Genomic DNA, 134211 nt, shown 5'->3' on the forward strand with positions numbered 1-134211 from the left:
GAGTTTTTCCCTAACTTGCCTCGCCAGGGATCCCCACCCCTCCTGGGGACATTGAGTCTGCTAGATTCTCCTTCACCCATTGTGATTATGGAGGGTCAGTCAGGGCGGGGCAACGGGGAAGGAAGTTGAGAGTTGGGCGTTCAGGCCTCCCTACCTCCAACCCTGCCACTGGCCACACTCCAGGCATTGTCTCCAGGGGACTGAGCTGCCCACAAGGCAGCATTTGTAGTCATTGGTGTAAAGTGGTGGGAAAGGGGAGGGTAGGAGGCATAAATTTTTTTTTTTTAAGCAACAAAACAAAACAACAAACAAACAAAAGACCCAAAAAACCAACAGAGATTCCTCCCAGTGGGCCAAGTGTAGCACCTGAAATTAGATGAACTCCACCTGGGAGCTTGGCCCCAGAAAGCCGGAAGGCCTGTGAGCACTCGCTTGAAGCCTGCTCTGCACACTGCGACAGTGCAGGAGCGGCCCAGGGAGCCGGCTCTTTATCAAAGGGAGCACCCAGCCAGACTGACTTAGGCAGGTGTTAGAATCTCTGGTCTGAGGTTCCAAGCATCTGTTAATGTAAGTCCATTTATATAGCAGGAAATAAGGGGTTAGGCCCTGCATCTGAGATTTTGAGGGCCTAAAGAATCCCAGATCCTCTGGCCTTGGCTTCGGGACCCTGCTGGGAGTGTGGGGATCAGATACCTTCTTCAAACTTCTCCATTAAATGTATCCCCTCCTGGGAAAGGCAGGCAGAGCCCAGTGCCTGTGCCACAATTCCATGCCCCATTTTCTCAGCTGGGAAGGCTGCATGGTTATCACCCCCTTAATCCCGGTGGCTCCTTCAAATTCCCCAACCACCCAACTGGGGATACTGGTGATGCCAGGGAAAAGGTGGACGGGGGCTATAGTGCGGCCTGTGTCTTTCCTCTCAGCCACAAGGGGAGGCCTGGATGATGGGACCTGGCAGCTACCCATTAAGGAAAAGAGCCCCCTTCCTAGACTTCTCTGTCACTGGTGGATTCGGAGGGAAGGGCTGGGAGGGCCAGAGTCGGCTGTCTCCCACTGGGAGCTAAGAGCAGGGAGAGGAAAACTTGGGAGGGTGTGAGAGTGAGACTGAGAGTTGCTGCCTGCCCTTGAGAGACCAAAAGACCTAAAGGGAGCAGAATCGTGTAAGGTAGAGCAGAGCAATGGAGTTAATAAAGGATATTTTACTCTTCAATCCTGTTTAATATCTTTGCATGCCAGAGGATTAATGCTGGTTCCCTTCTAAGTTGAGCTTCTGTTTGCAAAGGATCATGAACATGACTAGGACCAGCTTCAGTAGAGATGGGGAAAAAGAATTGAGAAACGGAGACTGGAGAGACCATTTGCCCATGGGGAGTCACCCTTGCAACCCTGGCATTTTTGCCCACATCCCTTCTGAAATTTCCCCATCCCCACATTCTCTGTAACCACTGGATGAGCTGCCAGGCCCTATTTTCCTAGCTCACCCTACTAGATGGTCACCTTCTCCTTTCAAAGTCTGCCACAATATGGCTCCACTCTACTCCCCAGCCCATCACTTCCACATTAGTGCCAACTTCTCGCTCCCGTTTTCTGCGTATCTGTCTGTGACACTACCCCCCACTCTTACCTATTGAAGTGATACCCTTTAAGGCCTAGTTCAAACTCCCCTCCCTGAAGCATTTCGGCTCTCCCACAACAGAGAGCATCGGTCCCTTCTGTCTACTTCTTTGTGTAACACTTCTTTATGGTACTTTTTATAAGTTCTTTGTGACCTCCCAGTCTCTGGCTGCTCACGCCGCTGTCCTGCTCAGCCCCTTTACTTGTTTGCTAGATTCCGTCCTCGTGGCCCTATTCAGTTTGCCTCCTCTGTGGGCTATGCCCATTAGGGCACCAACATGTGCTGTTAGTTCACACCTGGTATCTCCAATGACCTTCACGTTCTCCTTGGCCAACCCCTCCTCATCTCCTGACCTCATGATGGAGTCCCTGAACTTCTCTATCTACAATCAATGCTAAGGTCCTAACGCTCTGTCCGTGTTCCTAAACATTCAACGTTGAATCTCCTGTCCAGGTCTCTTCATCTGAATTCCAGACACTGATCCAACCGCCTACGGTGCTACTCCAGGACCTGACCCATTCCTAACAGTCTATTCAAAAATGGAAATCCCAAACCTGCTCCTGCCACAATCTTCACTATTTTGATTACTGGCAAGAAATCTGGGGGGTCATCCTTCACTCCTCTCAAGAGGTCTTGGTGGCTCCACTTTCTCCTAACTGCTCTTCACAGGCTATTGTCAACTCAGCAGCCAGAGTGTCCTGATGAGAGGCTGAGTCAGATCATGCTCTCTATACATATTGCTAAAGTCCCTTCTGTGGTCCTCATGCAGCCAACGCTAGTACTTCGACACATAGGCACACGTCCACCTCATGGCATGTGAAGACCCTTCCCGACGCACGAAGGCCATTCTTTCCTCCCGGCAGCTGTGTGGGCTGCACATTTCACACATTTACAAAAAGAGGAGCTTCAGCAAGGATAGAAAGCTTCGACCCACCGCAACATTCTGCCTAGCACTCTGAAGCTCCTATCCCGTTAACTCTTCTCCACAGCACTCCTCATTGCGCGTACACACGCACGCACACGCATGCACGTGTTCTGTCTCCTGCCAAAGATTCCACGAGGGAAAAGGTTGTGTTTTGTATTGTTCACCGCTGTATCCCCAACATGCAGATCGGAACCTAGCACAGAGTGGAAGCACCTAACTATTTGCTGATAGGCCCCTAAGGATCATCTGCTTTATATGTCCTACAAGAATTTTTAAATGGTTGAAAGTAAGCACAAGAACTTGCACATGGTTAAGCTTTACAAAAAGACAAAAAGACAAACACATTGAAAACAACAGCTCAAAATAAGAGTCACATCACTTCTTAAAACGGGAAGGTTTATTAAGGTTTTTCCTCAAGAGGAACAGCCAAGCCCATGCTTCTTAAGAGAAGCAATTAGCAGGAAATGTATGTCACACCTTGAGCCCAGAACCACAGGAGGCTTCTTCTTAAAAAGCCAGAGCTATATCCCCCAATTCCCTTTTAAAGCTCTTCTTAATGTCTGCAAAACAGAATCCATGTCACCTCCCCAGAAAACAGAACTAGGCATCTAGTTCAAAATCTCCAACTGTTCTCAACAAGAATATTTAAGTTAAGACACGGCATTAAATAAATGGACTGTGCATTCAGCGAACCCAAGATGAAACTGCAGTAAAAAAAAAAAAAAATTCATATTCAATGTAATGTCTGTACTACATTTTCAAGAATACCTTGCATTTTTTACATTTTGGGGGAATAGAAGTACTAAAAGCTTGGTGGTTGTACTACCTCAAAGCTCACATTCATTTCCTTCCCTGCACAAGATGGGCTTTTTCCAGATCCTGGACAAGTACCCAAACCACTCTGACCTTTTATGTTTGGAGCCAAGCCAAGAGGGGCTATTTTAATACATATTTAAGTAGCACCTTAAATTAAGTACAAGACCCAAATAAAACAAAAGGTTATTTTACAAGCTATATTCTTCCTCCACATACCAATCTCTTCACACGCTGGTTTCATTACACACATACAACTTATAAGAGCATATTTTAGGTCTTCTAGCTTTCTACTGTGATTGCTTAACAAGGAAAATACTGAGGTAATCTTTCTTTCGTTTCTCAGTCCTAAAAACAAAAATCAGATACATGAACTGACAAATACGTGTACCTAACGAGAAAAAAGAGGCAAAAATATTTAAACCTGGGCAGGTCCAGGTAATTGAAAACGTTCCTATATAGAAAAAATAGCTCCAGACCAAGTAACCTGTCTTAATAATGCTAGTAATAAGGTAAAGATCAGTGCCTTCCCAAAGATTAATTTTTCTTAAGTACGTTCTAACTGCAAAGAAGCAGACTGTTTCACTGAGGGGTAAAAGGGGTCAGTTATGATGGCAGATCAAGATGCCAGAGAGATTACTTCAAAGCCGTGGGGGAAAGAGAGTAACATACCAACACCCATATTTCCCCAAACATTCCTAAGAGAATTCTGTGACCACAGTTTAATAAATTACAGCATTTTCATATCTTTGATGAATTTCTTACCTATCTTTCCTGCCCGGTAGATTGCAAATTCTTGAGGAAAGGCCTTTATACCTTTTTGCGAAGCAAGCAGCGTTTTATATATAAGAACAAATGGACTGAATTCATACTATTCATTCAAGGCTTGTAGGATTTAGCTGATACTGAAGCTCCCCCTGGTGGCGGGTAGAATGATAGATTATGTATTTACTGTTTAAAACTAGATTGTTTGGGGACATACTAGTTAAGCCATTAGTCATTTGTTTTAATCGGAGAAAAATTATCAACTATGATATCAAGCCTCCTTTAAATCATATATGTTACTCATCTGCCAAAGGCAACGTACTCTAAGGAGTCACAAATACAAACGTCGTGTTGGTTCTTGGATACTTATGAGATTTATATATAATAGCCTTGAGGGCTTTTTGACTTTTCAGCTATAAAAAATACATCAACTACATCTTATTTTGGGGCTCTTTGCCCTCTGGAGAGAAGACTACAGCGTCCACAGGGACAAGATGAAAGCACATGCATCTCCCTTTCTGGCAGGCTACCTACCCTTATGCCTCACTCAGCAGCGGCAGGTTCCCTGGCAACAGTAACGCATGTCTCTGACTTCAGCAGGTCCTGCGGAGTGCTGCCGGGACATCTCCTCACAGTCCTATCGCATCCCGAGTGGACTGTGTAAGATGTGACCAAGGAATCCAGCACTCTTTCTCTCCCACGTTCTAAAACTGAGGACAAACTGATGCTTTAATCTAGCAGATTCTAACTTGGGAGTCACTCTTACTTAATGATTTTGTACCTATCTGGCAAATAACATCACAACCTATGGAACAGGTAATATTTGGTGATTTTTACTGATGTGTGAGATGTTTGTCTATGATTTTAAGTCCAAAGAAATGTCTGAGAGGTGAGTCTTTAAGGAGAATGGCTCCAAAGGACCTTAAAATATGCTACCTTGACCTGGACAAACTGGCCCTAATGATTCACTTATTTATTTTTAATTTATTGCATTTATTAGATTTTTGGCCCCTTAATCCCAGGCATATGTGTAACTGGATCAGTAGATGGAAAGTATGAGTTAACTACATTTATTAGAAACTCAAAAGAATACAATTCCCCACCCCCAAATTTTTTTATTTTTATTATTTTTTTTTTACAATATTTTAACATTTTCTCAGGTTGGTCAGAGTTTACATTTGAAATCTTATTCCTAAATCTGAATTTAGTAACCGATGGCCTGACCACATTCCTTGAAAGTCTCAGCAAGGTCTGAACACTACTTCACACCTGGTTGCAGCGAGACAATATCTAGATCCCTGAGCAGTGATGTAGACTTTCTAGGACTAGTCTTCTCCTCAGTAATCAGGGACAAGGCACAGGGTTTTCTCAGCTTGTTTCTTTCCTTCGCCAGCACTTACCTGGCTGACAAGCTGTTCTGCTCTATCTCTGTGGAGAACACGTACATCATACTGATGCCCTAGATCCATGTCCTCATCGAGCGCCATCTTTGTAAAAACAGAAACAACTGGGAAGGAAAAGAAAAGCACCACTATATAGCCAGCTAAAATTTTAACTTAGCGATTTTTTTCCATACAACGACTACTATGCTACCTCATATATAGTCAAAGCAAAAGCAACTGACACATTCTTTGTATGCCTTTTCACTTTTTCCCACTTTTCTCAAACTCTTCAATCTATTATAAAGCAAATCTGAAAATTTTTACATAACATTTCATTGGTGGGCTTATGCCCAACAAATTAACAGTGACAAAAGGATTCCCTTGATGAAATTACAAGCTGTGGAAGATTTTAAATAGTAAAGTTAACCCCTGATACAGTATTAAACTTATTTTTACATATAAAAATAATACACAGTGGGATATCTTATTCAATAAGATACAATCTTTAAGATCAAGAGAGAATATACAAAACTATTCTATGTAGTCTGATGGTAGTTTGCTGTATAGGAGGAATAAATACATCTAGAACAGAAAGTGTGAGGTCTGTTCTTAGAGAAATTACTAATGACTTAGGGGTTTAAAGCCAAGTGTTCTGTAGGTACAGGCAGAAAGGAACTACTGCATTTAAAACAATGTGGCCATTATAAAATAAAAGCCTTAAATCTATAAACAATAACAAAAACACACAAACCAAATGAAAATGTACTAAAATTTAATCATCCATAAAAGCTGTAATTTAATCTGACAGTAAAACACAAGAAGCAATATTAGAGTTGGTTTAGTATATTATATATTTTAGCTTTGAAAGCCATAGAAATCAGTTATCCCAGGTTTTTTTCCTATAAAAGACCCATTTTTCCAAAGCATTATGCACAAACAATTTTAATTAGAATATAATGACAGAATGATATTTCATAATTTTTAAATATAAAATGAAGTCAATGACTCAAAAAGTTATCTGCTGCAATGAGTTTGAGGGGAAATTTCATAATCTATATCATTACAGATATAAAGTATAATGGTTCAACTTTTAGTGCTTGACAGGGAAGAATCATGATAAAAAGGTCAATATGAAATCATCTGATTATAGTAGCAATATCTAACATTTGAAATGCATCCATGCTCTTTTGTATAATCATATTAGAGTCAAGTATATTTATTTTCACATCTGTTATAACTGCTATTGCAAAGGAGAAATACTATTGTCTTATTTTCCAAGAGATATACACAGAGCAATTTTTTTTTCTCCAGGGAATTTGTGCAAACCAATATAAGATTTAAATTCTTCACATAATATATAAAACAGGAGAAGCCTCTTCAGATTTAATTTTTGAAGTCTGGAATGCTGGCACTTCCCAATTAGGCAACAGTTCTTCATTCCTGTAATCTAGAACATTGAACAGATATGTATTTATATATATACATACATATGGCTAACCTCTTAATGTCAGAAGATGGTAGTGAACAAGCAGATAATCATATAGAAAGAAACAGATATGGGCTGATTGTTACTAGACAACTAAATTATACTAAACAGCTACAGTAACGGGGCCATTTTAGTTTTATTAATTTCACCATATGACAGTCCTGTATGTAAAAAGGAAAACAGTCATTATTTTATTTCTATCCTATTATCATCTTTTTTTTTTTTTCCCAAAAAGGAAATAACACCTAAGTATAAAATTTCTTTATCCAATCATTTCAGGACTATAGAGTATTAGGATTACCACTTTTTTTTTTTTTTAAAGATTTTATTTATTTTAGAGAGTGAGGGAGCGAGTGTGCACACAGATGGGAGGAGGGGTGGGGAGGGAGAGAGAGAATCCTTTAAGCACACTCCATGCTGAGCATGGAGTGCCTGATGCTAGGGCTCGTCGGAGGGGCTCAATTTCATGACCCTGAGATCATGACCTGAGCTGAAACCAAGAGTCAGATGCTTAACCGACTGAGCCATGCAGGTGTCCCTAGGATTACCACTTCTAATACAGATTAGGACCAGAAGCGATGACACAGAAAGAGCTGACCCCCATATGCAAGGGCAGAAGGCTCCACATTAGTTGTACTGCTCAGCAGAAAAGAACTAGGTTAAAGGAAGAATTGCCTCTTCGTGTCTTTAGAAGTGGGACATACTAAAAAGAGATTAACATGTTTCAATACAATCTTGCTTAAAGGGCAAGGTCAGATACACTGCCCTTATGGTTCATGTACTCTTACTAAAAACATACACAGCTACTTAAATTTACCCCTTATCTTGGTACTTTTCGGTTCAAGTGGAATCAACATGGCACTTCCAGTCTATAATCACTCTGTGATTTCTTTGCTCTGCCAAGTATTCTGACTGCTAACTGACCCATCATCTGGTATTTTCAAACACTCATGGAAATCTCAGGTGACTTATTAAATATATTGTTAGGCCGAGTTACATATCAGAGCCTAAGAATTTATACAACCAGGATGAAAATCTTATTTCTAGATACGACAAGATTTCTCTTCTCTCAGGTAAAACACAATACACTGCAGGGTGTATATAATGAATTTTCGAAACAGGCCAGGAGATGGCACCTCTTCCTTTAAACATAAGCTAGAACATTTTTTAGAGAACTGGAAATTAAACTAGGGTCAGCTAAGGTAATGGCATCAGCAAGTCAATCAACTATAGTTGACTTAAGAGAGTTAGGTGAGGTGATATAGCTCAGAATAGGAACTGGAGTCCTATTATCCTTACCTTTGCACCCTTACCTAAACAAACAGCAGCAAAGTTTAAAATAATCACCTTCAGGGAGCTAATGATTTATAGTTATTGAGTCAAGATTTCACTTAAAGCGTAAAGCAAACACCTGACCAGAATCTGTCTTTCTTAAATCCAACCAGAAGCAATCCCATGCTGTTCCCTCCTTTCTCCCCATTTTCCTTGACCTTCATTTAGGAGGGGAGGGTACCAAGAAAATTAAACTAAATTAAAGTGGGGGTACAATTACACAGTGTTTCCCTGAAGAGAGAGATTCACCTAGGTCTCTAAGGAAGCACATATTCATTAATTTGATGCTCTGGAATAGGTAATCTGCTTGATGGACCCAAGAGACTAACAAGACTAAGTGTAACCAACTCTTAAGTGGGAACAGTAGGCGTTCCTCTAAATGGACCTAGATTAGTAATGTGTACATAACCAGCATCAACTGACCTCACAAAATCACTTCATGAAAAACATTCCATTACGGTATAGTTTGTAGAGTTCGTGAAGATAAGTAGACACTGTTCAGGAGATTTCATATACATAATTAGAGAAAAACACATGGTTCCTGCAGGGCGTGGTTTTTCACTTGACAGGCAGCTTCAATGCTGGCACTAATTTCTCTCCATTGGGTTCACTTTAATGAAAACTTAAATGGTACTAAAGTCAACTATACTTAGAAGTCTACAGACAAAACATTTCCAAGAAGTCAACCTAGACCCGAGAGGAAATGACTACCAAAACACAGCATCAGACAGCCAGCAGAATGTCTTGAGTTAAAAAGACTGACAATACCAACTCTGGGGAGGACGTGGAACTCAACCGCTGCTAGCAAGTGTATAAATTGGTCTAATTGCCTTGAAAAACCTTTGAGCAGTATCTACTAAAGCTGGCCCTATATAGAAGTGTATAGTCTGGCCATTTTGTCCCTAGGTACACACCAAATAGAAATGATGCACGTGAGCATAAAGACTCAAGCAAGACTGCACAGAATTATCCATATAGTTCTCAAAAATGTAATTGTCCATCAATAGCAAAATACATAAAAAGACTGCTAGTACAGTCACACAATAAAAATGAGCTACTGCCATACGGTACTGCAGTTGCATCTTTATTAAGATAATTTTCAAAAACATATTTTTGAGTAGAAGCAGCCAGACATAGTACCTGTTTTTGTTAATGTTAAGTTCAAAGAGAGGCAAAACCAATGATGGTGTTGGGAATCAGGGAAGGGGTTACAGGGGGAGGAATGACTATTACTGATACACAAAGGTGTGTTCACTTTGAAATAACACATCAAATGTGCACTTAAGCATTTTGTTTCAGATAAACCACATTCGACTTTAATTTGCCAGGAACTCAGGAGGGACCCTGGAAGGAATTCTATTTTTGGAATACTCGTTCTGTAGCCAGCACTGGGGACACAGCAGTGAACAAAACATCTGTGGTCCTCGCCCTCAGTCAGCTTACAATCTCATAGGGAGAGAAACAAATTAGCAATAGATGAACACATCTACAAGCTATATATCACATTTACAAGATGCAGAAACCTGGAAATACCCTAACAAGTGAAATAGGAAGTGGTTAGGGTTGGGGAAAGCCCAAAGTAAGAGCATGAGCAAGGCATTTGTTCTGTTTTCAGTATCTTACCTGGCTCAGAGCTGCTGCTTACTGTGGGTCTAAAGCAGCAGACATGATTTCTTTTTAGGCTTCTTCTTTTCCACTGGTGTTTTTCTATTTATCTGTCTGACCAGGTCATAAAATATCTAAAAAAACAAAAACACACACACACACACACACACACACACACACACACACACACAAAGAAAAAAAAGTCTTATTCAACAAACACTTGAGCTCTTGCTCTACAAAACCACCTTGGTTCTGTTAAATGTTATTCTGCTCTTGGATCTGTATTTTGCTGCTCTAACAGCAGGTTTCTTAAAATGTGGCTCTCGGTCAGGGTAAAGCAAGACTTATCAACTTACCATGAGGGAAAAAACTTGCTCTTAGATATTCAGTATCGACTTAAGAAAAAAAATTAGTAGTGAAAAACAAGGTAGTGAAAAACAAGGTTAAAAACTTGCTCTTAAATACTCAATATTAACAAGAAAAAAATTAGTAGTGAGAAACAAGGTAGTGACGTTTTATTCCTCATGGAATCTTATATGCTTCAAAACATAATGATTAAGGGAAGAGTTGATACTCAACTTGAATATGAGCACATTTATTTTTTAAAAACTTCAAACTTGGGGTGCCTTGGTGGCTCAGCTGGTTAAGTGTCTGACTCTTGATTTCAGCTCAGGACAGGATCTCAATATCCTGGGATCAAGCCCCATGACTGGCTTCCTGCTCAGCATGAAGTCTGCTGGTCTCCCTCTCCCTCTGCTCCTCCCCTCGCTCTCATGTGTGCTTGCTTTCTCTCTCTTAAGTAAATCTTTAAATGAAAATAAAAAACTTCAAACTTACAGAGAAGTTGCAAGAATACTAAGGACTGGTTTATATTCTTTACCCAAATTCACCAATTAGTAACATTAAGCCATATGTACTTTATCATTTTTCTCTAAATACATTCTTATTTTCTAAATCATCAGAGAGTAGTCTGCATACAACAGGGCCCTTAGTGGTTGAGTGTATATCTTCTAAGAGCAAGGATATTCTTCCATAACCATGTTACAGTTAGACATTGAATACATTTAAGCACTGATATGTTACTTTGTGTCATCTACAGTGCAGATCCCAATTTTATCAGTTACCCCAATGATGTCCTCTATAGAATTCCTGCTCCCCACCCTCAAAGGATCCATCTAGGATCACATACTGCATTTAATTTTAATCTCTTAAAATCTGGAATAGTTCTTCAGTCTTTGTCTTTCATGACATTGTCATTTCTGAAAACAGATGGTTAGTAACTTTATATAATTTCCCTCAGTTTGGGTTTGTCTGATCTTTCCTCATGCTAAGATTTATGTATATTTTTGGCTAGAACAGGACAGAAGAGATACCATGTTCCTCTCAAGATACCACATGTAAAAGCATACGATTTCTGTTTGCTGTTTCTGGTGCTATTAATTTTGGCTAAAGTGAAAAAGAGAAAAAGTGTGTGACCCCATCTGAAGTGACAATCTCAATACATCTTTTTGATTCATTTTGGATGAAAAATCCAAGGCATCAAAGACACAAATACAATAGTATTTATTTCACAGAAGCAGATTATTTTAATTCTGACATGTTTATGTTTCATAGTGCTAAGTATGCCCAAATATTGGAACAATTAAACAACAGATAAGATGAATTTGGTTCTTTGCTATGAAATGCAAATACTTATTTACTAATGACCTGAGAAGCAAATATCACAGAAACTCTTTACTATTACTAATCTGTAATAAATAGCGCTTTATAAAAGTATATCAAAAGTGGGGCACCTGGGTGGCTCAGTAGGTTAAGCCGATGCCTTTAGCTCAGGTCATGATCTCAGTGTCCTGGGATCAAGCCCCACATCAGGCTCCTTGCTCAGTGGGGAGCCTGCTTCTCTCTCTGCCTCTGCCTGCCTCTCTGCTTGCTTCTGATCTCTGTCAAATAAATAAATAAGTAAAATCTTAAAAAAAAAAAAAAAGTATATCAAAAGTTATAGGGACAAACAACAAAATCTGAATATGCACTGAACAGGGACTGTGCAAATAACAATTTTCTTGATTTTAGTAACTGCGTTGTGGTTGCGTAAGAAAATGTCTTTATATAATGGTACATACACTAACATATTTGGGAGTAAAGGAATGTGATACATAAACACTGACAGAATGTTAACTGGTGAATCTGAATGAAGAGTAAACAAATTCTTATTGTTCTTAAATACTTTCAGTAAATTTTAAAAGTAAAATAATTTTTAAAATCATTTTTTAAGATAATCCTCAGATAAAACCATTTCATGTATTTTTTAAAATGGTCCTAAGATTAAAAGGCTAATTATTAAAAAGGAAAAAAAAAAAAGCCACTATTGAGGGATTTGTCTCAAAGCTTTAACTGATTCATTTATATTCCTTTCTTTCTGCTCTATCCTTCCACTGCCATCTTCTTCAAACCATTTAAGTTCTCTATTATGGTATTTATAAGAAAACTGAAAACACTGGATTTGAAAACAAAACAGCAGTCTGTTTCACAATTCTGAAACCCTCTAAGAACTTAATATGCACAGCCACGAACAAGTTCTCATTTGTTCCCTAGCCTTAATGCATAAACTGTAAGATAAAAAATTAAAAGGATAAACTAAAATAGTCAAAGAATCAAAGCCACATGTTTCTTCATGCCAGCCAGTTTGGGGTTTCTGTACTACACTGACTGATTTCGCAGTGATATCCTCAATGACTTCTTTGGCAAACGAGGCCTACCTCACTGCAACAGCTGGTTCAGTGATGAAGGCAAGTTCAAGCAATAGTAAGTATTTGGTTAGACATACTCAGAGGCCTCCACCTAGGTTCTTCCTCATCTCTCTGATCCACAGGAAAATCTAAAGGGAACAAAGAATACTTTCCCAATCCTTCTGCCATTACTCAACTGGGATGTCTTGATTCCAATTCTGATTCTAGCCTCAGCAAAGAATTGTGATTCTACTTTCAGAACACAGCAAAAATGGCGTGCATAAGAGTTTAACATGTATATTCTGCTACAGGTAGCAGGAACTAGAGGGCTATTTAGCCAAGCAGTATGTCCCTGTGTGATGTGAAATTTGAATCCAACAGAAATCACATGTATATTCACAAAGCATTAGCTGTCTGAGGAACTATTAACTATCAAAGGAACTCTGTAGCTGGATTATCAGGCTAAAGAGAAACATTAAAAGAAACTCAAATATTATACGCTACTTTAAAGTTTGTATTTCCCTCACAAGAGTAAAGAGCCTTAAACAGCTAACTTATTCCATATTGTTTTACTGTTCTCCACATTTAATAAATCTTCACATCAAGGTTTAACAACACTGCTGTGAAAACAGAGCCCTGGGGCACTGGAAACTATAATCCAGGAGGCTTAGCAAGTAGCAGAGGAGTTCCCACAAACATTTAATGCTTTAAAAGTAAGGAACACCACCAACCCATGGTGCTCAGTGGATCCTGACCCCACCCAGCCCCAGCAGAGCCATCTCCTGTGAACCTGGTGGGCAGGTACCAGTGAGGGTGAGAACAGGAACAGCAAGGAACCAGATCCCTAAGGTCAATCATCCTACAGTGGTGACCCTGCACTACTGTTTCCCTAGCCAACCTCATGCACCATCCTAATGCTTTTTCCCCCCAAGATTTATTTATTTGTGAGACAGCGAGCATGCAAGGATGCATAAGCCTCCTCCCAATGCTTTTTATCTCCATTTTCCTTTTCTTTTTCTTCCTTCCTTCCTTTTTTGAAAAAAGACTATATGAAAACTTAAAATTTTAGAGGCTCAGTTGGTTGAGCATCTGCCTTCAGCTCAGGTCATGATCCTGGGGTCCTGGGATGGAGCCCTGTATCAGGCTCCCCGCTCAGAAGGGAGTCTGCTTCTCCCTCTCCCGCTGTCCCCCCACCTTGTATGAGCGCTCTCTCAAATAAATAAAATTAAAAAAAAATACTTAAAATTTTATCATTAGTCACATTTTTCAAAATAACATCTATAAAACTGTAATTTCACAACAGAGAAAGCTAAAGCTAAAAACATATCATACTTCCTTTCATTTACTTGGCAATGAAAAAGAAATGACTGCTGAAGATCTCAGTAGTACTTGTTCCCCACTAGGATGTAAACTTCTCTAGGGCAGAAACAGTGTCTGTCTGGATCACTGTTACCCCAGTGCCCGACACACTGCCAGACACACAGGCACACAATTAGTATCTGCTGAATAATGAAATTTATGAATGTTTTATGTACTTACAAAAATTGGTTTTACCTAACAAAGCAAGCTTTAACATTCTTGGTTATTTAAAAAGAGAGGATGTGAAACAAGCTCAATTTTTTGCCTGTCAGATGTTTAAGATAACTTAATCATTTTGAAAGTCAAACAACAGCCTACCACCATAATATTAAGTCAAGGAAAAGTGACCTACAAACCCAAAGGCCAGAGAGGAACAGCAAACAGAAACACAGGATGCTGATAACCTAAGGCCCTTGTAACTCTCACATATGTTATGAGTGAGCTGAGCTGACGGATTACCTGTGATGCCACAAATGACAAGCAAACAGGCCAGTGAAGACTTATGCATTACAGGGAAAGGAAAGAAGCCTCCTCTGATTGGTTGGTTCATTGTTTTAAAAAGGTTATGTTAAATATGTTAAAATTAACAAAAGCAAAGAGAACCTCTTGAGGTTTTGGTCGGTTGCTGGTGCTAGTTGGAACTGCACAGATCTTCAGGGATCCAGGAGGGTACTGGACTGACACTCAGGCAGTGGGCATGCTGATTACGCATGTCCTGTCAGAGGACATTCTCAAGATGGTTGGAAGGCTTAAGTCAGAGATGAAAAAAGCCTTGAGCACCTGCCTCATCAGGCCTCAAAGAGTGGGTGAATTCTAGTTCCACGTCTATGCTCAGATTCCTCCCATGAGATTCCTCCCAGAAACCAAAGGAAGGCCCGACTCAAAACACCAAATTCTGGGATACCCATGAGGTATTACCTCATATTATCTTTCTATATAACCTAAGTTCATAAGCTCAATAACTACTTTGATTTTTGTATTTTCCTACTTGACTTTACAACCTATTTACACACATGTGCACAGGTAACTGTGCAAGGGTGATAGAACAATCTGCACACACTACCTTCCGGCATATCATTCAGAAGCTTAGCAGGACTTCAAACACATTCTTTAACTTAAACTTGCTCTTGCAGTAAGGTAAATATGAGCGTCTTCATCACAACCATCAAAGTGATTTTACGTAGTGAGGAAATATGGTTTCTAGGAGTTACTTAGTGTTCTCTGTACACTGATAGATTCAAAACCAATTAGAAGAACAATTTTTTTTTCTTCAAAAAATTTGGTTTTGGCTATTACCTTAAAAGAAAGATAACTAAAAAGGCACTTATTTGTGCTGTCTAGCAGCTGTAGGTTACCTCATTAACGTTGATCTTTGACTTTGCAGAAGATTCTAAAAAGGCACAGTTACACCACTGTCTTGCTAAGTTCTGACCCTGTTCTTTGCCAACTACTCGTTCATCTTCCAGGTCACATTTATTGCCAACCAAAATCATTGGAACCTGTGGGAAGGAAAAAACACAATATGAGCACTAGCATACTTGGTCCTTAGTAACTTTTAAGTAAGTAACTACCTGTCATCAACTGAAATCTATTAGTTAGGACAATAAGCTTCACCAAGTGCTTAAAAAATTCTATGTATGCATATTGGGAGAAAGAAAGTAGATAGAACAGGAAGCGACAGAAAAAGTATGGAAGAGATGCTACTATGCTCAGTAGCTAAATTATTTTAAGGATATAATGGTATATATTATTAGTAGTCATGTGGACTACTAATAATATAGTTGAATTCCAAGTACAAAAATCTGAAGGAAAAGGAACCTCCTGCAATGCAGAGAAGAATGTATTCATTGGGCCTAACTGTGGTTTAAGTACTTCATCTCCCAGGTCCAACAGGTTCCAAAAGTAGTTGGCAAGACCAACAAGGCAACAAACTCTACTTCTATATTTGACATAAGATCTGAAGACCAGTTTAGGTGAGATATTAAGAAGCAATAACAATTAAAATAGAGCCACAAAACAGCTATGCCCTCCCTTTCCCCCCGTATCAGAAATGCAGCCCCTACTTGCAATAAAACAAGTTGCTAACAAACTGTATAACATCCTTAGATAAAAGGTGTCCACAGAAGAGTCATTTGTGAGGTGATGGGCACTATACACAAAGAAAGGATTTAAGGGACATGGTGGATCTTGTACTTAAACCAGGCAATTATGTTAGATGGCATACTAGACATCTACAAGTCCATCTTTTTAAATTATGACACGAGATGAAGAGATTAACATTATCAGAGTTCAGTGATTTGCATGTAATTGCCTATGAAAACAGAAGTCTCTTTGATAAATTACTCATGGGAAGGAAAAGAAGTATTCACTAGGTTATGGATGATCTTGAGTCATTTGATAGAAATCTCTCCTGCCTACAGGATTATCCAAAGTTAAGGTCCTGAGCAGGTACATATGTTCCCATTAATAATGAGAAAGAACATGCAAAAACAGAAAGAAAGGTACAAATGAAATTTTATATCCCAATTTATACAACTGAAAAGGAACTCTGTAGTTCAAAAGTGAGGTAAACATGTAAAATATAATTTCATCCTTGCAAAAAAGCACAACAGCAATGATGTTATTCATTAAATAAGACAAGAATTCTGCAACAAAAATAAAATTAAAAAATACAAAACCCAGTGAATTAAAATCTTCAAAATAATTCAAAGGAAAAAAACTGTAAGTACAAACTATACCAAGAGAATTATAGAAGTGGAAAATACCATTATGGCTCTTACTAATGTTCTTTGAACACTGTTTCTGAAACATAACTACCACCTTTCAAAGCTCAACTCAAGTCCCACTTTTACCAAGTACTCTGACTCCTCTTCCTTCCCTACTGCACTTATTAACAAACAGCACAATGAACACTTTATCATACATGCCCTCTATCTTAGCATATAATTTGTAGGTAAATTTAGAAAGTTGTAAAATTTTTTTGATCACGACTTTAGATATGTGGTAGCTACCCTCCAAATCCTCTTAATAGAAAACGAGACACTTTTCATTTGGACACAGAGAGATATGTCTTACAGTGAGAAGAATAGGGGCACTTGGGTGGCTTGGTCGGTTGAGCATCTGCCTTTGGCTCAAGTTATAATCTTGGGGTCCTGGGATCGAACCCCATGGGCTCTCTGCTCAGCAGGGAGTCTGCTTTTTCCCTTTCCCCCTCTGCTCGTGCTCTTTCTTTCTCTCTCAAATAAATAAATACAATCTTTAAAACAAATAGAAAAATACTTACATCTTCTGTGTCCTTAACCCGTAAAATCTGTTCCCTCAGGTCCTGTAAGTCATTAAACGTGGACTGAGCTGTAATAGAATATACTAGTGCAAACCCTTGGCCATTCTTCATATACAAATCCCTCATTGCTGTAAATTGTTCCTGTAATAAAAAATGTACAATTATAAGTATGATTTCTTGAATGTACAATGGAACAATTTAAATCTGAATAATCATATATAAGCTACTGAATTTTTTCTTACATGTTCTCATGACAAGAATATAAGACCTATTACACAGTTTTTAGAAACTTTGAGGTAGATGTTCCTGTTCCTTACTTAACACAACTAGAAGCAATGACAATGAACTAAGGAATTAGAAGGGAGATCTTAACCACCTTATCATGTTATACCATGGTTTCTGTGTGGTTTAGAAAACTGTATATAATTCCTTTTTACATATAGATCCTAATTAAATTATTCTGATGCTAATAAAGATGACCTCCAAGAAAGTACTGTTAGAAAAGAGAAGTCCAAGTACTGAATCCTGAGGCCCTCCAACATTAAGGGGTTGGAAAGATGAAGACAAATCAGGAAAGGAGATTTAGGAATAACCAATGATGGAGAAAACCAAGCAAATGTTGGTTACTGGAAGCCAAAGGGAATACAATTTTTATAGAGGATAGTGATCAACTGAGTTGGAGGTTGCTGAAAAGTCCCAGGGAGTTGAGGATACATTCAGAGGACTGATCATAATGATCAGGCCATGGATTTGAAGCTATGTAAAGAGGGGGTTAGGATATGAGGACAATCAGAGATGGTGGGATACATGGACTGAAGGTTCCAGCGAAGCTTAAAGTATAAAAGGAAGTGAGATAAAACAACAAGAGGTGGAGAATAGCATACCTAAAAGTAAGATGAAGGTAGTATTCATACAGTCTGTTATTGGTAATCATATAGTCTACGTAAGACCATGGGCAGGAATGGCTGAAGCAGTATGGAGGTCAATAAACTGGTAGGCTGAGCAAATGGATCATCTATAATATCCATACAGATTTTATTTGAATACTAAAATCGCCAAGAATTCTGACTGAAGCAGTGATGAAGAGAATGAGCAAAAATCTTCAAGGAATAAGGAGTGATCTGGGACACAATTAATGAGGATCAACTACTTTCCAAGCTTTATGGAAGGCCCTGGGGACACAGACAACTGAACAGGCAACTATGACCCAGTACATTGAGCACTGGGATGGGAGAATGACAAGATATTTAAGGGCCCAAAGGAAAGATCTCTATGGTAGGGAAGAAATTCCTTAATTTGGACAAGAAGAACAAAGACCTCCTTCACACTTGTGGAGATGATGAATGGAAAAAGGAGAAAAGTGCCCTTTAACTCTTGGCATATCTGGAAACGGAGGGGAATGACTGCTGATTCAGAAGCTAAGGAAATAGGGGGGTTGGAATGGCAAAAGGGGGAGATATTTTGAGTCAACAGATATAAGAAAGATGTAGTTCTAATGATCCCAAGCTTCCTACTGGAATCAAGATCTATTTTCCCACAAAAGAATGGAAAAACACAGTATCATTAGCACTACAACTGCTCCAGTCTACTTAAAGGCTTTTCCTAATGACATGAAACTTTCTCATTATTTTTTATAAAATTACATGGAAAATTTGTGCTAGATTTTAAACAACTTACAACATTAAAGAATACCATCTATTCTAAAGCTGAGAACTGCCCAATAGGTGAAGTCTACATATATGGAAAAAAAAAGAAAAATCACTTAACATGTGCATTTATGGCAGTATAACAGGAAATCATCAGTAATTAATAACAAAATTATCAAGGAAATGACAAATGAAGGCAATGAAAACACCTGGAGCTCATATATCTAACTATATATCACTTGTGCCAAGGGATTTATAATCACTATCTCATTTGATCATCAGAAGAACCCTATGAAATACTAATGTCATCATACAGCAGTCATTTAAAGTTGAGAAAAATGAGGCTCAAAATAATCCTAAAGATTTTTGTCAGAAAACATGTATCTGTCAACAGCCCCTTGAGATGTTAAAATACTAATAAAAGGCAAAACCAATTTTGATAAAAATTAATGACTACAGTGCCAAGAGACAAAATCTTATAGGAATTCAGAGAAATACCTATTTTAACTAAAATTCTGGATTTAAAATACCCCTCCCCTTTTTTAAAAAAGCAGTGATAGGGTAATCCTTTACCTCAATATAGAGAGAAGATAAGCAATGTACACATTCTGTAGGCGAACTCGACACAAGGTTAAGAGTAGTATGTGGGTATGAAGTACAGCACAGATGGCTGGAAGCACATAAAAAAATTTAAGAAACCCTACTTTTAGATAATTAGTTCTTAATCAGAACAATTACTTTTACTCAGAGGAATTATTCAGATGATAAAACCTGCTCACCAACTAAAATCTATCAGAAAAAGAGAAAACATCCTTACTGTTCCTGCTGTGTCCAGGATTTCGAGCATACACTGTTGGCAATCTACTTCAACTTGCTGTTGGGGAAGGAAGGAAAAATAAAGAGTAATATCAAAATCAAAACGTCAGTCTAATTTCCTGCCACCTCTTCACTCCAAGTACCTATTAACAACTACAAAGCCTTTTCTCTAGGAGTTTGCTATACTGGCTGAGATTTAACTTGGTACTATAATAAAGAACAGGAGGTCTCAAGCATGTTCTATTAATACTACAGAAGCCAGGACTGTTAATGCTGAGTTTAGATGCTTTCTGACCACTATAAACTGAGTAATGATTTTTGCTATTATAAGGCAATAGTCATATCCTCTCATTTAAGAAAAACTGCAACAGTTCTAACAGAAATTTTAAAATGTAGAAAATTATGTATATATTATCTTCAAAGAAAACAAAGCACAAATGTATTAACTAGCTCAAAATGCAGACAAGATTTTAAAGAAAATTCTGCCAATTTATCACGTTCTAACTACTAAAAGTTTTACCAAAATATGCCCCAGATTAAATACACAGAAAAATTTTAAGAGATAAGGGGAATGCAGAGGTGCTAAAATGAGTTAACACTGAACTCACACAGTCCTCAATGAGACTTTAAAAAAAAGGTATGCCTTTGGAAGAGCTATGTGCATTAGGTGAAATTTTATATTCTAAATTTATATTATAATGAAATTGTATCTCCTCAGTGTTTTATAAAGTAAGAGAAGGTTGGCCTAAAGAAAGTATCAACTATGAACCTTGTTGAACATTTTAAATAAAGAAGTAACCAAGAAAAGTGTCCAATCTCCAACATTCTAGGTACAGATCCATTTGTAGTTACAGCTTAGCCAGCAGCGTCTTGGGGGGCAATTTTAGTACTGAAACATTGCCTTCTAAAAATAAACATATTGACATAAGGCCTATTTTCAATGCTTCTGTGTCAGCTCAGGGATTGCTGAGAAGCACCATGGGCAGTGCTACAAAGCCACTGTGGCACCACTTACAGGACTCCTGTGGGGACCTGCGCAATCAATCAGGAAGTGCGCATGCTCAAATGAATAATGAGTTAGGTCTGTAGTTTTTCCATGTACCTAGAACACAATTTTATTTCCAATTTGTAGATAGCAAAACTGCTCTGCCAGTATGGCTAGATGAGCTTATATAATTTAACAAAACTTATGACACCACTAAAGGTAAATTCTACAACATCTAACAAAGTAATCCTTTCCTATTTGTTGAAAGGTTTAATTCTCTGCTTCCCTCCTTAACATACCTGGGAAATAAAATTATGAAAATTCCCCATAATGCTAGACTAAAATGAAATAAAATAGTATTTTTTGGTCAAGACTAATTTTTTTCCTTTGAATAATCTTTATGTTTTAGAACTCTGGCATTAGAGTCACAATAAAACTGAACAGAAAATACAGTGTTTCCATATACCCTTCTCCTACTCGCCACTAGCCTCTCCTACCATCAGCCTCCTACACCAGACTGGTACATGTATTACACTTAGCGAACCTACGTAGAAACATCATTATTATGCAAAGCCCATAGTCTACTTTATGGGTTTACTCTTGGTGTTGTATATTCTATGGGTTGGGAAAATGTGTAATGACATGTATCTACCATTATAGTATCATACAGAACCCAATATCAAATTTCTTATTGTCTTAAGATATATAGTCTAAAATCTCTTGAAGTTATTATGAAACTAAACCAAAATAAAAACTTTTGGTCACTGGTTAACTTCGAGCATAAAAACGATCTTAATTTTCACAAAAAGAGTTGTCAAAAATATACCTAGTCTACATTAAAAATACCCTCTACCAGGACAATGTGTACACTAAAGAACAGATTACTAATCAGTAACAGAACACAGAGCTCTCTGTAGCTAAGTAGTATTTTATGAGAAATATTCTGTCCTGGTAAAACTTTTTAAAACAGTTACAGAAGACTTATATCACTTTGCAAAAAAAGATTTTTAAAAAGCAATTCTGTGGATCAAGTTTTAAAGTCCTAAGGAACTATTTGTAAGCACGTGTACACAAGTTTCACATTTTACCTTTCTGTAAGAATCTTCTATCGTTGGGTCATATTTTTCAACAAAAATTCCCTGAACAAACTGAACTGTCTAGAAAAAAAAAAAAGAGCAAAGAAAAGTTAAGTACTTAAAAGAAAAATCAACTCTTCCATAATGCTACTTATACCATTATAAAATGATAAAGACTAAATGAAATTACGTGAAAATTCTGGGTAAATATGCAGATGTATGGTCTCATTATTTTTCAATACAAGGATACACCCATACCTAAGTGGGCACATTGAGAAAGGAGATGGTCATGTTAAAGGCTGTCAGCAATGCTGCAGCCAACTCCCACTGTGAAATAATTACTATATTGTTTCAAAACACAACAAAGATACAAATAAGGTCACAGATCCTAATTAATGAAAAAAATGAAAATTTACTAGTATTTAAACTCCTAATACCTCTTTATGTATCCATAGTAACTTTTATTTCATGCTTTTAAAGGAATGAGACAAAAGGTTCTAAATCTTCCAAAATCTTAAAACAGTCTCATTGTGGGGGAAAAGAGAAAAGGAAATTTAAAAGTACCGAATTTACTAAATTTATAGTCATATCCAAGTTCTAGGTTTTCCATAGAAGTAGTTATTTTTCCCATCTGCCAGCTGAGATTCCAAATATACAACCTTTTTGCTTCCGAAGCCTTACTTTTTTCATTGGAAATACTGCTTACTCATCTTTTCCAGATTACCTACTTCTCCCTCTAAGATTTCTAAAAACACAGACTTCACACTAGGTATCTTATCATTTGGTAAATAAAAAGAAGTACTGAAGATGGTTGTGAAATACTGCCTGGACAACTTTAAAATAGGGTCTGGTACACTGCCACATAAAAGGAAGGAAGGGTAAGAATGTGGCCTGAGGTCACCAACACTTAAATTATGCACTATTTTAGCTTGAGCTAAACACATTAACTGGAATATAGTAAACTTCAAACTTCTTCCTCTTACTAAGCTCCTGTTCTTCAAAGGGGACTCAGGATATAATTAACTTTATTCATTATTTTTATCAAGCATTTTATCACCTCATCATCTTAGTACTATGTAGAATTCGATCGTAGAAAATTTCCTAATATGCTTATACCAGAACAGAGGTTCTCAAAATGTGGTCCAGAGCAGATATTTAGGAAAAAACCTACTGTCTTCATTATACCTTGACATAGTTGCTTTCCTCATAAATTTACTGTGTTTTTCCAAAGGGTATATAACATATGCTATAGCTAGACACTAGATGCAGAAGCTGGTATGAGAATCTCAGTGCTTTCTATAAGCCCATTGTTAGAGACTAGCACAAATAAAAAACAATCTCCCACCTTTCACTTCCTTCTTCATAAAGCAAGCTTTCATTATTTCTCTGAATCTCATCTCAGTTCTCAGGGACATCTCATTCAATGATACCGACTTTTATTTTATAAAAGTCCTCCTTTACCTTCTTTACCTACTGGTCCTTTCCGTGTTAAAATCAAAATCAGAGACAAGTCTGAAAATTCCCTGAGCAGATAAAACCAGTTTAGTCATGTAAACAAAGCTTAATTTAGCTTATTTAGCAAAGCTAAATTGACCTGGAGGTCATTTCTTGCTTATGCCTCTGGAAATCAAAAGCAAAACATACAGTTTGCCAAGGTTGATAAGAGGTAACCACTAACCAATTCTCTATCATTTAAAGAAAATTCTATCATGATAACCAGTCACTGAAGAGTCACTGCTTTCTCACTCTATAAGCTGCTTTATTATAACAATATAGCCCTGAGACTCATTACATGTTCTGGTTTGAAGTTTCCTGGTTTGCAAACTGTCTTTTTGGTGTGTGCACAATGAATTTACTGATTGTTACTTCAATGACTCTTTAATTTTACTTCTGTTATTTCTTGAACTTTTGACAACTGTAACAATTACTCCCTTCCTCTCCAATATCACCATTGCCCTTTCCAGGGAATTACTGCCTCCAGCACACAAACATTTGCTCTACCATCTCCCACCCAGAAATAAAAATTTCCCTTAACTCCACTACTCCTCCAGCTTCACCCCCCTCTCTCTGCTCCCTCTGATAATCAGACTTCACCTGTCTCCAATCATGGTTCTGTTTCTTCAGCACTCACTCACTACACAACCTACCCCAGCACAGTTACGGCACTATCGCCTTACTGAAGCTTGCTTTGATCAAATCCAGCTACCTCTGTGTTTCTGTATCATCTCTTTCCTCTCTCCTTTACCTGACTCCTGGGGAGTCAAGTAAAGATGCTTTCCTTACATTCAAGTATAAGATGTACTCTTCTATGCTGGATCCTTCAATCCTATCTACTCTTTAAAGGTTGAGAGGTATTCAGAGCTCAGTCCTGAGTTGTTCTTTCTCTAATCTCTCCCTTGACAACTTCACTTATTCCTATGGCTTTTTTTTTTTTTTTGAAAAGTTAATACCATAGGCACAGGATAAAATACAAAAGACACAAAAGAGTATGCAGTGGTAACCAACCCTATCTATCACCTTTGTTCCCAATTATCCAATTCTACCCCCAAGTAACCAGTATAGTTTATTTAACCTTGCAGAGATGGTCTCTATCTACATTTTATACTATCTTACTTCTCACCCTCCCTTTTTCTTTCTTTGTTATCAAATGATCATCTGCACTGTGTGGTACCTTCTTGCCTCCTAAATAATACATCTTAGATATCACTATATATCAGTATATACAGAGCTGCTGCATTCTTTTTAATAGTTATATATTATTCTACTCAAAATATGCATTAAAAACTTACTTTTAACCAACCCTTACTGGTAGACATTTAGGTTGTTTCCAAACTCTTACCACTGTAAGGAATGTTGCAATCGATAATCTTGACCATGTTATTCTGTATATATGAACTTTTATGTGAAATTTCAAGAGACTTGCTGAATTAAAGTTATATACATTTAGTTTTTTAAGTTTTTGTTTTTGTTTTTTAAATTTAAGTAATCTGTACACCCAGTGTGGGGCTCAAACTCACAACCCCACGATCAAGAGTCACATGCTCTTCCAACTGAGCCAGCCAGGTGCCCTGAATATATGCATCTAAAATGACAGATATTCTCATTCACCACAGAGGTACTAATTTACAGGTACTAAATTTAACAGTAACATAATTCTCATGAAATTAAATACTGCTGATATATACATGGTGCCCCAAATCATTTAAGTCTCTTTTAAGGCTATTATCTTGAGGAACTAATGACTTATTTGATGTATTTACTTTAACATCTCACATAACCAAATTTGACAAGACTTTTGATTTTTACTTTCAGATCTGCTCATTCTCCAGTATTTCGCTTTTACTTAAATGATCCATCCATAAAATTAGTAGTTCAACAACTAGAACTTTGGGAATCATCCTCAACAACTCCTTCTCTCCTGGTCCTCACACCAATCCAGCACCAAGTTATTTAATTCTCAAAACATCTACTCTTCTCTCCTTCACTGCCACAGGCCCAATATAAGGTTCCACAAACAATAATCTGGGGTTCAGCATTAACTCCCAACTGGTCTCTCGTGTCCACTCAGTTTCTCTTCTAAATCACTCCACATTGAACAAAGTATTCTCTTTAAAACATGTGTCTAATCCTGTCAACACCCCTCCCACCTCTCAGCCCCTGAAAAAAAACAAAAACAAAAACAAAAACACTTTCAATGGGTTCACACAACATTAGGAGTAAGTGTCAAGTTTTTATATGGCCTTCAAGTCATGATGTGGTCCCTGCTTCTCACTTCATTTCCCTCTACTTGCCTTCCAGTTCACTCATGCCACAGCACCTGGGACCCATTCTTAGTTGTTCAAATGCGAACTGAGGTTCATTTGTCATAGCAGTCTCTCTTCACAGTCTGTACTTTTCTTTCAAAGTATCTCTTTCACAATTATAATGAGGTAGTTCTTCATTTAACTTTGTAATTATTATATCTCTTCCACTACATGGTAAGCTCTGAGGGACTGTGACTGTTTTTGTTCATTATTGTCACCCTAAAGTCTGACAGTATAGAAGCTCAATGAATATCTGCTAAATAAATACAGCATGTCTACAAAAAATAACTTCATTTCACTTAAGTCTAGGGTGGAGGTAGGGTAGGACTTACTTCACTAGTATCTGAAATAATCAGTATTCCCCCACTGGAATATAAGTTCCTTAAAAAATGAGAACAATCTTATTCCTCTTTGAATTACAGTCATGAATTACAGCACATGGTAGGCAGTCAGTAAATATTTGCTTAAGGGAAAGACTGAATGAGGCACCATTGTAAGCTAAACATCTGTGGTTACTGAATGAATCTTTGTCCCCTGTGGGCCAAATACTAGGCATATAAAAAATACTGCCACCTTTTCTCACTAATGACTAAAAGTCCAAGACAAGCAAATATCAATGTTCTTCTTGTATTATACTAATTAAGTTAGAGTTAGGTGGCTAACTTACCAGAGCAGACTTCCCCACGCCTCCTGAACCAAGGACCACTAGCTTGTACTCACGCATGATGTGGTCTGTTTAAATACTGACAATCTGGGGAAAAAAAACAAAAATCTAAAGATTAATAAACTTGCCAAGAATAGCCTAAGAATGTGCAACTGTTACATGAAATATATGATGTATTTTGTTTTTTTGTTTGTTTTTTCCCTTAAGGCTATTAAGGGAAACAGAGGAATACAGTAAAACCATGCAGATTCTAAGCTAAGTTTACAGAACCACTGCCAGGCATTTTAATTCATTAAAGATCACCTTTGACTAGGCATCAGTCATCCTTAGGGCCTTTTCATGTTACTTGTCAGAGTGTTTGACCAGAAAATAAGGTGATTAAAACTAGTAGTTGTCTTGGGGTGCCTGGGTGGCTCAGTGAGTTAAAACTAGTAGTTGTCTTATAACAACAATCACGAACCTAATTCTTTACAAAGCTGTTGTTTAAATGACTTAACACACTTTTTTGAAAAGTTCACTCATTAGCATTAATGTATATGCTATTTTATTTACTTAAAATAACACATAGTAATTATATATTACTTTGTTCATTATTCTATTATAGCTGAACCATGTAAAATGTTACTTGAAAATTATTAGGATATGAAAGGGATATTAATGAAACTGCTAAAACTCTATAAGTAGGGATTAGCAATATGCTCCATAAGGCCCAAATTGCTAGAAAGGCAAAAAAAAAAAAAAAAGAAATATAAACTTTATTTTTTATCTCCATAGTTATCTTAAAAGCTAATACGGCAGGTAAGAATTTCCAAAGGCCATGATGGAATAAGTAAGAATGGACTTTCTATTCCACAGTAAACAGCTAAAACACCAGAAAAAAATACATGAAACAACTGTTTTCAGACATCTGACAATAAGCAGTATAGAAGGACTATGATCTCTGAGTGTTGTAACAAGATGAAGTGAGGCCTACATCTGCCGTGCCTTTATGTTTAGAGGAACTTTTCAGACTGTGGTATAGGGAGGAAGAACTCAAGCAGAGACCAAAATGTGCATCAGAGAAGAGGCAGTTAAGCACAGAAAATTCCAGAAATCTGCACAGACGTTCACTTGAGTCTCTGGCCAAACATTAAGCAGAACATGCAGGATGAGACTCCATGACATAAAGGCAAAGACTAAGTAGGGATCTATAAGCTGAACAATTCTAGGGTGCCGAGAAATATTGGAAATTTGTTCAAGAAAGTTCCCCTTGTTGAAAAACAGGCAATTTTCTAGAAATCCCAGAAGATTCAGACTTCTTGAGAAGCTATGCAAGACAGAAGGAAATGGAGTATCTTTAATGCTTAAAGAAGGGGTGCCTGCGTGGCTCAGTTGGCTAAGCATCAGACTCCCGATTTCTGTTAAGGTCATGATCTCAGGGTCTTAAGATTGAGCCCTGTGTTGGGCTGTGTGCTCACTGTGGAGTCTTCCTCCCTCTCCTTCTGCTCCACCCGCCCCCCACCTCTTATGCATGCTCGTGCATGCTCTCTCTCATAAATAAAATTTTTCCCCAAAACAATGCTTAAAGAAAAAAATGGTCAATCTAGAATGCTAAATACAATGAATCTATCCTTCCAAAATGAAAGTGAAATAAAGCTTTCTTTCAGATAGAAAAGACAGGGAGGGAGGGAGGAAAAGGAAATGAAACAGAAGAAGGAATGAAGGGAGGAAGACGGAAAAGCTAGAAAAAAATTTCATCAGTACCATTTAAAAAAAACAAAGTAAGTTCTTCAGGTGGAAGAAAATGATAACAGATGGAAACTTGGATCTACATAAAGGAATGACGATTACAAAAGGAATAAAAAGTACCAGAAATGGTAAATGAGAGTAAATCTTCAAGAGCTTTTGACTACTTAAAGCAAAACTAATAATAATGTTCTACAAGGTTTTACACCACAAACAGAAGTAACAGCACAATAATAGCACAGAAAAGGAAGGGGACTGGAAGCCTGTTGCTCAAGGTTCTTACAGTGTATTTGGAGTAGTATGATATTATTTGAAGATAAACTGTCAGATGCTGAAGATGCATGGTATAAAACCCAGAGCAGCCAGTGAAAAAAGACTGATTCATCAAAAAAACAAAAACAAAACAAACAAGCAAAAACACCCCCAAAAAACCAAAAACAAACCAGCAGAAAAAATAGAAAAGCAAAGCAAAAAAGAAGAAAGAGCAGGGAAGCAGAATTAAAAGGCAACCACACCATCACATTAAATGTAAACCATCTATTACAATATTCCAACATTTCAATTCAATGCAATCCTAATCAGAAGGATTCCTTTTTGTAAAAATTGACAAGATGACTAACATTTTTTGAAAATGCAAATAACTTAGTATAGAGTTCTGAAAAAGAAAAAGTATTACACTACCTGATTTTAAGACATAAAACTACAGTAATAAAGATATATTTTTTTAAGAATTTATTTTTTTATTTGACAGAGAGAGATCACAAGTAGGCAGAGAGGCAGGCAGAGAGAGAGAGAGAGGAGGAAGCAGGCTCCCTGCCGAGCAGAGAGCCTGATGCAGGGCTAGATCCCAGGACCCTGAGATCATGACCTGAGCCAAAGGCAGAGGTTTAAACCCACTGAGCCACCCAAGTGCCCTACAGTAATAAAGATACTGTTATACTGTCAAAAAGGCATACAGATCAGTGACACCAAATTAAATCCAGAAATAAAACCACATATATATCTTTGGTTCAATTTTGATAAAGCGACTGTCATACCCATCCTTCAAGATAAGCCCCCAAGGATTCTGATCTCCTGGTATTCATAACTTATACTGTTCACTCCCAGTTTTCATATATCTTGTGTAGTTTCTTCCTAAGATTGGGTGTGTGACCACATATCCCAATAGAATATGGCAAAGTGACCATATGTGACCTCCTTTAAAAGGCACTGCAGCTTGTACCATGGTTTCTGGTATCACTCGGCCACTCCCCATGTCACGAGAACATCTAAACAGCAGCCCTTCAGAGAGGCCCAACTGGGGAGGAACTGAGGACTCCTACCAACAGCTGGCACACTTTACCAAACATGTGAATAAGCCCCCTTCAGAAGTATATTAGTTAAGCTTTTTTTTTTTTTTTAAGATTTTATTTACTTATTTGAGAGAGAGAGTGAGAGAGAGCATGAAAGGAGAGAAGGTCAGAGGGAGAAGCACACTCCCCATGGAGCTGGGAGCCCAATGTGGGACCCAATCCTGGGACTCCAGGATCATGACCTGAGCTGAAGGCAGTCGCTTAACCAACTGAGGCTACCCAGGCGCCCATTAGTCAAGCTTTTAATTCAGAGGACTACAGTCTCCTGGGACCATGAGCCAGAACCTTCCAGGCAAGCCACTCCCAAAAGGCTGGTCCACAGAAGCTGACAATAAATGATGAATGTTGCTTTAAATCCAGAAAGAGTTGTGTTAATCTGTTACACAGGAATGGACTGTTTAAGAGAGGGCAAAAGTAATTCAGTATGTAAAAGACAGGTTTTTTTAACAACTCAATCGAGAAGAAAAATGAACTTCAACTCTTATTTTTGTTCATAACAGCCAAAATTTAAAAACAACCCAAGTATCCACCAAGAAATGAATGGATAAATTGTGGTATACGCAATCAAGGGACTAATACTCATTAATTTAAAGAAAAAGAATAAACTACTGACAGATTCAACAAGATAATACATCCCCAAAAATCACTCAGCAAAATACACAAAAGAGGGAGCACTATATGATTCCACTTATATAATGTAACTCTAGAAAAGACAAAACTAAGTTACAGTGCCAGAAAGTTACTTGGGGCCAATGGTGGGGCAGGGATGACTACAGAGGAGCAGAAAGGAATTTTTCTGGGTGATAGAAGTGATCTGTACTTTGACTATGGTGTTGGTTACATGGGTATTTCCATTTATCAAATTTTACTGAATTGTATATTTTTTTGGGAGATTTTTCATTTTTTTACTTGAGAGAGAGAGAGAGCATACAAGCAGGGGGTGGGCAGGGGACAGACAGAGGGAGAAGCAGACTCCCCACTGATCAATGAGCCAGACGCGGTACTCCATCACAGGACCCTGAGAACATGACTTGAGCTGAAGGCAGATGCTTCACTGACCAAGTCTCCTAGGAGCCTCCTTTATGAATTGCACATTTAAAATAAGTACATTTTAGGAATCCTCATGTACTTTCAGTGGGAATGAAAACTGGTGCAGTCACTCTGGAAAACAACATGGAGGTTCTTCAAAAAAATTAAAAACAAAATTACCATAATTCCATTACTGGGTATTTACCCAAAGAATATGAAAACACCAACGCAAAAAGATACGTGCACCCTCATGTTTATGGCAGCATTATTTACAACAACCAAATTATGGAAGCAATCGAAGTGTCCATCAACAGATAAATGGATACAGAAGATGTGGTATATGTAGAGAATGGAATATTAGTCTTAAAAAAGAATGAAATCTTGCCATTTCCAACAACATGAATGGATCTAGAAAGTATAATGCTAAGTGAAATAAGTCAGTCAGAGAAAGAGAAATACCATATGATTTCACTCATATGTAGAATTTAAGAAAACAAAATAAATGAACAAAGGAAAAAAAACAAAGTAGACTCTTAAATACAGATAACTGGTGTTTCCAAGGGGAGGTGGGTGGGAGGATGGGGGAAATAGGGAAAGGAGATTAAGAGTACACTTATCAAAATAGCACAGAATGTACAGAATTGTTGAATCATTGCATTATACACCTGGAAACTAATACAGCTCTGTATGTTATACTGGAATTAAAATTTAAAAATAAATAAAATTTTAAAGCTTAAGAAGGAAAAAGGGACATTTTATTACATGTAAACTGTAGTTCAATAGAATTAATTTAAGAAAATCCAATGGGGGAAAAAGGGAAATTTCTTAAAATACCAGTTACATATATAATCTTATAAACTGATTGTGTTCCCTCAGTGTGATGATATTAATAGGTGGGGCCTGTGGGAGATAATTAGGATTACTTGAAGATTAGATGACTGGATTAGTGCCCTTGTAAGAGTTCAAGAGCTTACTTCTCTCACTCTCCACCAAGTAAAGATATAGACACCTACTTATAAGTCAAGGTCCTTCTCAGACCCCTGATTTTCCAGTGCTTGATCTTGGACTTTCCAGCCTCTAGAACTATGAGAAGTAAGTCTGTTGTTTAAGCCACCCAGTCTATGGTAATTTGTTCCAGCAGCATTTATTGGCTAAGAAACATAGTAAGGATGAATTATAGCAGACTATCCAACAGACATGGTTGCAGGTATGACTGGTATTCTGAATCAAAAAACAATTACAGGGGCGCCTGGGTGGCTCAGTGGGTTAAAGCCTCTGCCTTTGGCTCAGGTCATGATCCTAGGGTCCTGGGATCGAGCCCCGCATCGGGCTCTCTGCTCGGCAGGGAGCCTGCTTCCTCCTCTCTCTCTGCCTGCCTCTCTGCCTACTTGTGTCTGTCGAATAAATAAATAAAATCTTGTTAAAAATAAATAAATAAAACCAAACCAAACCAAACCAAAAACAATTACAAAGTATCTCCCAGGTACCAGCTCTGTATTAGGTGCAAGGGACACAAAAATGGAAAGTATGTTTCCCATCTTCCCGGAGCTCCAGTTGGAGGTAAAACTAAGTAATTACAATATTATGTGAACAAAGCTTTTACAGAGCAGAGATTAACGGGTTGGGGAAGGAAGAAGAAACAGAGGAGAGAGCAAGCAGATTTAGTTTTTCATGGAGGTTACCTAAGAACTAAATGAAAAACTGAACAGGAATTTTCCAGGTAAGGAGGAAAAGGCATGAAACAGAGAAAACAGCTTGAAGAAATACTCTAGATCATTAAATTAACAAGATCAAGGGACTACCACAAAGCCGGGTGTGGCCAGAAAACAGGGTTTAAAAAGCAAGGTATGGAAAAACAGAGCAGGGTTTGGAGACTGGGTTATGCCTGCAAAGGCACTTACCATGTAAAAGAGTCTATAATTTATCTAGTAAGCAATGGGGGAGAAAACAGTGCCTTTTTAAAAAGATTTTATGTATTTATTTGACAGAGAGAGATAGCACAAGCAGGGGGAGTAGCAGGCAAGGGAGAGGGAGAAGCAGGTTCCCCACTAAGCAGAGAGCCGGATAAAGGTCTTTCCTGGGATCGTGACCTGAGCCAAAGACAGACACTTAATCAACTAAACCACCCAGGAGTTCTGAAAACAGTGTTCTTTTTGTTTGTTTTTTTGTTTTTTAAGTACTACAGTCAGGTGTATATTCTGGAAAGACAACTGTTCATAGTATATAAAATGGACTGGAGGAGAGACCAGAGGCAGGGAGAATAGTCAGGAAGCTACTGAAAGAGCTCGGGTGGAAAATGACACAGGCCTGTGCAGCAGCACTAGGACTGATTAGGGGACTGTGGTTTTCTGAAGGTAAAACTGACAGGCCTCTGTAGCTAGTTACAGATTATTATTTAGGGGAATGAAGAGGAATAAAGGATAACTCCTAAGTATCTACTCAGGGCAAATTAGGTGGCTAAAAGGAGGCTTAAAAAGAAAGTTAATCAGGGAAATACAAATCAAAACCACAATGAGATACCACCTCACACCAGTCAGAATGGCTAAAATAAATAAGTCAGGAAATGACAGATGCTGGGGAGGATGTGGAGAAAGGGGAACTCTCTTACACTGTTGGTGGGAATGCAAGCTGGTGCAACCACTCTGGAGGTTCCTCAAAAAGTTGAAAATAGAGCTACCCTATGACCCAGCAGTCTCACTACTGGGTATTTACCCTAAAGATACAAATGTAGTGATCCGAAGGGGCAGGTGCACCCGAATGTTTATAGCAGCAATGTCTACAATAGCCAAACTATAGAAAGAACCTAGACGTCCATCAAAGATGAATGGATAAAGAAGATGTGGTGTGTGTGTGTGTGTGTGTGTGTGTGTGTATAATGGAATACTATGCAGCCATCAAAAGAAATGAAACCTTGCCATTTGCGACGACATGGATGGAACTAGAGGATATTATGCTTAGCGAAATAAGTCAATCAGAGAAAGACAACTATCATATGATCTCCCTGATATGTGGAAGTGGAGATGCAACGTGGGGGGTTTGGGGGTAGGAAAAGAATAAATGAAACAAGATGGGATCGGGAGGAAGACAAACCGTAAGAGACTCTTAATCTCACAAAACAAACTGAGGGTTGCCAGGGGGAGGGGGGTAGGGAGAGGGTGGTGGGGTTATGGACACTGGGGAAGTTATGTGCTATGGTGAGTGCTGTGAAGTGTGTAAACCTGGCAATTCACAGACCTTGACCCATGGGGCTAATAATACATTATGTTAATAAAAAATTTAAAAAAAAATAAAGTTAATTTTCTTGCCCAAAATTAAGTCTGAAATTCCTATGGGAAAAGTATTTAAAACTCTATGCCGTATTTAAAACTCTTTAAGTCTGGAAGCTCAGCAGAAACCAAAGGGCTAGAGGGTACAGACTTAGGAGTTGGAACCACAGTAGATGAGATCAACCAAGAATTTATTCAGTGAAAACAGAAGAAAGCTAAGAATCGAGCCCTGAGAAAAGACCACATTTTTGCAATGTAGATGGACAGGAAAACAGAGGAAAATGTGACTTGGGAGAGATTTGTGCTGGACACTATACCTCTATCTGTATCAGGTGGTTCTCTTATTTCCACGGAAACAAAATAAAAACAAACACACACCTTGATTATTAAACACAAGAGCATACATACACACACACACACACACATAGACAGATCTATGTCATCTATAATCTTGTTCTCAGGTCCCTGGTGATTCTCAGCTGGGGACCACTGTCATTTTAACAAGATGTAAATGTATCATCTAATCCAAAAATGTGTATCTGTCATGAGGGAATCCTAATACAGCAAGGCTCATTTATATTCCCCAAATTGCCTCTTTGGTCAAAGGAATTTGGGAAAAGCACTCAGATACGGCCAAATTATTTTGGGTATTCTGCAACAACAAACTATTTGGCCCCTGTTCCTCAACTCAAGTAGTAAGATATTCAAATCTCAAAGCTTTTTCATACATACTATATGTACAGAAAATTATTTTCTTCATAACTGACAAATACCATTGGGTCATGAATGTATACACATACAGATACATGCAAATATAAAAATAATATAGCTCAGATAAGAAAACACACACACACATACAAATACCCAAAAAGGAATAATGTGGATTAATATTTTCTTTTGAAAGGAGTTAGTTCTAACTCATTACTGCCAAGTTAGAAAACCACTATGGTCTTCCAAGCAAATCCCATGCCTTTTTATGGAAATCTCTTATGCCCTGCACTCCCAACACAGCACCAGAAAATTTCTCACTCTGGTTAAGATTCCCTGACAAATAAGGAGGACAAGAATAAACATTACACTATGTTTAAATATTAAGTCAATCTTCAGTTCCTAACATTATAGTCCGAGCTATAATACAATTTTTTCATTCTTCCTTCAAGGAAAACTACTTCTAAATTTCACAAAATAACACAATTGCCTTTATGACACAAATCAATCCCAATTTTGTTGTTTCAGTTTTTAAATATGTAAACTAATTAATTACAAGATGAATTAGTTTCTCCTACACAAGTGAACCTACAAAACAAAATTTCATTTAAGGAAATTTGGTGGTGATGAGAAATTTCGGAGAAAAAATTTTTTACATTAAGGAACACTGAAGGTAGTTTCTTAACAAGCAGTTATACTGTTGTTTATACTTACAGAAGCCATAAATATTTTATTTTGTCTTAAAGAGTTATTTACACATTTTAGAGAAGGAGGGAGGGAGAGAGGAGGCAGACTCCCCTCTGAACTTGAAGCCCAACAGAGCTCTATTTCATGACCCCAAGATCAGGACCTAAGCTGAAACCAAAAGTCAGACACTCAAACAACTAAGCCACCCAGCACCCCAGAAGCCATGAATATTTTAAAACTGATAACTGACCATACATGCTGATGTGGTGGTTCAGTAAATACAGAAATAATGGTAAGATTTAATCTTTTAAAATAAAGAACAAATGGGGCACCTGGGTGGCTCAGAGGGTTAAAGCCTTTGCCTTAGGCTCAGGTCATGATCCCAGGGTCTGGGATGGCGCCCCAGAGCCCCACATCGGGCTCTCTGCTTAGCAGGGAGTCTGCTTCCTCCTCTCTCTGCCTGCCTCTCTGCCTACTTGTGATCTCTGTGATCTCTGTCTGTCCAATAAATAAATAAAATCTTTTAAAATAAAATAAAGAACAGTGTTCTCATAATACATCATAATAGAAATTCAACTTTTTAAAGATTATTTATTTGACAGAGAGAGAGAGATATCACAAGTAGGCAGAGAGCCAGGGAGAAAAGTGGGGGGAAAGCAGGCTCTCTGCTGAGCAAAGAGCCAGATATGGGGCTAGATCCCAGGACCCTGATTCAATTTTTTTTGTCACATGAAATCATATTATTATCTTATTGCAAGAATCTCTTCCTTGACACTTTCTTCTTTTGTTTTTCTCAAGATTAGCACTTGTTCTTCTCAAGATATACTTTAGGATGTATATAAAGCGATCAGACATCACATCCTTGCAAATGAAGTTTATAAATTAGTCTTCACAGTCTAAAACAAGGCACATTCTGCCCAACAGCATTCCTACGCCTTCCCATAATGAAAGGAGATAAGTTCTTAAATATGTAAGAGGTCAACAGGGATTCTCAAGAAGAACTACCACAGATTTGAGGAAAACAATTTGACAGAAGCAATGAATTCAACAAACAGAAGAACAAAACCCAAAGAAAACAGTTAAGAGGACCTATAAAGCACTGTAAAATAAATTAATATCCCTTAAGAAATGTATGAAGTTATCAAGTCTATGCAAAAGATACACTAGAAATTTAGAAAATAAAATATATGATCACCAGAAAAGAAATCAGTGTATGCGGTGAAGTAAAAAATGGAGATAGCTAAAAAGCAAGTCAGTGAAGCAATATACTGAACCTATCCGAAGAGTACAGAACAAAAGGACAGAGAGATGGAAATGTATGAAAGAAAGAAGAAGGACAAATCTCAGCTATCTGACAGGATATCTAGAAACAGAAAAATTGAAGAAATAATAGAAAAGAAATAATAGAAAAAATAAAAATAATAGAAAAATAACCAAATAACAGAAAGACATTTCCCAAGGTAAACTAAAAAAATTAGTAATCTTCAGATTTAAAGTGCTCAATGAATGCCACACATAATGACAACAACAAAAGATATTCACGACTGGACATAGAGGAGCTGAAATTTCAAACAACTGAAAGTAAAGGCAAAAATCCTAAAAAGCTTCTAGAGAGAAAAATATATTCCCCTCCCTTTGAATATGGGTAAGATTATTATTTTTAAATTTTAAATTCAATTAACTAACGGTGTATTATTAGTTTCAGACGCAGAGTTCAGTGATTCATTGGTTGCGTATTAACACCCAGTGTTCAGGACATCAGGGGCAGATTTATTAAACATATTATAGCAGAAGTGATGTTGTCTGACTTCTGATGCTAGGAAGGGTGGCCAGAACCTCCTCCTGGATCTCTCTTTTGGGAGCCATGCCATGGGGCCCAGAGCTGTCAGAAAGCCCTGAAGCCACCACTCTGGAGAGACCAATGGGAGAGAAAGAATTATGTGAGAAGCCCTCACAGTTTCAGTACCCACAGATCTGTGAATAAGAAAGATTTAAGATGATCACAAACAGCCACCATCTGACTGCAATACCTTGAGAAGAAACCTTAGGCCAGATCCACCCAGCGGAGCCACTCCTTACTTCCACACTCTAGAAAATTGATGGGTGATAATACATGGTTACTGCTTTAAGCCACTATAGTTTGAAATGGTTTAATAACAAAATATAGCAGGAAGAAAATATAATATAAAGGAACAAAGAACAGATGGAAAAACTGAAAATAAATGGAAAGATGTCAGACAATGCAAATGTATCAGTAATTACATTAATAAATAGTCAATAGGGAAGAAAATTAAAACACAAAGCAAAATAGATAATGTAAAAGTGACACAACTAAAGGGAAAACTAGAGAAATGCACAGCCATGATTAGATTTTAACACAACTTCCAGCAACTGACAGAAAAGGAAGAAAAAATCAGTAATAATACATATAAGATTTGACCAAATAATGAATCAACTTAACCCGAGTCATATATATACAGAACACTATACCTAACAACTGCAAATGACACATTTTTTTCTTTCTTTCTTTTTTTTCTTTAAAGATTTTGTTTATTTATTTGACAGGAGAGATCACAAGCAGGCAGTGATGCAGGCAGAGAGAGGCAGAAGCAGGCTCCTGTTGAACACAGAGACCCATGTGGGGCTCGATCCCAGGACCCTGAGACCACAACCTGAGCCAAAGGCAGAGGCTTAATCCACTGAGCCACCCAGGTGCCCCAACACATGTTTCAAGTGTACGTGGATCATTTATTTTTATTTTTTAATTTTTCAAAAAGGTCTATTTATTTTAGAGACAGAGAGTGCATGCATCCGTGAGCAGCAGGAGGGGCAGAAGGAGAGGGAGAGAATCCTCAAAAAGGCTCCCTGCTGAGCCCGGAAGCAGGGCTCAATCCAGGACCCTGAGATCATGACCTGAGCCGAAACCAAGAGTGAAATGCTTAACCAAATGAGCCACCCAGGCACCCCATATTTTTTATTTTTAATTTTCCTAAGATTTTATTTTTAAGTAGTCTCCACACCCAATGTGGGCCTCCAACTTATAACCCCAAGATCAAGAGTCACACACTCTACCGTCTGAGCCAGCCTGGTGTCCCTGGACCATTTACTAGTAAGGCCATGCTGGGCTCAACTAATTTCAAAGAACTGAAATCACACAGAGTATTCTAACCATAATGCAATCAAACTAGAAATCAATACAAATATATAACTACATAAACACAGAATATTTGTAAGTTAAATACAATTCTAAATAATACACTGGTCAAAGAAGAAATCAAAATGATTAGAACTAAATGACAAAAAAAATAAAAACTTATTTAGGTATGCCAACAAAAAAAAGGGAAAATGATTCAAGAAAAGTTATAAGAATAAGAAATCATGCCAAGCAGATAAATCATTAAAAATTGTGGCTAGAAACCTAATTATTGCTGTAAAACAAGTACAAAAACTTGGAAATAAAAGTCTGTAATTATCTCCACATTGGTTTGAGAGGAGTTAGGAAGGAAAGTAAAGGCATGTTGAAGTTTTTCCCTTACTTAGGGGGAAAAATAAAAGATACCAAATCTATACATCGAAAAAATGTAAATCTAGACAGGTGAAAAATGCAATGTAAACAATGAGATTACATACAATTTAAAAATCACTAGAGGAAAAACAGGCAAAGAACACTTGACCAATTCAACCAAGAGTTAGAAAATGAAAAATAAACAATAGGAAAGGTAAACAAAAGATAACAGGAATAAAACAAAACAGATTAGCAGTCCTAAAACAATAAAAAGAAGTCCTAAATCCTAAATCTGCAAATCACAAATGATAAAAGCTTATTTTATGAAGTCTAGGATGACAAATATAAAAGACTTGTTAAAAAGATACACTTAACTTCCATGTAGCAAATCTTATGTCATGTTGTACAAATAGCTGGTTTTGTCTTGTCTTGTTTTAAATAGTGAAGTCAGTATTCAACAACAGATACCTGAATTATAGTAGGTGTTTCTTTTCTAGAAATTCAGTGTAAAAATATCTCTAGATATGGTCATCTAAGCTCTTTGAACTTCACCTTCACAAAATAGTCCATTCCATTTCTGGGTAACCGAATCGTTACAATGTTCTTTACACCGCTCTATTTCTTTGTAGTGGACACTTACTGGGTCTGTCCTCTGATGCTAAACAGAATAAAAAGAATTCCTCTTTGTAAGTCTATATCCCTCAAATATTTGAAGACAGTTATTCCACCCCCCATCCTCTTTTTCAATAAGCAGTCCTATTTCCTTTTTCAAATGGTAAAGTTCCAAATTCTATAATCATTTTGGTCTCTTCTGCAAAAGCTTTAATTCTTACTCTTTCTTAAAAGTAGTATGTGCTAATTAGTACTATTAGCAGGCATTACTAAAGAGCTTAAAATTAAAAAAAAAAAGCAGTCACTGTATCTTTTTAACTTACAACAGCTATTTCAAACTTCTAGCTTGAGTGTTCTCTTCCGTATTTCTTTTCTTTTTTAAAAATGATTTATTTGAGAGAGAAAAAGCACATGATTGAGTCGGGAGGTGGTTGTGGTGGTGCTGTGCAGCAGAGGAAGAAAATCTCAAGCAGACTCCCTACTGAGTGAGGAAGCCACCATGGGGCTCAACCTCAGGACCTATGAGATCATGACCTAAGCCAAAATCACAAGTTGGAGGCATAACCAACTGAGCCACCCAGGCGCCCCAGTAACACTTAAAAAGAAAAAAAAACACACACACACAATTTTAAGAACACAAGGCTTCTATAGTTTCTTACGTTCTTGCATTTCCTTACTGAGTGACACGTCCCCATTTTTTTAATATATTAGAAAGGGAGACAAATTCTACTGTTTTAAAAAAAGTTCATCTGTCAATTATCCCCAAACAAATCTTTACCAAAATCTTAATACTGTACGACTTAAGTTTGACTAAGGCAATCATCCCATTCACTGCACCCTTGAAATTTTCCAAAAATTCAAGTGAAGGATTAAAATATTTAATCCAGGGGTGCCTGGGTGGCTCAGTGGGTTAAGCCGCTGCCTTCGGCTCAGGTCATGATCTCAGGGGTCCTGGGATCGAGTCCCATATCGGGCTCTCTGCTCAGCAGGGAGCCTGCTTCTCTCTCTCTCTCTGCTTGCCTCTCTACCTACCTGTGATCTCTCTCTGTCAAATAAATAAATAAAATCTTTAAAATAAAATAAAATAAAATATTTAATCCAAACCTCTTATTCAGGAAAGCAAATTTGACAAGTGGTCGTTTTTTTTTTTTTTTAAGATTTTATTTATTTATTTGACAGAGAGAGATCACAGTAGACAGAGAGGCAGGCAGAGAGAGAGAGAGGGGAAGCAGGCTCCCCGCTGAGCAGAGAGCCCGCATGGGACTCCACCCCAGGACCCTGAGATCATGACCCGAGCCGAAGGCAGCGGCTTAACCCACTGAGCCACCCAGGCGCCCCTTGACAAGTGGTCTTAAAAAGCTTAATATACTCTTATGGCAATGCATGCAATAATCTATCATTTGAAATTATTCCTTAAACAAAAAGTTAATTAGGTATACTTTTTTATAATAATCCTATAGCATCTGTGGTTGTGGCTCCTTTTTCATTCTTATTGTTTATATCTGGGTTTTGGGTTTTGTTTTATTTTGTTTTTTGATTGATCTTACCAGGTTTGTCTTTTTCAGGGAATCAACTTTGGCTTTGTTGATCCTTTACTATAAACTTGTTTTTTTATTTCTTTAATATCGGCTTTTATGTCTACGTCTTCATCCCCTTCTTTATTCTGTTCTTTTTCCAATTTAGCTTGGATGCTTGGCTCTTTAATTTTCAGCCTTTCTTCTTTTCTAATTAATATCTCAAACCCTCCATCAGGGATCATTTTCCTTCTACCTAAAGTATGCCTTTTTGAAGTTGTCTTAGATGTTCTATTGGTAGTAAAGTCTCTCAGTTATTATTAACTGAAAACTTTAAACTACCTATACTCTTAAAGGTATTAACTACAGATCTTTTAAAAGCAATCTATTTTCTCTCTCTGGCTATTTTTGAGATCACTCATTGTGTGCAAATTATATTTTTATTTATCTTTTATTTGACTTCTTGAATTTGTCTTTTTGCAGTTTTAGAAATTCTCAATCATAATCTCCTCAAACATTCTTTCTATTTCATTTTTCTTCCTATCTAGATTCTGCTTAGATTTGTTAGATTTTTCTCATGCTCCTCTTATATTAGTTAGGACACAGACTAGGCTACTATAATAAGAGACCCTACTGTAATAAGAGGGCTTAAACAAAATTCAAGTTTCTTCCCTCTCTCGTATGACAGTCAGAAAGGATATAGTCCAGGGGGCAGCTTAGCAGTCAGAGAGCTAAGTTCTTACATTTCATTGCTCTGTTGTCTTTGGAATACTGCCCTCTTCCACAAGCTAAAAATAGTTCACTACCATGTACGCATTCCAGTCCACAGGAAGGAAAAGGTATATCTCTTTCCTTTTATAGGCATAATCTATAAGGTTAAAACCTAGGCATGCATACCTTCCATTTCCATCTAAACTGCCCAAACCCTGTCATGTAGTCAAACTTCAATATCAGAAATGCAGTGAGGTGGAAGCTGTAGTGGCACAGCAAAGCATCCAACCAATCCATCCATTACTTAGAGATAGTAATTAAAGAAAACTAGAAATTACTATTTCTCTTTTCTTCTCTTACCTACCTCCCACCCGTCTCTTTATTATGGTTAATTTACTTTTCAGATGGTCTCTGACTTCTAATTCTTTAAGCTAATCTGTTGTTAAAGCTATCCATTAAGCCTATCATTTTTTAAAATTTATATTATTTCTAGAAATCTCCCCTCCATTTATCTACTAGTAATTTTTTGTAATCTCATTCTCATAAGCAATACAGGGAAATGTTTAAAGCCTGAACTCAGGTTCCATATTGCCTGGCTAGAATTCTGCTCTACCTACTATTGACCTGACTACATTTTTTTTCTCCTAAACACTGGATATTGGAAATGCCTCTCATTAAGAAAGGAAGGGAGAATATCAAAGTACTCAAAAATATGCCATTCTCTGTGTCTTTGGGTGCTGATATACACTGTGGAATCCAGGATTTATCAAAAAAAAAAAAAAAAGTGAATGCCCTTTAACAACAGCATAAATCATCAAAAAAAAATGCATCAAAAGGAACCTCTTTTTACATGTATGACCATCTACTTAGTAAAATGAATATTCTTCAGCAACTGTTATCACCACAGGCAAATAACACAATTGCAAACCATGAAAAAAAAAATGTTACGGGCCGTGACTAATATTTTCTAGGTTGACAAAAAATTTTTTCCTTAAAGATAAGGTTCACCAAATTAGGCTTACTAATTTATGCTAAGTATAGCTAATTATACCAACTCTGAAATATTGATACAATTGCACAAATAGACAAATTTACTCTAACATTTTCCCCTTAATGGCACTGACATATGAATTATATTATCATAATTTAAGATGTAAGACTAATATGAAAACAAACCACACCTAATAAAAAAGTATGAATTTAGAATAATTTGTAAAGCAAAACAGCATAACTGTCACTAAATTTCTGATATCTCTATCCTTTAAAGATTATTTCACTTCTTAGCATCAGCTGAAATGTTGTGACCTTTCCTAGAAAACAAGATGATGTGACCAATAGCAACTAAACTTTATACACCATTTTATTATTTACAAAGCTCTTTCTTTTTATTGTTGAGTTCACCAAATCAAAACTGTGTATCATTATCCTAATTATGAAGATGAGGAAATCATGCAAGGTTTAACTCCGGTTAAATGACTCAGGCACAAAATAACTAAGAGGTTATATTCAAACTGATGTCTCCTGATTTTAAATGCCATTCTCTTTCAATATATTGTGCTCTGTTATAAAACAACAACACAACAATAATATAATAGCATACATTTACTGACAGCTTAGCACATGCCATGCAATGTTATAAGAAATCCTCACAAAGAGCTTATGAGGTAGTACTTTGCCCAAACCATAAACCTAGGAAGAGCTGCCTGGTTCCAGAGTTCACATTCTCTAATCAACTTGCAAACTTCCTTCTAACTCATGCATGTACACGGAAACTTGTAAATGCACAGACTACCTTTAGAAGAAAATTGAGGAATGAGGGGACATGGAAAGAAGGGAGATTTTTCACTGCATGCCCTGCATGTTATTTCTTGAAGGTGAGGCAGAGGAAGAGGGTAGAGACATAAGCATATTATAAACATGGAATACCATATAAAAAGGCAGACTCAATAAAATGAAGAGTCTAGTAGAAAAAATGATTTAGAAAAATGGCTGGGTGGCTTGAATATTTTCAGTGAAAGGCAATGGGAAAGGAATGAGTACAGACATTAAACAGTAAGCTAGCAAGCTACCGAAGGCCCTGTTTGATATTCTAAGAACTTGAACCTTTCCTAACAGTGGGGGAAAGCCACCTAAGGCTTTTGAGAACAGAATCTGAGAAAAGAAAAAAAAAAAAAAAAAAAAAAGCTCTATGAGAACTGTGTAGGTTGGAACAAAGGAATGAGAAATTGGAGCAGAGAGATCAGTTAGGAAAGCAGGGAATAGGGTTGGGATTTGAAACAGAAAGAGGGTTAATCTTAAAGTAAAGGACATAGCTCAGCAATGGTGCTGTGGACACCAAATAAGATAATATATATTCAGCCCTTAGTATAATGCCTGGCAAATATTATCCACTAAAAAATAACTACCATCACTGCTTTATTACTGTATCTAGAGTGTTACCGGTATTTTGACAAGAATTGTGGAAAGGTAATAGAGGCCAAGAGTGGATAGCACTGTCAGATTAGGAATCCCAAATCAGGAGACAGATTAATAAAATTTATTGATTCTGAACCTTTGAATTCAGGGTCCCACAGCTCTTTCAAAACCATAAACACATAAGGGTAGTAGAGCCGAAGGAACCCAAATTAACACACCTGATTGAAATGAAAGATCTTTCTTCTGGCATATCTGGATCCAAAACCAACTCTATAAAAATTGCATGAGACTGGACAAATTAACTGCCCTCATTAATATGCAATTTTCTTATTAACAAAACAAAGCTGGATTCAGATGGCTTGTTTCTGCTAATTAAACAATACAACATATTTCAGGCACATATAAAATAAAATGCCTTGCATGGGAGAAGTTAAATGCTTTTCCCTCTTAAAAGTGGAACAAATATAGGACCAACATTTTGGTTGATGAAAATACTGCCACATTAGAAAACTACTGTTAGGATCCTGGGTTTGCTAGTTTGCTTGCTTAAAGATCTTTAAATCTATCTTAGCACGGCTAGAGTTGTCCTGAGTTTCTGATTTTCATAAACTCTGAAGTTCTACTCAGGTTCCTGTTGCCAGAGGTGACTGGATTCATGACAAGAAATACCACAGACAATCATCCTAGTCTCTTAAAAATCCCGTTGAGAACAATCTTAGTCCCAATCAGCTTCTTGATTTTTGAGATGAGAGGTGGTCAGAAAAAATATAATAAAATTACTTAAAGCCTTGTTTTCATGACAGAGAAATCAATTTGATTGGGTCTAGAAATCGGCCATTAAAATAGGAATAAATAACTTAATTAGAGATCTTTGATTTTGTGCCTACCACAAAGAAATATATAAAAAGATATAAAACTATTGATTTCCTAGGATCTACTTTAAAGAGTTACATTGGGTGAACAATTTTATTTTCTCATAATGGAATCCAATGGAGATCATGTAAACGGGAGCTGTTAAATCCGCCAATCAGGAGTTATAAACTGCTGACCAAATATGTTTGTAAGTAGATTCTTTCATAAGAATCAAACAATTCCAAACATTCTTTTCCATATGGCCACCAGCCCCGGTCAGATGAGCTACCATCCGCTTATACCTGGATTACTGTGACAGCCTCTCATCTGGTTTCCCCACATCCAGTTTTCTCCCTCCAATCTTTTCTCCACAATGAAGCCGGAATGATCATTACAAAAAGACAAATTTAATCATGTTATTGATCCTCCTCCCAAATCCCTCCAGTTAAGGTATTTCAGTGCTTTCCCCACTATTTTTAAATAAAGATCAACAATGTTAAGATGGCCTACAAGGGTCTGCACAATTTGGTCCCTAACTCCTACTCCAGTTTCACCTCACAATCTGTCTCTCTCATTCTCAGTGCTATAGCCAACTGGTTTTCCTTAATTTTCTCTAATGTGCCATGTTCTCTCCTGTCAAACACACAGGTCAGCTGATAAAAGTGTTCTGGAAAAAAATTAGGCAGGAAAGGAAGACAGGGAGTTCAGCTGAAAAACTGGTATTTGAATGAGCACCTATCAGCAATGGGAAGTTAGACAAGAGTTACGCAACCTCTGAGATGTATGCTGACTTCCATAGGGCACCCTAACTGGAGTACGGTGTGATAGTCGAAGATAAGGTAAGAGACAGCTAAATGCAGGCTTTCAAGCCATGGTAAGTTTCAGCTTTTACTTGGTCTGAGATGGTAAGTGACTGGACCATTGTGAGCAAAGGATGACAGGTTCCCACTGAAATTTTAAACAGATATCCCACTGTTCTGTGGGAAGGAGGAAGTGAAGGGCAGAGGTAAGGAGAACTATGTGAAAGCAAATGAAACAATTCAAAAGATGGTAACATGGACCAAAGTAGTAGTGGTGGAGTGGTTAAGAATTAGTTATCTTCCAGATATACTTTGAATTCAGGGCCAAAGGGAATGAGGAGTTGGGAGGAAAAAAATGATTGGTAATTAATAAATAATAATCAAAAGACAATAATAATAAACAGAAGGTACCAAATCACAGACCATGATGTTCAGAGAACATCAAGCAGAATAATACCAAAAAATCTACACCTAGGCATATATTCAAGCTGCAGAAAATCAAAAACATAGAGAAAATGTTGAAAGAAGCCAGAGGGAAACAACACCCTACTTACAGAGGAGTAAGGAGGAGAATTACATCCAATTTCTCTTCAGAAGTTACACAAGCGTAACGAGAGGGAAGTGAAATATTTAAGGTGTTGAAAGAAAAAGTCCACTAAGATACAGTTCTGTATTCAGTAGAATTATCCTTCAGAAGAAAGATAAATACAGACTTTCTCACACAAAAATTCGGAGAATTTGTTGCCAGTAGACCTGCCCTGCAAGAAGTGTTAGAAGTTCTTTAGAAAGAAGGAAAATGATTTAAGGCTGGTCCTTGGACTTAAATATGAATGTATAGAAGGTAAAATAAAAACTTTTATTTTTCTTATCATTAACAGATCTAACAGATAGTAGTTTGTTTGGAATAATAATAATAACAGTCTATGGCCATTCTACCCAGAATGTGCCTGATCTCGTTCTGGAATAATATTAACAATGTATTAGGCGACTATAGCTTATGGATAAGTGAAATGAATGACAGCAAAGTTGTAAGAGACTGGTGAGAGGAACTGGGAATACTGTTATGATGTACATGTACAACCTTGTAAGGTGGTATGGTGTTGTACGAAAGTGGACTTGGGTTAGCTGTAAAGGTATATTTTAAATTCAAAGGCGACTACTAAAAAAAGTATAATTGATGTGGTAAGAGAGGAGAAAAATGAAAGTATATAAAAGTTCAGTTAAAACCAGAAGGCAGCAGAAAAAGGAGCAGATGACAAAAAAGAAATAATAAGGGCAATGAATAGAAAACAGTAACAATTATAGTAGCTATTAATTCAACATATCAAAAATCACTTTAAATATCGTCTAAATACACCAATTAAAAGAAAGACTGCCTAGTGGACCAAGACCCAAAATCCAACTATATGTTGTCTATATGATACCCATTTTGAATATAAAAACAGATAGATTAAAAGTAAAGGAGCAAGTAAATGGAGTAAAATATACCATGCTAACGCTTAAAAAAAAAAAAAGTTGAAGTAGCTCTACAATTTCAGATAAAGCAGATTTCAGAGCAAGGAAAATTATCAGGGGTAAAGAGTGACATTCTATAACGATAAAGGAGTCGATTCTCCAAGACTTAACAATCCTTAATGTGTATGTGCTTGACAACAGAGCATCAAAATACACGAGACAAAAAATAGAACAGCAAGGAGAAATAGATTAATGTGCTATTATAGCTGGAGACTTCAACACCCCTTTATCAGTAACTGACAGATCCAGTCATTGACAGATCTGACATATCTGAGCTGAACAATACAGTCAATCAATTGGATCAAACTGGTACTTATAAAATACTTCAACAACAAAATACACATTCTTTTCAAGGGCATATGGAACATTTACCAAAATAGACTATAATCTATAATCTAGACTATACGTCTCAATAAATCTAAAGGAATTTAAACCATTTACAGTATGTTTTCTGACCACAATGGAATTAGCCTAGAAATCAGAAAAGGACATCAAGAAAATCCCCAAATATTTGGAAACAAAATAACATGTCTCTAAAAATCCATGATTCAAAGAAACAAAAATGGAAATTAGTATTTTGAAGAGAACGAAAATGAAAATACAATGTAACAAAATTCGTAGGATAGAGAGCCCAGAAATACACCCTTAAATAAATGGTCAAATGACATGAGAAGGGTGCTAGCTAGTGCCATTCAATGAGGAAAGGGCAGTCTTTTCAACAAACTGGAACTGGGTATTCACATGCAAAAGAATTAAGGTGAATCCTTACCTTACAGTTTATATAAAATTAATTCAAAATGAGTCAAAGACCTAAATGTAAGAACAAAAGTATAAAACTCTTAAAAGAAAACATAAGGGAAAGCTTCATGTCATTAGACTTGGCAATGATCTCCTGGATAGGACATTAAAAGCACAAGCTCCAAAAGAAAAAATAGATAAATTAGACTACATCAAAACTGAAAACTTCTGTGAATCAAAGGACACAACCAATAATGTAAAATGGCAACTGATGGAATGGGAGAAAATATTTACAAGTCATACATCTGACAAGGGGTTAATATCCAGAATATATAAAGAACTCCTACAACAACAAAAAAACCAAACAACACAATTTAAAAATGGGCAAAGGACTTGAATAGACATTTTTTCAAAGAAAATATGAAAATCACAAATGGCCAATAATGGTTTCAATGGTAAATTTATGTGTATTTTACCACATGGAAAAGATACTGAACATCATTAATCATCAGTGAAATGCAAATCAAAGCCCTAATTAGATACCACTTCACATCACTGCTAAAACAAAACAAACGAAACAAACAAATGAGGAAACCAGCAAATAACAAGTACTGGTAAGAATGTGGAGGAATTAGAACGCTTGTGCACGGCTAATGAGAACGTGGAAAACAGTATGGCAGTTCCTCAAAAGATTACTTACAGAATTACATGATCCAGCAGTTCTACTTCTGGGTATATACCCAAGAGAACTGAAAGCGAGACCCAAACATGTATTTGTAGTTTATCTGTGTTTATAGCAGCATTATTCACAGTAGTCAAAAGTGGAAGCAACTCAAGTGTCCATCAATAGAGAAACAGACAAAATATGGTATATACATAAATGGAATATTCAGCCTTAAAAGGCAGGAAATTCTTACACAGGCCACAACATGGATGAGTTCTGAAAATACTGTATTAACTGAAATAAGCCAGTCATAAAAAGGCAAATACTGTATGATTCCAAGGTACATAAAATACCTAGAGTAGTCAATAGTCAAATTCATAAGACAGGAAGTAGAATGGTGGCTGTAAGGGCCTTGGAAGAGAGGGGGAATGGGAAGTTAAATGTTTAATGTATAGAGAGTTTCAGTTGGGGAAGATGAAACAAATTCTAGACATGTATGGTGGAAAGAGTTTCACAAAAATGTAAAAGTACTTAATTCCACTGAATTATATATTTAAAAATGGTTCAATGGTAAATTTATGTGTATTTTACAACAATTTTTAAAAGTATATATTTCATCATATTAATTTAAAAAAAATCATAGGTAGAGCAGTCGGCAAAGGAGGATAAGAAGCAGGCGAGGAAGGGAGAAAACCATGTGTGTGGCTTCTTGGAAGACAGAGAAGAAAACATCTGAAATAAGTGATCAACTGCTAAATGCTCCAGATGACCAATAACAGGCGGACTGGAAATTGACCACTGGGGGTCACTGGAGACTTGAGGAGCTCATTTCAGTGGACTAACCTAGAGACAAAAGCCTGACTGAATTCAGGAAAGAGTGAGAAAGTGGAAACAGAATGGTAGAAAATTTTTTGAGGAGATTACTTAAAGAACAGAGGAAAGAGTGTTTACTACTACAATGGAAAGAGGTTTGGGGTTCAAGAGGTATTTCGTGCTATTTACTCTTTTTATAATGGGTAGATATTCAGTACATTAAACATTTAAGAGCTACGCAATAAATGTTTGTCCAGGGGCACCTGGGTGGCTCAGTGGGTTAAAGCCTCTCTGCCTTCAGCTCAGGTAGTGATCTCAAGGTCCTGGGATAGAGCCCCGCATCGGGCCCTCTGCTCAGCAGGGAGCCTGCTTCCCTCTCTCTCTCTGCCTGCCTCTCTGCCTACCTGTGATCTCTGTCTGTCAAATAAATAAAATCTTAAAAAAAAAAAAAATTTTGTCCCAAATGAACTACTGCTTCTCAAGACTTCGGTTAACCACTTGACACAGATGTTAGTGCTGTAATTTTGAATCTTGCTTCCATCCCCCAAACATTATCTCATCTTTTCTCACGGGCATTAAAATTTTTAATGAAAACTGTTCAACAAATAATACTGCAATAAATGTACAATAATTTAACTATTCTTTTGGCCAGATATGTCCAGATGTTCTCTATTATAGATAATGCTGTAATAAATCTTTGTATATAAATTACTATCCAAAGTTATCATTTTTTTCTGGGTTACATTCTCAGATGGATCATTACTAGGTCTAAGAGTAGGATCATTCTTAAGGTTTTTCATGGAGACTACTAGGTTTATTAATTTATATTCTTATCAGGAATATATGGTCCTGTTTCACTATATCCCTAACAGCACAGAGTTTCAACTTAAATTTATTTATTTATTTATTTATTAGGATTTTATTTATTTATTTGACAGAGAGAGATCACAAGTAGGCAGAGAGGCAGGCAGAGACAGAGGAGGAAGCAGGCTCCCTGCTGAGCAGGGAGCCCGATGCGGGACTCGATTCCAGGACCCTGGGATCATGACCTGAGTCGAAGGCAGAGGCTTTAACCCACTGAGCCACCCAGGCGCCCCTCAACTTAAATTTTTTAAATCATAACTTAAATATCCTTGGTTTAATTGTATCATCAAAACTGTATTATTCTAAACTTAAATTTCTCTGACTAACTTGTGAAGTTAAACTGTTTCTCAGGTATTTATCAGTCATATCTTTTCTCTTTTGCAAACTGCCTACTCTTTTCTCACTCGTCTTTAAAAAAAGTTGTTTTTCTTATCAATCAGTCTTTTCTGCTTATTTATTAAGGACAGCCATCCTTTTGATTATCCCAGGTATCTTTCCTTGGTATTATTTGTTTTTAATTGTACATTTTATCATATTCAAGTTAACTGTTAACTGTGATCAAATCTATTATTTTGCTTTATCAATTTCCCTCCAAGGTTCATAATTTGGTTTATAACAGCTAAGGACTGGATATCAGTGGATTAAAGCAAAAAACTGGGTTTAGGAATGAAAGTTCTATTGTAAAGAGGATAGAATATCTCCTGTGTTATTAATATTCCATTTATTGTCTGGTTTCCATGAAACGGAAATTTTAGAAAGTTTATAAATGTATGGCTAATAAATAAGTATATAATAAAATCTGGTAAAAGCAACTAAAAAAAAACAAAACAGACTTGGATTAAGAATACCTGTAATTAAGTGCTAGCTCTACTGCTTATTAGCTGGAAGACTTTGGACCTTTTAGTCTCACTCAATTCTTATGATCTATAAATAATAGCAGAACACTGAGGGCTAACTCTATGCATCAAGCAAGCATGATTCTAAGAGTTTTACTTCTATAAGTTATTTAAATACAACTTACGATATTATAATCACCATTTTGCATAAAACTTATAACCTACAGAGGTTAGAGTAACTCAAAACTCATACATAATTAGTAAATGGCAAAACCAGTATTCCCACCTAGGCATTGTGACTCCAGTGGCCCCATCCTACCTCAAATCACTTTATCATATGGCCTCTTGCACCTTTAAAATGGGAACAATACCATCTATCTCACAGGTGTAGTGAGAGGATTAAATGAGGCAATATACAAGAAAACTTTACAAAGTGTACAGTGGCAAGTATAATGAACCATATTATTAAGGATTTTTGTTCTGAATAACAACAAAAAAAATCAGAAAATACTTGTATGACTTAAAATTGGTTAAATACAAAACAAAACAAAAAAGGAGAAGCCTCTTTACACTGTTGGTAGGAACGCAAACTGGTGTGGCCACTCTGGAAAACAGTATGGTGTTTCCTTAAAAAGTTAAAAATAGAACTACCCTGCAACCCAGCAATTGCATGACTAGGCATTCACCCCAAGGATACAAATAAAACTAATTCAAAGAGATACATGCACCTGATGTTGATATTTATAGCAGCATTATCAACAATAGCCAAAACTATGAAGAGCCCAAATGTTTATCCACTGAAGGATGGGTAAAGATGTAGTGTGTATAAACACACACAGGAATATTACTCAGCCATCAAAAAGAATGAAATCTTGCCATTTGCAATGACGTGGACAGAGCTAGAGTATTATGTAAAGGGCAACAGAGAAAAACAAATACCATATGATTTCACTCCTATGTGGAATTTAAGAAACAAAAAGGATGAACATAAAGGAAAAAAGAAAAAAAGAGGGCAAATCAGAAAACAGAGTCTTAACAAGAGAGAACAAACTGAATGTTTCGGGAGGGGAGGTTAAGGGGGGGGGTAGGCTAAACAGGTGATGGGTATTAAGGAGGGCATTTGTGATGAGTATTGGGTGTTATATTTAAGTGATGAATCACTGATTTCTACATCTGAAACTAATATTACATTATATGTTAGCTAATTGGAATTCAAGTAAAAACTTGAAAAAGAAGAAAAAAGATGGTAGCAAATTCCTCAAAGCATATACTGAGAACTAAATTCCTTACAATAACCTGTTAAAAGTACATGGCTCTTGCTTTCTGGCTGGAATAAAAAATTCCTGCTTTGGCCTAGAATACACAATTTATTCCATAAAAATGGTAGTGCAAAGCATGATTCCCTAGCAGGACAAATCTGTTAAATATGCCAGTTTAGGTATCTCATGGAAATAAATTCAGCTTGTCTTTCTTCCTTAGTCCTGCCACTTCTTCCTCTCCTGTGAAGTGCCAAAATTTTAGTTTATACGCACTCCTAAGATCTGTAATGCTATACCTACCTACTTCCTCTTTTTCTATCCAAATTCTCCAGGCCCTCTGAGGTACATTTCAAGCCCCAAATAAGTCTGTATCAATCAATGCATGCCTTCTTTACCTGACCTCTCATTACTTCTTTTATAAAACTACTTAGTCTCTGGTTACATTTTCTTTGTTAAGACATAATTCACATTCCATAAAGTTCATCATTTTAAAGTGTATAATCCAGTGGTTTATATTATACTCACAAAGCTAGCTGTACAATCACCACCACTAATTCCAGAATATTTTCATTGCCCTAAAAAGAAACCCTACATCCAATACTAGTCACTCCCAATTTCCCCTCCCCAGCCTCTGGCAACCACTAATCTACTTTCTGTCTCTATAGACTTGCCTATTCTAGATAGACATTTTTATAAATGGAATAACAGAATTTGTGGTCCTTAGTGTCTGGCTTCTTTCACACATAATGCAAGGCCCACCTATGTTGTAGCATGTATTAGTGCTTCATTTCTTTTTATGGATGAGTAATATTCCATTGCATGGCTGTACCACATATTGGTTATTCATTTATCAGCTGATGGACTCATTGACTATTGTGACTAATAATATTATGAACAAGTTTTTAATGGAACACATGTTTCTATCTAATTCTCTTGGGTTTATACCTACAATGGAATTGCTGGGTCATATGGTAACCATGTTTAACTTTTTTGAGGAACTGCCAGACTATTTTCTACAGTGGCTTTATCATTTTACATTCCCACCAGCAGTGCATGAGAATTCCAATCTCTCCACATCCTTGTCAACACTTGTTACTGTCCATTTTTTAATTACAGCTATCCCAATGGGTATGAAATGGTATCTCATTGTGTTTTTGGCTTGCATTCCTTAATGTTTCTAGCTATACTTTATCTTATGTGATACACATGCCTCTAATTCACAGTCAACAAACCTTTTCTGTAAAGAGCCAGTTAATATCTTTTTGCTTTGCAGACCATATATGGTCTATGTTACATATTCTCCCGTTTGTTTTCTTCAAACAACAAAAGCAAATACCATCTTCGCTTAATTGCCATATAAAATCAGGCCTTATATTATAGTATTGCGGCCTCTACTTTGTGTCATAATTAGCTTTGCCTTCTCTATCAATGCTTCAACTTTGTTAAAGCAAGGTAAGGACTATTTCACACTCCTTCATAGTGATGTGCATAGAGCCCATGAATACAAGAGCAGAGGATCTAAAAATACTTTAGCTGAACTTCTCAAAGAATGTCCCCAGTCAAAAGAAATATGCATCTCCCCATTGGTATTTACACAATATAAAGTGTACTACTAGTTCTTAAAATGATCGCTGAAAGTAAAAAGTCATTTTTCTTTTGAAACTGGGCAACTTGACTAAGAATATTGTTAAGAATCTGAGGAAAAAAACCTTTCACAATCCCCTCAGAATCAAAATTATATTGAGAGTTAATTAACTTATTAAAATAACTTTCCAGCACCAAATGCAGTTTAAAGATATACTTCCACATCAAGTATCTCTAAATCCTACAGCTTAAATAAGATTAAAATTATAGTAATTTATATATATATAGTAAATTATATATAATAAATATATATATAGTAAATTATGGCAGAACTTGATATTTATTATTCTAACTTGATATATAGCCGATAAAACAAAAAAACAAAACAAAAGGTACATACTTCTGGCAAATGTGAAAATCCAGTAATTTCAACAATTCGAGTTTTACATTCTATAAATTATAGGTTGCTCATATAGAAGGAATTGGTTCTGCATAGAAACTCTTTGATACAGCAGAATGAAAACTAATGTAAGAGACAGCAGACATCACTATCTCTGGGCAAGTCACTGAACTTCTCTGAAGTCCAGATTTCTCATCTTTAAAAGTAGGAATGATTTCATTTGTCCTACCTTTTCCACAAAATTGTGAAGATCAAATGAGACAAAGTTTATGAAAGTCTATAAAAATCACTCTACTAATAACATTATTAATAGACTGTTAGAAGAAATAACCAAAACCAAGCTTTCATTATTAAGGTAAGTATGAATATGAGTTCTCTGGATCTTCATAGTTATAACAGGTATTTTTCCTAATGGTCCTAATGACATCATTGAACATTTTGGTGATTCGTGTTTTAAGACTAACAGAGGAATGGAAATTGGCACAAACTGGTCTCACATTCTGAATGGCATAAAGGTTAACCAAGTGCATAAAAGTATTCAGACCGGTTCTCCAGGTCTTAGGAATCTAAGACAACATTCAATCTTTTGCATCTTTAGCTTATTCCATTTAAAAGGAGAAATGTACTAAACAGTCCTTTAAACACTAAACTGCCTGGTAAAAATTCAATGGGAATCAAAGAGTAACCTCAAAAATCAAGTCAGAGTCCATAGTAAAGTTTTGATCAACAAAAAGGCATAATAAAACAATGATAATATCTAATATTCAATGCTAAGTGCTTCATATGGACCATACCATTTGATTTTCATGACTATAAAGCAGGGCTATTGTTACAATTGTCCCATTACAGCTAAAGAAGATGAGGCTAAGAAAAATATCTTAATCAAAGATTGCGCACAGTAATTTGCACTGCTGGAATCAGAATTCAGGTAATATGATGCCAGTGCCCACATTCTTAACCAAAACTCTATGCTCTCTTCCTAAATTGTTTATCAGATTTTATTTTCTACAGTAAAAGCAAAACAACATAAAAAAGAAAGAAAATTTCTAGCTATGTGTTTCATCCCATTTTCTTTCCTCGTCCAACTACTACAAAACTGATTAAAAGTAGTTAATGGCCCAGAAGCCTATAAGACAAAATAGGGTGATGAATGAAGGGCTGAGATAACAATTCTATATATACTTATTTTAATATTGGCTACTATTTAGTTTTTTTTTTTAATTCAAAATTAAGCCTTGTTGAATGGATTACATTGCTCACAGTGGCTACATTCTTTTAAGAAAACCCATTCCAATGACTGTAAGTCTAAGTTACTGTGGCTGAAATGTGCTAGACTACCTGCCTCAGAAAACAGTATTTCAAATACTATTTGTCAACCGAAAGGATCACCAGGAAATACTTGTCATCATCCAGGTCCACCTACATTCCATCAGCATAACCAACAAATCCCAACTCCTCTTTCCCTACTCCCATTTTAACTTACGTATACATCAATGTAAGGTCTGGTACCTAATGAGTCTGCATGTTTTAAGAAACCACTATTTACAACTGAACATGCAATTCTGACCAATGTTTTAAAATACTTTCCACTCTGAAAATTACAACATTTTTGCCAGGAAAATTCTAACTAGAAAGAATATTAATCCTGCAAAATACCTGCTCAATAACAGTATCTAATTCTATTTTTTAAAGTTATGTCTGAATGAATTGTTGTTTTTTTAAAAGATTTTATTTATTTATTTGACAGACAGAGCTCACAAGTAGGCAGAGAGGCAGGCAGAGGGGGGTGGGGAGCAGGCTCCCTGCTGAGCAGAGGGCCCGATGCAGGGCTCGATCCCAGGACCCTGAGATCACGATCCCAGCCAAAGGCAGAGACTCAACCCACTGAGCCACCCAGGCATCCCTGTCTGAATGAACTGTATCTTTCTTTTATCTAAAAAACATCGTACAAGGGGTAAATAATCCCAAAACTTGTATTTGAAATCAGAATGTTAAAAGACAGTGACCAAGGGTCACAAACCTGGAAACATTTAAGGAGATTAAAAGAACTGCCCAACTCCCCCCAACATTTAATAAAATAATTAAAAATACAAAAATAAAATGTAGGGCTATGAGAGCAATCTTTAAATTGTCACAAAAGAAATATTTCCATGATAGATGATAAAATTTCCAAGTAACCACATACACAAAATACCACAAAAAAATTACACAGCACAGGTGAGCAGTAATTCTGTTATAAAACACCTGAAAATATTATTACAGAGGAATTTCTATGTAGAATTCTTGACAACCAGTATACCAGCTATTTTTTTTTTTTTGAATTTATTTATTTATTTGCCAGAGACAGAGGGAGAGAGAGCGAGCGAGCACAGGCAGACAGAGGCAGGCAGAGGCAGAGGGAGAAGCAGGCTCCCTGCCGAGCAAGGAGCCCGATGTGGGACTCGATCCCAGGACGCTGGGATCATGACCTGAGCCGAAGGCAGCTGCTTAACCAACTGAGCCACCCAGGCGTCCCGTATACCAGCTATTTTCACTCAAGAATAAATTCTCAATATAGTACAAACTAAAAGATTGATAGGTTATCTACAACATTCATACACATTTCATACACATTCACATTGATTAGAAATTTTTCAGTTTCTAGACGTATCTCAATCCTTTGGTATGTATGAAAGTATCAAATAACAGCATATGTAAACTGTGAAATCTGAACAATGCTACATACAAATTAATTATGAACTAACCTACTCTTAACACTGTGCCTTCAGTCTAATACTTTTGGACTCACATAATCCTCAAATTCTACAAAAATGAATTACTACAAAGTTTTGTTGATCACAATTTACCAATTTAAATAACTTCACATAAGTTAAAAGATACCAATTAATAATAACTATCAAAATTCTCTGTAAGTATAAAGATTGATTGATTGATTTAACTTGACAGAGAGAGAGAGAGAGAGAGCGCGTGCGCACAAGTAGGCAGAGTGGCAGGCAGAGAGAGAAAGGGAGAAGCAGGCTCTCCACTGAGCAGGGAACTGGATGTGGGGCTGGATCCCAGGACCCTAGGTTCATGACCTGAGCTGAATGAAGGCAGACACTTAACGAACTGAGCCACCCAGGCACCCCAAATTCCCCCCCAATTCTCTGTAAGTATAAAGAGTTTACTTTGAGGCCTAGATTTGAACTAAGCTTGTTAAATGGGAAAAAGTATTTACAGTCAAATTGTAAGCCACCTGACTACAGGAAATACTTGATTACTAAAGCCTTGAGGGTCAGGGTTCAAAGGCCAATACTACAATTAACCATATATGATTAAATTTTCTAGAGGCTAAAATCTCAACATCTAGATCTAGTCCTGTTTTTAACAATGACTTTCATTGGCTAGAAGCAAATAATTGAAATTATTAGCCCAAATCAATCTGTAAAGCATACCAAGCACCAAACATCAAATTTAACTCGGTATCTAGATTAACACAGGGGAAAAAAACAACAGCATTACAGAGGTCCCTAATGCCACAAATACCCATTATGTTGATCTACTAAGAATATAAGGCAGTGAGAGATAAAGGAAAATAAAACCAGTTGCTCATATTTTGTAAGATAAAAATATTATGTCTTTCCTCAAAGTGTTAATTTGATTAATTTATCACTTACTTATATCGCTTTTAGGTAACAACACCATTGGAAAAAGCCAAACATTTTTTGAAAAAGGAAACTAGTTCTATGTTGAAAATGTACTCCCCTCTGAGGAATGCATTCATTTTTTATTCCTTTAGTCTGCATTTGCAGAACTGTATTTACAAACTGGGTACCAAGTTAAAAGAGGGGAAAAAAAGGAAAGATAAGGAAATCTGATGGAGAACTTAAAGATAGAGAGACACATGCTGTCTCTCCAAATTAGAACAAAACATCTCTAGCTTTAACTGGCAGGGCTCCCCTACCTAAGCAGCAGTACAGTGGATATAAATACACTAAACTGAAAAAGCCTGCCAAATTAATGTTATGAGAGCAAAGAGAAAGAGTTGAAAAAAATCTGGTCATTTACTAAGGTTCTGTCAAAACTGGGGTGATGAAGCATACAAAAGGCAACAGAGAGGTTTACTTTTACAAGAATATCTTACTATCAGCACGTAAAAACGAAGCAAAGAACTGTGCGGTCCAAATATAATTCATGAAAAAGGCTCCTGATCATTAAGAATTACTAGTAAATGTCTAAATTAATTTCCTTTTTTGCAATACCTGGCCTAGTATAAATGGTGTGTGTTTGTATCCGTAATCTGAGGAAAACCCTAAGCACAAGTTTTCTGCTGCACTAAAATTTCAGACACTGATCCCTTTACCATCTTCCTGCCTATCATCTCTCTTCTCCCAAACCTGGATTCTAAGAGTGAGCATCAGTGTACCTTACTAGCTAAGCATAGACTTTGGAAACTAAATTTTGAGTCTGAAATCCAGCTCCATTACTAACTTGCTCTGTAATCCCAGGCAATGTCTTAACCTCTCTGTGTTTCAGTTTCATCTCTCCCACTAAGCACAGAGCCTGATGCAGGGATCAATCTCAGACCCTGATTATGACCTGAGACGAAATCAAGAGTCAGATGCTTCATCGACTGAGCCACCCATGTGCCCCAACCACGAATGGATCTTAAAAGGCTCTCTTTATTGCTGGAGAAAAGACCACTATGTAACTCAAGTCACTACCACAAACTCCTGGTCTGAAATCTCACTTGGACCTTCGGTACTGCACATCATGTTTTTACCAATCATTGCTTTACTTCCTCCCTCATTCCCTCCACCTCAATGGTAAACTTATCAAGTCCAGTCATTACATCTTTTTCTTTTAAATAAACATATAATGTATTTTTATCCCCAGGGGTACAGGTCTGTGAATTGCCAGGTTTACACACTTCACAGCACTCACCATAGCACATACCCTCCCCAATGTCCATAACACCACCCCCTCTCCCAAACCCCTTCCCCCCAACAACCCTCAGTTTGTTTTGTGAGATTAAGAGTCACTTATGGTTTGTCTCCCTCCCAAACCCATCTTGTCTCATTCATTCTTCTCCTACCCCCTTAACCCCCCATGTTGCATCTCCACTTCCTCATATCAGGGAGATCATATGATAGTTGTCTTTCTCCGCGACTTATTTCGCTAAGCATGATACCCTCTAGTTCCATCCACGTCGCTACAAATGGCAAGATTTCATTTCTTTTGATGGCTGCATAGTATTCCATTGTGTATATATACCACATCTTCTTGATCCATTCATCTGTTGATGGATATCTAGGTTCTTTCCATAGTTTGGCTATTGTAGATACTGCTGCTATAAACATTTGGGTGCACATGCCCCTTCGGATCACTACGTTTGTATCTTTAGGGTAAATACTCAGTAGTGCAATTGCTGGGTCATAGGGTAGTTCTATTTTGAACATTTTGAGGAACCTCCATGTTGTTTTCCAGAGTGATAGCACAAGCTTGCATTCCCACCAACAGTGCAGGAGGGTTCCTTTTTCTCCACATCCTCACCAGCATCTGTCATTTCCTGACTTGTTCATTTTAGCCATTCTGACTGGTGTGAGGTGATATCTCATTGTGGTTTTGATTTGTATTTCCCTGATGCCGAGTGATGTGGAGCACTTTTTCATGTGTCTGTTGGCCATCTGGATGTCTTCTTTGCAGAAATGTCTGTTCGTGTCTTCTGCCCATTTCTTGATTGGATTATTTGTTCCTTGGGTGTTGAGTTTGCTAAGTTCTTTATAGATTTTGGACACTAGCCCTTTATCTGATATGTTGTTTGCAAATATCTTCTCCCATTCTGTCAGTTGTCTTTTGGTTTTGTTAACTGTTTCCTTTGCTGTGCAAAAGCTTTTGATCTTGATAAAATCCCAATAGTTCATTTTTGCCCTTGCTTCCCTTGCCTTTGGCGATGTTCCTAGGAAGATGTTGGTGCAGCTGAGGTCGAAAAGGTTGCTGCCTGTGTTCTCCTCAAGGATTTTGATGGATTCCTTTCTCACAGTGAGGTCCTTCATCCATTTTGAGTCTATTTTTGTGTGTGGTGTAAGGAAATGGTCCAATTTCATTTTTCTGCATGTGGCTGTCCAATTTTCCCAACACCATTTGTTGAAGAGGCTGTCTTTTTTCCATTGGACATTCTTTCCTGCTTTGTCGAAGATTAGTTGACCATAGAGTTGAGGGTCTATTTCTGGGTTCTCTATTCTGTTCCATTGACCTATGTGTCTGTTTTTGGGCCAGTACCATGCTGTCTTGATGATGACAGCTTTGTAATAGAGCTTGAAGTCCGGAATTGTGATGCCACCAACTTTGGCTTTCTTTTTCAATATTCCTTTGGCCATTCGAGGTCTTTTTTGGTTCCACAGTCATCTTTTTTCCTCAAGTCCCATTCAGGGGATAAAGCCCCTCCTCACATTTAAGGTCAATCCCTCTATCTGCTTTCTACTAATTCTCTCAGCAATTTTCTGTCATGCAAGCTAGAAACATACATGGCCACAGACAATCTGTTCCCCAAATATGATCAATAGCTAAGTCCTGCAAATTTTATCTCCTAAATATTTCTTAAAATTGTTTCCCTTTCATCCCCATTATGTCTTTATTAATTGAAGCCCTCAACATCCCTTAACCAAATCTTTCCATGAGCAATCAGAGATTAAGGAGAATAGAAAAAATTGCAACTACTGGTAGCTGAGGGAAGAAAGGTAATTTTCTGATTGCTTTTCAGCCTCCACCCAGCCTTATACCCCTCGAATCCACCCTCCAATTCAAGCCTGTATGATTTATTTAAAATGCAACTCTACTGTGCTTCCCATGCCTAAAATCCTTATGCAGTATATACCACCCTCTCCCTATTAGTTCTTAACCATTCAGGTTAAGAGACTGGCCCTTCTTCCCACCAACCACAGTAGGAGAATCTTTTGAAATGCTATGCAAAACAAAAAACAAAAACAACCCCCCCCCAACCTTTTCTTAGAGAGAGAGAACAAGTGCAAGGGGCGGGGAGGGGTGAGACAGAGGGAGAGAGAAAATCTTGAGCAGGTTCCACACCGAGCACATAGCCCAATGTGGGGCTCCATCTTACAACCCTGAGTTCATCATCAGAGCTGAAATCAAGAGTCAGATGCTTAACCAACTGAGCCACCCAGGTGCTCAAAAAACAAACCTTTCTTAGGTCCTAAGTATAATTTTCTGAAGAAAGGAAGATGGTCCAAAATTTGGCCCCAAAATTTCAAATTCTCTCTAGAGTAGAGACTCCAGAAAAGTTCCTTCTTCTACAGGATTAAGGCCCAAGTGGATTCCTAAGGCCTATAAAGTTTTCCATGATCTGGCCCCAGTCCGTGCCAGCCTTACCAGCTGTCCTTCTATGTGGGCAGATATAAAGAATTGGTGAAGTAGACATCTGGTATTTTTGCATTAGTCTAGTATCCCTTCCTCCTCCTTTTGTTAACAGCATCCTGACTCTCTGTTGGGAAATAACCTCATCCCTTCACTGTAGTTTTGGTGGAAATGTCAATCAAGATGTCCCACCGTCTACTGGGCAAAGAAGATCTCTTACCCAAACTCAAGACAGGCCAATCAGGCAGAATCTCTTAAGAAGCTGAATCTTGAGCAGAACGACATGAGGATGGGAAATGGTTAGTGCAGATTCATTCTGACTGTGCTAAACTAAAGACACTGTCTATTCCTGCTACCTAGGTCTCAACCCCTTTAAACTCTCCCAGTGCTTCCTGGGGCTTCCTTCGGCCTGAATACTTATTTCCTTTTTTTTTTTTTTTTTTTAAAGATTTTGTTTATTTATTTGACAGAGATCACAAGTAGGCAGAGAGGCAGGCACAGAGAGAGGGGGAAGCAGCCTCCCTGCTGAGCAGAGAGAGGGATGCAGGGCTTGATCCCAGGACCCTGGGATCATGACCTGAGCGGAAGGCAGAGGCTTTAACCCACTGAGCCACCCAGGTGCCCCTGAATGCTTACTTCTTAAATTCTGTTATTCAACATCCTTCAAATACTGTCTTCTTCTGCTTCAATTAACCATCTTAGCCATTTGTTCAACCTTTTAATGGAAAAATATTTATTGAACTATGTGATGGTTAGTTGTATGTCACTTGGCTAGGATATAGTAGTACCCAGTTATTCAAACACAAAAATCTAGGTGTTGCTATGAAGGTATTATGTAAATGTGGTTAACACTTATCATCAGTCCACTTTAAGTGAAGGAGATTATCAATAATGTGGGGGAGGCTCCATCCAATCAGCTGAAGGCCCTTAAGGGCCAAACTGAGGTTTCATGAAGAAGAAACTCTACACAAGGCTGCCAGAGAGTTTCCAGCAGCCCTGCCCTATCAATTTTGGACTTGGTAGGCCCCAAAACAATTTAAGCCAATTTCTTGAAATAAATCTCTCACTATACACACATACATACAAATTGTGTATGTACACTAGTTGTGTGTGTATGTATCCTACTGATCTGTTTCTTTGGAGAACCCTAATATAAACACCTACTATGGTGCTGAGAACAATACAAAATCTGTTTCTGTTGTCTGCAACCCAAGAACCCTAAGTACTATTATATGTGTCACTGAGGAGAGGAAAGCTCACAAAGAGGTCCCCCCTTCACACATGTACTTATCGTTTAAGATCAGAGCTCAAAATAGAATTTTTCAATTCTAAACCTGATGGCAATAAAAATAATTTTCTAGACTCCTAGTACAAGGAAATTAAAGAATGAAGGCATGCTTAAGAAAGAAAGGGTGTCTAAAATAGTCAGAATGTGTGGATTCCTTTACTCTAGTTCAGGAATCAGCAAACTATGACCTATATGCCAAAAAGGGCCCACTGCCTATTTCTGTGTGACCTGTATACTAAAAACGGTTTTTACGATCTTAAATGTCTTTTCTTTAAATCAAAAGAAAATCAGTACTTCATGACATGTGAAAATTAGATGAAATGCAAACTTTAGTGTCCCTAAATAAAGTAGACACAGCCCTGCTCGTTTGTTTACACATGGTCAATGGGCTGCTTTTGCCCTGCAGTACTGCAACAGAGACCATATGGCCCTACAAACCAAAAACATTTCTTATCTGGCCCTTTACAGAAAAAAATTTGCTGACCCCTGCTCTAGTTTACTAAAGAAAGCATTAATTTATCTCCAGGAGTGGGCAAGAAACGGGTAACCTTGTTAGAAAAGAAGACACAAGAAAAGGAATACATTAATTGTACTATTAATTGAGTAGTTACCATATAAAATACTGTTTTAAGTACTTTATATATTAATATTTCTAATATTCACAATATCCCTATGAGGTATAAACTATTCCCATTTTATCGATGAGTCAGAGAGGCTAAAACAAACTCGCCTAAGCTCAGCAGATACAAATTACAGAACCGGGATTAAAACTCTATCATCTGTGCACTTACCCACAACACTACACTGCTTCACCACTAACCTTGTCTACCTCATCTTCGCTGCATTAATGAGTTGATTTTCCTTAGAATTCAAGTATTACAAACTGTAGATGAACCAGTACTGGAATAAGTGAAGAAGTTTGGGCAGTGCATTCCTCTGAGAACTTAGGGATTATAAAGATCAATGCCTATCACCCTTCTTAAAGACAGGAAACTGAGGAGGACACTCCTTGGACTCAATCATTGCTTTCCCCGCTCCCAAACTGGAACTCAAAAACTCCAGCAAGCTTCCATATGCAGACTAAGATAAAACACATTCTCCTCCCACACGTCTTGCCTCATCATGACCAATTAAATAAGAATCTTTGCATAGTGGAGTCAGGATGTGGTTATTTCTCAAAGCTCCTCTTTTAATTTTAATGCACAGCCCAGCCAGAATGGAGACAAACCACATCAGTATACCACCCTCCTTTCAAGAAGAAGAGTGATGATGAAAAAAGAATCTAGGTGAGGGGAAGAGCAAGGGCAGAGATGGGGAACTTGACAAAACCTGTCTCTGAAGAATGGAATTTTTATTTAGTATCACAGCATCATGGTAAAGAACATTTCTAGTCTTCATGTTTCACCTCTCTATCTGAAAATTAAAAAAAAAAAAGCAGATAGGAAAACAAAACAATATTCATACATGAACATGTTTACACAGGAATTTTAGCGAACTGGTAACTATTATTTTTGCCTCATCTATATTTTTTACTTGAGCTGTACTTTTTTATGTGACCTGTTATTTCTTTTTATAATGTATTACTTGTTTAGTTAAAAACAAGGAGTTCTTTTTTTTTTTTTTTTTAAAGATTTTATTTGTTTATTTGACAGAGATCACAAGTAGGCAGAGAGGGGGGGGGGGGGAGAAAGCAGGTTCCCTCCTTAGCAGAGAGCCTGACGGGGGGCTTGATTCCAGTACGCTGGGATCATGACCCAAGCTGAAGGCAGAGGCTTCAACCCACTGAGCCACCCAGGCACCCCCAAACAATGAGTTTTTTAAAAACAGCATGATTAGAAAGATATTCAAGGATTACTTTAATTATATTTTGAATAGAAAAATAATTATATAAAAAAACTAGTAAAAATTACTTAATCCTTTCCTGAAAAGCAGTTTACTTTCTGTCAGGGCACAAAACTAGAATCTCCCTACTTCTCTCTTCAGTGGAGATCTATATCCTGACAAATCTATTGACAAATCTTTTCCACCAGATGGTTATTACTAATTAAAGTCTTACTGGTACTAATTTATCACAATACTTAGTGTGAGGAGAAAATAGTTTAAATAAGAATAAAATGAAAATATTTTGAAGTTGTACAAACACAAAAGTCTATCACACTCTAATTTTTACAATCATTTATAGTAATCTCATATAACATTTAATTAAAACAAAATATCCTCCTTAGAAGGACTATACATTTAAATTAATTCTAAGTTTTTCATATGGCTTCAGGGTTCAGAAAACAAAGCAGTAGGCAGGGTGGGTGGTAAGGCAGTACCCAAGCCATTATACAGCTTGACCAAAGGTCTAAAGTCATAATGAGTTAATGCTCAAACACATGTTGTCATGTGTTTGCTGCTGTGATTCTGAGTAAAGAACACAGTTTCGTGTATATTCAGAAAGTGTTTAAATTCTGTACCACAGAATAAAATTTCCAACCTGGTTAAATGGTAAGCCTCAACAGATAAAATCACATTTGAGATGCTAATTTTTCAAAACATACCATCCAAAGAAAAAAAAAGAATATTACCATGAGGGAAAGCAAATGGTTTTTCAAATCACTAAAGAAAAAACCACGACCCAAAGCACAGGGAACCTCTGCAATGAGCCTAAGTTAACTGTGGGGACTACTCAACTCCAAGAGAGGCTACTCCTAGAAAACAGACCTGTTTGAACTGCCTAGGTAGAGTACCATTTATTATATTTATTATGATTAGCCTTCACCCTAGTGGTGAGTGTAGTACTCTCAGGAGGGATTTTTCATTACAAAGGTAAATAAACTCTTCCAGAACACTTAGAGCATTTGAAAGTCTCACTCAAGAGTGTGTCTTAAAAAAGAAAACTAGCTCATATAATTATAGTAGGGTCAGAATCAACATTTAAAGATTTTTAGTAATGGTGTGAGCACTTAAATTTAAAGGTGAAACTACCTAAGAAAAGCTAGCCCTATTTTTTTTTTTTAAGAGTTTATTTATTTGTGAGAGAAAGAGGGCACAAACAGAGGGAACAGCAGGCAGAGGGAGAAACAGGCTCCCCGCCAAGAAAGGAGCCCAATGAGGGATTGGTTCCCAGGATCCTGGGATCATGACCTGAGCCGAAGGCAGACACTTAACTAACTGAACCTTCCAGGCATCCCAAAATTAGCTCTATTTTTAAAAAACAAAAATATTTCTACTTTGAAAACCAAAGCACAATTCTTTTGCAATGTTTAATGGTTTTCCATAAGGAAACCTGCTTCAATCTAGCAAAAACACTAGATTAAGATTCTGTAAAAATCAGGTGCTAATTCACAGATATTGCCTAATATAATAACTATTCTGATATATTTTGAACTTTATGAGATTCTAAGACTCAGAAAAATGTATAAATAACTCTAAAGACAATATATAAAGGAATTCTATAAAAACAAGCAGAAACAACATAGTAGAGCATACCTAAAATAAGTACTTACCAGAAACGTAAAAAGAGAAGGAGAATATGTTTTAAAAGGACAAAAAGTTAGATTGCAAACAGAGTGTAGGTCCAAGATACTGCAATCAATAAACCAAAGATTAAAAGGCATACTTGACAGAAATGTTGTGGTTCCAAATATTCCAGAAAGCTCACAGCCCAATAGCTTTTTTCTTTACTTTGCAACTGTGAAGTGCTTTTAGAGTTCTGAATCACTCCTAGGCACTAAAAGTTCTCAAGCCTAAAATTGTAACTCCTCAAAAATCTGTATTATTCTAGTCTAGTTAAAATACCTATGCTTGTCTTCTAAAAAACAAAGAAAAAAAAAAAAAAACCAGCCAAACTTAACTGTAACTTGTAATCGGAAAAATATACAGACACACTTACTTACTTAATGGAACATTTTATATTTCCAGATATAAAAGCACAACAGTACAAAGTTACAGTAACCAAAATATAGTAGCAACATCAGAATAGGCAAATAGGGAAAGCCTTAAAAAAAAAAAAAAAGCATGTAAAGTATTCCAATTCTTTTTTTAATTTTATTTTCTTTTAAAGATATTATTTATTTATTTGAGAGTGAGTGAGTGAGAGCATGAGGGGAGAAGGTCAGAGGAAAATCCAGACTCCCCATGTACGAGGGAGCCCGATGCGGGACTCGATCCCAGGACTCCAGGATCATGACCTGAGCTGAAGGCAGTTGCCCAACCAAATGAGCCACCAGGTGCCCTACTATTCCAATTCTTAAATGACCCCAACAATTCTCACACAAACGGAAATTTACGATACAGAAAAATACAAGCAAACAAAGATGTATGCCAAAAGCAAAAAACCAAAAACCAGGAAACAAAAGGTCTTTCAATAGAAGAATGGATAAATTACTAAACATCATTAATGGTGGTTGTCCTTGGAAAAGGGGCTTTCATACTCTAAGCTATACATACCAAAAAATATTTAAATGTACAGAATAATATAATTCTACTACTTGCAATTTATCCTAAGGAAATAACTGAGAATGCATGGAACAATTCAACTGCAATGATAGATCAGAGCTTTGGTAATTTAAAAAAAAAAAATCCTTAAAAGTACAAGTAATCACTTAAAGAAATGATGGCAAATTCATGTAATGGGAGACGTACTGATAATTATCTTTAAATATTATTAAAGTATGCTCATTTTCACAAAAAATTCACAATATATTTTTTCAAAGGGAGATGAAATATTATGCATCTGATCTCATTTTTTAAAAGAAAAAATAAGTATGCATTGAAAACCCCTGTGAAGGTTGTATACCAAAATATTAATAGGCTAAGGGGTAAAAAGAATTTTTTTAAGCTTATTGCATATATTCTCATCAGGGCAATGTTACCCCCATGCGGGTGAAAATTGGCTGAGGGGCAAAAAAAAAAGAAGAAGAAGAAAGAAAGAAAAAAAGAAAATGAAAACTCTTAGCATATAAAGCACAAATTAACAAACAATGCCTAAACATAGAGTATATCTGTGCTATTAAAATTTCACAGGGGTACAATTAAGAAAAAATTGCTAAAGACTGGGGCAGGGTAAGCAGGCAATAATGCTAAAAGTTTGACAAACACTTCTTCATTAGTACTCTCAATTTTTCTACAATGAACTTGATATTACTTGAGTTTTTTTTTTTAAGATTCTATTTATTTGTCAGAGAGAGAGCAAAAGAGAGAGAAAGAGAGCAAGAGCGCGAGCAAGCACAGCAGCAGGGGACATGGGAGCACAATAATGGAGGAGTGGCAGGCAGAGGTAGAAGTAGGCTCCCTGCTGAGCAAGGAGCCATATATGGGACTCCGGATCAAGCCCTGAGCTGAAGGCAGGTGCTTAACCAACTGAGTCACCCAGGTGTCCCAGTATTATGTGAGTTTGGATAGTTATATATATACAATGAACTAATTATAAAGGAATATACAATGAAAGTTAAGACACAGCATTAATTTTCATTTTTAAATATCAAATTTATTCTATAGTCCTTTAAATCTTTAAAAACACAATGCAGACTATTTGTTAAATATAATACTAAAATGAAAATATAAAGAAAATGAGAACGTACTGCATCAGAATCATCTGGGATCACTTGGAGAAGTAAACTACAGATTCTGCAGTAAACTAAATCAACTGACAAGTAAACTACCTTTACTAAAAAGTAATCTACATTACTACAGACCTAATAAAATCAAAATTTCTATGAATGGAGCTAGTGGCTTTTATCCAATGAGGCATACTTGTATCATCATACTGCTCCCATGGAAATATGTAATACCGATACGTTTTAACTTGGCCTAAGGGATTTTTAAAATTATGTACTGAAGTGATAAAATTAAAATAAACTAAGAGCCTGGAAATCTAGGAAACCCTACTAAACTCTTTTCCTATAAGGAACTTGGAAGATTCACATTTCTTCACAAACTATCAAACACCCTATTACTCACTGTCTCTACTGGGTACAAAGCACTGTGAAGAATATAAAAGAAAAAAGTAGTATTTGTAAATTTTGCCACTAAAATAAACTCACTTTAGTTAAATCTGCAAAAACCAGCATTAACCACTGGCTTTCTCAAGGCACCATCAGTCACAAAGAAACGGTTTCTAATCTTATGATGCAAATTAAACCAATAAGGAACAAAAGTCACTGTTGGATAATAATAACTAGGATGCAGTCAGCTACACTCAATTCTCTAGTTAATATACTTTGTTGGCACATCAGCCTTGAAATACCCAGAATTCAAAATTTTGTCGGGACCAAATTAAACATCTCCCATGTTAAATACTATGGCTTAAAACATTAAGCCACCAATACCAAGATTTATTGCATACATAAATAATGAAACTACCTAAGTGCATAGCTAATAGTTCTATTTAAGGAAAGGAGAATACACAGAGAATATAGTCAAAGCAGGGGATACAAAGTGTCAGATACTGCTCCAGGCCATAGCAATCTTCTCCAAATTCTTCTGGACATCAATGCCACCTTTTGGTGGTGGTAATAATCCTGATAGTGGAAGCAATAATATTTAAGCACTTTTTGTATGCCACATACACTTATTTAGTCCTCAAATATGTCTAAGAAATAGGTACTGTTCTTTTTCCATTTTACAGATGAAAAGACTGAGAAATAAGAGTAGGAACTAGTAGGTACTATGGCTATCTTTCACTGAGTGTTTTGCCAAATATTCTGTGAGATTTGGCACATCATCTGTATGAACAAATTAAAACCTTATAATTAAATAACTATCCATAAAAGAGCATAAAAATGAATGTAACTGAAGCAAACCTGAGTTAGAAGAATGGAACAAAAATTTTCTAAGTCATCATATCAAATAGTACAATGCTTTTCCAGTTTTTTTTTCTTACTCCTTACACCCAAAAAAATGACAACTTAATTTTGCTTGTTTTAAAGTACAGATTTTATCATTATACACAATTCCATCTCAGAATGCATCCTGTTTATTAATTTATTTGTAAAGCCTTTAAACTAATTTTATCCCTTAAGACTCTTCATCTTTAAAAATTTCATTAAATTTCGGGGCGCCAGGGTGGCTCAGTGGATTAGGCCGCTGCCTTCGGCTCAGGTCATGATCTCAGGGTCCTGGGATCGAGTCCCGCATCGGGCTCTCTGCTCAGCGGGGAGCTTGCTTCCCTCTCTCTCTCTCTCTGGCTGCCTCTCTGTCTACTTGTGATTTCTCTCTGTCAAATAAATAAATCTTTAAAAAAAAAAATTATAAAAAAAATAAAAATTTCATTTCACATTTATAATGAATTCATTTAAATTATAAAATATATGAATGATATATAAAAATTCAGAAAATAAAGATCACCTATAATCCCAAATTCAAGGTAACAACTTTAGTCTTTCGGTATTTCCTTTTAGCCTATATATGAATAAGCATTCTGTAAAACTAAGAAGTGATATTATATAAACATTAGTAATGTTTATTTCTCTCTTAACAATACAGCACTTCTTAAAAATAGTACAGACAAATACAGTTATGATTGATTTTCTACAAAACATTTGGGCTTACTGGACTTAAAAAGTAGTTTGTTATACTGAGAAAATTAACTGTGGTGGAGAGGAAATGACTAGTCCTTGATAGAAAGCTCTCTCTCTTCCAAGTATTTGATTATTTTTAAAAAATCATTTTTAAACTTCACTGATTAAAATAAGCATTTTCTTTTCGTTACTGAAAAACTTCACACATCCATCTTCAGCACATCAAAACATCAAAAACATGGTTATGGAAGTGTTATGGCTACAAAAGAACAAAACCCAGTACATGGAACCTAAGCAGAGCCAGCTAAAAACACAACGACAAAGCGACGATTCTTTATATCCAGTGTTGAAGGCCTATTGCTTACATACCCATGCAAGCAGATGGTACTGAGTAGTGACACAATCTCAAGCTTGTTCTGCTGACGACAGTAGTCCAAGTCTAAAGCATAATGGGAATAGCAGAATGAATACATCATCTAAAACCCCTCTACTCATGGTTTCACTTGCAGATTTGGTTGGTTCTTACAATTATAATGCTGTCATATGCCAGTGTGAAAATTATGACACTGGAGTACTATAAGAAGTCAATGTATATTTATTTAAAATTCAAAGGGATGTTTTACAATGGCATTTGTCCTAAATATGAAACTCTACTCAAAAGACACAAAATGTTTTCTAAAAGAGAATACTATTTGACCAATTTTGAGTTACTCAAATTTCAACCTTACCATTTGAATGTAAAAGAGACACCATCAAAATAACCTACCATCTGAAATTCTAAACAAAGGTGGGTCTGAGACATAAGATTCACTTTCTAAGCTCATTTGCCCATCGTTTTTCTTAATCTGATATTCTCAAATAATTAAATTAATAAATGTTTCACCCATAATTTTCAGATATACACATCTATAGATCTGTTACTTGACTTTATACGCAAAACAATTTCCTAAAGCATGAAAATGTCAGTCCAGGAGTCATGTATACCCTTACTAAACCAACTATATGACTGGATTAAAGAGCAGCAGAATGTACAGTAAAGCAGTCTAAAAGTTGTCATATAGGAATCTAGCAAAAACAATTCCAAAATAACAAAAAGCATTTCAAGGATACCAAGAACCAAAATATCATACAAACTTACCTTTTATACACCTTTCACAACCTTAGTCTCAGACAACTGGAAACATATTTTAAAATATGTTCCTTCTTCACAAAAACAACCCTGTTCATTCTATTTAGATTTACTGTACTGTACTCCCAACCCAAACCAACAGACAGAATCCATATTCCATGAAATAATGATACTGCCACACATGATAAGATTCATCATATACTCTCTGAAGGTCCTGTAGGCCACCATACCTGACCCAAGTGTTCTTTTCACTTGTTCAACATTAATTTATCTCATAGCCCATACTTCATCAATTTCATTTGTTTTTGTGAAAATAAGTTTCTTTTCCAGTCTATATAGCAACTGCCATGTATTACCCATTCTCCTACAGTTAATTTTGTATCATAATCCTTTCCCTTTTGAAACCTTCCACTAAAATAGCTTCTTTTACTCTTTAGATTTCCTGCATCTGCTTTCAACCCTTAGGCATCCATTCTTATTAGGTATGCATTTGAAAGAACTCTAAACTTAAATTTATTAGGATATTAATTCATTTGAAGGATTAGAAGAACCTTTATAAATAAGTAATTCAGAGATCTCATACTGCCTAAGTATGCCCTCCCACATCACTGAAACAGTCCGAGATTAGGTGGACAACTTATGTTGGCTACATAAACATTTTCACTACTGTTTTTCCACCACCTCAGTACAGAAAACCATTATAAATTTTTAAGTTAAAAAAAAATTAAGAGACACAGAACCAAAAGATGGTATCTTGAATGTGAATACAAGAGATGGTATCTCGACTGTTTAAAAATCTAAAAACATTACAAACTGTCAGCTAATATCTAACTGAAAATTATACTTTCCAAGTTGGTGGTCTTTTATTTCCCTCAGGATTTGTACTCTGTGATTGATTTAAATGACTTACACCTCATGGGTGGTAGAGGGGTGAATTTTACAGGGGAAAAAAAGTGAAGCCAATTATTTCTGAGTAATTTTCTAGACACATTTAGAAGAAAAATGATGTGTTACATTGAAGAAATGATTATAAGGATATAGGGATTTCAGCTACTCATTCATGTTTGGATATAAGCAAGATACAAATATTTATTGACCACCTATTGTGTGCTTTGTAATGCGGCAGTCCCTTCTGGAAGTTTGGTGTCAGCATTATCTTTTACCATTAGAGTTTGTTAATTTTTTTAATTATATAATTACTTTGAGTTTTATCATCTGCAAAAAATGAACAATATCTATTTTTCTGATTTGCTGTACAGATTAAATGAGATGTAGTAACTTCATTTTCAAAAAAATATTACTTCCCTTCTCTCTGTAGGTCCCTCTACAGATTAGGACACTGATCAGTGGTTTTCAACCTTACTATGAAAAATCTCTTTTCTCCACAGATTCCACATCTTTATAGACTTTTGTCTATTAGTTGCACTGACATTTAATTAACTGGATAAGAAGAGCTAATCAGAAGTCTCAAAACTGTCAAAGACATAGATATTAATGAAACTCAATGTTAGGTTCTTGAGGTACCAGTGTGATGTCTTATTTCATTAATAGCTTGCAAATCACAATATATGATAATGATTTGTGATAATTAGCCACAAAGATCTGAGTTGATATAATTATTGGTCAAAGCAAAGATATATAGTATTTTACCTGTTTAAATCTATTGTGAGAACATATACAATTTTCATTAGGCTTTTTACAATACTGAGAATAATTAATTCCTTTCTCTGCAGATCACTGAGAGAAACATAATTTATATATCATGTTAGTGATTTCCTATGTCTAGAGAAACTACTAGTTACCCTACTGATTTAAGCCAGTATCACCAGTAACACCAACTTTAAATTCAAAAGTTACACGTTATTTATCCATAAAGGTAAGTATGTAGTGATATCCTGTGTCTTCCTTTTGTATGTATAAGAACAAAATCCAAGTGCTTCACCAAAGACCTATGTTGATTTGTCTCCAGGCAACCCCATTTACCAGTCTCTCAGCTTATCAGGATGGCTTTCTCAACTATACCGTGGGGCTTCTCACTTAAGGGCTTTTGTACTAACTGGGCCTGCTGCCTGGTTCACTCTTCCTGCAGATCATCACATCTAGCTTTTTGTCATTCAGGTCTCAAAATAAGTATTAACAGCTGAGTCTTCCCTCAACACTCAATCTAAAGCTTCTTCATGGCATTTGTAACCTCTGAAATTATCTTGCTCACTTATTTACCATCTCTCTACCACCACCAAACTCCACTTGTATAAAGAGTTCCATGACAGCAAGTCTTATTCATTGCTCTATCTTTAGTTCCTAAAACGGTACGAGGCACCCAATAATCAAGCAATAACTATTTGTTGGATCACTAACCAAAATGTTTTAAGAATGTTTTGGGGGAAAACCGATTTCTTAGTCAACAACTTATATTTAGCATTCAAAATTGCTAACCCAAAGGAAGTAAGAAAAAATGTTTTTGACTAAAAGAATAAGAAAAATGTATATAACATTCTATTCAACAAGTGAACTTCATCTTCTTTTATTTCTATCCTTTTGGATAGACTATGAAAATCTATTAATGTTTCACACACTTCATGTGTCACCTCATATAAAAAGAAAATGAATTTTTTATTTCAGCTTTACTGAAGTATGTAATGTATAAAATCGTGAATTTTCTTATAATCGTATGCCATGGACTAACAGCCACTCAATCTAATAACTTATTTTTCCTGCCAAGATGCAAGCAGGACAGCTTCTAAGAATGTAAAACATACAGACTGGGAAGGCCAGAGTTGCAGTAACAGTGACAGTGCCAGAATGGCCCAAACCAGGAAAGCTCTTGCTCTCAGCTATGAGGGGAATGAGGGAACAACAGAATGATGAGACCTAGGGGAATAACTGTAGCTCTGATTCCTGTTAACAAACAGAAATATCTTCAAACCAAATCAAAACAGATTCAACTAGAATCTTATAATTCAAGACATTAAATAACTGTTTTGAATACCTGAGATCTCTTTAGCAAATGAAATAGCATTCAGTTGACAAGATAGGGGCTTTTGCAGTTTCACATAAGAAAAGCACAGTATTTGTAGTAAGTAACACACACAACCCCAATACTATGTGCTACATTTGCTTACGAACTTAAAAATATTTCTAAGAATACTTTTAGAAGAAGAGATTTAAATGAAAATAACTAATAATAAAGCCTTTATTTCTGAGTTTGGAAAATAATTGAAAACTAAAAGAAACATTAAAGAAAGATAAAACAACTCACTAGTTTAAATAATGCAAATACCATGAAAGTATCACAAACCCAAGTATACTTTTTAAAAATCGGGTGTTGATTCTTTTCTCAACTGGTAATTAAAGGAAGACAGCAACCAGAAAATTCACAGCCCATGTGAGTTTACTTACCAGGCACAAAGAAACATTAATATCAGTCTGTAGAGTAACCTGCTTACTTATTATTCAGCCAAGTGGAAAGTACAATTTAGCACAGAGCTAGAGCCAGGTACCAAAATGACTAAAAATGGCACATGTAAACTTCTTTTTTTAATTAAGAAATTAAAGAGGAGAGAAGTATTAAACGTAGGATTTCCTCTAAAGATCACATACTCAATTTTCTATTTTTCATTGCTCCACATTTCACTGGCAATATTCTAAGCTGCTTAACAAGAAGCCTATATTTCACTTTTCATCACTTCTGCTCACATAACTGATGCTTCCGAAGTCCAGTGCATGGACAAATGCTCAAAAAGACATGCAGAGGGGCGCCTGGGTGGCTCAGCGGGTTAAGCCGCTGCCTTCGGCTCAGGTCATGATCTCAGGGTCCTGGGATCGAGTCCCGCATCGGGCTCTCTGCTCAGCAGGGAGCCTGCTTTCCTCTATCTCTCTCTCTCTCTACCTGCCTCTCCATCTACTTGTGATCTCTCTCTGTCAAATAAATAAAATCTTAAAAAAAAAAAAAAAAAAAAGACATGCAGAATTTAACCTTACAGTGAAGTATTTTAAGATAATACCTCCAGAAATAGAATGTCTAAAACTGAGGAGTCTTTGTTAACTAGCGACTCAAAATGCTAAATAAATAACATTTCTGCAGACTATGCATTTGTCGAAGAGCATAAGCACACATTTTTCACAGATCAAATAATAGGAATTTTTTACCCTTCAATTAAAAAAAAAGTAGCAACAACCAAAGGACAGCTATTCCTATTCTCTCAGTGGTTCCTAACTCCATGTAGCCTATCCCTTACGCTCAGATTATTTCTTTTGAATTTCATCTCCAAACTGAGTACACTTAAAGACCCAGAGACTTTGACAATGACTCCCAGAAACTCTCCCCAAAACCTACCCTCTTGTTTTCCATTAAACCTCAGATTTGCTTTACCTTTGTTATTAAGCCAGCCTCCTTGCCCTCAGTCTCTTTCTTCCTCAATTCACTCAGTACTTTGTAGCCAAATTCATCTTCAAAAAGATGAATGCTCTGACTGGGTCATTTTCTTCATGTCAAAACTTCTTGTGCTCTTGAATAAAAGTCTATACTTCCCAACCTAGCATTCAATGACTTCTACAGTCTAGCCCAACAAATCTTTATAGTCTTATCACCGTATTTTCTAATTATACAAGTTCAGGCTTCTGTCAAATCAATCCCCTGTCCTCCAACTTGTCCTGAACTTTCTATCTTGGCTCATGCCATTCCCACCATAAAGAATGTCTACCACTCCCCTCCAGCTGCCACTGTTCATTGCCTTTTGCATCTCTGCATTTATTCATGTAAACAAGGACACACAAATGATATCTGCCCTACCCCCCAATAAGGGCAACCCCCACCCAAATTTACAATAACTGGCTCTTATTAAATGCCTACTATGTGCCAAGCAGTCAGTTTTACATATTATTTCTAACCCTCTCAACAAAATCATGAAGTAGGTATTATTATTCTCTTTGTAAAGATGAGAAAGCCAAAGTTCAGACACATCAAATATTATATTTAGAAAGTCATCTCACATTATATACTCAGTATGTTGCCTCAAATCATAGACTTAGTAAATGGCAAACATGGATTTGAACCTAGGCTGCCTAAGTCCAGAGCCATTGCTCTAAACCCTATGTTGGTTGGTTTTGTTTTGTTTTGTTTTGTTTTGGTCTGAACTATGTGACTACCCCCTTCATCTACCTGAAATCATTTAGTTTTACACGATATCTCCACTTACCACATACTAAACAATAAGCTTTCTCATGTTTGCCAGTTTAGTAAAGGGAGAACATTAAAATGCTACTTCTTTCCAATAAAAGAACAGTGCTCAAATTGCAACTTCAAGGAATGTCTTTTTTTGTCACAAAGATTATTTTCACCTAAAATATTTTCAAAGAAATTCATTCCAACCAACTTTTTCAAAGATGACTGCAAATTACCAATCATACTCTATGATGGTTTTACAGATTATTAATAATAAGAGAATTTTGCGATTACCACCCATGTATTGTAACAGATATCTATCAAATTGGCAAAGATTGTAAAAACTGACCTACTCAATGCCATTGAAGGTGCAGTGAGACACACACTCTTATACACAGGGTAACCACCCTCTGATCCAGTTATCCCACTTCTGGGAATCTATCCTAAAGGAAGAAAAAAAAAACAGAGATGCAATCAAAGATAAATGTACAAAAATGTTTGCCCCAGTGTTATTTAAAATAGCAATTTATAAAGAATCAACCTAAAAGTCCCAAACTAGGAGACCAATATCCTGTTTAGAGAAAAACGCAGGCACAAAACAGTATATATAAAAGTACAATTCCATTAAAAAAAAATTTGTACATGCAAGGAAACAACTAGAAAATGTACATTAAGATGTCAGTAGTAATTATTTCTGGGTGATAGGTTTATAGATGATTTTCAATTTCTTCTTTACATTTATGTTCTTTTCAAAATTTGCCACAATGGAACATGAATTACTTTAAACAAGGGAAAAAAAAAAATGTAAGCAGCTATAGTCACTGAAAATGATCCTGAACCTATAAAGGCATGTTACTTGGAAAAGAAACATTTCCCAGTGCAAAGAAAATGTCAAACCTGTTTCATTTCCACAACCTGTTAGCTCACACTTACTTTTAGACTGTGTAAAGAATGTTACCCAAAATTCAGTGGTATTCATGAAATTGCACAATGCTCACTATCTAAAAGTCAGCCAATGCTTCAAAAGAAAGCACCACAGTTAAATGAATTGTTTTATTGTATGTCTATTGAGAATAATAAATATCAATTAATCCTAACTCAAAACATGCAAAGGGGAAAAACCAGAAAAACTATTCTTGTTCTGCAAATTAACTATGTATACTGTTGTTGCCTTATAAGCCCAGCATAGTTAGGTCTGGAGTGAAGAGTAACTTGAAAATAAAGCTGGCAAGCTACCAATATTCACTAAAAATGCACATAGATGCATTTTTTTCTACATGCACATTTCTGTTCTAGGGCAGAGTTAACTTTAGTGGCAAAAGATGATTTTTATCAGTGTAGAAAAAAAGATTAAGCTGTTCTATGAAAAAACAAAAGCACAACAAAGAAACCTTCTTATATTAAACACAGAACTAAAATTGCCAGCTGAACCAGGTGGGGGGAAAAATCCCTACCTTTGGCATATATGCAGAACAGCAATTTGCCAAACAAAAACAAAAGCAAAAACAAGTCTCGAATTGAAGTCAAACGAGCATTAAGCAAAAAATTCTTATTTTACTGTATTTTAAACCGGGAAACTTGTTTGCTTGTAATACTAAAATGCTGTTAGAAAATAAAGCCGTGGGGGGTGGGGGTGAGAAAATAGTATCACAGAAATAGTCGTTGAGTAACTAAGAGAAAATTTAAACTATTACATTGATGTTACTTAGAAAATGAGTATCATTCTATTTCCATTCTACCATGAAAATACAACATTTATTTATAAAACATATGTCAGGTTCTGGCAAACAAAATAAATTACTAGACTCTAAATTCCTTATAATAGAAGCTGCAGTCTCACATCTCAGTTTCCATCAAAGAACCTAATATTGGGTCATGCGAACATCTGTTCAATGACTGAATCTGAAATCTATTAATAAAATCATGCAAAGTCTTTACATGCATTCAATGAAATGGAAAAGGTAGATCAAAAGACATCAAAGATTTGGGATAGATACTGAAAACTACATAAAATCCAAAGATTAGTGTTAAATTTCAACTGCTAAAACAATAAAAGTTATGGTTGCTTGCTTAATGTTTTATAATACAGCCAACTTGTCTAGAACAGAATGATCCCGTTTATAAATGCATTTTTAAATATCACTGAAAATACAGTGTATGCATTTACTCTTCAGATTATACATCTGACTGATTTGAAATGGTCAGTCTGCAATAGGAGATAATTTCCTACTTCTAACTTAGAATCTTACAAGCCGCATTTGGGATTTGGCCAAAGAAACAACTGCACCCAGTTCTTTGTGCCTCTCTTACTTTTACACTTCTGTGGTTGATAACTAAGCCACAGTTCTATCCTGAGCAAAGCTATTTCTCATAACCGGAATAAATGTGTATAGCACAGCACTGCAAACAACCATGAATGTTACAGGTATATATACTTGTGAATTCAAAGTAAGTTACTTCATGCTTTACTTAATAGAACAGTATCTTTTACCAATTACAGTGTATAGTTTAGCATATTCTATTCTTATAAAACATGGACTAACTTAAATATATTCTAAAACCAAACACAGAGTTACGTATTTAATTCCAAATTTGGTTGACTTTATCATTCTACACTTTGAACCAATCTCTAGCAATGGAGACTACATAGGCTAGAGACAGAAAAGTGGGTATGCAAGAAATTTTTTTCCAGATTTATCTGGAATTAGCCTAAATAAATAAGTCATCTGTACCTTTATTAAAAAAAATATTAACTTGTCTACTAACTGAAGTTTATTTCACGAAACACACTTAATCCTCTCTGCGCATATCATGTATTTCTGAAAAGCATATTAAAACCATTAAGACCATTTACAAAAGTACATTATCTTTTGTTTCAACTCCACCTTAATCATCACACACAATTTTCCTTTTCTTATTGGTGCATGCACGTACCTTCTACGTCTAAAAGGCCTATTTTCAAGTGTAAATGAGAGCATGGCATAGTTCTCTGCTGAACTGCTTTGTTGATCAGTACATCATAAGCTAAGCTTATAGGTCCAATATTCTTCTGGATCATTTTTACTTTGAAACAAACTGGCCTCTTAACCACTCATCTCAAAACTGTGAGAAGGGGACTGTAAAGAGTATATGAATCATTCAGTGTCCTTAATCACTATTAAAAAAAATTCATAACCCGAATGGGGCAACATTATCTTTGTACATTAAAGACTGAAAAGCATAAGAAAACTACTACTTGTAATTCCCAAATTTCATGCACAGAAAAAGGGGGTGGGGGGTAAAGGATGCTTCATCTCAGCAACATAAGAAAGCTTAAATATATTTATGTTTAACACTAATCACTTCCATAGGATGTGAATTTGGCATTAAGTCATGCAGCAATATATGACATCAGAACGGACAGAAAATACTTGGAAATATGCCATAACTCTTTTTAAAATTAATGAGTTTTAATCTGAAAAGGAACATCAGGAGGAAGTACAATGATGTTCACAAATTTAAACTCACCACAACATTAATATATAAACGCTTTATACAAATTTTTAAACTGAATTTCTAAAATAAGAGAATTTTACAACTGGGAACTTAGAGGTTATTTGAGGTTCAGTGAACATCTGCTGGATCCCTAGCATGTGTCAGACACAGTGCTAGGTGCTTGCAGGTAACTCAATTATTCAACTCACTCACTTTAGAGATGGTGGAGTTCCCTGCTCCTGCCAAATCAAGCCATCTAAATTTCAGAACCAGAAATGCTGAGCAATGCCCTCACAGTAGTGAAATTTCTATCAAAACAGACCTATATCATTCTCCCTTATAAACTTAATAAAATGTCAAAGATGCAATGCTAACCTTATTTAACAAGAGTCCCCGTGTTTTGAATAATTATAAAGAATTACAACAAAATTCAACTAAGTACTTAGTTGCATAATTTATTCCAAAGAACAAAACATGGGTCTGTCAGTTGTAAGATTCTAAAGACATACAAAACAGAAATAAAATAAATTACAAATATGACTTTAAAATTCCTTTGTAAAAAAAAGAAAAGTAATTATCAATATGAAAAATTAGATGCTTGATTGGAATGTCTATTTTATACAAAAGATCATCAGTCATATAATAACAAAGTTCATGGATGGTAGTAAACTTGGGCAAGGTTGTAAAGTTATTTGACTATTAGATTCTGAATTAGGACAGAATGTAAAAGTTCCTGAGGACAAAAAGCCTGTCTAATTCATCTCTGTATCCCCAACAATTAGCACTCTATTTTTAAATGTTGGAGAGGTGAACTAACATATGAACTCTAAATTCAAGCAACTGGAAAATTCAACCTAACAATCTAGAAGGTTTTTCTTTTATAACTCAAATAATTTCTTCAAGTATTAAATAATACTCAAGTCACACTGCCTTAAGCTAGATCAAAAACTGTGGCTATCACTTTAACTAGTAAAACATACCTCATTGAAGGAATTCAGATACATCAAGAAGACAAGTAAATTCATACACTTTGATTCAGCAGTCCTTCCTCTGGAAATCAATCCCAAGAAAATATGCCAAAACATTATGTTGCATACACAAAAGTATTCATTTCATTGTAATTTTAGTAGGGGATACAGAAGCTACCTAAAAGCCCAGCAACAGGTAGATGGACTATTTTGCAACATCCGAAAATGGCTTAACATAAAGATTAGCCTCCTAATTGGTCTTCCTGCTTACACTCTTGCCCACCCCAACTCCCCACCAAGTTGATTTCTACAGAGCAGCCAGAAGGATTCTCACAAACTCTTCTACTTAAAATCTTCCAATAGTTGATTGGTAATTTCATTCGAAGTAAAATTCAAAGTTCTTACCATGACCTACGAGGCTCGGTGACTTCTCTAACCTAAAGCTCTCTCACTTCTTCTTGCTTACTATCTTCTCAAAAGGCAAAGTACTCGGAGGGGATCTTTGCACTTGCAGTCCCCTCTGCCTATAATCTTTCCCAAGAGAGCACACCTAACTCACCTTCTGCAGAGACATACGCCTAACTCACTTCCTTCAGGTCCCTGCTCTAGTCACATGTCTTCGCAGCCACTGCTTTTCTCTTTCCCCTCACCCTACTTTATCATCTAACATATTCTGCATTTATTTGGTTATGGCTCACCTCTCCTGATGAGAATATAAGCTCTCTGACAAGAACTTGATTTTATTCACACAATAGGCATTCAAAAAGCATTTGTTGAATTAGTATTAAATGCTGATACAATAATTATTAACTACATGAAAAATCATGCATATAAACAAGCTCAGAAGAGAACAGGAAAAATGAATAGTTTGATTTGTGAATGTTTTCAAGCTGATCATATTACTAAGGAGTTTGTACAATAAAAATTCTAAGTCTGTTGTGATTATGATTTTGGGCTGCCAAAAGTAACTACAACAATTTTATTTCCTTGGAAGCCATTAGTATATTAGCTTAAAACTGGCTGGTAGTAGTTATTAGTGACAAGTTTTCCTCATTAAATTGTAGTAACAATTATTCTTAAATCTTGTTCCTAAAGACCCAAAGTTTAGTCTGTTAAGTATTGACACTGTTATTCTTGAGGTCACACAGAAAGTGAACAAAGGCTTTTAAACAATTTTAATATGGAACTGAATAATACTCAGGGATTCCAGTTTCCTTTTGAAACAGGTATCTATGCTTGGCTTCAGAGCGATCCTGAAACTGAATGCAAAATTTTGTGCATAAAAGTCTATTACTTTTTTTTTTTTCCTGAGGAGAGAGACTACATATTTCATCATAATCTCAAAGGTGTCAGTGGCCTAGAAAAGGTTAAGAATTACTATTTTATATTGGAAGTAAAGTAGAATATTCTAATATAAGCCACCTCTCAAAAGGACAGAAGATACATAGTATCTAGCCACATCTTCGTAATCACTCAATTCATCCACAAAATATCAACTGCCTACCTTGTGCCAGGCAGGTGTGATCCTCAATACCTTACATCTAATCATATTTTGCAGTACATAATTGAAAATACCAATGAAACAAGGTTCAGTGAAACACCAGACTAAAATGTAATTTCAACCAAGGCAAATATAATTTCGAAACAGAAAGTGTTACAAGAAATCATAGTAAAGACAGAAAGGGGCTCCAGGCCTCATTTAGTGTTTATTATGTCAAAATACTGCAGATCTCAATTACATCAAAAGGAAAGAAAAACTACACATACGCATGCCCGCCTCCACACACTGACAGGAAACCAGAAGAAAGTTTCCAAATCCTGTTTCCAGCAGCATCCCTTCTGAGACTGGGCCTGCAGAATGCTTTTGAAGGTAGGCGCCCCACGTTAAAACTATGAGCTGCTACTTTACTCTTACTGTGATAAAAACAGAAAGAATCATCATCCCACACCCAGGAAGCAGAAAACTGTGGCCACCTGTAAGGCTGTGGCCCATTAACCTCCTGCCCTGATATCCCTTTTTTCTCCTCCCTTCAAAGCAGTGACAAAACCATCTTCCCTCCCAAAAAAGGAATACATAACTCAGCGTTAGTTCTTTTTTCCAAGAGGTTAAAAGGTCGTCCAAACTCCTGGCACTTAGCCCTGTGAGAAGATCCCATTTTTTCGGGCACAAGTGTCTTCCCTCACCTTCTCCCGGTAGCAGTAGATTACACAATTCCGCCGAAGACACGGTCCTTAACTTCCTGAGGGGACAAGCGACACTCCTACCAGCCCCGGTCTGAAGGAAGCCAAGAATCACACGGTGACCCCTTCCCTAACAAAATTCAGGGAAGCAGCAGAGACCCAAGAAGAGCAACGCTGAAAAGGCGAACACATGGCAAGCTACGGAAGACGTGAGGGAAGGAGGGCGGGAAAGGGGCTGGGAGGTGGAGTGGTATGTAGAGATGTCAGCCCTCTGCACCGGGGGAATAAAGGAAGGAGAGGGAGACCCTGACCCTGACAGAAGTGAACGCAGAGAGAGCAACCCTCCCGTCTACCCGCACCTTCTCTAGCGCAGGAGGGCAGAAAATTCACCCAACCCTCCAACCCCCTCTTCGCGTGACCCCCAAGGGGAGAGCTGGGTTTGCGGGAAGGTCTGACCCTAGTCTGGGGACATGCAAGAAGGGGGAAAAGGCAGCGATGTCCAGTCCTCTGAATCTCTCGGGCAGTGAGTGGCGAGGGCACTGTGTCCGAGGAGACGGCGAGGGAAACGGGCTTGTGCCATGACACCTCGGGGAGTTGGAGGGTGGGGGGACACAATGTCCTCTTTCTCTCCCACACCCGGCCCGGGCCCCTCCCGTCCGTCTCCCGCAGGCCCAGCCACAGTCGACCGGCTCGGTCCGCGGGCGTGGTTGGCTCTGGCTCTGGCGGCGGCGACAGGGCCTCCCGGAGCCCCGGCCCCTCCCGCCGGCCAGGCCCCCGGGCCGCCGCCCCGGACACCGAGGGAACGCGGAGGAGGAAGGGGGAGCCAGGGGACTGACCGGCGACATGAGCCGCCTCAACCCTGGCTCGGCCGACCCGCGCCCCCAGCTCCCTCTGGGGCCGACTCGGGCTCCCCGCCCCTCACTCACCCCCCCGGTCCGGCGCCTCCTCCACCTCCTCCTCCACCTCCTCCCGCCTCTCGGCCGTGGCTCCTGCTCCGGCTCTGCGCGGCGACGGCGGCGGCGGCAGCGGCTGCGGCGGCCTCGAGAGCGGCGGCGGCGGCGGCGGCGCCTCCAGAACGCGCACGCACGCAGCACGCAGGCTCCGCCTCCAGCTCCGCCCCGCCCCTTCGAGTCCGCGCTGGCGAGCCTTCGGCCCCGCCTTCCCTGCGGCTTTCCGGAGTCCGCTTAAAGGAGCCGCGCAAAAGAGGGTGGTGAGAGCTGAGAACGTTGTAGGAGAAGCGGGGTTTGGGGGCCTTGCGGAGGGCTGGGTGGGAGGCTGCCTAAGGCGAGAAACGAAATGAGGAAGGTTCCGAAAACTCTGGAGGAATAAAATTTTGGAGGGAATGAAATCATTCAACAAGTGCTAATTGAGCACCTAGTAAGTGCCAGACGCAGTTCTAGGTTCAGGGTATAACCCCATAGGCAAGCAGAGGTCCTCCTGACGCTTGTATTCCGGTGGGGTGGGAGAGAAGAGACAGAGAACAAACAAGTAAACAAGAATTTCAGCTAGTGATAAGTTGTGTGAAGAAAAATAAAGCCAGGAATGTGGTGACTTTATAGCTGGTCAGATACTGCCCCGCAGAGGAGACCTTTCAGCACCTATCAAATACGTACGATAGGAAGGAATGAGCCTAGCAAATACCTAGGGTGTGTGTGTTGGTGACGGGACAGATAGTAGGGGGGTGATTGGTGGGGACAGCCTTTCCAAGCTGAAAGATAATCACCCATAAACTGAGTGGTGATAATAATACATGTGCTAGATTGCAGGAACAGCAAAAGGCCAGTATGGCTGAATGGAACCAGCTAGCCAGAGAGCGGTGGTAGTGAAGCAGAGAGGTGTGGAAGGACTAAATCCTGTGGAGCCTCGTGGCCTGTCCTAAGAGCCACTGAAAGCCGTGGGAGGGTGAGCACAGGAATGACCACATCTGATTCACATTTTTAGAAGTTATTCTTGCTAATATGTGTAAAATACACAATAGGGAAGCACAAATATCCACAAGAAGACCACAAAGGATGTTGTTGGTGGTAATTTGGAATAGGATGGCACTAAAGGAGTGAGGCGGCTATTCAGATACATTTTGAATTGGAATCGATTTGGCAGAAAGCGTGGGAACAAACATCATGTATGATTCTTAGATTCAGGTCCTGAAGGATGGGTAAATGGTGGTGCTGTTACAAAAGATGGGGAAGACTCAAACAGAAATTTGGGGATGGGGAAATCAGGAGTTCTGTTTTGTACATGTTATACATCTACATGGAATGTTGAGTACAACGTTTTATATCCAGCGATAGTTGGGTATAAATTTGGGATTCATCCGCCCATAGATGCTTTTTAAGCCTGAAGTCTACATAAAAGCTCTTACGGACGGAGAGTAGCTGGAGGAGAGGACTAAGAGGAATCCAACACTCAGGAGATTAAGTAGAAAAGGAGGAGGAGGAGCTACCAGTCAGATCAAAGTACTACTAGGAAAGGGTGAGTGACTGAAGATAAGAGAATTGTTTCTGGATGGTGGGAGTCATCACTCTTATCAAATACTGCCGAAACTACTAAGCTGAGGACAGTTTGAACACTGGATTTGGCCAAATGAAGGTGACCGATGTCCTTGATGAAAGCAGTTTCAATGGTGTCGTCGGGGAGAAAGTCTGATTAGGGTGTGTTAACAAGAGCATGGGAAGTGAGGAAGAGAGAGTGTTTATAGCAAGTCTAAACATCTCTTGAAATTTGCTGTAAAGAGCAACTGAGAAAAGGGTAGTAGTCCCAGGAGTATTTGGGATCGAAAGAGAGTATTTTATTTCTTTTATTTTTTGAAGACTTTATTTATCTATTTGAGACAGAGAGACAATGAGAAAGAGAGCATGAGAGGGAAGAGGTCAGAGGGAGAAGAAGATTCCCCGCCCGATGCGGGACTCGATTCCGGGACCCCAGGATCATGACCTGAGCTGAAGGCAGAGGCTTAACCAACTGAGCCACCCAGGCACCCCAAGGGAGAGTATTTTAAAATGGGAGATGTTCCTTTGTTGGTATGTTAGACCAATTTAGAGTGGTAAATGTGTTGGAACAGAAGGCAAGAGGAAACTAGTGGAGAAAGATTGTCCTCAAGAAGATGAGAAACAGTGATACCTAGCATATAAGTGGCTCTTTGGATAGGAGCCAAGGACAGTATGTTCACACACTATTTGGGAGCAGAAGGCAAAGTCTGAGGGTGCAAAAGGAGGTAGGTCAGGTGGTGCATTTGGTGACGGCATGCTCAGGCCACTGTGGAGCAGAAGGGGACAGACAGGTGGGAGCTAAAATCCATCCCCTGTTCTCCCCACCCAGCTGTGAGCTACATCCACCTGGAGGAAGGGGGGGGGGACCTTTTGTAATTACTCACTGGAGGAGTGGTGCCTTTTAGCCATCCTCCCAACCCTCCTACACATACACACACTGCACATTTTCCCAGGTTCTACAGAGTACTGTATGTGCTGACTACCTCACTGGGTCTGAGGAGACAGAGCTGGGCTGTGTGCTTTCCTGTACTCTATGCATGAAGAACTGTGAATGGGGAGGGGCTGTTGGCTATTTAAGGAGCTAGAAGCAGTTGAGCAAGAATTCCCCTGAAAAGTGGAAGAGTTACTAGAGAAGTACAGTATGGACAGCACTGAGGGCCTTCTTCAGCTGGTGGTCCTATGTTAAAAGTGAGACCATTCAGTAAGGTTGTGTGCTATTCTCCAGCCACATGCTGTTTCTTGGGGGAATGTAGGAGGGTTGGACTTGACCAGGGCTAGGTTTGCTGATGAAAGTCAATGAGGGGGTAAGGGTGTCTACACCAGGGAGTGGTTATAGTGGCAGACCTTGAAATCTCAACTGGGAGGGGAGAGAGGCAAGTAAAAAAGCAATGGGGGGTCAATGGTTTGGTGTTGCCTGTGAGAAAGAATAGTTCAGGAGGAAGAAGTCAAATAAGTGGGGAAAGGGGACTTTCCAAGGATCAAGCATGGGGAAGGGTGAGTGAGGTGGTTGGGAAAGAGGAAGCCAAGGCATCTATGAGAAAAATGGGTTCAGGGAGGAGCCGTGGAACTGAGGAACCAGCGGGGCCTTCGGGCTCTTGCCCTTGTCACAGCATTCTTGAGCCGTTGGTCTGGGGGAGGTTGAGGGAGCTGCATGAGCTGGAGAGAAACTAAACGCATCAGGGGATAAGCCAACTGGACCCTGCTAGGGCCTCTCTACAAGCCTTAGGAGAGCCCACTGAGGCTTTTACTTTACCTTTCTTTTTTTCCTCCCACCAAGAACACCCATGCATTTGTGTCCACCCTTTATTCTACCTGGTGTTTGACAGAAACTAAATGACATCTTTGCTCCTAAATCCTTCTCCTGATTTCCCCTTTTCTCATCATGACACTACCTTTCTCAGTTACTCAGCCACCAAGCCTCAGCCGCCTGCAATCTTCCCCATCCCTGTGCCCCGTCAGTCCCCAAAGTGTAACAGTCTGCACCATCCTATGGAACATTCTGCCATGTTCTTTATGTAGTCTGGTGCAGTAGCTCCATGGCTATGGAGCCCTTGAAATGGGGCTAACATAACTGAGGAAATGGATCTTCAATCTTTTTTTTTTTTTAAGATTTTATTTATTTATTTGACAGAGAGAGATCACAAGTAGGCAGAGAGGCAGGCAGAGAGGGGGTGGGGAGGCAGACTCTCTGCTGAGCAGAGAGCCCGATATGGGGTTCAATCCCAGGACCCAGGGATCATGGCCTGAGCTGAAGGCAGAGGCTTTAACCCACTGAGCCACCCAGGTACCCCTGGATCTTCAATCTTATTTAATTTGAACAAATTTAAATTAGACTGAAATAGGCACATATGACTGGGGGCTCCTGTATCGGACAGATGGGTAAAGGTCCTTCCTATACAACGTCTCTTCCACCTCCCGCTCCTCTCTCCCTCTGCTGCCATGACTGATTACCCCCCAGTCCAGACTTTTCCTGTAGTCTCCTCTTTGGCCTCCTGCTTAGTTCCTTCCCCCTACATCCATCCTGTGTTCTTGCCAGAACCACCTTTCTAAAGCAGTGGCCAAATCAGGACTCCACCCTATTTTTAAAATTATCCCCGTTTCACCATCAATTTCAAACTGGCGTTTGCCCAGGAATGTGGCTCCATCCCACTTTTCCGGCCTCACCTTGCTGGACACCCTTATTTAGAAAGAGCTGGTTCTCAAGCAAACTTGAACTACTGGCTGTAGTTCCTACAGACTTCTCACAAAGGAGCCAACCCTTTGGCCTATATTGTCTCTACCTGGAGCAATGCCTTCCCCACATCCCCTCTTGCAGACCCCAACTCTGTTGAAATCCTGGAACCTTTTCTGATTTTCCTTCTCCTCTGAAATCCCATAGTTTGTTTTTTCACCTCACCTGTGACACTGACATGCTGCCTTGCCCTATGTTTTGTGCAGCCATTTTATACCCATTACTAAATATCCCTTCTTGTAGATTACTGTATGTTAATTACATTAGTGCTCCGGTCAGCCTTGCAGCTCATACATATGAGATACTCCTCAACCAGCCAGTGGATTGAGTTGTACACTTTCATGGAATCTGAAGAGCATTTATGCCTCTATCTCTGAGTGCCATCATCAACTCTCAAAGAGAATGTCCTTGTATCCTGGGAGAAACAAAAAAGGGCAAGAAGCAGAAGAAACTGAAAAACAATTATTTCATGGCACTCCTGTTACAATTGAGAATTTCTTAAGTCGGAACGCCAGGTTTGGGGCAGCGCTCTTAGAAATTTAGAAGCATTGAATGAAAGAAGAAGAATCAACAGGGAAAAAGTGAAGTGGGGAACAGCTTTTGAAACAGATCATAATCATGACACAACTGATAGGCAGTTCTTGGAGGATGCTAGAAATAGCATGGAGGTAGAGGAGTCTTTGCTCCGGGAGATGGATGTCCCTAGAGCTGCATGTGACAACGATCTCCCCTACGATCCCGCTGACCCGGAGAGTGACTGGACTGGTGAATGGATCTTTCTGTTTCCAGAGTTGGACTGCCACAGTGTCTTTGGCGATGCTGTGCTGAGAGGGTGCTGATTTGCCTTTCTTTTTTTCTAAGAAAAAATCATTTTCAGGGGAATTTTTTTGAGATTTTATTTTATTTATTTGACAGAGATATAGCGAGAGAGGGAATACAAGCAGGAGCAGCAGAAGGAAAGGGAGAAGCAGGCTTCCTGCAGAGCAGGGAGCCGGATGTGGGGCTCGATCCCAGGACCCTGGGATCTTGACCTGAGCCAAAGGCAGACCCTTAATGGCTTAGCCACCGAGATACCCTAGGAGCAAATTCTTTTGATAGTTTTCATCATTGGGCTTAATGAACTTACTTTAAAATTCAAACAACAATATATCCATGACATTTCCTACCATGAAATTCAAACTTTTGAAGAAACAGACGAGCTATACTTCTTTTCATGCTAGGTTTGCTGAGAAGTTCTTCCAAAGGCTTCCCAGACTTAGAGCACTTTTCCAACCCGATTCTATCTCGTAATCCTAGACAGCTCAGGCATGCTTAGATCTAGCAGGACTAACATAGCTCGCTACTCCGACAGTCAGTTTATGAACAGGGCCCTTAAAGCATTCAGGTTGTGATACAAATCCATAAAAAGAAGCTTCCATCCAATCAGTGTTTGGAAAATGTGTTTTTAGACTAGGATTCCTGGAAACGTGTAACTGAAGAGTAGTATGCCCCATAATACCTAATACACTTTTCCTGTTGGTGCAGTGGTTTTAAGGATTTGAAGAGCTGGCATATTTTACACAAAAAATATACCTCACACATAGAGGCCCTTACACACATTTAGTCACAAATCTTAACTGAGTGTTTGCTTCTTTATGCTGTTGCAAAAGATACAAAGGACCTGGTATTGGTTTACCATTTTACAGTTTCCAGAATGACTCCACAGGACCTAATTTAATCCTACCAACAGTATCATTAAAGTAGCTATAAGTCTCATTTTGCAGAGGGGAAAACTTGCTCAAAGGAATTAAATGAATTGCACAGAAGCACAGAGCTATTAATTGGCAAGATCTCAAAGTGGAACCCAGACCTTTGTGTGTCAAAACATTGGATGGGAAAAAAACAAAACAAAACATTGGTTGGATTAGAATATAAGTTCCTTGAGGGCACAGACTTGATCTGTTTTGTTCATTACTATAGTCTCAGAACCTGAAATACACGAGACATATTGTAGGTTTTCAATAAATATTTCAGGAATATGTGTGTGTGTGTGTGTGTGTGTTGTAGAGGGAGGGCTAGGAAGAGAATATAAGCCAACCATCCAATTCGTTAACATATTTGTATTTTAATTAATTATATGCTAAGCTGATCTTTTCTTTATTAGTGCTATTTAAGTATGGTTCACAAACTGGTCCACAAGATTTTTTATTACCAATTGTCTTAGTTCATTCAGGCTGTTGTCACAAGATACTACAGACTGGGTAGCTTGTCCACAACAGAAATTTATTTCTCAAGTTCCAGAGGCTGAAAGGCTTGAGATCAAAGCATCAGCAAGGTCATATTCTGGTTAGGGCCTGCTTTCTGGTTTGCAGTGGTGCCTTCTTGTTGTGTCCTCACCTCGTGGAAGGGGCTAAAGATCTCTCTGGAACCTTTTTTATAAGGGCCCCTGTCCCATTCATGAGAACTCTATCCTTTTGACCTAAGCCCCTCCCAAGTCCCCATCTCCTAATACCATCATCTTTGGGGATGAGGATTTCAACATATGAATTGTACGGGGATACAAACATTCAGATCATAGCAGCAGTTGACATTAAGTACAGCAAAAACAAGAGTAAGCATTTAGAATCCTTTGTGGCAACTTGAGATCGCTGTGACATACAACCGAGTGAGTGATTGATCAGTAGACTTGTCCTGTTGTGCAGGGCAGAAACCAGTACAGGTGTTGCCTGACTGACTCGTGTGGTGAGTCACGTGTGCTGTGAGTTGGGTACTAGTCATACAGCATCCAGTTTGCTTTTTAACCTTCTGACCCTCTTCACCTGCTTCTACTCTCCTACCCCCCCACCTCTGGCAATCACCAATTTGTTCTCTGTATCTATGAGCTTGGGTTTTGTTTTGTTTTGTTTTTAGATTCCAAATATGAGAGATTTTATAGTATTTGTATTTCTCTGACTTATTTCATGAGTGTGTGTGTGTGTGTGTGTGTGTAAATTTCTTTATCCATTAATCCATCCACGGACATTTAAGTTGCTTCCATATCTTGGCTATTGTGAATAATGCTGCAGTGACCATGGGGTTGCAGGTATCCTTCTGAGGCAGGTTTCCATTGACTTTGGATTAATAGTCTTGGAATTACTGGATCATATGATAGTTGTGTTTTTCATTTTTGAGGAACCTCCATACTGTTTCCCATAGTGTCTGCACCAGTAGACATTCCCACCGACAGGGCACAGGGTTCCCTTTTCTCCATATCCTCATCAACACTTGTTTCTTCTTGTTTTTGTTCTAATAGCCATTCTGACAGGTGTGAGATGATATCTCATTGTGGTTCTAGCATGTATTTTCCTGATGATGAGTGATGTTGAACATCTTTCATGTACCTGTTGGTCATCTGTCTGTCTTGTCATTGTTCTTTGGAACAATGTCTATTTAGATCTTCTGTCCATTTTTTAATCAGATTGTTTGGTTTGTTGTTGTTTTGCTATTGAGTTGCTTGAGTTCTTTAGATAGTCTGGATAATAACCCCTTTCAGATGTAGGATTTGCAAATCTTTTCTCTGAGTAAGTAGTTTGCCTTCTTATTTTGTTGATGGTTTCCCTTTATGTGCAGAAATATTTTAGTTCAATGTAATCCCACTTGTTTATTTTTGCTTTTGTTGCTTTTATCTTTGGTGTCAGATTTAGAAAAATCATCACCAGACCTCTGTGAAGGAGCTCACCTTCTATGTTTTTTCCTTTTTGGAGGCGGGGTGAAATTGTAAATGGGACTTTTTTCTTAATTTCTCTTTCTTATAGTTTATTATAAGTATAGAGATTTTTGTGGGTGTGTATTGATTTTGTATTCTGCAACATTACTGGATTCAATTATCCTAATAATTTTTCGATTGTACTCTTTAGGGTTTTCTATATGTAATATCATGTCATCTGCAAATACTGATAATTTTACTTCTTCCTTTCAACTTGGTTACCTTTTTTCCATTTCTTGCCTAATTGCTCTACCTAGGACTTCCAAACTGTATTAAATAAAATTGATGAAAGTGGGCATCCTTGTTTTCTTACTGGTTTTAGAGGAAGAGCTTTCAGATTTTTCACCACTGGGTATGATACTAGCTGTGGAATTGTCCTATGTAGCCTTTATGTTAAGGTCCTTTCCTTCTCTATCCTCTTTGTTTTTATCATAAATGGGTGTTGAATACTGTCAAGGACTTTCCTGCATCTATTGATTTTGTCAATGTGGTGTATTATTTTGACGGATTTCTAGACGTTGAACCAGCTTCGCATCCCTAGAACAAATCCTACTTGATCATGGCGTGTGATCCTTTTAATGTGTTGTTGAATTCAGTTGGCTGATGTTTGATTGAGAATTTTTACATCTATATTCTTCGGGAATATTGGCTTGTCATTTTCTTTTCCTGTGGCTTCCTTGTCTGATCTCGGTATCAGGGTAATGCCATCCTGGTAAAATGAGTTTGGAAGTGTTCCTTCCTCTTCTTTTTTTTTTTTTTGGAAGAGTTTGAGAAGGATTGGTATTAATTCTTTGTATAGTTTGGTAGAGTTCACCAGGGTAGCCCTCTGGTCTTGGACTTTTGTTCATTGGGAGGTTTTTGATTACTGATGCAGTCTCCTTACTAGTAATTGGTCTGTTCAGATTTGCTGTTTCTTCATGATTCAGTATTAGTAGGTTGTATGTTTCTATGGATGTAGTCATCTAATTTAATCCTAACCAGCTTGGCTACTTTCCCCCCACCTTCTTCTCCTCCTGGATATCCTTTACTTTTTCAGAAAGAGAACCTCTGGAATGAAAGAGTTAACAACAGATTTGAAATTAAAAACTAAACCAAAACTGCTTTTTCACCACTGAAGCTATAGTTACTGATCTTATGTCATGGAGGCATTATTGCTCAGTAATTAAGCATATGGTCTCTGGAGTGAGACTTCATGGGTTTAAATGCAGGTTCTGTCATTGACCAATGACAAGGTTCTGTGCAACCTTGGGCAAATTGCTTAACCTCTTGCAGCCTCTTGTGTTCTTATCTGTAATATAATAAAAGTACAGAATTTCACAGGGTTTTGGTAAAAATTATCTGATTGGGCATTACAGTGCTGTCACGGAGCCTGTCGACATAATAACAAGATGTTATAATAAATATTATCTATCAGTATTTCATCCTGGGCTCATAAAAATTCACACCATTTGAAAGATTTTAAAAACCTGGATGATCAGGGTGGTTTCTGTATCTATCCAAGTTTGTAAATACGTGGGTCACTTTTCAATTATTCACATTATTAAAAGATTAAAAAAATGAGCTAATTCCAAAGCCCTTTATATTTGTTTTTTAATGCATTTTTGATCTGAAGAACAATCCCTGTGTCTCCTAAGTGGCCATTAAAGCAATTTCTATTTCTGCAGCTCAGGTCATTTGGGTGGTAACAGGAGTCAGTCAGGTGCGTGTCGTGCATTGCAGGAAACTACTCTGGAGAGGAGAGTGAACACACAGGTAAGCAAGAGTTGTTTATTTGGGGATGTGTGCACTACCTATTTGCATGTTTTATATGACAGACTTTATATGCAGGGCCCGTTTCTGCTAAACTGTAGCCAGCTCCTTCTTTTCCATTACCTTCTGGGAACACTATCATCAGGAAGGGAGCAGCTACACAGCCACGCGGCACTGTAACTCCTAGAAAGAATCAAGGATTTCTGCCGCAGGGAAGTTGGATAAGGATGAGCCCAGAGAGGACACTGCTGGCCACTGGAGGAAAGCCCAATGTAGGCAGGAGGCCAGAATGCGCCAACAGTAAGCAAAATTTTTTCTTATCAGAAGAGGAAAGCTTGCGCTGAACTGCCATATCAAGGAGACGGCTGTCCCCAGCCGTCAGTAAATGGAGGGAAAAGGAATCCAAGAGGGCTTGCCACAACTTTGGGGATATGAGTTAATGTTATTTATTCTGTAATAAAATTCAAGCGTATGTAAAGCTCTGAATTAAGCAGCCTGGATATAGATAGAAATTTATAGAAGGCAGAAGAGTGTGCTTACGTTCACTAGATTTACTGAGCAAAAAGAAAAGATGTCCAGCTAAATTTGAATTTCAGATAAACAACAGATATGCTTTTAGGATAAATATGCTCCATGAAATATTTGGAGTTTGTTTATCTGAAATTCAGGACATTCTGTATTTTATCTGGCAACTCTAAGTGTGATTAAACATGTAGGCTCTGGAATCATCCTGTGTGAGTGAGTTCAAATTCTAGTCCTGCCACTCTTTCAGCTCTGTGACCTTGGTCATGTTACTTAACCTCTCTGAGCCCGAGTTTCTCTGACTATAAAATGAAAATAACATTTACCTCATTGAATTGTTGTGAAGATGAAATAATATGTAAAAATTCACAATGGTAATTACACGTAGTCAATGCTAAGGAACATATTCATTTGCTGCTTTTGTAGGACACATAAATGGTTATTTACTACCTCCCGGTTTTTCTTGAGTTGACATTATGATTCCAGGTACCTTTTTAAAGGTACTATTTTCATAGTACTTTCATGGTACTTTCAATTTTGTTTACAACCAATTAAGTGAGGATAACTTTTAGAATCTATTAGCCTAAAGGAGCATGCAGCCAGCATCCTACTATCAGGCTTCCTGTTCCTTTGCCTGACACTTGGACCCAATCTTAAAGATGTCCTAAATGCCAAATTTCCACTAAGAAATTTGTATTAACTTTTCATGAAGTATCACTTGAGTATTTACTAGATGAAAGCCAGGAGCCAGTGCCAGCTCTGGAATGGGGTTGTGTCAGAATGGTATTTGCCGTAAATGGATTTTGGTATTCTGTGGGTTCCTTAAGAGCCACCATCTTGTACAGATTCCAGTTCTTGCATATTGAATTCTTCTTTTTCTTATTTAGATTTTATTTATTTGACAACCTGAGATCACAAATAGGGAGAGAGGCAGGCAGAGAGAGAGGGGGAAGCAGGTTCCCCACTGAGCAGAGAGCCCGATGGGGGGGTTCAATCCCAGGACCCTGAGATCATGACCTGAGCCAAAGGCAGAGGCTTTAACCCACTAAGCCACCCAGGTGCCCCTGCATATAGGATTCTATTAGCATATAGTTAGGGAGCAAACAAAAGGAAACATGATGAAATGCAAAGAACAGTAGACCTTGTATCCAAAAATCTGGTTCTACCACTCAACACAAGTCACCTTCGTAGCACTTCGAAACATTTGCTTCCTCATTTATAAAATGAAAACATCAATTATTACCTAAAAGGGCAAGAATTAAGTTAAACGAGATTATATAATGGACAATACAGTACTGGGAACAACAGAAATGCCTGAAAAATATTTGTTAACATTCGCTGGGCATGGGCTTGAACTCAGGACCCTGAGATTAAGACCTGAGCTGAGATCAAGAGTCAGATGCTCAACTGACTGAGCCAGCCAGGTGGCCCTTGCTACCTTATATGGCTGAGCTAAAACAGTAACTCCTTGCTTTTTCCCTGTATGCTTCTGGATGAGAACCAATAACTTCCAAACAATGATACAACCTAAGGGGAATTCAAGCCAGGACTGCATCTTTCCCTTCGCTAGTAACTCCACATGGGAGAGGGTGGGGGAGTGGGGGGTGTGGGAAGTGGGCAGTGGTGAGATAGGGAAAGGCCAGGGAAGGAGTTGGAAATTTCTTTTTCATTTAATAAATAAGTTGAGGAGTGTCTGGGTGGCTCAGTAGTTAAGCATCTGCCTTTGGCTTAGGTCATGATCCCAGGGTCCTGGAATCAAGCCCCACATCCAGCTCCCTGCTCAGGGGGAAGCCTGCTTCTCCCTCCCCCACTCCCCCTGCTTGTATTCCTTCTCTGCTCTCTCTCTCTCTCTCTCTCTGTGTCAAATAAATAAAATCTTAAAAAAAAAAAAATAAGTTGAACCAGATACCAATCTTTGTGTGTAAAAAATACTAGTTCGAGGCCAGAAAGTAGGAAACATGCTTCCAGTAAATTTATAATATTAATTTTGACTTGCAGGAGCAAATCCCAAATTCAAACCAGATTCAGAAGCTATGACCTCAGCTTTTCCAGAGTTTGTACTGATTAGGGTTGTTACAGATTAACCAGAGGTAGAAAGTATTAGGGGAAAACCTAGGAGAGAAAAATAAAATTCATGAGACCATCCAAGCTCAGAGAATGAAATTTCCTGTCGGTGAGACTACAGTGAAGGAGTATAGAATTTTCTAAGGAGGAGTAAAGGGGTGAGCATTAGGATTTTGCCAAGGGGAGTACCAAGGGAGTCAGTTGTTCTGGACTGGAAGGTCATTAAGAATAATACCAGGATGATGGTAAACCAGGGGGATAGAGCTGGTAGTTGTAGAATGAGCTCGATGACTATTTTGAAAGTCAACTAATCAATATTTATATGTTAGGTATCAACTATTTGTTCAACAGCCTAATAAGCTTTCAGGGGTACAGTGACACGTAAAGCACAGACAGGTGAGACCTAAAGAGGAAGAAGATAAAAGGAAGGCTCTAGAACCAGCAGGTTAAAAAATCTTGAATGAAGGATGTCTGGGTGGCTCAGTCATTAAGCATCTGCCTTTAGCTCACGTTCTGATCCTGGGGTTCTGGGATTAAGCCCCACATCGGGCTCCTTGCTCAGTGGGAAACCTGCTTCTCCCTCTCTCCCTCCCCCATGTGCTCTCTCTCTCTGTCCTATAAATATATAAAATCTTAAAAAAAAAAAAAAAAGAAAAAAGAAATATTTTACTGACTAACAATTTGCTACCAAGGAACAGGATGCCTGACAAAATTCCTGACGTGTCAGGTGGTGGGGGTTGGGGGAGGCATGATTGGAGGCCTTTCTGAACTTTGTACTCCTTTGATGGCTTTTCCCTATCTCAAGGCCTTCCCTTGCCTCCTGTAGAACTGAAGTGAATGGTTGCAAGGAAGGAAAAGCCAGAGCATGTGCATCTCTGGACAGGCGTCTGAAACAAATCATAATCTTGCTGGGGGGGGGGGGGCGGTTATAGGGTCCTGCCACCCCTCTCTTCATCCCCCGAACTGTAACTACCAAAATGAACAGATTATCACAATCTCAGCCTACACAAACTCTCCCTAATGCTCATTTGCTGACTTTAATGAGTTCCCAAACCAATCTGTGATCTTACAGTTGGCTCAGGTTCACCCCTGAGAGAAAGGGCTATGAGTCTCGTCAGGGAAGCCAGCTCTGCGGAATGCAGATACACTGACAGGAAAGTATAAATTCAAATGAATGCTCGTAGGCATTGTAAGGCCTTCCAGTTCCGTGATACCATTCAGCGCAAACATGTTAGGTGTTGGATGTCCTGAGGAGCCGTCAGGTGGCCCAAAGCTGTCTTGCGAACTGCATTCATCTCCTTTTGTTCTCTCTTCACATTTCACAGCTTCCTCTGCTCTGCCTAAAAAGGAAAACTCACATCTTCGAGCTGTTACAATAAAACTATTGGCAGTGTGTAAAGTGAGAACAGAGCCTTGCCTTAATTTATGGCACCATGTAGATTTATTATTACACATCAGGGTAATAATAACAACACCACGACTTGCTGCCTGATAATCTCTGATGCTCCAATAGGGGTGCGGGGGTCGGGGGAGCTAGCAGGCCCCGAGCAGCCCCTGTATGGGCTAGGCCCTTTGGGCATGCTCCTGGCCCCATGCCACCAGATGAGGAGACACATCTAGATGAGTTTCAAGATGGGATGCAGAGCTGGGGAGGAGATGTAGTGTTTGGACAGAATACCCTGGAGGCCATTTGCCAGGTCTGTGAGTGGTGTTTCCATAGTAGCTCACTGCCAGCAGAGGAAGGGTCCCCAGCTACTTTCTCATATGTCAGAGGCTCCCCTACCTGAAATCTGAGGGGAACCCAGACTGAGAACCTTTGTGGGCATTTTACCTGCCTTCAGTTGGTATCACACTGAGAATCTGGGACCTTCCAAGTTAAATTTGTTCAGTGTCTGAGGAAGAGTTAAAGATATGCAGGGTTAAAGACAATCACCCCTCAGGCCCAGGGGTTTCCTTCGGGGTGTTGGCCTCGCTTCTGGGTGCTTCTCTATCTGTTCATGGCTTCTGAGTTGGGGGTGGAGAGGGGCCCAATCCATCCTGGCTGCTTCCTGGGAAACTGCTCTGAGGAGCTCCGGCCCTCAGCCTGCCCACCGTGCCAGCGACATCCTCACAGAAGACAGCATTCATCAGAGGTGCCCTCCTGCTGCTCCACTCGCTCTGGAAGCCTCTCATTAGGGTTTCTAATTTTTAAGATAATGGGATCTTAATGGGGATTATTTTGATTTTCTCTCACCAGCCGAGGCTTTTGTCCCGGAAGCCCTGCTGCCCCCAGCTGTACTGTCTGAACAAATTGCATTCTGAGCAGGCAAAAGCCGAGGCCCAGGAGACTGTTGACATGACCTCAGAAACACACAGTCCAATGCTATGGCCCAGTTTTCTTTGCTCTTAGGCCAAGACTTTTGCCCGTAACAGTTTTTGGGTTTCTGGCCATCTTGGCGACTACCTTGGACCCACCTGCATCTCCCCACCAATTTTTAGAGGGAAATATCTTTAAAAATCATCAGTGGACTAATCAGTTAATTAATTCTAAGCATTGGAGAGGCTCAGGCTCCTACTGCTCTTCTTCCTCTCCTTCCATGTTTTATACAAATTGAGAATTTAGTCTGCCCACGATCTATTACCTGGCTGTACTCCAGGACAGAGATTTACCCTCCAAGGACCATGCTGAAACTGAAAGGATTGGAAAATCACATATGATTAACCCTCAGAATAATCAAATGACCTCAATAAATATATTTTGAGACCATGAGGTCCTGGGGATCCGAAGACATTGTCCCTGTCCTCTGCCAAAGCTTTGGTTTTCTTCTCAGTAAAGAAACTTGTTTGTGGGGCGCCTGGGTGGCTCAGTGGGTTAAGCCGCTGCCTTCGGCTCAGGTCATGATCTCAGGGTCCTGGGATCGAGTCCCGCATCGGGCTCTCTGCTCAGCGGGGAGCCTGCTTCCTTCTCTCTCTCTCTGCCTGCCTCTCAGTGTACTTGTAATTTCTCTCTGTCAAATAAATAAATAAAATCTTTAAAAAAAAAAAAAAAGAAACTTGTTTGTTTTTGCACGGGTAGGTGGTGGCCAGTTGGGTAAATTGGCCCTTAGAGATGTTTATCCTGCCAAAACGATGGCAAAACCATAAAAATGTGCAAGCCACCATGCTTAGCAGACCAACCGTGCCCAACACATTAGAGAATAGCTTCATTTGGGGTATCCCCTTTCCCCTGTAGGTTGCTAGCTATGACAGCCACCTAGCAAATCCCAAATCTTGGAAATCACTTCTGTCCTGTGGTTACTGATTACTGGCAGGTAAGAAACCATGTCAGCCTTCTGTCTGAGGTTTAATGGAGTATTACCACTGCTAACTTGAACCTCTGTCAGTAGGTCTTCCTCTCACAACTAACCCCACGGCAAACCTCACAGCATGGAGACCAGAGTCAGAGAGGATGATGAGTCACAGAACGAGATAAAGATGGCCCGAGGTCTGTTCAGAGAGGCAACAGGTCTGGATGTTTCAACACACACTGCTCCTCACTTTTGACATACGGCCCAAGATTGTTGCAACTAAACTTGTTTTAAGGCTAAGTTTATCAGACCAGAAACTCACTGCTCAACCATTTTGTGGAATGGTCATCCATGGGTTGGCCCAAAAGGAGGAAGAAGGAAAAGGATACCAAAGACAGCAAGCAACAATGCAAGATGGGTATGTAGGAACAGTGATGCTGTAAACAAGTCAAAAAATCAAAATGACTTAAGGGTAGAGGCTAAACGGTGGACATCCTGATCCCTAGGGAACAGTATGTACCAGGGACCCAAAGAAGACTAAGGATCCAAGCGCTACATTGAGGGGGAGCGTGGAATAGAGAACAAGACAGAGATTTCAGACCCATGAGAACCGACTTCTGACCCCAAATGTCTGGGGACGTTCTGATAGTGTCCAAGAATGCAGACAGCGTGCAGAAATTCGGTTCGTTGGCCCCTGATACTGACTGCTGTGGCAGTTTCCCTGTGGGGCACCAGGCACACGCTTCTTGGCTGTCCTCACCCGTCTGTAGGTGCTGACTTGGCTGATAGTCTCCACCGCAGCCACCGGGCCTCTTCCCACTTCCTCTTCTTAGCGCAGCTCTTGTGAGCCCAGCACCCAAGGCCTCCTCTCGCCTGCTTCCCCCTCTCTGACCCACACCCAGCTTTGGGATGGCCGATTGCAAATGATGGTTGCCTTCTTTTCCGTTGTGCTCTTGAAGTTTGAGCGGAGAGGCAGCCAAGGGGCCCCCTAGCAAATAAACAGCCACATTTCCGAAATGAGCGTGAAAGAGCCCAGCTGAGAAAAGCAAAGGCAACTTTCAGGCCAAAAGGTGAGGAGAGTCTCAACCCCACAAATTTTACTTGTTTCATTAAAAAGAGAAGGCCAGAGAAGAAAGAAGCTAGATACTCTCCCCTTAGTAGGTAGGCATGAGATGAAGACGAGTCGAGAAGATGTTCACTGTGTTTTGAATTCGCAGTCCTCAACAGTTCAACTGGGAGGAGCGGGCTTTGTATTCCAACACAGCTGTTCACGCCCCCAACTTGGAAGGAGTGAGGTGGAGGTATTTCACAGAGGATAGAAGAAGATAATTGTTATCTAAAATATTCTACCTAGACAAAAATTTTAAGTTCAATCGACCAGATAAAGGAACAGTCTGTCAAATCTTCACGGCTCTCCAGCTAACATCCTATGGCTTGCCTCAGCCCTACGAGGTAATTTCGTCACCTTTTATCTCAGAATACACAGTAAATACTCTTTAATCTCCACAGCATTCTGAAGTTGGTCAAGTCAGTCACACTTAAGAGTGATGACAGGTGGGGTAGTAGGTAGCAATTTTCCTTTGCTATCATTATCCTTCCCACATGCTGGGAAACAGGCATGGAAGGCTTCCAGGTTCTGGGCCAGATCAGTGGTAGTCCAGGAACCCAGCATTGGGTACCTCTGTCCTCTCTGGGAAGTGGCTTCTGCACTCAGCAGCTGTTACTTTTTCATGTCAGGTCCTGCGTGTGTCGGCAGCTAAGATGACTCTTGTCCCAGGTGTCCTGGGTTTTTGGCCTCTGCTCCACCTCAGAAAAATTCTCTGGTGGTTGAAGAAAATGGAGCAGGTGGGGAAATAGGATGGAACGCTAGTGAGTTTGGTGATTGGGTGCTTGAATGGATCTGAGGAGGGACAAAGGGCTCCATGATTGTGAATTAATGCAGCTGGAGGGGACTAGTGACCCACTCAGCTTTGTCCTCAAACTCTTGGAAGAAGCTAGCAGGCCATGTATGACCTCTTCCCTTGATAAGGAAGCATCATGGTGCTGAGGCCGAGACTGACCGCTGGCCTCACCTGTCCAGGCCTCTTGGATTTGTGCATATCCTGCAGAATTTGGGAGGGGCCATACTGGGGTAGATTTTCTTGAGGCCTTATTTGTTTCCACCTTAATGGAGAGCCACAGGACACTTTTGCACAGGATGATCTTAGAGTAGCTAGATAAATTCAGTATCAGCTGGACTTGGATTTTTTTTTTAAGTACTGGAAGAGAAAGGTGGACAATTTTCACCAGATAGAGAAGATTAGAAGCATGGGTGCTTGTTTCCTCCCATCTTCATGATCTCTTGCCGCAGAAAAGTGGGAGGAAAATAAACTGACGCATTATTTGATGACTGCCCCCTCCCCACGTAGTAGGCTGACTGTATCTCAGCAGGAAGTGGAAGAAGAGGAAGTGGGAACTGACATTGAGTGCCAGCTCTATGCTGGTCACTTTATAGAAATCATTTCATTCTCCCTCACCGTAGCCTACTATGTAGCTATTATTAGCTCCATATTGTTAAAAATTTGTTTAATTTAAATTCAATTAATTAACATATGGTATATTATTAGTTTTGGAGGTAGAATTTAGTGATTCATCAATTGCATAAAACACCCAGGGCTCATTCCATCAAGTGCCCTCCTTTTTGCTTTTTTAAAAAAAGATTTTATTTCTTTATTTGATACAGAGATAGAGAGAACAAGTAGGCAGAGTGGCAGGCAGAGGAAGAGAGAAAAGCAGGCTCCCCACCCAGCAGGGATTCTGACTCAGGGCTCCATCCCATGGCCTGGTATCATGACCTGAGCCGAAGGTAGATGCTTAAAGGACTGAGCCACCCAGGTGCCCCTCAAATGCCTTCCTTAATGCCTATCACCCAGCTACCCCATCCCCCAACCCTACTCCCCTATTTTTTTTTTTTAAGATTTTATTTATTTATTTGACAGAGATCACAAGTAGGTAGAGAGGCAGGCAGAGAGAGTGAGAGGGAAGCAGGCTCCCCGCTGAGCAGAGAGCCGACACGGGACTCGATCCAGGACCCTGAGATCATGATCTGAGCCGAAGGCAGTGGCTTAACCCACTGAGCCATCCAGATGCCCTCCTACCCCCCTATTTTTTAAAGACAGCCCTCTTCCACTCTTGTTAGGAAGCCAAGAGACCAACATTTAAAACCCAGCATTTAAAACTGACTCCACATTCCTTCTGTAAGTACTGTTGTCTTGCTGATGCACCCATTTTGAATGAAGACTGGCCTGGTCCTGAACTCAGCCTTCAGCAGGAAAAGGACAATCATCCTATACCCTCTTCTGACACAATAGGGTTATCAGAACGTCCAATGACATGAATGGTTAGGATGTCAAACTCATTTTGAAACCCTCTTTCACTGAAGGGTCTCAATGAACACCTTTTTTTCCAGGGTGTGGGCTGCAGGCCCCTGCAAAGGTCATTGGCCTATGGAGGGAGATAGTCTACGACTTATTTGTTGAAAAATCCTCTTAGAGTTTACCCACATCACTTGTCGATAAAGAGAGGGATGCCCTAAACTAGAAGAACCTGCAAAATCATACTAGTTTTACCCTTGCCAGAAAAGTAATCATCGCCAAATTGAATGAGAGCCTACTCTGTGCCAAGAACTGTTCTTTAGGCTTTATATGTATTGTTTATTTCTCTAACAATCCTATGAGGAAGGTACTATTAGTTTCTCCATTCTATAGATGAAAGTACACATGTAAGGTGTTCAGAGAGGTTAAGTAACTGGCCCAAGGTTACACAGGAAGGAAGTGACAAAACTGGGATTTGAACTTCCTAACCTGGGGGTCTATCAACTACACTTTCTGCTGCCTATCATCAGGGAAGATGGACAGAGATAGGAAGGCTCATTCTGGAACCTGGAGAAGAAGAGACTTTTTTTCACATTTTCCATGTAAAGAGTAAGGGCAAACTTCTTGCACAAAGAGCACTAGGTCCTTCTACCCGCTAGATGTGTTAACCCTCGAGAGGCCAACTGAGACTAACTCCTCAGCCTCTCATGACAGCTTTACTCCTCTCTTTCCTCCTCCTCAGGGGGGTCTTCAGCACCTTCCTCTTGTGATGGGAATGAGGGGCACTTCAAACCTCCGGGTCTTCATTCTCAGTTGGGGGTTTTACCCCCTGTGGTGGCCACAAAGTGGCTGCCATTCTATTCCTTTTGGACCCAGAGGATGCCACCATCACCGCTGACCTCACCAGAAACGGACAGGCAGTTTACCCACACTGAACATGGTGGTTGAGGTTAGTGAATGTGCTCTTCCCCCCCACTACCCCCAGGAATCTCTGCACTCAACGTGGGCTCAAACCCATGACCCTGTGGTCAAGAGTAGAATGCTCTACCAACTGAGACAGCCAGGCACCCCATCAAACGTGTTCTTTTATTGCCTAAATATAAGTACATGGACCTCACTGGGGAGAGACCAGACCTTCAAAGAAAGGTCTCGGGGATCCCACCCCCCTCCGCTATGGAGAAGGGAGGGAATGAAGCCATAGGAGCCTCTCTGCTTTTGATTTTGACTGCTGAAACTCACATCTGCTTACCCTTTCATGTGTAAACCAGGATTCGCAATTACTCACTCCACTCAGATGTGTAAAGAACACATAGTTTCTTTTCTCTCTGAATCACTCTGATATCTCTTAGGAGCCTGCACCTGCTGGGTAGCAAGAGGGAAAAAACTAATTTTAGTTCAATAGGCTTTAAAATGTAGTCATTCAGAGACTTAAACAGTTTCTTTAGGCCTAACTCTGTGTCTTTGGGTTAAGGTGCAGTCTTTCAGTTTCTTCCCATCTTGTGCTTGCTTCTCTCTAAGTGGGGTTTGTGGTTGGGAGACCAGACCCCAGGCTGGCTCTAGTGGCTGCTACGCTATTTTAAACATGGTGTCCTAACAAGGGATTTCACAGGGAATGGGGAAGAGCTGTCTTGCTTTGATTCTCCTAATTTATTTCATTCTCCTTCAGGCAGAGATCTGGATGGGAGAGGTCAGGAAAGGGTAAGGGGACTCCAGGCCTGGCATGCGGCCTGCCACTCCTCCTGGCATCTGGTGGCTGGAAGAGGAGGCCTGCCAGCTTCTATCACAAGCAGAGGAATCTGTTTGTGTACTAAGAGGGAAACTCTGAAGTCAGAGTGCTGGGTTCTTGAACTCCTCAAGAGTGTAGAAGACCGAGGTTGTTTTTCAAGTTTGTAGTAACAGTCCTGACCAGCCTGAGGCATGACGCCTCCAGGCAGGCCTCTGGGATGTGAGCTGTAAGAGGGATTAAGAGGGATTGAAATGCTGTGTTTGCTGGATATTATCTGTAATATATCAATGTAAGCTTGGGGTGGTGAAGGGGAGAGTGGGATTCTAGAATGTGCTTAGAAGGGCTCCTCAAAGGAAGGGCAGTGTAGTCCAGTGTTTATAAATGTATAGACTTGGGGTACAGACTGGGTTCTGCTATTTCCTTCTAATTTGGACAAGTTTATTTGTTTGGAAACTCAGTTTCCCCATCCTTAAAATGGAGGATTAGATAATAGCAACATCTACCTCATAGGATGGTTACAAAGTTACCATTTATGAAGAACTCTGACTTTCGCCTATCTCCTAATGCTAGCTATTTATTTTTTTAAAGATTTTATTTATTTGAGAGAGTGTGTGCACAAGCAGAGGTGGGGGAGCTGTAGGCCGAACGGCAGAGGGTTAGAGAGCCCAACACAGGGCTCGATCCCAGGACTCTGGGACCATGATCATTGCTGAATGTAGACCCTCAACTGACTGAGCCACGGAGGCCCCCCCAAAAAATGCTAAGTATTTAGATAACAAACACCTATAATAGATTTTAAGCCGTAGAAGCTTCTTATGTATGATATAGGGAAAGAGGTTGGATTTTCAAAATAACCTGAATTATATGATATCAAGCTAATTATTTGGCCACCGTGATACTGGTTCTGAAAAACGAGGATAATCGTATCATAAGAAAGCTGTCAGAAGGGTGCCTGTGTGGCTCAGTGGGTTAAACCTCTGCCTTTGGCTCAGGTTATGATCTCAGGGTCCTGGGATCAAGCCCTGCATTGGGTTCTCTGCTCAGCGGGGAGCCTGCTTCCCCTCTCTCTCTGCCTGCCTCTCTGCCTACTTGCGCTCTCTCTCTGTCAAATAAATAAATAAAATATTTTTTAAAAAGATAAAGAAAGAAAAAAGAAAGCTGTCAGAATTAAATGAAATAATGTGCCTGAAACACTTAGCAAAAATTTTGGCATGGAGCACCTGGGTGGCTCAGTGGGTTAAGCCTCTGCCTTCAGTTTAGGTCATGATTCCAGGGTCCTGGGATCAAGCCCCGCATTGGGCTCTCTGCTCAGCGGGGAGCCTGCTTCCCCTTCTCTCTCTGCCTGTCTCTCTGCCTACTTGTGATCTCTTTCTGTCAAATAAATAAATAAAATCTTAAAAAAAAAAAGTTTGGCACACAATTGAGGCTCAACCGAAGTTTCTTCCCCTTTCTCCTCATGTCAGTGACATGTTCTCTTATAATTATTTACTGTTACATCCTCAATCAGGAATTTTAAGCTTTTATAATCTCCTAACTTCCAGCATAGAGAAGCTCTGTGGACTCACTGACAGATTCAAATGAGCCTTCAGATCTAGGGCTGAAGACCCAAGGTTTCTCCCCATTGAGTGTGGCCACTCAGAGGACAGTGGCTGTCTTCTGATCTTTAACTCTTACAGGTATTTTTCTCTTCTCTTTATTAAAGTGACACTATGGTCCCTTGGAGGCATTTACGTCTGCTCCACTCACATTGCTCAACCCACACTTGGAGAGAAATGTGTTTGCATAAATACTAGCAGATGAATTTTTTAAATATCACTTTTTCTTTCCTGGCACTCTGTGAGAGAAATGAGCAAATATAAACAGAAGAGTATCACACCAGAAATACAGCAGATGGATTCCTGCTGGAGATCTGGACTTTCCTGGAGTTTACACATTTGGGAGATGCAGGATTATGACAAAATCCACTTGTAATGTTCTTGCTTTTTGTTTCTTGGGCACAATATTAATTGCTTAATGAAGACACTTAATGTATACTTTCAGCCCAAATTTCCCCTCTGGGGAGGAAGCAGGATGCTGTAAGCACTCTCTGCAGGAGGGATTCTCTCCCTCAGCCTAGCATAGATCCAGTTTGATTGAGGAATCAAGGACAAGAGAAAAGGAGAATGTTTATCTTCACTCCATGCTGCAAGAGCAGGGGCGAAAGCAAACTCCTCACTTCCCAAATCAGATAGCTACATGCTTCCCAGCCAAGACTTTATTATGAATATTTAAAAAAAATAGAAGCTGATTGCACACCCTCCCTGATCAATCCACCTCAATTCAGATGATACATACTAAGAAACGCATCTATACCTGGGGAGTTGATCATGAAACATCCTGAACTCCGGTCAACACCTTTGACACAGACTTGGTAAGATATTATATTCATTCATCCATTTAATAAATTTTATTGAGAATTTACTGTGGTTGAAGCACTGTATTAGGAGTGAGAATATAGCAGTGAAGATGACAGGTATGGTCCTTGACTTTACAAAACTTAAGTCTAGTGGGAAAACACATTATGATCTAATCATTCTGTTATAAAGGTATTAAAAAGCACAGTAAATCAATTGTTTCCATTTCTGTCAACATAATAAGTCTCAAGGACCGGCCTGGGAAAAATATGGGAGGAAGAAGCTCCCTGTGGGCTCCCGTTGTCAGAGGCCCCAAGGGTCATTAAAACCACCTTATGGGGGCGCCTGGATGGCTCAGTCAGTTAAGTGTCTGCCTTCTGCTCAGGTCATGATCTCAGGTCACGATCTCAGGATTGAGCCCCGCATCAGCTTTCCTACTCAGTGGGAGATTTTAAGCCTTAGAAGCTTCTTATGTATGATAGAGGAGAAAGAGCGTAGATTTTCAAAATAGGCTAAGTTATATGATGTCAAGCAAATTATTTGGCCACTGTGATACTGGTTCTGAAAAACAACCATGATCATATCATAAGAAAGCTGTCGGAGTTAAATAAAATAATGTGTGTAAAACAGCAGTCATGCCCGCACTCTCTGTCTCTCAAATAAATACATAAAATCTTAAAAAAAAAAAAAATCCGCTGATGGATGAACTCCTAATCCACGGTTGATTTGGCTGACCCCTGGTCTTCATGGGTTGTCCTTGGGGCCTCAAGAAAATGCTAGGAAGGATCCTACCCGTCCATAATGATGACTTCCGGAACTCAGGGAAAGCCCCATCTTTAATCAATGAGTGTGAACTCATTTTTCATGTTTATCTATTAGGTTTAACAAGGGAGGTGGCATGATATAATGCAAAGGCCACAGACTTTGAAGTTAGCCCTGGGTTCTAATCTTGGCTCAAACATTTATTAACCATTTTCCCTTGGGACGATTATTTCACTTTTTTGCGGTTTATTTGCCTCATGCAAAATGGGGAAAATAGCACTTAGCTGGGGATTGTTCACATTCCTAAGTGAAATAATCACTAGGAAGTGCTTGCTATGCAGCATGTTCTCCATGATGCTCGGGAACTATATTCTATATGACACAGGTCTTGCCTTTGAAAGAATACAGCATTCGCGTGAAATATTTAATGACAACCATACACAAGCGTGAGCTATTTGGTAAATGGTAAATTAGACCCACAGCTGACTCTGTCCATCCCGAATGCTGCCAACTCTTTCTGCTTCTGTCGCCCCAACTCTGGTGCTCAAACCGTACCTCTCCAGGAAGTGGCCCCACCAGGAAAGCCCCAAAGAAATCAGAATGCTCCAGTAAGAAGTTAGAATAAGAGACAGACACTCTGTGTTTTTTTAAACGAGATCCTCAGCTTTGTCACACCAAGTGTAGCCCCCATCCTCCATTTTACTCTTCTTTCCATTTACTGGAAGTATTTTTTGTTATTGCCAAGATGCAGGAAAATATGGAGCTGGAGATGGAACCGTGGCCACATCTGGCAGGGAAATATACAGCTAGATGCTAGTGACATTGCCTGAAGCAATTTCTACATCCTTCAAGACCCCTGTACCAGAAATCCATGAACCTTACAGCTCAAGACAGGGGAGATCTGCCATCGAGTCTGACGGGCAGCTCCTACAGGTTGTCTTGTCCTACAGGGACCTCCTCAAGCTCTCAGGTGACAGAGCCAGAGACTGGAAGAATTTACTGCATGGCTAAGTGATGGGCTGATGGGGAAATCTCTAAATTATGTACATTAATTAAATAAACACTCAGTCTTAAAAACAGGAAATAAATAGAATGTCCTAAACAGAGCGGGTGATTAAGTTAACTCTATGGGTTAAGTTAATTTTATATACACAAGGAAAGTTATGTAACCATAATTAATAATTTTAATAATAACAGAGTTATTATGTATATTACATCTATAACAGAGTTACATATGTATATAACAGAGTTATATATATATAATAGTAATTAATAATAACATAATTTTCCATATGAAAGCAGGAAAAAAGCCAGTAAGATATATTTAGCAAACAGCGGTGTACAAAATTCTATATACGGAATGAGAGTGACTGTGTTAAAAGAATAAATCTATGCCTGTAAAAAAGGTGGAAGGAAGCACTTTAGCATTTGAGTGTTGGAACTGTGGCTAATTTTTTGTGTCTATGTTTATTTTTATAACGAGCATATATTGTTTATATTATAGCATCTTAAAAAAGCGTTTTGAAGTGAAGACTTCTGAGGCCAAGAATATGGACTTCCCGGAGGCGATTTGCCTGCATCATTTCCAAGAAGGATATTCAGTAATTCACCCCTTGCCTCAGCTGGTTGAAGGTCAAAGTGAGCAGAGATCACACTTTTTAGGAACTTAAAGGGAATCAGAAAGTTTGCCCTGATCAACCCTTGAGTTCTGGTCTTTTTTTACAGGGACTGCGTTTGTTTTCTCTTTGGCTGCCAAGCGTCCCTAGCTTTAAGTCTCCCTACTTCCTCTGAGATCAGGCTTTGCTCTTTCCAAGTCCTGGCATCTGGTTGTGCACTTATGCGGGATAGGGGCAGGAGTGCTGGGGAGATGAAACCCAAGGCCGAGGCAGGCCCCCCAGCAGGGTCAACTGAAGCGGAACTTGGCTGCAGGCATTAAAAAACCCAAATCAACTTAATTTGTTTTCCTCTGTTCTTCAGCTAGTCTCCACAAACTTCCTGGTTTTGTCCTAAAACGAGAACCAGACAACTTGTGAGCAAATCCTGTCATCCCCCTAATCTGAGACAGCCTATCTCAGAGGACATTTTATACATTTTTTTTTCTTTTTCTAGTCTTCTAGAGTCTCACATTAGCGGTACTGCGTGCTTCTTGGCCCTTGTTCCTTGTGCACGTGGCTTTTCTTTCTGGCTTCTTGAGATAGTTTGAGAGTCTTCGAGAAGGATTATGGGCTGGCCAGCCAGATCCCTGTGAAATCAGACCATTAGACATGTTCCGAGGGCTCAGCCTCCTCTCCTTTTTTTCCACTTAGATAAGTGTCAAAAAGTAGGAGTCATGTCCTAACCAGGACACATGCCCCTGTGGCTTCTTAGCGAAGCCCATCCTGGTGGAGCAGCGTCTGCCAGCGTTGGCCATCGGCCATCGTGGTCACCCCCATCCTGCTCGCCGCCTTAGCCTTGGGCCGGCATCCAGCTCCACTCTTACACTTCAAGATCAGGGCTTAGGAAAATAATGCATTCTAAAAAATCCCGACCGACCAAAAAGTACCAAGAAGTCAATTGGGTTACACCCTGACTCTTGTCACCCAGATACCACATGACCAGAAAGAGAATGTCCCTGGAGCAACATCATTGTGTCCCTGATTAGCAGCCTTGCAGCAACCTGAACAAAGAATTCCAAGCCCCAGGACCCAGAACTTGTAAACAGAAGAGGAGAGCAGTCAGGTGACTTATCCAGCTGAGTTATACCAGACAGCCCAGTATTAGCAGTTCCTGAGGGGCCTGCTCTGAGCCTGAGTCAGCCAGGGTGTGACAAGCCACAGGGCTGATCTCACCTTTGCAAGCCAACCAAGTTCCCCGCCCCCTCCACCCACTCAGCGGCTGTCAGCCACCTCTGCCAACTTGTTCCTTTAGTTTCTATTTTTCTCCCTCTCTTTCTCTGGGCAGCCACCCCCTCTGCTATTTATCTCCTAACATATCCAGCCGATCTTCAGAGCTCTGCGGGTTCAAGTGTGGTGACTCATTTGTTACTTAAGGTATTTTGGGTTTGTTACTTCTCAGCCACTTTACCAAGAACCACACTGAGCCAAAACAGAGAAGGGAGGAAATGGGGGCGTGCAGATGGGGGTGGGGGGTGGGGCAGAAATCCAAAGCTGCTATGGAAAAATTCAGCTGAGGTGCTGTGGTCAAAGCCTGGATTCAGAGAACGAGGCCATTCCAAAAGCAACAACGGGAAGGAAACAGTGCTTTGATTAGAACTTCATTGAGAGGCCTGAACACACACCCGGTAGTTCTCCCACAACAGAGATGGTGTGGTCAGGAATCCAAAAGAATCGTCATTGCTCTTTGGGAATATCTATGAACAACCACACCCAAACTGTGTCCACTTGGCCAGTGCAAGGTGGAAGGGGGCAGCTGGGGGACAGCCAAACACCACCTGCAAAATACAATCGAATCATTTGCCCCAAGCCTCAGTCTCCCCCTCCCCAATACCCATGTGCCTTTGGCTCAATCATCTAGATCTGTTTTGTGGACAATAGCCGTGGGGAGTTGCTGGTGTTCTGAGTAGGCGAGGCTGATGTGAACAATGGAGAAATCACGTGGGACAGGTCAGCCAGAAGATCCATGAATGTATATGTTGAGAGACTTCCAGAAAGTCGTTGTTTAGAAATTAATTGTCTCCCTGGCCTCAGCCCATGCCGTACACAACGTTTCTGCCTGGACTGTAAGTCACTCGTGTTCTAGTCCCTGCAGCTTCAGTAAGACTATTGAATTGCTGTTTGCAACATTTGCCATCCGTTTCTGGTTTGGGGCTTGCAAGAGGAGCCTGCTGAGTGTTCTCATTCCTTTTTAATTATTCATTTTTGACTTTGACAAATATTGCCTAAATGCTTAATGTTGGAGGCAGGCCTTGAGGTCCAGAGCTGGGGCATGAGAGCCCAAGCTTCCGAACTCCAGCTGGGAGGAAGAAGCTGATGAGCAGAGGGAGAGGACAGCTTCATGGATTTCATGACAAATCTCATGATTGTTCAGTCTGGGCTATCGGGTCTTTCTTATGCAACAACGGTACGTTGTACCACAGCTGCTACGTGCAAACCATCTTCCTGGAAACAGTGAGAAGTACAAAGAAGCTATGTGATAGAAGTGCTGTATCAGGACAACAGAGAAAGACGGAAGGATGCTGATCTCCGATGGCATCGTGAAGCCATCTTGTTTCAGCCCAGACGACAGCAAATCAGTATCATATAGATCACATCCTCTGAACTACAAGAAAACTTACTTTAAAAGTTACTCTTTAAAAACCCTTACTTTCATTTTCATAAATTGGGAAATTTTACAATACTTTTTAAAAACATTAGGAATAAATCATAACTAATGGTTTAAAGAAATACATATTTATAGCATCTTATATATAACTAAGATTAGGTAATACAGAAGCAAAATAAAATATATTTCAAGACTTGTTTGATGCAGGAAAAGCTACAGAGCAATTACAGAGAGAAACTACAAAAGCCTTAAAAAGCTTACTTAGAAAAGAAAAAAGTCTAGAATTAATGAGCCATGGGTCCAACTCAGGACATTGGTAAAAGGAACAATAGCATACACACAAAGGAAGTAGAAGAAAAGAAATAATATGGAGGAGAAATTTATTAAATAGGAAACAGAGACACCTGGGTGGCTCAGACAGTTGAATGTCTGCCTTTGGCTCAGGTCACGATCCCAGAGTCCTGGGATAGGGTCCTGAGTCAGATTCTTTGCTCAGTGGGGAGTCTACTTCTCCCTCTGACCCCCCCCCCCTTCTTGTGCTCTCTCTCTCTCAAATAAATAAATAAAATCGTTCAAAAAAGTTAAATAGAAAACTAAGTTAAAATGGAAATGATCAAGAAAACAGAAAGCTATTGCTTTGAAGGACACTGGGGTGGTACAGTCAGTTAAGCGTCTGACTTTTGGTTTTGGCAGCGCAGAGTCTGCTTAAGATTCTCTCCCTCTGGGGCACTTGGGTGGTTCAGTGGGTTAAGCCTCTGCCTTTGGCTCAGGTCATGATCTCAGGGTCCTGGGATTGAGTCCTGTATAGGGCTCCCTGCTCAGCAGTAAGCCTGCTTCCCCCTCTCTCTCTGCTGCTTCCGCTGCTTGTGCTCTCTCTCCTTCTCTCACTCTCTGTCAAATAAATAAACTCTTAAAAAAAAAAAAAGATTCTCTCCCTCTGCCCCTCCCCAAATGCTTGTACTCTCTGTCCCTCTCTTAAATAAATAAACGTTAAAAAAAAGAAAGCTAGTGCTTTGAAAGACTAATAAAATTGACATATTGAAAGGGGGAAAATCACTACATATGTAGTAGAAATTTTTTTTTTTAAAAGAGAATGTTAAAATGTCATTCAACTAAATTTGAACAATTAGATGAAATATCCAGTTCTCTACAAAAATGAAACTGACCAGAACTGACTCAAGAAGAAATAGAAAATCTAATTAGAGACCTATAGCTATTTTTTAACAGTTGAAATGGTGGTTTAAAATCTACCTACAAAAGTGAAACAAAATACAAAAGGGCTAGAGCAGTTTATAAGCAAATCTGACAGAGATTTGTCACTTATGAAAAAGAGAAGCATAATCCCAGGCAATGTGTTTCAGAGAACAGAAAAAGAAAAGATGACTACAACTCATTATAGAATGCTGACAGAATTTTGATATCAAAACCAGACAAGGATAGATAGCGAAGGAAAATAATCGACCTATCTCTCATAAATACAGATGTAAAAATCCTAATTATCTAGTAGAAAATTAAATTCAGCAACACACTGGAATTAATATTTATGATCTGTTTGGGTATATCCCAGAATACAATACTAGAACATTAGAAAAGTATTAATAGGGGCGCCTGGGTGGCTCAGTTTAAGCTTCTGCCTTCAGCTCAGGTTATGATCCCAGAGTCCTGGGATTAAGCTTCTCTTCCCAGGGAGCATTCTTATCCCTCTCCTTCTGCCTGCTGCTCCCCATGCTTGTGCTCTCTCTTTCTGTCAAATAAATAAATAAAAATCCTTAAATATAAATAAATTGCTCTAAAGGCATTAGAAGAAGGTAAAATCGCTCTGTGTCAAATAAATAAATAGTATCTTTAAAAAAGTTTTCACTGTAATTAGCTACATTTATATATTAAAGGAGAAAACAACCAAATTATCATCATAATGGAGGCAGAGAAAACATTTGGTAACATTTAATTCATGGTAGAAATTCTTAACCAATTCATTATGGAAGGAACTTCTTTAACTTGATAAAAGGTGTCCACCCAAAATTTATTGCAAACAATAATGTTTGTTAGAAGCATTCCCTTTAAAGTCAGAAATGAAACAAGCATGTCTACCATCACTACTTCTATTAAATTGAGTACTGGGGAAAAAAATTGAGTACTGGAGAGCCTAGCAAGCAACCTTAAGATAAAAAGAAATTAAATGTGTAAGGATTTGAAAAGAAAAACAAACCATTGTTACTCCCAATATATGTATTATACAGGAAATGTGAGATAATCTACAAACTATTAAAATAAGAGAATCCAGGGGCGCCTGGGTGGCTCAGTGGGTTAAGCCGCTGCCTTCAGCTCAGGTCATGATCTCAGGGTCCTGGGATCGAGTCCCGCATCGGGCTCCTTGCTCAGCAGGGAGCCTGCTTCTCCCTCTGCCCTTCCCCTGTTCCTGCTCTCTCTCATAGTCAAATAAATAAAATCTTAAAACAAACAAAAGAAACAAACCTGTCCATTCAAAGAATATGATTCTTAGGAAGGCATTGTAGGAAACCCCTTTTATGTGTGGTCAGGAGATCATGGCCAAGTACGCCTCTTGTTTCAAAGTAGCAGCAAGTCGGAAGAGGACAGATGAATCGGTTGTAGAATGTTTATACAGTGGAATAATGTATGCCAGTAAACATGCATGAGTTAGAACAGTCATGTATCAGTACCTCATATGAATCTCTGTATTAAAATATATTTGTTTGGAATATGTCATTAAAAGAGTTATATTTGGACTGTCTTCGAAGGGCGGAAACATGTTAAATAAAAATTTTAACGTAAAGTCACATATGATAACTTATTGTAAATTTTTGCTATACGAAAGTTTAAAAAGTTAAATTCGATATGCTAGCAGGTACAAAATGGTATGAGAGTCCCGAGAAAGAAGACATTAATCTCTCCAAAAGGAATCAGAGAAGTGCTCACACCTGAAGCTGCTCTTAGTATTTAAGTAGTTGGAAATGGAGGGAAGAGATTCTTGATGGAAGGAACAAGGCCGAGGTGGGGGAAATACAGTGCCAAGAAAATGTGGAGCGTTGAAATTTAGAAGAGCAATTTGATTGGAATATAGGCTGAGTACAGGGGAGTGGTGAGAAACAGTTTGGGAGAAGATCCTGGAGATATTTAAATCCAAGTTAAAGTGCTGGGCAAGAAAACCAAAATGTCTGAGATGTCTTGTGGTGCCTGGATTTCTGCTCTGTACTTAGGCCCCCCTTGGATTTATTCCCTTGGGTGATCAGGTTAAGGTATTTTAATGATTTAGGTTTTGTTTTTGTTTTTTTCACTTAAAAATGAGAATATCAGTAAGACCTTAAAACATTAATAGCAACTGTTTTAACACATATTTAAGGGAATAATATATACTATTTGTTTATTTTTAAAGATTATTTATTTATTTGAGAGAGAGAGAACGAGCAGGGCAAGAGGAGGGGTAGAAGAAGAAGAAGCAGACTGCCCCACTGAGCACGGAGTCTGACTCGGACCTTGGTCCCAGAACCCCTGGCATCATGACCTAAGCCAAAGGCAGATGCTTAACCAACTGAGCCACCCAGGCACCCTGGGAATGATACATCTTAGGGAAAGATGTTAAGTGTGTGAAGATCTCTAATTTAATGCGTTGCTTTTTTCGTACTTCTTCCACTGTTGTCACTACTTAATTTATCCACACTCTGCCCCCGTCTTGAGTATAAAACAACTTTTTATTCACTTGGACTTGTTTTTGAAGGCTCAGTGACTCATTTGTTCATTCATTTCCTTCTACTAATATTTATAACAGCTTAAGCTAAATAATACCTGGTCTTGGCTTTCTTGGAGCATATTTTCTAGTACCAGACATATGAATCCATTAGCTATGATGACAGTGGTGATAAAGGTGTGCATAGGAGGGCCTCGTGGAACAGAGGAGAGGCAGTTAATCGGGGAGGTAAGGAAGGCTTCCTAGAGGAAGAGATGTTTGAGGAGGATACTTAGCAGTTAGTCAGCTGGACCACTGAGAGATTAGGAGAGCGTCCGAGGAGGGGGCCCAGGGGCATGAAACAGCCCATGCATGTGGTAAGTATGACTAGAAAAAGGAAAGTGTTGGGGTGCTTAGTGGAATAAAGGCCAGACATGTAGGCAGGGGCACATTATGAAGGATTAGGTGTTTAAGGGGTTTTAATTTTATCTTGAAAGCTACTGGGGAGCCATCAAAGTATTTTAAGCAGGGAAATAACATGATCTGATTTGCATTTTAGAAAGATTATTCTGGCAGTAATGTGGGAGGTAGATTGGAGAAGAAGAAATTAGCAGACCACTCTAATGATCCTGGTGATGGATGACGAAGCCCTCACTAAAGTAAAAGCGGTGGAATTGGATTCATGAGAAGGTAGGAGAAGGTTCTAGAAGCCTAAGTAACTGATCAGCGGGACAGGCAAGAAAGGGATGAGAACATGGGGGTAGCCACATCTCCAGCTTGACAATTGTGTGGATGGCGATGCTCATCACTAAGTCAGGAGGAGGACCAGGTTTATGGCGGGGGAAGATGACGGGTTTAATGGAGCCCCATTCTCATCTCTCCAGAGAGAAGTTTGAGTTCAACAGATTTGGAACAGATTTGGGGCTGAGGTCATAGGTGGAAGCTGCAGCTGGATGTTGGATTGAAGACCACCAAAGAGAGGTCATATGTAGACTGGGAGAACCAAGGGCTGAAGAGAGAGCTTGCTTCTGTCTGGTCAAAGAATACAGAGAATGATGTGCAAAAGGACACAGTGGGAAAAAGGGAAGCCGTATCAAGGAGGGAGATTCGATAGCATTGCGTGCCATCTGGAGATGAAGGGAAATGCCCACTGGCTACGTGGAAGTCACTAGTCACCTTGGAGAACAATTTTCTTGGCCTGCTGAGGATGTTTGCCAGATTGCAGTAGACCTTCAGGTGAATGGGAACTGAAAGCAGAGACAACGGGAATGGGTAAACTTTACAAACTTGGCTTTGGAGGAGAGGGAAGGGGCTATTGCTAGGAGAGACCACACTGTGGAGGGGAGGAGGCTGTTTTTTAAGAGAGCAGAGATGAAAATATTTACATGCTGTCAGGAAAGATCAAGTGGAGGGAAGCTCGGAGTGAAGGAGGTAGATGGGATGATTAATAGAGCAAGCGTTTCCTGAGGAGGAGGCAGAGGCCACATGGAGGGATTAGCCTTGACCTGGAGAAAAAGTCACCGTGGAACAGGCGAGGAGGGAAAAGATGGAATCAGAGGTTTCCATGTTTAGGTGCGGGGAAGGGAGCCCAGGGGCTTCCAATCGGGGGGCTTTCCTTTTCTCATGTAGAAAGGTAGACAGTTTTGCTGAGAGTGGAGATGTTGGGGGTTGGAGGGAAGAGGGGAGGGGTGGACAGGCTGCTGGGAATGGCAGAAGAACAGGTTAGCACTGCCTGAGTGTCACCTGAACCTGGGACACGTGAATGTGTGGGATGGCTGGTAGCAACCGGGGGGCCCAAACCCAAAAGGCAGGACTGTCCAAGATCAAGACCAGAATGTTATAGTGACTAAACTACAAGGTCAAGGGGGAATAGGGTTGGTGGGGGCCGCTGCAGAGAAGAGAGCCAGGCCACTGGCCTTGAGGAACCAGGGGACTGTAAGACCACGGGACACGAGTCTTCCATGTGGATATTGGCGTGACTGGTACAGGCCTAAGAGGTAGTGAGGAAGGACAGGTGGGAAAAGGAAGGCAGACTGGATGCCAAGTCCTCCACGACGTCTGGGAGCCTTGGAATTCCAGCCTACTCCGGTGGTCCAAGACTGCTGGTTAGGTCACCACCCAACAGGAAAGCCTGACAGAAGGCAGAGAGCTGGCCCTCCTGCCTTCCCAGTTAGCTGCTTGTTGCTTTGTTCACACGTGACTTCACCTCCACTTCCCTTCCGGTCCTTCGACAACCTGGAAGTGCTTCCTGAACGTTCACTCTGTGCCAGACTCCCATGGCTGGAGGGGAGCAAGGCCTGTCTCCATCCATCAGTTCTGGAATGCGCACCCCACGCCAGCCCAAAATTGTTTCACGTCTCTGAACTCAGCTGGGATGCTTGTTTCTGCTGAGGTCAGCCAGGCTGCCGTCAAGGTGTGGTTGTCGTGGTCTGCCCGGGCTCAAAGGTCGTCGTAGCTCTTCATGTGGTCAGGACTTCAGTCGAGTTAAGCACACCATTCGTAATAACCACGTTGAGCTCTCTTGTTGTTGAAATTGCAAAACTTACACTATCATTTGGCATTGAAATGAAAAGTTATTGTACTTGTGGAAGGCGTGGAAATAGTGGGGCATGAATCTGATATTAGAGAAGCAAATACTTATTTTGGAGAAATCATCACAGTTCCATATATTCTAGTGAACAACAACAACAAAAACACAACAGCCAAGTGTTTTAGGGGACCCACAGACAAATAAAAATTGCTTTACGTTTTGTTACTGATATATACACAAAGTAATTGCCTAAGAAAAGCCAAGCAATGCAACTGAAGGCAAGGAGAATTGTCCCACATTTTAAAACTGTGAGAGGCTGATGTGACTAACTCTGTGTCCCGGTGTTATGTGTAAGGCATTGAGTCATAATTTAGTTGGTGGGATTTTTTTTCCCCTATCTTAGTGATAAATAAAATAATGGTGTGTCTTGCAATTAAATGTGGCTTAGAATGGATGATATATGATGATTCATGTCCTAAAACTCTTCAAATAGTTTCTTTTGAAGAAACATAGATGTCAGACCCGTAAAAACCCAGTCCCTCCTTTCCAAATAAGGAAACTGAGTCCCAAGAGATAGCAGCTGACCCAGAATTGCACCTGACAGCACGTTGGAGGCAGAAGAAATTAATTTACTATAGAGGATATTGCTGTGCCTTCTGGCAAAAGGAACCAGAAAAGATAACAATTACATAATGGCTTAATGGCCCAGACCTCCATTAAAAATCCTATGATCACTTATTTCCCCCCATTGGAAGGACACTAAACAGGTTTAGTAACTACTAATCTTTGACAACATGCTTTCAATTTACACCCACCATCAATATCCATTTCATCTCCTTTATCACAAGCCTTGCAGGCCTTATAGTTTCAATGCTTCATAGAGCATATAGTTTCGGGGTTCTCTTTATTTCTCTCAAGATGTTTTCAAGACACATAAGGTAGTCTTAAAAATGATATGGACAGGGGCACCTAAGTGGCTCTGTGGGTTAAAGCCTCTGCCTTCGGCTCAGGTCATGGTCTCAGGGTCCTGGGTTCGAGCCCCACATGGGGCTCTCTGCTTGGCGGGGAGCCTGCTTACTCCTCTCTCTCTGCCTGCCTCTCTGCCTACTTGTGATCTCTCTTTCTCTCTGACAAATAAATAGATGTCTTTTTAAAAAAATTATGGACAGCAATCTATTATTTGATGGGATATGTTTTCAGTACTGAAGACGCAGCGTCGCTTCACTGTTAGTCCTTCCCCAGCTCTGGGATCGATAAAGAAAGCAGATGTCCCAACTTGAAAGGGGGGATTAAAGCAATGACAGTGGTGGGGTAACCAGAGAGGGGTAGCTCCTCCTACCCCTGTCCTCCTGGCTCATGATATCATAGGAGTAATCTCTTTTTTCTGCTGTCCGCAGCTCCTAATATTAGTAGCCAACTACAGCAAAGTGTGAACATAAGGATGAAGGATACTTCATTCTCTAGTTTGCAGCAGAAAGCTGCAGACTCTCAGGGTGAGATTTTATGGTGAGCAGTTCATTTTCTTAGGTCCAGTATCTCAACTGAAAAAGACTCAAATTTGTTTTTTGTTTTTTTAATTTTGGTTATATTAGCTGCTACTGTTTCTACTCTTACTATATAATGGCATTCTGGTCAGTAGCCACACTAGTCAATTAATGCCTATTTAGAAATAAATTGGTCTGGGACGCCTGGGTGGCTCAGTGAGTTAAGCATCTGCCTTCACTCAGGTCATGATCTCAGGGATCAAGCCCCGCATCAGGCTCTTGCTCAGCAGGAAGCCTGCTTCTCCCTCTGCCTGCCATTCTCTATGTTTGTCCCCTCTTTCCTTGTCAAATAACTAAATAAAAATCCTTTCCAAAATTTTTTTCCAATAAAACAATGAACTTTAAACAGCTGATGGCTGGTTATGGCTTCAGAAGATGTGATTAGATTAATCCATTAATGGTGGCTTCAAGTTTTTCCCTATTAGTTCCAGAAAATTCACCCACCTCTTGTCCCTTTTTAAAACACTGGAAGGTTGGCATCCATTGACTTGATTCTCTGAAGCAATGTCCAGACGGTCATCCATATCTCCTTCAACTTTAAGGAATTCCCAACGTTTTAGAGGGAATGACAGAAAGCAGGGTGAAGAAGCCCACTGCTGAGAAGCACTGCTGTGAGTATACCTCATGCACTGCTCAAGGCTTCTTGGTAAACGGCAGATGTAAGAACTGATGGAAATGGATCCAAAGGACGGCACGAAGCTTGCAGATCCCTTGTCTGTACATGTTCTTCCCAGTTCAAGTATCTGTCATATATATAATCATGTAGCTTATTTTACTTGTTCAGCATTATCACATAAGCATTCTCTTATGATATTCCTTTTTTTTTTTTTAAATAGGTTTCATGCCCAGTGTGGAGCCCTATGCAGGGCTTGAACTCACGATCTGAGATCGGGACCTGAGCTGAGATCAAGAGTCCAATGCTTAACTGACTGAGCCACCCAGGTGCTGCTGTTTGTTACTGACTCTCTTAAGTGTAAGTATTTGCATAATATTCCACTGTGAAAATATCACACTTTTAAAATTTGGTCCATTCTCCCGTGATTATACAGTTAGTGTGTTTTTGGGTTTTTGCTATTGCAGATTAATGATGTGATGAACATCTTTTTGCATTCGTCTCTTTCTGTGTGAAATGACAGTCACCTCTTTCAGGTTGGTTGGGTATTTCTTAATATACTGAAATGTTAATTTGTGAATTAGTGGCCTAAAAGTGATCAATTGTGTTTAACTTGCTTGTATTTAAGAAGAAGGTTTTTTGTTTGTTTTATAAGCCTGTACATTTTCTTATCACTGTCAGGGGTGGACCCCTTGTCCCAGAGAATAATTGGGCATACATCCAGCAGCCTGGGACATAGTCCGCCCTTTTGCCCTTTTCCAGAACAAGGAAATACACTGGGAGTAGTTTAGAGGGAAGAATAGAGAAAATCAGCAGTGATCTGGCCCTGGTTACCTCTGCTCTGTCACCAAGAAGAACAGGAATCTCTGCAAAATCCTTTGTGAACATCGCTCTGTCCTGCCTTTCCAATGGAATGATCCGTTCCGTGGGAGCACAGTGGACGCCAGGCCTCCAAGCACCCTTCCTCCTATAGTCATGACAGGACTGTATGGACAGAGGAGTTGGGAAACCGAACAGCCAAGGTCAGGGCCAGGAGACCCAGCTCTGGCCTGGGTGGGAGTAATCCCCTTGTAGCTTCAAAGGACGAGTGGATCCAAAAGTCTTTAGGTCACGCTTTCTAACACAGCTGTCAGAATACACACCCTGTAAACAGGAAATGCCTTAGGAAGCACAACTGAGCACTTCTTATTTTTATTTTTTAAAGAAACCATTAAAAAGCCTGAGCAGAACATGACATTTAACTGACATTACAGTTAACAAGCTAGCACCGCTCCCTGACAACCCAGGTTTTATGTTCTGGGCAATTGTGTGCCCACTGCTGTTTAACAGGTGCTTAAATATTCCCAAATTCATCTATAACTCATTTTGCCTCATAAAATGAGTGTCTCGCTCAGGCAAGGGAGTTGTAAGTTACGTAGCTCGTGTTTGCTGTCATAGAAGAGGAAAAGATTTACTAAACCCTAAACCAATATTTAGATACCTCTGTGCTTGGAATATGGAAATTTTATTACTGGGTAGAAGGCAAACCATGAGAAACAGAGGACAAGCAGGCTCTAGTTGGCTGACTAGCTTCAGGATAGGCTAAAATTAAGGACTGCTGACTTCTAGAAAAGACCTAGCCGGATGGCGGCCACACTACCCACCTACCCCTTGTGCCAGGTTCCACGTCTGCCCACTGCCCTGTCCATGTCCCATTTGTTTCACACACAGCCCTACCAACTAGGCCATTTCACACCACGTGACCTTTACATGTGCTCTACAACACCTAGAATGGCCCTATTCCTCGTCTCTCTCCTCTTTGGCAAATTCTTGCTCAACTTTCAAGGCTGAGACATCACTCTAATTGGTCATATCATATAGACAGCATAGCATAGTGGAAAGAACTTACTTCATCAGAGTAAGATGAATCTGGGTTTAAATCTTAGTACCATTGTTTTCACTAGATGGGTGACCTTGGACAAGTTGGCTTGACCTCTGTGAGTCTGTTTCCTCTGTGGTTAATGGAGCTAATAATACCTTGCTCATTGCATTATAGTGAATTCACACAACTATAGACGGTGCTTGGCATACAGTAGACACGCAACAAATATCAATTTCCTTTTGCTATGCCCATTTTCCACTCATTTCTTAATTCTCCAGGCAGCATCATTTTACTCAAAACCTAAGAGTATGTCTGTGTTTTATCTCTCAGTCTGTAGTTTCTACCTAGTATTCAATTCTTCGTGACATGCTTAAATTATAAGGTTTCCAGATGGAATTTTAATTCATTTACTTATTCAACAAATATTTATTTAATGGTATCAGATGGCAGCTAATCCTCTCGCTTGTGGGTTGGGTTTTTTTTAAAGATTTTATTTGTTTATTTGAGAGAGTGAGAAAGCGAGCGAGAGAGAGCATAAGCATGGTGATGGCAGGCAGAGGGAGAAGCAGGTTCCCCGCTGAGCAGGGAGCCCGATGAGGGGCTCAATCCCAGAACTCTGAGATCATGACCTGAGCCAAGTGCAGACATCTAACCGACTGAGCACCCAGGCAAGCCCCTCACTTGTGTTCTTGATATGTTTTTTCTTCCTTTAGAGTAGGGTTTCTTTGACACTATCGACATTGGGCCACATCATTCTTTGTTACGACAAGGGGGGGGGGTGTCCCTGTGCATTGTGGGATGTTGAGCAGCATCACTGTCCCCAATCGTCTCCACAAGCCCCCAACAACTCCCATAACCCGAATGTGATGACCCAAAATGTCTCCAGACACTGACTGCCCTTGGTTGGGAAGAACAACTCTTCTTGGTGATTCTTGGTGATTCCCCCTCTCTTGGCTCTGTGTTCAGCCTCTCCTGGCACAGTTATCTCTTAAAAATGTCTTTTCTCCAGTCTCTCAAAACAAATGATTCAAGCCCCAAACCCTTTCCCTTCATGGTGAAACTCTCCAAAAGCAGAGTGTGTGTTCATTGTCCCTTGGTATCCATTCCACCTGCTGCGGCCAAGCTCCCCTCACCTCACTTCAGGAACTGCTCTGGTCATACTCCTGCTGAGAGAAGGCGTAACCCGTGTTCTCGTTCTCTTTCCGCCGCTCTCGTCTTGCCTTAGCCTCTGTGACATCTGACACTCGATACATTCCAGCATGTCTTTCTTTCCTGATTCTTTCCTGACTCTCTGTCATAAACTCTAGTGTGGTGTCCCTTGCTCTGCCTCTTAAGGTCTGTCTTTCCCCCAGGCTCTGATCTTGGTCTTCTCTCTTCTCCCTCAAGGCTTTCATTTTAAGGGTGCCTGGGTGGCTCAGTTGGTTAAGCCTCAGGTCATGATCTGGGGTCCTGGGATCAAGCCCCGCAAGGGCTTCCCTGCTCAGTGGGCAGTCTTCTTCTCCCTCTGCCTGCTGCTCCCCCCTGCTTGTGCTCCCTCTCTTTCTTGCAAATAAATAAATAAATAAAGTCTTAAAGAAAGAAAAAAAGTCTTTCATTTTAGGATAAACATTGACTCTGAAATGTTTAGTTTCAGGCCAGCTCTCTTCTCCCGAGTCCCAAAACTTCATACCCACTTCTGTGTCTCATAAAGATCTCTTTATGAGAACTTAGTATCTTTATCTCCTTTATCTTTATCTCTTTGTCCCAGAGTTGTTTCTCTTCCCATCTTTCCATGCCCTATCTCATCCACCCAGTGGAGCCCAGTGGGAGCCTTAGGCCCTGGTGAGGCAGATACTGGGCCCTGTTGTAAAGATGTCCCTCTTAGACAACCTCGTCATGCAAGGCCGAGTCAGTTCCTCTCCCGCCCAGGCCCTGCCCAGAACCTTCTGGCTGTTGCCCAATTTAAACAACCACCCTGGGGCACCTGGGTGGCTCAGTTGGTTGATCCCGGAGTCCCGGGATCGAGTCCCACATTGGGCTCCCAGCTCCATGGGGAGTCTGCTTCTCCCTCTGACCTTCTCTCATCTCATGCTCTCTCTCTCTCACTCTCTCTCTCAAATAAATAAATAAATAATTTAAAAAAAATAATAAAACAACCACCCTTAGTATTACATAAAATGCCATAACCTCGGTAGAGTATAGGTGCTCAGTACCTCTTAGTTTCCTTTCCCTGATATTTTCTTTTAGAAGACGCACTCCTCAACATTAAGAGTGGTTAGTGGGGTGAGATTATAAGTGATTTTTCTCTTGTGTTCTCTCATCTTTTTCCAGTTGAAATTATTTTTGCAGCTCAGGAGGAAAGTCTTACTAAAACACTCTTACGGGAAAACCTGGTCACACCACTCTTCTTTATGGCTGTTCGTTGCCCTCATGGTCAGGTCCAAACCTCTCAGCATGGCTTACAGGGGTCTCTGTGATTTGGCCTTGACCTAGCATTGGCACCTTATCTCACCCTCTACCACCTCGCCCAACACGACACACACAGACCCCTCCAAATCTCAGCTTGGCTGTTGCTTGTCTCTGCATAGGATTCCCCCTCTGCTGGGTGACTGACTCATGCCCCAATCCCCTTCCTTCCCATCCGGTGTCCATGTTCAAGTCCACTGTCAGACACACACTCTGGGACACCTGGACAATTCTTGCTTCTCAAAGTGCGGTTCAAACACATCCGCTCTGAAACTTTTTTTTTTAAAGTATGCGCCCTTCTCCACTTTATTTTATCTGGGCACTAGAATTATTTTGCCTGCTAGATGGTATTGTTTCTCATTTTTAATTTTTACCGTGGCTCTCTGCCTTCTGGTCTGTGATAGTAGTTTAAATGAATGCTTGCTGAGTTCCACTCCATCAACCCCTCTGGGAGTTCTGACTCTGCTGGTGGGACCCTCCAATACCTTCCATTATCACTGTTAAAGAGAGGACTGGCCTTCAGAGCCTCAAGTCCATTGGGCTACAGTAAATACTGGTGCGCGGGCTTGCCCCCGAGAGGCTGGACCAGTTTGATTTCAGTGCAGGTTGATGACAAAAAGTGCAATGGATCCAGAGAGATAGTTGTGGTGATTTCTGGAGCGAACAGATATTATTGTCTGTCTGTCAGATCAGTTGGTCTGGGCATGGCTGCCACTGGAACCCAGTCTCAGGCATAGCCAAGACTTTGGGGGCTGGTGGGGCCCTGGTAAAGGACAGAGCCAGGAGCCTAGATTACTGGTTTATTAGCAGCCCATTGGGAGAGATGGCTAGGCAGCACTCTCCCCAAATTTTGTGCTTGTCAACCCAAGAAGCTCCCGAACTCCTCCTTAGCTCTTCCAAACTACAAGTAAACACCCTCCGCTTTGTCACTCTTGGCCCATTTGGACGTTTGTTAGGGCACCTAACAAACAATAGTGGATTATACCTCTTTGTTGATTCATCTGTCCCCCTCTAAGGACTGTGTATTCCTTAAGGGCAAGCGCTGGGTCTTTATTTGGCAGGGAGGAGAAGCTCATTTCAATTTTATCTGAGAAATCTGCAGGAAACCTTAGTTAGGGTGAGAAGAGGGAGGGACGCTTGGGGCTCGCAACTGTATCATGGAAACGAACGTGGTCAAGTGAGGTCAGGAAAGAAGAGATTATATCAACAGCTAAACACGGTATATGCTCTTTCTCATTTAGTGCATGATTTCCTTGGAAATATGTACCATTATTTTGTAAATATGAGAAGCTGAGGCTTAAATGAGATGAAGTGACCTGACCAAGCAGCTAGTAAGCTTCCAAAATCCGAACTCCTCATCTGAATATGGTAACACATTGGATCCTATGTTTGAATGAAATCCTCAAAGAACTCTTCGGGGAGAAATTACCATCGGGGCCATCTTGACCGCTTACTTCACAAGAAACCTGGATTCCTGCATGCTTTTGCAGTGCCTGGTCACTCCAGATTTTCAGAGGTTGACATTTCCACTACTCCTCCACTCACCTTCACGCAGCCAACTCTAGAGAAGCACTAAAAGCCCAAGCGTGTCCTGATGAGCGCCTGTCTATCTGAGATGTTCATCCCAGGTGACCTCACCACCCAAGGTCCAGTCCGCTCTTCCTCCTCCACGCGTCCTCTTTCCAGAGCTCTGGCTGCCAGTCCCCAGGGAAGTCTACCTCCTGGTCAATTTGTGAATGACTTTAGTGTCTGATTGAGATCAGGTGACCTCCGAGCTGGCACCAGCATCCATTATACTCACCAAAGATAAGGAAACCAAACATTAGCTGGTTGGTAGCAAACAGGGCCATAAACACACCCACACCTTCCTCTCCTCACCCCTTCAAAGGGGCAGCAAAATGACACTTCTGTCCTTACTTGGATGGGGAAATAAAGACCTGAAGATGACCTCCCTTGGACTAGTAAAGGTTGCTTTAGCCCGGAGAGGTTCTCCGACAGAGAAGGCTTTCATCTCCCTTGCTGAATCATGGACCTTCTTCTCTTCCTCCAGGAATTCTCCAAATAACATCACTTGCTTCAGCACCTTACCCCTATGGCTCCGAATTATACATCTCCTTAAATGGTTCTGCGATCTCTCAGCATCAGGTACAGATACAGGACGCCATTGAGTTTTCTAGCCACTGTTTGTGTCTTGTGCTTCCAAATAGTGTATACCTCCTCTTGGGACCAAGCAGTGTATTTCTTCAGTGTTGCTCGGTTCTCCAACCGGGAGCACAAGATCAGCTTGGAGCTTGTTAGACGTGTCCACTCGCGAGTCCCCCTCACACCCATTGGAGTCTGCATTTTGACAAGATCCTCAGGTGATTCACATGTGCCTTAAGTTTTGAGAAAACTCTGGGCTACCATGTTGTTTACAGACACAGACCCTCCTGTGATCCCAGCACGGTGGTCCATCCGTACACTCTAGGGTGCATTTTCTCTGTCCGCCTCCAAGAGGTCCATTTTCTCTATTCCCCCAAGATCGTCCTGCATGAACAATAACTCTACTTATCCTTTTTGTACATTTTTGCACTCTTTATACTTTTCCAGAGCCCTGACCAGTATTTTTATTAATAGTGAACAGTAACAAGAATGAGAAGTATTTACTGAGCATTCACGTGCGAGGTGATGTACATGTGTTATTTTGTTTAATTATGATTATTTTAATTTGATCAGTTTGCCATAACGGAGTCCCACAGACTGGGTGGCTGGCAAAACAGAAATTTATTTTCTCACAATCTGGAGGCTAGAAGTCCAAGATGAAGTGTCAGCAGGTTTGGTTTCTTCTGAGACCTCTCTCCTTGGCTTACAGGGACTTCTCATTGTGTCTTCATTTGGTCTTTCCTCTGTGTAGGCCCGTGTCCTATCTCTTTGTTGGGATTTCCTCTTCTTAGAATTCAGATCAGATTAGGACGCACCCTGATGACTACAGTTGTTTTTTTTTTTTTAAGATTTTATTTACTTATTTATTTGTAAGAGAGACAGAGTGCAAGAAGGGGCAGCGCCAGGCAGAAGGAGAAAAGCAGGAGCCTGATGTGGGGCTCGATCCCAGGACCCTGAGATCACGACCTGAGTCGAAGGCAGATGCTTCACCGACTGGGCCACCCAGGCTTCCCTGATGCCTTCATTTTAACTTAATTACCTCTTTAAAGTCCTTATTTCCAAATATGGTTATAGCCTGAGGTACTAGGGGTTAGGACCTCGTATAAGTTTTGGCAAGACACAGTTCAGATCACAATGACTGTAAAGTGGATAATTATCATCCCCATTTTACAGATGAAGGAACAGAGGCTTAAACAGTTCATTAACTGATTGATGTCACACGATTAGTAATGACAGAGCCAAAAGGGGAATTGTTTGTTTACTCATGAGTTTGTTTACTTGTTTGTTCTGCAAATATTTACTAGATATCTACTTCGTGCTGTGCAGGCTAATATGTGATAGGGATACAGAAATCATGGGTTTTGGTCTCATAAACTTTACATTTTTGTGGATTATCTTCTATTCTAGAGTCTATGGGCTTCCCCCCTCTACTGCTGTAGAGATCCATTTTTGTGCAACTTCACACCATTATTTATCACCAAATTCAAGTGAATAATACAGCGACCTTCCAAACAAAACTGGGCCCTGAATCTAGCCTCATCACCATCTGTCTGGGACTATAATTGTTTCAGATCAGTCCTGGCCATTTCCTACCATGACCAACTCATCTTTGTTTGCCCAGGACTGGAACTTCCCTGGTTTCAGCACTGAGGGTCCTGCGTCCCCCCAGAGAACCTCTTCTGTCTCAGACAAACCATCATCTTTGGTCACCCTACTATTCCCCAACTAGTGCCCTGCTGGGACAGAGGATGAGGAAGGAGGAGACATCACATGATGGAACCCACTTTCCAGATCGAGAAGGACTGGTGGGCCAATGAAGCTTCAGCTTCACCCGGGGTGGCTCCCTAGTAGCTGAAGTAGAAATAATCTGGGGCCGCCCACTGCCTCCTCTGATGGGAACTGACCCAGAGGACACACCTCAGCATGGCTATTCTTGATGTAAGCAGGAGCTCCGTGAATTAACAAAATAATTTCTTGAGATTCCTCAGCTCAGGACTTAGGAATTCCCAAGTTCCAAAAACCCTGCCACCCCTCCTTGGATAAACTCTCCATTTCAGTTAACAGCATGTGTGAAAATCGAACAGTGGGGAGCTGTGGGTGCCCAGGACACCCTCTCTTGAGTCGGTCTTCTTGGGGGAGAACAGGGAAGGCTGCCCTGTCTAAACGCTAGAGGCCTTAGAATGTGGGGACAGGAGCTTCTGAAAGGCAGCCAAATCCTATGGCATAATTGTCTCAGCACATCCCTGCTGACCTGCTCTGCTCCTTCGCTGGTGGTGGAGCATCTCTGGCTCACGGTCTCTTGGTGGCTCCCTTAGATGCGGCTTCAGGTGAGCTCCTGCAATAGGGCAGTGGTAAGCCACTCCGCAGCAGGGGTGCTGAGGGCACTGTGCTCCAGCCATTGCTTTTTGTTATTCTGTTTGTACTCAATGCTCCATCGAAGGGGTCAGGAAGTAAAGACTAGTTCAGGGATCCTCACAATTAGTTACATTATAGAAACTCCCAAATAGCCACCACCAAAAATCGCCAAAATGAATGTTATTTTATCCATTCTCTCACCAAATTCAGGGTTATAAATGGAACTGGTAGAGGCGGAAAAAATTGGGGCTATCACAAAAACAAGGGTCTCCTATTATTTTTCTGACTTCAGGGAAAGGGGATCTCTTGGCCATGTTTAGTCCCTTATTATGCTTCTTGCCTTCCATGTTAGTCAAGGCATTAATTGATATGGGTTTAGCTAAGAGCCTACTGTGTGCAATTGTGGCATAATAAAAAATATATTAAACTTTGTCTCAGATTCTTAAAACCTTTGGAATTTCCTGAGGGATAGGAATGTCTTTTGTTATTCCTAAAGAGCCCCTTTGGACCTTACCTGTGTTTTCGTTAACGAGTCTACGCGAGGTGGGACCTCTAGGTAGCTTCATGATGAAGGTTGGTCCCCAGGAATACCCCAGGAATTTCAGCCCTACTTCCTGACCACTGGAGAGAGGAGAGGGCCAGAGACGGTGACCCAGGGTCTTCCAGGTTGGAGAACATGTGGATGTGTTGGGAGGGTGGTGTGCCCAGAGAGCACAGGATGTCCCCCTCCTCCCAACGTCCTCATACCTTGCCTCACATGTCTCTTCCATTTGGCTGTTCCTGAGTTACATCCTTTGTAATAAACTGAAAAATCTAAGCAGAGTGCTTTCCTGAATTCTCTGAGTTGTCCTAGCCTATTATGGAACTGGGCAAGGGCATGGTGGTGGTGTGGGAACCTGAACTTGTAGCTCACTGAGCATAAGTGTGGATATCTGAGCACACTATTTTCAGCCGGACTCTTAAGTGGAAGCAGCTATACCCGTTACCCAAGGTGTCTGATGCTAACTCCAGGAGTGAAAGTCAGAACTGAGTTGTTGGACACCCAGCTGGGTAGTGCTGAAGAAGTGCAGCATTATGGGGAAACTCCCACATACTGGGTGTCAGGAAACATTACTGAGCAATGAATATACTAAGCACAAAGGACACACAGAAGTAATACGTGGTCATTCAAGTTTACAATCAGTTGGGGTTTCCAATGCACATGAAAAAATGCACAATTCAAAGCCATTTTTATAAGTGCCCAGTGAGTGAACTGCTATAACTCCCTGGGTCTTCATTTGACCTTGGAGTCCCTTTCAACGTCACTGGGTTTAATTCATGTACATTCTAGGGTGCGTGACTATACGTCTAGAAGAGAAGAGCATGGGGCAGGGGATGGTTCCTCCCTCCACAGGGCCTGTGGTTTTGCAGCCTGCCTCCCAGGAGCCGGCCACACTGACCAGCCACAACACAGCAGCGACACGAGAGCCAGGGGTCTAGCCATTGTTTGCTCGTAGAGCATTTGAGTCTCCATGCCAAAATGAAGGTTAGGTTGGCAAACTTTTGCATGTCCTCTGGGAAATTAAGAAGCTTCCCCATATCACATGCTCAGGATACAGCACTCAGCAGTTTCCTCCCTGACATTTTATGCTTGGTTTTTATATTTTTTCCAAGTGGAAGGAACATCACAGAGACTCCTTCTCTAACTCTGAAAAGCCTCTGATATTTCTTGTTAATCAGAACCTTCCAGAGAGACCTCTGAATTTCCAACTCCCAAAATACATTTGTGGCTCCAAAAGTGACAAAAAGCAGGGGACTCTGAGACTTTCGCAGGGCTAGTACAGTCACCTGTGAACCCAAGGCTGATTTGAATACTGTCTCTTAGCCAAAAGGACCTCCCCATCTTAGAGAATGATTCCTTTCTGTGGGACCTGGAAACATTTCAGGCCTTAGAGTCCCTTGAAAGTGAACCCTGGAAAAATACAGCTTAAAATCTGGGAGCTTAGGGATGATTTAGCCCATGCCTAATTTCACAACTGAGAGTCAGGACTTGATTTGCCTGAGGCCCTGGACCTTAGACAGTGGCCAACCTGGACTATTGCTAAGTATCATTAGGCACTATGAGGCTACCTCCTTTAATCCATGAGCAGAGAACCAATTGCTAGCTATGAACATGACCCTTGGGGGATGATGCTAAAACCCTAGAGAGGCTAAGGTGTCAGGAAGGAGTAGAGCCCAGGGAGGCAAGGGGACACCAGTTACAGTTCTTGCATTTCTTCTGGGAATGTGGAGAGAGACATGAAAGGCCAGCAGCTCCTGGCTTTCTCATCCGGGGACCTGGCATATTGGGAAACTGACCACATGGCTCTAGAGGTCTGTCTTGTCTGCTCAGGCTGCCATGACAAAGTACCACAGACTGGACAACTTAGACCTTCTTAACCTTCTTAAACCTTCTCCCAGTTATGGAGGTCACATGTCCAAGAACAAGATACAGCACAATTCAGTTTCTGGTGAGGCCTCTCTTCCTGGTGTGCCAAAGAAGAAGGGAAAGAAAGAAGCAAGGAGGTTGGTGGGGTGGGGGGGAGGGGAGAGATGGACCTAGTATCTCTTTTTCAAAATTTTTTAATTAAGTAATTTTAATCTTTTAAAAAATTTTTGTGTTTTTCGCTGTTACTTTTCATTCTTAAACAATTTATTTTCCTTTTTTCCTTCTGATAGTGTCTCTTCCTTATAAGAATATCAGTCCTATCAGATCAAGGCCCCATGCTTTTGACCTCATGAAACCTTAATTACCTCCTTAAACAGCCTATCTCAAATGCAGTCCCAATTGAGGGTTAGGAAGGACTCAGTTCAGCTCATAACAGGCTGTCATTTTATCTTGAGGGGGAGGATCTCAAGTTCTCAGTAAACCATTCATCTTGGTAGTGATGAGTCTTTTAGTGAGAACTGAGTTTGCCATTCGAGACCCTTCTACTTTGGGTTGGCAAATTTTGCAGCTTCACCGGACACAAACGATTACCCACACCCCCCAGGAAGACACCCAGACCACCCTTCCCTCAGGTGACACAGGGGACCTCTTTCCTCTGTACCCACGATACCTGATGGATAGACTTTATATCCCTGCATTCCTGATGCACTGCTACGATGACTTTTTTAACACTCTCTCCCACAAAAAGGATGGATTTCTTGAGGGCAGAGCCTGTGTTCATTCCGTTTATATCCCCAGTGCCCTGCTCAATGCCAATAACATGTTAGATATTTGATAAGCCTCTGACGGGTAAACAAAAAGGCGTCCGAAAGCTGCTGATACTGAAGCCAGTATACCATGGAGCTAATGAAGCTTAAGCATCAAGGCTCTTCATTTGCAGGAGGACCTACCTGGCAGTTTCGAAGTCACGATTTAGTATTATTTTCTTTAAAAAGATCCCAACCCTCAAAAAAATCTATATAAATTTTAGGCTCCAGAAAACCTGGGTGTATTGCTAAGGTGAGGTGTGGCTCTCTGCTATATTTAATATTTTTTCCCTTCCCTGTTGGCCACCGGAAGGGAGGATGCACCTCACAATACGGGTCTTTTTCCAAGACTATTTTTGAGAGCTATCATCTTGTCACTCAGCCATCTTTTGATCAAAGGAAATGAAAATGCTTGAGCTGTGTGCCTGAAAGCATAGAATACACCGACTTCCAAAAATCATACTCATTAAGGGCTAAGTCAGATGCCCTGAGTGCGACTCCAGAAGAGTTTTCTTCCCACCAACTATTACTCATCGCCGTGGCTGAGAGGGGAAACACAGCCAGAAGGTTCAGGCCTCAAACCTGGCGTTCCTTGAGGGGTTCAGCCATTTGCCTGGATGCTCAGCCTTGAAGGCAGTAGTCCTCTGCTCCTCATGCTTGCTCGATGGAGAGTTGAGCCAACCTGACAACTCAGTGGTGTCCCACGTGAGCCCATTTCTGTCTCTACCTCCACTGTCCCTGTCTCGGACTCCTGCCTGATGATGCGACTGGCACTAACTGCTCTTCCACATTCCATTCCTGGCCCCTTCAATTCAGCCTTCACACGATAGCTGGAGTGACCTTTTCCACAGTTTCAAGCTGGTCGTGGAGCTTCCACGCCCAAAGCCCTCGGTAGCTACCTGAGACCGTCAGTGTGAAGCTCAGATTCTGTGGTACACTGTCCCAAGCCCTCAGGACCCGGCTGCTGCTCATCTTCCCTTCCTATCTCCACTGCTCTTCGCTGTCACCTCAGGGCCCATCACAATGAGTTACTCGTAATTCCTCGAAGGTACTAAGCTCTCGCTACCATCTGGCTTTGGCACACGTGGCCCTCTGCCTGGAGGCTTCTGCTTCTGCTTTGCCCTGACTCATCTCTCCCACTTTCAGTTTAGATTCACGCTCTCCAATACAAACACTGCAGGAGCCACATGTTTACTGCATTGTAAATTTTCGAGTAGCCACATTTCTTTTTAAAAAGTGGAAAGTAGGCGAACACTCCAGCCCGTAATAGCGTTAGTGATATAAATCCAAGGATAGAATGTGGTCCCGCCAACACAATAGTTTTGTTTAATGGGACAATGTTTCACACTGCTTCAGTTTTTACATTTAAATTAATGAAAATTTAGTCAAGTTAGAAGTCCATTTCTTCAGTCACACTGGTCACGCTTGAAGTGCTTCATAATCTCATGTGGCAAGTGGCCAGTGTGTTAATTACAATGCAGACGTCAGTTTCCCTGGCATCCCCCGCTTGCACTGGGCACCCCTCCCCCCGCCATGTTGCTATAGGATTTGGGGCTTAATCCCATCACAGTCCCTATTGCATGGTGATAGAG

The 134211-nt window shown here is 39.6% G+C and overlaps 1 protein-coding gene and 1 long non-coding RNA gene across 17 annotated transcripts; one reads left to right on the plus strand and one right to left on the minus strand.

Annotated features, from left to right (window-relative positions):
- Positions 1-6255: 6255 nt before the first annotated feature.
- RAP1A (RAP1A, member of RAS oncogene family) lies at positions 6256-84296 on the minus strand. Of its 16 annotated transcripts, XM_082687418.1 has the most exons (11): positions 83196-83361; positions 81024-81093; positions 76923-77012; positions 70646-70715; positions 26285-26368; positions 21827-21895; positions 19755-19811; positions 17292-17432; positions 15364-15507; positions 9942-10057; positions 6256-6947 (listed from the first exon to the last, which is right to left on the minus strand). In XM_082687418.1, exons 5-10 carry the CDS (start codon positions 26339-26341, stop codon positions 9971-9973), a joined length of 555 nt encoding a protein of 184 aa, XP_082543544.1. In that variant the 5' UTR covers positions 26342-26368; positions 70646-70715; positions 76923-77012; positions 81024-81093; positions 83196-83361; the 3' UTR covers positions 6256-6947; positions 9942-9970. The 16 variants fall into 16 exon arrangements, with proteins under 16 accessions (XP_082543544.1, XP_082543553.1, XP_082543542.1 ...); XM_082687427.1 differs by lacking the exons at positions 81024-81093; positions 83196-83361 and adding an exon at positions 84119-84287 and having other exon boundaries at positions 76919-77012; XM_082687416.1 differs by lacking the exons at positions 81024-81093; positions 83196-83361 and adding an exon at positions 84119-84264.
- Positions 84297-84396: 100 nt separating this feature from the next.
- LOC309842734 lies at positions 84397-113156 on the plus strand. The gene is made up of 3 exons (XR_014299750.1): positions 84397-84569; positions 84959-85094; positions 109476-113156. It is a non-coding gene; the product is annotated as an uncharacterized lncRNA (long non-coding RNA).
- Positions 113157-134211: the final 21055 nt, after the last annotated feature.

Source organism: Mustela nivalis (assembly GCF_964662115.1).
Source record: "Mustela nivalis genome assembly, chromosome: 10".
Classification (NCBI taxonomy): Eukaryota; Metazoa; Chordata; class Mammalia; order Carnivora; family Mustelidae; genus Mustela; species Mustela nivalis.

Coding starts and splice junctions, on each gene's coding strand:
- RAP1A (XM_082687426.1), bottom strand. CDS start 26,341: ATGCGTGAGTACAAGCTAGTGGTCCTTGGTTCAGGAGGCGTGGGGAAG. Junction 19,812..21,826: donor TAGAAGATTCTTACAGAAAG/GTAAAATGTGAA, acceptor CTTCCCCAACAG/CAAGTTGAAGTAGATTGCCA. Junction 10,058..15,363: donor CAAAGATCAACGTTAATGAG/GTAACCTACAGC, acceptor TTGTTTTTTTAG/ATATTTTATGACCTGGTCAG.